General features: G+C 36.8%; 5 protein-coding genes across 5 annotated transcripts; 3 read left to right on the top strand and 2 right to left on the bottom strand.

Annotated features, from left to right (window-relative positions):
* Positions 1-893: 893 nt before the first annotated feature.
* Positions 894-1,650, bottom strand: LOC306863191 (cystatin-B-like; the record flags this gene model as incomplete). Its single annotated transcript, XM_079406413.1, has 3 exons — positions 1,538-1,650; positions 1,359-1,460; positions 894-1,022 (listed from the first exon to the last, which is right to left on the bottom strand). The coding sequence occupies exons 1-3, from the start codon at positions 1,607-1,609 to the stop codon at positions 894-896; spliced, it is 303 nt and encodes a 100-aa protein (XP_079262539.1). The 5' UTR covers positions 1,610-1,650.
* A 1,340-nt stretch (positions 1,651-2,990) lies between these two features.
* On the bottom strand, positions 2,991-4,707 carry LOC306863206 (cystatin-B-like). Its single transcript, XM_079406431.1, has 3 exons — positions 4,509-4,707; positions 4,327-4,428; positions 2,991-4,178 (listed from the first exon to the last, which is right to left on the bottom strand). Exons 1-3 carry the CDS (start codon positions 4,578-4,580, stop codon positions 4,050-4,052), a joined length of 303 nt encoding a protein of 100 aa, XP_079262557.1. The 5' UTR covers positions 4,581-4,707; the 3' UTR covers positions 2,991-4,049.
* A 3,387-nt stretch (positions 4,708-8,094) lies between these two features.
* On the top strand, positions 8,095-14,200 carry LOC306863214 (uncharacterized protein). The gene is made up of 8 exons (XM_079406449.1): positions 8,095-8,180; positions 11,430-11,538; positions 11,645-11,789; positions 11,908-12,021; positions 12,874-13,018; positions 13,108-13,256; positions 13,341-13,480; positions 13,568-14,200. The coding sequence occupies exons 2-8, from the start codon at positions 11,439-11,441 to the stop codon at positions 13,720-13,722; spliced, it is 948 nt and encodes a 315-aa protein (XP_079262575.1). The 5' UTR covers positions 8,095-8,180; positions 11,430-11,438; the 3' UTR covers positions 13,723-14,200.
* Positions 14,201-14,694: 494 nt separating this feature from the next.
* On the top strand, positions 14,695-27,819 carry LOC306863017 (uncharacterized protein). The gene is made up of 18 exons (XM_079406156.1): positions 14,695-15,042; positions 15,805-15,848; positions 15,952-16,022; positions 16,131-16,252; positions 16,345-16,405; positions 16,812-17,010; positions 17,718-17,798; positions 17,929-18,006; positions 18,103-18,261; positions 18,343-18,776; positions 19,307-19,696; positions 19,859-20,440; positions 20,517-21,138; positions 21,844-21,914; positions 22,143-22,322; positions 24,247-24,407; positions 24,677-24,767; positions 24,895-27,819. The coding sequence occupies exons 1-18, from the start codon at positions 15,034-15,036 to the stop codon at positions 24,978-24,980; spliced, it is 3,441 nt and encodes a 1,146-aa protein (XP_079262282.1). The 5' UTR covers positions 14,695-15,033; the 3' UTR covers positions 24,981-27,819.
* Positions 27,820-52,146: 24,327 nt separating this feature from the next.
* Positions 52,147-135,353, top strand: LOC306863192 (vasoactive intestinal polypeptide receptor-like). The gene is made up of 13 exons (XM_079406414.1): positions 52,147-52,409; positions 74,483-74,570; positions 81,911-82,021; positions 91,146-91,246; positions 93,396-93,493; positions 98,811-98,946; positions 114,193-114,346; positions 114,484-114,544; positions 114,661-114,733; positions 116,457-116,548; positions 120,854-120,983; positions 130,722-130,763; positions 133,215-135,353. The coding sequence occupies exons 1-13, from the start codon at positions 52,353-52,355 to the stop codon at positions 133,407-133,409; spliced, it is 1,338 nt and encodes a 445-aa protein (XP_079262540.1). The 5' UTR covers positions 52,147-52,352; the 3' UTR covers positions 133,410-135,353.
* The last annotated feature ends 4,825 nt before the right edge of the window (positions 135,354-140,178 follow it).

The following is a 140,178-nucleotide window of genomic DNA, read 5'->3' as shown; positions in this document are numbered from 1 at the left end:
TTTGGGTTTTCAGTCTTTTATGTCATAAACCCCACAATGATGATCCTTGTGTGAGGGATTATCGCAAAATTTAAAAGGCATATATAGTTTTTAATGTAAACACCCAACTTGTACTGTGAAAAAAAAAAAAAAAAAAAAAACACTACTCATAGAACTGTTTGGTTTTTTATATATATTATTGAAATGTAAATATATAAACTTACATAACTATTTTTAGGCAGTTTTTTAGTCACCCCCCACCCCACCGTTCTCTAAACTGCTCTAGGCACCATCTAGCATTCCATTGCCGCTCCTGTATCCCTAGACCAGTTTGAAAAACCCTGGGTTTAAGTGCATCTTATGGAATCCAGCTGACATAATCATGCACTTTTATGATGACTTAAATACCAAGTGCAGTAAATAAATGTACATTACAGCCAGTTAAGTATAAATAGCAACTGCATCAGTATTACCAAGTAAAAAGCCCAAAATGTGAATCCCAAACTACTGACATAGGTAAATAGATTTGATGTTTTGAGCGTGCAGGATAGAGAACCATTATTTTACAGCGATGCCAAACCCATAATGGAAACATTTAAACTAGGATTACCTTATTCACAATTAGTGTCATTGGAAGTAGTGATCCCACTAGTCACTCTACTGCAAGGGTATTAAACTCAGTTCCTGGAGGGCCACGGCCCTGCACAGTTTAGATATAACCCTAATTAAACACACCTGATCCAGCTAGTCTAATCATTTAGGCTTATTTGAAAACTAAATGGTGTGCGTGTTGGAACTAAACAAACTGAGGTTGACCCCCCTGCTCTACTGTGATCACACTATCTGGTAAAAATGGTAACCGTGAGACTCATAAGCACTTTAGGCAATTTTTATTATGATTTGGTTAGTTTCATTCAGAAGTATTCAATGGGATCATCGTGAGCCTTGGATGTCTTTATGCTGTGCAGCGCCAGTTTTTCTCCAACATGGGGCAGAGTTTTATAGACGCGTAGATGAATGTACTCATCCTCACCTACATGCACCTGAAACAGATCATTTACAGCATTGGCCTCAAACTCAATTCCTGGAGGCAGCTCTGCACAGTTTAGCTCCAAATCACACCTGCTTGGAAGATTCTAGTGATCCTGAAGAGCTTGATTAGCTGGATCAGGTGTGCTTGATTAGGGTTGGAGCTAAACTGTGCAGAGCTGTGGCCCTCCAGGAATTTAGTTTGAGACCAATGACTTCCAACAACGCTTTTAAAAACTTTCATAGCTGTTAATGTCTATATCTGAGGCTTTCTTTAACAGACATATTCAGTACATTAACAGGGTACTCCTATAAGTTAATTCATAAAAATCACAGGGATTTTCTCGTACCTTAATGAAGTAATTTGTCCCCGCAACAAGTTGTGTTCTAAATGTTTTTGCGGTGAAAACGTCAAACTTGCGCCCAGCTTTATCCTCGGCATGAGACTGTATCTGTGGAAAACGGGAACTGTTGGACTGTGACGCATCTCTTCACTAGTTATATTTATCTACAATGTAAAGTTACAAACCTCATCGCATATTTTCTGCACCTCTTCATTGGCATCTTTCTCCTCAGATGTTCCGCCGCACCACACATTCATTTTAAATACAAGAGTCAAACAAAAACACTCAGGAACGACTCCTCACTCCTGACTGGAACAAGCGTGCCTCATAAGTCCTGGGGCCTCATTTATATCCGTTGCGTACGCACGAAACCTGCCCTGAAAGATGCGTACGCCACTTCCTACGCAAAAAAAACAACAACAGAAAAACAAACCTGACGGTCAAATTTGCGCACCTGCACGCAAACTCTGACCCAGGCGTACGAAGTCTTTTTCCTGGAGAAAATTAATGAAGCAAACAACAATTTTAAACTGTTTTCATGTCGAGATACACATTTACATTAAATATTCCACTCTCATTAATGGACATAAACACTAAAATTACATAGGCCTAGTCATGACACAAAAATTAAACTAAAATCATATGAATTTAGACATATTTGTAATGGATGCGCTTGATCATATATATATATATATATATATTTAGCGAGAAGAATGAACAATGATGCGCAGCTCGATATTATGGCGGACACTGCTGGATTTGGTGGTCGAATGGTCCATTGTTTGGTTTGAGTCTAATGATAATATCTTACTGTTCAACCGAAGCTGCACGGAGCTGTTCAGGTCGTGTGAAGGCATCTCCACAACATTATGAAAAATACCACCATTTGAAGGCTACAACGTTTCATTTCATTCATCAATAAAAATGAATGTATGACACAAATGGCATTTATAGTCCGTATCTCATCTTTCCTTAACGTTGTGTATCTTTGACGGTGTTACGTGGATGGGAATATGCATGGAAATGATATGCAGATGAGGTTATGCATAGTAAAACTACGCGTTGTAAGCTCCATATATGGTGATTTCAGGGAGGAGATGCACGCACAACCTTCCCCTGACTGGGATTTATAGTGATTTTTCCGCAGGTTCTGGGGTACGCATGGTTTTATAAATCTAAAAACTTTTGTGCGTACGCACACTTTTAGGATGAAATCTACGGAGGGATTTATAATGCCCGTGATAAGTGAAACCAGAACATTTCGATCGCCATCTGGTGGCTGGCTGCAGTACAGGTCATAACTCTGGACACCCAGATGACTACTGGTGCTTCTGTCACTACTGAATCAACTGAATTATAATATTTTAAAACATTTTTAACAGTAGGGCCTACTTGTTATTTATTTTATACATTAATATTGATTGTTTTTTATTTCATATGGTTTTGTAAAGCACAAGTCCAATCAATGAAACTTGACATGCAAAAGGTTGCTCTTGCCTTGCAGATAAACTTTAAGTAAATTTGAAATTTGAGTAAAATTGTCACTCATGCACATTTATATCCTCTCCGCTACCTGCAGGAGCAGGAGTTCACTCAGTGAGACTATAATAAAAAATGAAGTGGTATGAAATGTGATTTGTAATAATAAGCCGCTGCAGTTAATGAGACATTTATGTATATTGTTATGACATGACTGTTTATGGTCTAATGTACTGCAGCCCCGCTGTGTTGCCATATGGATTCTTCATTGTAAACACGCAGCTGAATATAGGCTGGCTTCTTCTGTGGGAAATAACTTTTTTACAAGTTTGTGATTTCGTATGAATTCATACGATTTGAAGTTTATGAAAACGTATGATTTTTAAATTAAAATATTAGCATTTAAGGCCAAAGGTACGAATGATAAATACTTACAAATGAACAACAATTAATCAATTCATCAAAACTTAAACAGTTAAGAATTGCCATGAAATAGTTTTGGATATTTTTTTTTAAATGGCAGACTCCCAAATATGATGATTCTTGTGTGAGGGACCATCCTAAAATTTAGACCGAGTTTATAAAAAATTCTTAATATTTTAGTATTGCAATCTTAGACATATTAGTTACACCTAAAATTGAAACATTTATATTATATACATAGCAAAAACATATATTATAAACTATAAGATATTTACTTTTCTATTTTAATCATTTAGATTATTTATTTAAATTTTATTTTGATTTATTTTTACACTGATGAAACCCAACTCATATAATCCTGCACTTTTATGTTAACGTGAGTAACAAGTCCAAATACACCCACCAAAAACCACCATTTAAAACTGTCCATCCATGCATTTTATGTGAATAATGTACATTACAGGCAGTTAAGTATAAAATAAATGTTTACTGCATTAGTATCACTAATTACAAAGACCAAACTACTGGCATAGGTAATTAGATGCGAGTTAAGTGATGATTTTAGTATGCGGGAGAGAAAAGGAAGTGTTATTTTTTTGCTTAATTCACAGTGAGTTTCACTGGTAATGTTTACCCATGATCTCACTAGTCGAATACATTTTGTAAGGTCATTGCATGAAATAAATGAGTTAATATTCATCTTCAGGTGGTACTGTAAACATTTACTGTGTAAAAATGGTAACATTGATCTGCATGAGTATTTTGGGCAGTATTTGATGATTTGCTTAGTTTCATTCAGAAGTATTCAATGGGATCATGATGGGCCTTGGATGTCTGTATGCTGTGCAGCTCCAGTTTTTCTCCAGCATGGGGCAGAGTTTTATAGACGCGTAGATGAATGTACTCATCCTCACCTACATGCACCTGAAACAGATCATTTACAGCAATGCTTTTAAAAACTTTTATAGCTGTTAATGGCTATATCTGAGGCTCTCTTTAACAGACATATTCAGTACATTAACAGGGTACTCCCTATAAATTAATTCATAAAATCACAGGGATTTTCTCGTACCTTAATGAAGTAATTTGTCCCCGCAACAAGTTGTGTTTTAAACGTTTTTGCGGTGAAAACGTCAAACTTGCGCCCAGCTTTATCCTCGGCATGAGACTGTATCTGTGGAAAAACGGGAACTGTTAGACTGTGACGCATCTCTTCACTAGTTATATTTTTATCTACAATGTAAAGTTACAAACCTCATCGCATATTTTCTGCACCTCTTCATTGGCATCTTTCTCCTCAGATGTTCCGCCACAACGTAAAGGCATTTTATATACTGAGAAGTAACAAAAATACTCAGGAATGTCTTCTCACTATAAAATTGACTTGATGGAAAGTTTACTTCCTGGTGATCACGAGACTACTTATTCTTCTTTATCGTGGCTTTTGCAACTTGTAATTAATGCATGTTGCCACCTACTGTACAGGAGTATGTAGAGGGACTTGACAGATACTTTACTTATTTACCTCATTTAAAGGGAGAAAAAAAGTAAAAATGATCCTTTTCGTTTCCAAATTCCTCTGATTAATACAGTATTTTCAAGAAACATAAACAAAGCTTTGAGTCTATTTTTTCCATCACTTGTTCTCTAAGAATATCTTCCATTTCCTGCCTGAATTCATGGTATTTATTGTAAAGTAAAAAGTAAAGTCGTGACGTATTGTCAAGTATGGTGACCCATACTCGAAATTGGTGCTCTGCGTTTAACCCATCCAAGTGCACACACACAGCAGTGAGTAGTGAACAAATGCACACACACACACACACACCGTGAACACACACCCAGAGCAGTGGGCAGCCATGCTGCAGCGCCCGGGGAGCAGTTGGGGGTTCGGTGCCTTGCTCAAGGGCACCTCAGTCGTGGTATTGAGGGTGGAGAGAGCGCTGTACATTCACTCCCCCCACCTACAATCCCTGCCGGCCGGGGACTCGAACCCGCAACCTTTCGATTACGAGTCCGACTCTCTAACCATTAGGCCACGACTTCCCCAAATACCCTCCTTCGAGCCGGAAGCATCTAAACAAGACATTTTCTACATCGTCCTTGGTTTGACATCTTGTACATAATCCATTACTCTTCCCTATATCTGCAATGTATCATTCAATCCAGTATGACCTAATCTCAGCCTTGAGTATACCACTTCTTCTCGCCTGTTTGCCATATTTATCCTTTTTCCTCCTACTTTTGCTTTGGTTTATATGATAATATTTACATTTAATCTCAGACTCCCATTCTTTTTGCCATATTTGCATTCTCACATTTGAGTTTGGCTTTAATCTCTCCGTTGCCCATTGAAGTATTCATTTCTGCTTGCTCTTTTTCCAATGCTTCTTTTGCTATCGGCTTATTCATCACCTTTGATGCCAATATGTGCTGGAACCCAACAAAACTGAACTTCTATTCCTAGATTTCTAATATTTAATATGTCTAGTTTCAATGATTAAATCTTCTCTAACGGAAATATTGTTTTCTAAACTTTGTAAGGCTGCCATTGAGTCTGTACATTTGACTGATTTAATTGGTTTATTTTCTTCTATCCATCTTAAGGCTTTAATTATCCCAGACATCTCAGCTGTAAAAACAGAAAGATGGTTATTTAATCTATAACCCTTTTTTGTTTGTTTGTTAAATTCTGGAATATACATTATATGCCACAATGACCATTTTTGTTTTTTGACCCATCTGTAAATATTTTAAGATAGCCGTAATGTAATGAAGACAAATATATTTGACCACATTTTGCAAAACTGTGATCATCTTGGTATTCTGTTTTAGTAATTCTGTACTGATGACTGGAAAAGGGAGCATCCAGCACTTAAAGCTACTGCAGGGCTAAACTCAAATTCTTTCATTCCAAATTGTTCTGCTATTATTTGGATTCCAAACAAAATCTTCTGCGTTTTTAATGATATTCCCAACATTCATTTAATACTGATGTAGTTGGATTGCTATTGCTGCTTATTAGTCTAACGCAATGTGTTAATGACAATTTAATGAATCTTAGTTTTAGTGGGACTTCTTCTGATTCTACTAATAAAGCACACGTTGGTGTTGTTCTCATGCATGGCTCCTATTGCAATTCTTAAAGCACTATATTGGATTTGAGTTTTTCTAATCTAGTTCTGCATACTGTATTAAATACAATACTTCCATAATTAATATTTGCCCTTATCAAAGCTTTATAAATATTCATTAAAGACTGTCTATCTGCTCCCTAAGTGTGTCCAGTAATCATCCTCATCAAGTTCGTGCTTTTTTACATTTCGTTTTAACATGATTAATATGGTATTTCCATGTGTGTTTTTCATCAAACCAAACACCTAAATAGAAAGAAAATTTAAATCCCCAGTTAATTCCCCATTGTAATAGGATCTGAATTTCCTTTTGCATGTTAGTAACTATGAAATATTCCAACCTCTTTTCCATATAACAGCATCATCAGCATATAATATTCGTCCATCTTCTTTTCCTAGTTTTTCAAATATATCATTAATCATCAGATTAAACAGGACTGGGCTAATCACACTTCCTAGTGGAATTCCATTTTCTACGGTGAATTCCTCTGAGCTTTCTTCACCTACTCTAACACTAAAAGCACGTTGAGAAAGAAAATCCAAAATATAGTTAGCCTATACATTTTCCCACCAATCCCCATTTTATCCAGTTTAATTAATAAGCCTTCCCTTCACATGGTGTCAATAGGCTTTTTCTCAGTCCAAAAACACAGCTGACAACACGAGACATTGGAACAGACCATTTTTGTTTTTTTTACAACCAAGTGTGTTGTAGTGTATGAACAGAGAAGAGCTCCTCGGCTGTTGTGCTTAAACATATGTATAAATATGATCAATATTTAAGTTTAAACATAAATTATTGATCTTTCCTGCGGTAATGTATCTCTGTTCATATTTTATCATCCCCCGCGAAGTGGTTTGATCCACTTATTGCCGCACATGTAACATGTTAGGGCGTGGATAGTTTTGATATAAATAATGTTTAACGCGATAAAAAAAAATATACAAAAATTTTAAAATATTAAAGAATTCTCGCAGGTGACTCCAGATGACTACTGAGCTCAATCTTAAACATATTTTCGTAACTTTTTTTTTTTAATACTACAATATTTGTCATGTATTGTATACATTGTTATAGTTTTTGTTGTTTTACTTTTTTACATTTTATGTGGTTTGGTAAAGAACAACTTGTACTGAAACTTAATATACAAAAGGTTGCCCTTGAAGATACACAAATCTATAACAGGTTAAGCAACCCTGCAAAAACATGATTGTAAACATGTTTTGTTAAAATCTATATAAATGGAAATATCACTTCTTCAGTACATGTTCAGATGTGTTTCATAATAGATATATGCTTCATCATGTGTCCATCCATGTGTCCATACATTTACTTCCTTAACTGTTAAAGACATTATTACACACACAGTTAATGACTAAGCCATGTTATCAAACATTTAACTGTGGACAAAAAAGTTTAGTTTTTACTTTATAAAACTTTATTTATTTATTTATTTAAAACAAGGAAACATAAACTATTTTAAAAGAGAAACCCCTACACCATCTGCTACAAATTTTGTTAAATCAAAGTGTGAGATCAGTTAGTTGTGTAAGGATTTTTCATAATCATCAGAAGTGCATGTGAAGAAAAAATGGTAGCCTTGACAGTCATTGTACATCTGTATTCAAATGACATACTGAGCACGTGTAGTCATACAGTTACACAACCTGCCCTTTATAAAACCAGTTCCACGGGTGTAGTATGTGTGTTATTTAGTCCTCAGGGTGTTACGGTAACTTCCCTCTCTCTTCAAAGCTTGCTTTCAGACTCTGGAATTGGTTTCAGACGCAGGTAATAAGTTTTGTGCCTTTATGTTTCATATAGCCTACTTATAAATGCATATGTGAGAGTGCTTCTATATATATATATATGAAAAAACAAAAAAACACTCATTTAATCTTTGTAATCTCCTCGGATGACAAAGATGCCTGACAAACGTTGGTGTTGTTGTGATCATGAACTGGATGTGATTACACGCGATACACGTCCATTGTAATACTGGGTTTTTAGGGTTCAGATTGGGCTATATATGGAGAATAATGCACAGCAATCTGCTCTTTTTTTTTTAAAGGTGCCATAGAATGCATTGATACAATATTTTAAATTGTTCTCTGATATCTACATAGAAGGTATGTGACTTAGGTAACGGCAAAAATTCTCCAGAAACGTTTTTACAGGTGCATTTACAACCCAAGGATTTCTCCCTAGAATAAAATGGTCTGTTATTACCTTATTTGGAAGGGTCATGAATAATAATGTTGAGCTCTGCTCTGATTGGCTGTTTCACAGTGCTGCTCATTTCAGTAGCTCACAGCAGGAAGGAATCACAGGGAAAATATACATTTCAATACTTTCTCTTGCAGTTATATCGTCGGGTAATTATAATGTATATAAAATGTGGCCATCAGGGAGCCGCTATTAATATGCGGAGCACTGAAACTGCTTTCAAATGCACAATCGCGTTTTACTTTCAATTCGCTTTAAAGATTTGCGATCGCACATACTCTGTTAGTACTCTCTACAATGGAGCGGCAGTACTTACCACACATTTTACAAGATCAGATGCTTGTCAGTGGTGCTCAGGATCTGTAAATCATTCACCATCATCCTCAGTCATCTCTCTTTACTCTGTTTATGTGATAAGTGAAATCTTATGTACTGCAATGTAACAGGCTAGCAGCTATCCATGCATGTCCCTTTAGTGGCTCGCGTTATTTTATTAGAACTCATTATTTGCTTTCCGTGCCTTTCTGAATACAGACACCAACCCATCCCTGCACAGCCTGGAACATAACATTTATCTCCATGCTCTGCTATTTTCGTTCTTGTCCTCGCTAGTTTCTTCTCAATAGGGAGACCGGGGAGTGTTGTAACATGGTCAGTTTGGCAAGTCAGAAAAGAGCTGTGGTCATGTCATCAATATCATACACCCCATTCACATTTTTAATGTTACAGAAGAAGTGGCATGTGAATGTGCGCAACATTGTAGATTTTATGACCAAAAAACTGATTTTCAGGAAAGAAACCTTTTTTTTTTTGCCTAGCAATCATTGTTTATGGCTGCTTGCGGTGGGGATAGGTGTACAGTTCATTAAAAATGTTACAACCAAATCTTAATAAATATAATGAGTCCAGGAATCACATCCTCTATTGAGGCAAAGTCATGTGATGTTTTTGTTGCACATCAAGGCATTTTGATCCTCTTTTATCGCAGTACAGTTACACAATCTTTCATTGACATTCACTTTAAACTCAATTAATAAACAACGTATTAAATGCACTTGGCTTCTAGATTTGTATATTAAGTTGCTCAAGCAAGTGGAAACACATTTAAACACAGCTTGCAGTCTACTTTTCACAAATATTTTAAATTAAAACTTACCACTGACAGAAACAGTCTGCTGCTCTGGTGCCTTTTACATTTAAATCTTTATTACAAACAGTCCCACGGGACTTTTGTTTTTCTACCTCCACAAGACACAAGTGCATATGTTGCCTTGTTTATCTAAAAGTGCACTTTTATTTGTTTTAAACCTAGCCAAAAGCCTGTGAAACACAGTAGACTTTAATTATATCTATTTACTTCATTTCCATGTCAATCCATGTTCATTTTTACCTTGAACAAATCGCTGTAAATTTAATTCAGCGTTTGCAGCACAGCAAAAATAGACTCGGTGCGGAAACTATCGCTGCACCGCTCCTGGAAGCTTTAATCCGCTTTAACATGTGCACGGACAAAAATACGCACCGCAAACGGAGTATGTGTGAAACAGGCATAAGGTGATGTACAGGTTTGGGGGCGGGGCCAGTGCGTTAACTGCGTTAAAATATTTCAATCGCGTTATTTTTTCATAACTAATTAATCAAGTTAAGGCGTTAAACTGACAGCCCTGTGGTGGCCGAGAAGTGCAAAACAAATCACGATTCTGAAAACAAAATAACAAATTACAAACGCAAATGCAAATCTAAAAAACAAAATTACAATTCAGAAAACACAACAACAATTCAGAAAACATTATAGCAAGTCAGAAAACACAAGGACAATCAAGGTGTACAGGAAGAACGAGAAGAAGAACAGCAGATGGTAGATCAGGTGTCATATTCTTTTTTGACTTGATGGACCCGGATCCGATCCCGCCTTCTGCCGAACTTTTCCCCCTCCCTTTTCAAATCTCATATCGCATTGGAAAGGCATTTATTTTCAATAAAAATGAAGGAAATAATCAAAAAGTTGAAAATAAAATATCGGGTAGGGTTAGGGTAGGGAGGGCTTTATTGTACCAATAAGGTGGCATCCATTTAATAATTTGAATTCAAATTATAATTTACACTCAGTAGGCTATGTTATTATTGCATACAGTTTTTTTTACTACAATACTGAGGTGCAGATAATTGCCACTAATTGCAACAAGTAGTAGGCTATACATAGCACAAAATCCTACTATTTTAACATAGTGTAAATAGGTATTTGCACTTAGTTAAATAGCCTTTATCGCTATAGCTGCTGCATAAAAATCTACATGCATGTACATTTACAACACTACTCTGTATTATATTACCTTTGAATCAGAATACAAAAAAAACTTGTTAACGCTAATGCCAGGGTGTTTCTAATACAGTGTCTATGGGAGTGACGGTAAATTTGACATAGTTCTGTCAAATAGTGATAGCAGCTAACGTATTTACACTAAGTGAAAATATAAGGATTTTATGCTATGTATACTATACTTGTTGCAAATAGTGGCAATTATCTGCACCTCAGTATTGTAGTAAAAAAAACAGTATGCAATAATAACGTATTGAGTGCAAATTATAATTTTAATTCAAATGGATGCCACCTTATTGGATGCCACCCTACACCTACCCTAACCCTACCCGATACTTTATTTTCAACTTTTTGATTAATTCCTTAATTTTTATTGAAAATACATGCCTTTCCGATGCGATACGAGATTTGAAAAGGGAGAAAAAAAAGTTTGGCATACAGTATATATATTACATATTCAGATAACAACAAACAGAACATTCTCTTTATTTCAGCTGCTCACAATGGGAGGTCACAGCGTTGCCCGTTTAGCACTCATAGTCCTTTCTGTTGTCATTTTCATCATCTGCATCATATTCAACGCACTTGCTGGACCAGGAACCGGTATGTACAGCAGATAAACTTAATACTTTTTCCAATGTGAGTAAGGTGCTAAATTGCATTTTGGTTAAATAGATTGCTACAATGTAATTTTTTTTCCTTTTTGCAGGTCCTTTTCGGAACAACACTGCAGCGATATCAAATAAATACAATACAGAAATCACTCCCTCGGGATGGACCTTCTCAATCTGGGGTGTCATCTACACTTGGCTGTCGCTCATGCATATTTACATCCTCACCACTACCTGCAGGAGGTAAGAACTCAGTGAGCTAGAATCCAATGGTAATCAAAAAATAAAGTGTCATGAAATATGATTTTGTAATAATAACATGCTGCAGTTAATGAGGCGATTATGTATAATGTTCTCACAGGACTGTTTATGGTCCAATGTACTGCAGTCCCGCTGTGTTGCCATATGGATTCTTCATAACCTGGATTGTAAACATGCTACTAAATATAATCTGGCTACTTCTGTGGGACAGAGAGTAAGTTTGTCTTTTTAAAAACAATTCTGAAAGTTTGTAATGTTAAAGATTTTTTAAAAATATTATTGGCCTCTTATGGCTGAATTTAAATAATGAAAAATACAGCAATATTGTGAAATGTTATTACAATTTTAAATAACTTTAAATGTGTTTTAAAATGTAATTTATTTTTGTGACGGCAAAGCTGCATTTTCAGCAGTCATTACTCTTGTCTTCAGTGTCGAATGATCTTTTAGAAATCATTGTAATATGCTGAAACATTTCTCATTATCTCAAATTGTGTTGTTTTTTGTGGAAACCATAATAAAACCGTGATCTTTGATGAATAGTATTTATTTATTAAACAGTATTTATTTATTTATTTGTTATATTTAAAAATAACGGTAAAAACTGCGAAGACACTGATAAAAAAAATAAGAAATGTTTCTTAAACAGCACATTAAAATGATTTCTGAAGTAATGGCTCCAGAAAATTCAGCTTTGCATCACAGGAATAAATTATATTTTAAAATAAACAAATAAATAAATAACAGTTCATTTAAATTGTAATAATATTTCACAATATTAGCCTACTGTTTTCAAAAACTTTTGGCTAGCAGTGTATATTCAAGTAATAAAATTGAAATATATTTTCAAAAGAGGAAATTCTACTAATATTTGAGGAAAATAATTATATACAAATACTGTATGTACAATACATTGAGCTTGTACAGAAAACAAAATAATTTGTGCATAAAATGATAAGTATATATATAATTTATATATTAATACTATAATTATATTATGCTTATCTCTCTCATAAATGTTGACTGTTTGCAAAATCCTTATAAACTTCTTTGCATTTCTTTAAAGGGTGATGATTGCTGCATTCATTATTCTTGCCTTGATTGCCTTCACAAACTATTTGCTGATAATCTTCTCCTGTCATGGACTCAAACAATATGGAGCCTGGTTAAACAAATATCACAAAGTAGACCTCTGGTGCATACGGATATTGGTGAGAGACCATTACAATTTTACTTAATAGCATCTCAGGCCATTTTAATAACATTATGCATTTTTAATTTTGCATCTTCAATCTTGCAGGTTCAGAATGGCATTGCAACATACACAACATGGACAACAATTGCCACCCTGATTAACTTCACCGTTGTGCTGAGATATGATGCTGGAATGACCCAGTCAGATGCAGCAACAGTCTCTCTCTCTATTCTTTTGGGTGAAGCTATTTCTTGGTAAGACAATGGAACTCAAATAAATGAAGGATTTGAATAAATAAAAGACGTTAATTTTGAGATTAATGCATTATTATTTTACAGGTTCATTGTTGAGAACTTTGTGTTTGAAAAGCACCTGCGATACATTCTGACAGTCTACCCTGTTGTTATTGTGGCCTTGAGTGGAAACATGACAAAGAACTTTAAGTCTGCAGATCCAAGCCGCAGCGGCATTTACATAGGTGAGCACGAATGTGATAATGTCTTTGCTGTGTTCTTAATCTGTTGGGCCATATTTCATGACAGCAATATTTTGTTGTATTCCACAGCTGTTTTACTGGGGTTGACTTGTACACTATTTGCGATCAAAGTGTTGCTGGTTATATGGAGGCATATTAAACATCCTCTCTACAAAGGCATGAATGTCGAGGAAGTGATATCACCAATGGAAATTGCTGAAAAGCAGAAGAAGATCTTCACTTAAACTGAATAATGTTTGTATCATCTGATTTATATTTGCCATCATCCTTTTTCAATGCTATTTATTTTTGTAATTGTTCAAATGTGTAAATTTGTATTTTTGATATATGATCAAATAAAAACTAAAATGTAAAGCTTGTAAATGAGTTACACAAATTGAATTGCTCTTATCAGGGCAGGGGGTGTCCTAGAGTATCTTTACAGTGACCATGATCTATGCACTGTTATATACCATTTTTCTCCGGCAATAAAATCATAAAACTCACTAGGGTTTAAAGTTTTTGCAAAGTTTTAGATGGGAAGTCAAGAGGTTGTTGGCTTAATCCCAACTAGTGGTGACTGAAAATAGAATCATGATCACAATCCCATTATATCAAATGTCAATCAAATTAATGAACTGTGTATTGATTTGTATAATAAATACTTAGTCTATTGTGGCTAAAATTATGACGATGAATAAAAAAAATCAGCAACTTTTATTTAAAAAATGTGAAAGTCTTCATTTTTTACTTAAATTAAATTGCATTGGATACAAAAGGAAAACATTTGTAATAATTGTAAGAAATGTAAACATTTATTTAAAATGTAGTCTGAGAAATATGATCATATCATAGGCAAGTTGAGTTACTATCAATTATTTTAGTATCATTTAGATACTATTATTTAATTTGTATTAATATTTACAATCCGTTTTATTTTTGTATTTTAATCTTAAAGCTTTAGTATTATTTGAATTTCAATTTTAGTTATTATAATAGGCTACATAAAGTTTAACTAAATTAAAATGAGATTTTTTTTATTAAAGTCTGTGTTATCAACGTCATTTTTGGTGTTAGGTTATAAACCATTTTTGTTTGCCATTTAATTGTTCATTTATTTTAAATAGGTTTATTGATGCCCCTAGTGGGCTTTCTCCTGCTGTGTTGTGGCTGTGAATCCCTCCGCAGCACTAGGTGGCAGCATTTCATTGTGCGTCTTTCTCCCGCACAGGAACAAAAATGAGCGGGAGAATTTGTGTTGTTGTTGTTGTGGGCCAAATACAGGGACGATCCCTATGAAATATATGGTTTTCTGTGAAATATTAATATTTTAATACTTAATTTCACTGTTGTTTTGAAAGTAAGGCTATCGCAAATGCAAAATTAGCATCAAGACTGGCCAAACTGCCTAAACAAAGAAGAGTGTAATGTAAGCGGCGAATGGCGGTAAGCTACCAGTCACAGGCATGCTGGGATTGAAACGGAGAACCGGACTATCTGTGCGTTTAAGAGCTTCATTGGCGGACACACATTTTCTTTAACCAGGAGTGAACACGATGTCCCAGGTCAGTAGTCATGGGTGCATCGTTAGGTGAAGAACAAAACCTCCGTTGCATATAGGCGCAGAGTCCGTCAGTGGCTGCGCTCAAAACCTAGCAAGCTCCCTACATAGACAGCATTATTAGGCGCTGAAAATTCTCTCTGATTAGCTCACTGTGTTTTGGGACAAAGCCAGTGCCTCTGAAAAGAAAGCAGATGTGACAGTTCAGACCCCGTTCAGTCAGAACATCACATTGTTTATTACATTAATGTAACGTTAAACATTATTTCTGTGGTCTCTCTTATACACATGTGCTGTTCTTATGAACTTTCTATTTATCAAGGAATCCTAAAAAATATTAAGCAGCACTGTTGTTTTAATTGATATTTTTATTGATATGAAATGTTTCTTGAGCATCAAATCAGCATATTAGAATGATTTCTGAAGGGTCACGTCACACTGAAGACTGGAGTAATGATGCTGAAGATTCAGGAATACATTACATTTTCAATATATTAAAATAGAAAACAGTTAATTTAAATTGTAATTACAGTATTAAAGTTTTACTGCATTTCTGATCAAATGCAGAGTGAACAAAATAAATTTTAAGAAAGAAAAAGCTTACCAAACTTTTGAACTGCAATAGACAGATAGATTTATAGATATGGTTGGTTGTGTGTGTGTGTGTGTGTGTGTGAATTATATGATAAATGTATAGTTATCATGAGTTAGTTTTACATATTTTATTCTTCAAATGAACTTGTGATGTTTGAATCAATGATTTCAGGTCAAAGCCAAAAAGAAACTGCATTATTATCAAGGACATGAAATGTAAGTAATGTTACATTTTCATAACAACCTATTATTGTATTTGTTAATATCTTAACTAGCGCAAGTAATAGTAATTTAATCATATGTTGCTGCTGATTTTCAGAGTCAATTCTGAATACAAGATCGATAAGGTTTTGACCCTGCGTGAGATTGACAATCTCTTCGACGACATTGGTAATTATATTCTTACATTCATCTCATTGCTTAAAATATCCATTTAATTGTTGCTTTTTCATGCTATTCATTCTGTGAAACCATATCCCATGTTGTTGTTGTTGGTAGATGCTGACTCTGAGCTGGGTTTGCCTCTGCTTTCTCCTTTGCCCAAAAGCACTGGTATGAATAGTCAGAAGAAAAGTGAAGGTTCTTCTGGTCCAGAAAAGATGAAGGCATCATCTCAACAGGTACACATGAAGTGACTCATTAGAAGTCAGTCTGTTCTTTCTTAGTGCCACAATGTGATATTGATTGTTAATCAGATGACTCTGATTGTCAGGTGCCCAAGGATGCTTTAATCCAAGAAAATGGCATTCAAGAAGATGAAATGATTGATAAAGGTAAACCTACATTTAATCGATTGTTTTATTGGACGCAGTTTTTTTTTTTTTTTTTTTTTAGCAGTTGTACTGTATATAATTACTTACTAGCTATTACTGCACATTTTATTTTAAAGTAAACTTAAAATGTTATTAAACCGGTAAAAAAAAAATATATATATATATATATTTTTGATTATTTGAAATTAAATTAATAAATGCAAAATTTTAATTTAAAATTCTAAATGCAAATGTAAACATATGCAATTAAATTAAATGTATAATTTGTATTGGCAATGCAAGTAGAAATCTAAACTACTTGCTCGACCATGAAAGCAGAGAAATGAGTTAATTTAACATATCTCAACCATCTCATACCTGCTTAGCATCTGAAATAATTGTCATATTTCTTTCAATCCTAACAAAGAGAGTCCATTTAAAGAACTTGCTCCCATGAAGACGTCCAGCCCTATTGCTTTGGCAACAGAGAGGGATGAAACGGTGGATGGAGTCAGAACTGTGGCTGATCCTCTTCTCTTTGTTGAGGACGAGGAACCCATTGGTGGAGACTTAAGCAAGGCGTCATGCACTCAGCAGTCAGAACCGGTCAAGGAATCCTTTAATGGGTAAGAATAAAAAGAGCCTGATAAATGTTACTGTTTTTGTTTCATTGGGCGAATTCCAAAAGGCTTTTTTGCGCCCTTGAAGGGGACGCCATTTGTAGGGACGTTGCAAATGAAAGTGAACAACTGAATCCCTTCACGAAGGGCCCTTCCAGAAGTCCTTTAGCGAAGGGAACATGCGATGGTCACTTCACAGAACTGATTTCTGTTTGTGATCATGTGATCTTCAGTTAGGAGATCTTGCGATGCATTTTAAAGCAAAGTGTGGGTTTATTTGGACTTTTCATACAAACGTAAGTAGAATAAACTAATTAAATTTGTCTTTATTTTCATGTAATACAAAATATTTCGTCAGTGATAGAAATATGATTTAAGACTGTATTGTAAGCAAGTTTAGTTAGAAAAAGTTTAATAGTAAATAAGACACAATTTGACAGCATTTAAACAAAATAATAACAATAAGGAATATTTATTTGCAACAACTGTTTGAATGATGCATGCACGCGCAGCGTTGTCAAGGTAACATCTGGTCAGTCATTCCCTTCGCCAAGGCATTTCCAAACGCTTATACGAGACAGTAATGCCCTACACCCTTCCAAGAACTCACTTCAAGGGCTCTGCCCTTCGAAGGGAGTAGGGCATAGGGATGCTCACTTCCGTTTGGAATTCGCCCGTTGTCTAACTGTTCACTTATTTTCTCTGCTCTGAAGTGATAGCGAGTCTCTGGCTTCACCACCGGAAAGGCTCGAGTTTAGAAAAACTACTAAAGCAACTTCTGGTTCTTTGTCAAGGTCAGATATTAATGTATAGCAACAGTATTGTTCATCTTTCTTATAAATAATATTTATAGGATTTAATATATAATTACATTTCTTGTATTATAATAAAAACAAATTCAACTTTAAAATTTTTATTTTTCAGTGTGAAGTCTGCGAAAACCATTAAAATGTCAGAGCAAGCCACACAGTCCCCTCCAGAAACTAAGGAAGATTTAACAGTGTACGGAAAGTATCATTTGTAATGTTATAACTGAATTGTCATTTTTATTTAGAGCTGCAGATTGCTTATTAAATCTTCTCATTTTTTATTATTAAGGGAAAAAAATCCAAGTCAGCTTTCTCCTGTTTTGGTTCAGAAAAGTGAACCAAAACTTAAAGAGGTGGAGCAATGCAAGAATCAAGTGGTGGAGCATCAAGGCAAAGGATTGTCTTTCCACCACAAGCTTAAAAAGGCCTTGATGCCTAAATCCCTACAGTGAGTTTAAATGTGACATTCTGTTCTTAAACCACGTGTCGTTGTTACTTTTTGTAACATGTTTTCATTGGTGAGTTCCAGGAAACCAGCAGCAGTTCCAGCTCCTCCACCTGTAGATTTAGAGGAGGATTTCATGATCCTAGACGACGAGGCTCCTGTTCTTTTTGTCATCCCTCGCAAGGCAGAGGTCAGCAGGAACAAAAGACCTGTCCCAGCAGACACTGCAAAGGAGAATGTTCTTACAGAGCCAGACTGTACAGATCGGCTCTCACAGAGTGAAACCGATACGACTAATCAGCATGGGAAGGATGCTAAAAGAAACAAAGCGCAAACTGAGTCTGGTAAACAAAAACTGAAAAGAAAACATGGAAAAGCCTCAAAAAAGAGTGACAAAGGCTCTGTGACTCGTGATAGTGTTGAGGATGGAGCAGACCTTGTAACTGAAACGCTAGAGGACAGAATTTCTGATCAGACCTCTTCTCAAACTGTACAGGGACACAAAACTGTGTCAACAGGTAAATCACGCTTTTACTAAATCTTAGCTTTATGGTGTATAAAAATTATTTTTTTTAACTCCAGTAAAAAGTGTCACATGGTCTTTCAGAAATCATGCTCAGAAAACATTTGTTATTATTAACAATATTTTTGTAAAAACCATGATACATTTTTTCCCCCACTATTCTTTGTTAAAGTTCAAAAGAACAGCATTTTAATTTCAATTTAATGCATCCTTGCTGAAAAAAAATAAAAAAAGGTGTGACCCCCAAACATTTTCAACAGTATTATTACCTTTTCTGAATCCTATTTCATAATCATATGCCAATATTTTTAATCAATTAATCCTAAAATGATTTTTAGTGAATGCATAAAGTCAGTCCTTTTAACACATTTAAACATTCATACCTTTTTACTGTTTTGAGTGCATATACCTTAACAATACATTTATTTTTACTTTTATAATACATTCATAAATGAAAAATGATATGCTATATTTAAAGGTTACATGTGATTATATTTTAAATATTTCTTTGTGTGATGGTTACAGGAAAGAAACGTGCAAACAGCAAGGCTCCTGAGCCTGCTGATCTTTCTGACCAAGATGAAACAAATACAGGTGGCAGCCAAGAAATCCTGAGTCTAGAAAAAAGAGTTCCTGAGTCTAGAGCCACAAAGAAATCCTCAAGATCATCTAAACAGGAGAGACCCGGGCCAAAAGATAAGAAGGAATCCAATAAAGACACTGCTGCAGCAGATCACCGCTCCACAAAATCCAACAAAAAAAGAAAGAATAACAAAAAGGAGGAAACTGTCCCTAAGACAAAGAAACAAACTTCTAAACAACAAATAGATTTGGAACAGATAGATCCTTCCTGTGAGGAGCAAGAGCATGAACCTTCACCTGCCCTCAATGAGCGAGAGGAGGAACAAACGACAGGTTAGTTCCTCAGTGCACTGATAATTACACAAAGCATAATTTTATTATTTTGGTTCGACAGACATCTAACACTCCCAACTCAGAGATTAGGCGCATTTAACAACCATCACTGCAAAGCAGATGAAAACTTACAATCTTTTCTGTTTAATTTTTGCACTGTAGCTGTTAATAAACGATCTTCACACAAGGAAGACGCTGTGGATCCAGGCAAAAAACAGAAGAGAAAAGAGACAAAAAGGGTGGAACCAAAACCACAGGATCCACCAACAATATCATCCGACATTTCTTCAGACAGTCCTATGTGTTACAGGAGGAAGAGGAGACCTCCAGGAGAGTGGTGGCTCTCTAGCCCGAATGAAAGTACCACAGAGCCTCAGCCAAAGCAAGCGTTGGATACGGCACAAAGGCCGAAAGCTAGTACTAAAGCATCAACAAAGCAAGCAGCTGCTGTTGATTCTGAGGAAACACAGTCTATCAGGCCTGCCCAGGGGAATCAGAAAAAGCAGAAGACTCCCAATGTGTTGGACAGTGCTAAAAAGGCAATAGCAGGTGACGATGGACATAATGCTGGAGCTGAACAGAAGACTGCTAAGAAAACAGGGGGTCGAAGGAAACCAAAATCAGCAGCCACTCAACCTCAAGTGGCAGCACCAGGAGTGGAAGTGGGAGCTTGTCCGAATGAGAATGATGTAGAGATTAGTCCAGAATTGTGTAGTCCTAACAGACAGCACAGTCTCCTTGGAGGTAAACTCATTCCCAAACTTTTACTTTTGTTGATTTAAGTTTTTATACTTACTGTTTCTTCCTATAAATAAAACAGGTGAGAAGAGAGTGTTTGACTGGATCTACTCGCGTGAATCTGGATCTGCACAGAAACAGACTTCATCTTCTCTCAGTAGACCGGACAGTTCTGTGCCAGACAATGTTCCACAGAAAAGACAAAGAAAAGCTCCTTCCAACTGGTGGGAGGCGCCGCAGTCTCAGGAACCAGCCAATGGGCTTCCCACACCTCGTAGTCCTCCTCCACAAAAGTCCAAACTAACAAATACACCTCTTCGTGGTGTGATTAATAAGGATGGAAATTCAATGAAATCACAAAAAACAAAGAATCACACCAGGAACCTAAAAAGAAACATTATCAACACGCCAAAATCAATCAAACGATCTTTAGCCTCAATGAATGCCATTTTTGCTTCTGAAAAACCTGAAAACATGGTAAAAAGTGGACTAAGGTGCAGGAAACAGGGTCGCAGAAACCTCCTTCACTCTCTTGAGGACCAGTCAGATCACTCGAGTGAGAATATGGCCCAAAGTGATGATCAGTTTCAGGGAAACGGCCGTGCCTCTTTTGGCTTCACCAGTGGTGTTACTGTGGAGCCGTCAGGGACCAGAAACAAAACAAGTGTCCGAGTATCCAGTGGACCCAACACTATATCTGATGTGTAAGTTGAGTTATTAAAGGCAGATGCCTGGCCAAAACAAATGAGTGTAAATACTGGAAATACATCTGCAGTTTATCTTATTATGCATACTATATATTTTTAATATATATTAAGATTTTATACAAGATCTTTTTTGTATCCATATAGTATATCTAGTAATAATAATTATAATATAATAATGTTATAATTATATGAATGAAAGCAGAATTTGATATTTCAATTCAGCAAGGACACATTAATCAAAAGTGACAGTAGTGACATTTCTGACGTTACAGATGATTTCTATATTTTAAAGTAATGCTGTATGTTCTTTTGAACTTTATCAATTAAAGAACCCGGAAAAAATATCACAATTTCCACAACAATATCAACTGTGATGATAAAAAGAAATGTTTATGAGTAACAAATCAGCATATTAGAATGATTTCTGAAGGGTCATGTGACACTGAAACGTGACACTGAAACTTTCGTGCTGAAACGTTGGTGGTTAAGTACATAAACTAGTTTTATTTGCAATTGAGTGTGCGGTTATATATCGTCTTCACAATATTTTGGGGTCTCCTGATCTGCGCCTTGTATGGTGTGCGTGTGCTTATTTCATATATTATTACCTACGTCTAACCCCTACACCTAACTATTTGGATAAAAATAACTGTTGTGTGGCCAGTGCAAATAATCACTCTGTTTACAATTCTGCTTGTGTAGTGACGTTGCTTTCAGGAGTGGGCCGTCATCAATGCTTGAGCTTCAGCGACATGAAGAGGATGATGATATTGGTAAGTATTCATGTGCAATATCTTGTAAACCTGCAGTCTATCATTTCTGTACCACCAAGTGGAATTGCGAATATAAATTTATCAAACTCCTATGCCTGTTTTACTCGGTCAGGCCTCTCAAACATAGTGATTTGAATGTACCACAGAACCATGTGTCTATCGAGAAAATTATTCTACAAATGGCAGCTTTAACAGCATATTTGTAACCATCAGTACTTTTATTTTCAGACTTGCCATCGTCGAGAGTGATGCCGTCGTCGAGAGTGACGCCGCATATGCGACAGGCTCCACGGGTGTTGGTGCAGTGTGATCTCTGTGGGCCTCCACTGCAGCCTATTGTCCTGGAGGAAGAGGATTGGAACAACCTGCATGAGTGGTTCTCTCACCTGTGGCCCCCAGCCTCTAAAGGTAATGGAATTACACGCATTAAAAATGCATTAAATCAACACACAAGACTATTTTACATACTAGGTGTAGCCAAGTTATGGGGACTCTCTGCCCGAGCAGCCTTTTGTTGAGTGATTTATTCATAGGCACAATAATGACAGGAAAGGTGTTCCCCCTACTTGGGCCTGAACCTATAAAGGCTGTCTCACACACACACAACTGACAACAAAGTGCTAGTGCTGGTGAATGCCGACTGTGTTGTCACATCATGATGCATGAGTCTGGGCTATAAAGTTGAGCTTTAACACACCTTAAAACTAAAACCAGCAACTAACGAGCACATACGTTTTGACCCTGCAAGGAAAAAGAGAAAACAAAAATAAGACTGCAGAGATATTGCTTACTGTTTTGAATATGTGTCATATCAAAAAATGGCGCCGCTGTGTTCGGACGCCGTTCAGGCCGCTCCGCTGAGATTTTGCTTTAACTTACTTTTTTACTTACTTTCACTTTTTCTTTTTACACATTCCACGTCGGCTTACCTACATTTCACTGCTGGTTATACTCTGTATAATTGTGTGTGTGACAAATAAAAATCTTGAATCTTGAATCGGAATCTTGATCACTTGCTTCATTCCAGATGACTATGTTGTTATGACAATGTAAAATTAGAAGAACCTTCTTTGGAACCTTTTTCTTCAACGGTGGCCCAACGTTCACTGATCATGGGTTTGGCTCGTCATGGCCTTAACCTTTTTGTTAGTAGTGTTGTTTTGTAGTTAGTAGTTTTACTTGAGTGGTTTTCTCAAGGACACATTCATTCGCATGTACAAGTTGGCTAATTATCTAATTGCAATCATTAATTGCTTTTTATTTTAAATACATTTTTAAATCATTTTAAAAGTTTTTAAAGTCCTTGTTTTTATTGTTGTGATTATTTTATTTTTTTATGTATAGCACTTTGAATGACCATTGTGTATGAAATGTGCTATATAAATAAACTTGCCTTGCCTTTATATTTACATAACATATGAGTTATTTTTTTTTTTTTATTATAAAAACCTGTCATTATGATAAACTCCACAAATTTAGTTTAAGTTTAAATGGAGCGCAATTATAAACAACAAGGATGTGGAAGTTAACTACTGATAGTGTTAACCACAGACCTTATTTCAGCCATTTAACCAAAAAATCCTACAAAAATACGTCATCCCGGCAGCACACTTTGACTACTGCTTACTTGTCCTAATGAATATTTACAGTATTTTTTCATACTGTGGCATTTGAAATAGCAAAACCATAACCACAGGTCAGACCATGGATGGCAGGTTACTACATATGATAGGTCAGTGTAATTATGGTTTCAATGGTATTCAAGTGTTGTATTTATGAAACCCATTTAGAAGCTGTAAGTACAACCACTACCGTTGTTATGCAAATGAAGTGCTTAATTCCCTCAGCAGATTATTTAACATGAATCTACAACATTTATGTCAAAATAAGTTAATACTGTTGGAGTTATCACAGTAAAACCATGAAAAATGTTCATATGGGTGATATATACATTTCTATAGTGACGTGTGTGCGTGACTTTTTTCCCTTTTGTGTTTTCCTTGTTCCTGTTTGTAATGCTGTGGCTGTCTAGCAGTTTGAGATGTTTGACTTCCACAGTGCTTTAAAGTAGAAAATTCAAATGCGTCACACAGTGCACCACACAGATAATTGGTCCTTGCTGTGAGGTTCGGTTGCGAAGCATTTAACGCTTATCACATAAAAGCCTAGAACGTGAGATGAGGACACAATCATATTGGGGGTGGTTGTTAGTATAAAATATAATTACATGTGCTTCGGCAGCCTAAAATTGAGCTTATTTTCAGTGCTGGGGAATTTTGCCTTCTTGTGACTTAAGTTTATTTATGTTTAGTGTTTCTGTTCTCCATTCTAGACGGGCGAGTTATCAGTCCTGATGACTTCCACTGGCACTCTCATGGAGGCCGAGCAATGGGCCACATGGTTGACCTCCAGAGCCACTCTTTCTCACATGGAAAGATACTGCTGGGGTCATTCATGAAGAAACCCCCACAGGTGGACCTTGATACGGTTTCTGTAAGTAGAAAGTGTCTTTTTATCTCTGTTAATTGCATAATCACAATAGTGACCTGTACCCGTTTTGAGATATAATTGTAAAAATGAGTTCATGAGAAGGTTACATGACAGTTATTTGTTTTATTATCCCTTTTGCCAATATGATGCATTCCTCATCCCAAGCTGGCACATTTTATTAAATAATAATGGACTACACTTTACACTCTGTAATGCATTTGTTTAAATTATATGAACATCATTTTACATTTACTGTGTTTCTCTTTATTAAGGTATTCAGCGTTATCTCAAGTTGTGTACGTGTTGATATCGATGGTGTAAAGTCAGTCTACAATTCTGGACAAGTGTTTATGAAATCCTCTGGTAAGTGAAAACTTAAATCAGAGTTAATTACATTTGTTTTTACTTATTACTAAATACTAATAACGCATGTGTTCTTGATTTTCCAGATTTAATTTTATTACTTTATTGTATCTTATTTTTGTTACAGGACAAATGTATAGCATTCAAAACCTCTGTCAGGAGCCTGCAGTGCTGATTTACCACAGGACACAGTCAAATGACACACAGAGCTGATTGACATTGTGGCCTTCATCAATTTCCTTCAAATATTCAACGGTATAATTTTTAAAGAGAAATTTGTAGATGGTTGTCTCAAAAAGTCATACAATTATAGCTCATAAATGCTAGTTGTTTTGTGTAAATAGCTTCAAGAAATTGCTAGTCTTGGAAAAAAAACTTATGATGCTATATGAAAAGCTTTTCAAAACTGGTCTTATCAATATACATGTACATTTTTGTCTTTTTTCCCTTGGAATGCAACTGTCTAGATATTCAGAACAAATTTGTTGAGTTGTCAGTAGGGGTCAGCAGATCCTCTGCTATATTACATTGCTGTGCATGTCCAACTTTGCCTCTTTTTATGCTCAAAAGTAGTGCTGTTTATTTGAGGTATATGTAAAAAAGTAAAATCTCCATTTTATTAGTTACCACTTCATTTACAGTTGATCAGTGTATTGTCATGCGAGTGATTTCACAGCATTTGTGTTTGTAATATTAATTCTACTTCTACTACCCTGTTTGGAAATGTGTTTATGTATAGACTTGTAATTTTTTTTTTGAATTTTGTTTTGAGAGAGCAAAGAGGTACAGAAGTCACTGTGTATATACTTTTTTATAAAGTTAAATTGTTTTTGTGAAAGAAGAAAAATAGATATACACATAAGACATTAACTTTTTTTTTGTAAAGTGTATACATAGATGCTTAAGACTTTTAATCCATTATTGTCTCTTTACATTTTAAAATAAGTGACATTCACTTCTATATACCATTTTTCTCTTGTCACTTACAAATCCTTTTTGTGAAGGCCAGGGGACGCTCTATCGTTTAATTATGCAGCATGCTTTTAACCTCAGACATGCAGTGGAGAAACAGCATGAAAAATAGGAGACAAAATAGATTAGAATGCCTTTTCATAGCAAATCATAACACTTTGCGACACACAAGTTTATCCCTTGGCCATAAGGCACTGCTAGGAATATTTTAAACAAGCGTGATAGTGATAACACAGATACCTTTTGTTTATAAAGATAATAAATTGTTCTTGCTTTAACCAGCATATGGTTATAGTTAAGATACCCCCATCTTTCTCCTGAGGTTTTCAAACCAATCCACACAAAAGTCTCTTTCACTGTGTGCCTAAAAAGAGAAATGGTTTGTTTACCACAAATTCTAGTAAATTTGGGATTACTTTGTCCAATCAAACTTTAGCAAAGTTTGGAAATGTTTCAATTAATCAGAGTGTCACTTTAATCATAGAAAATCCCCCATCAGCAGAACTGTGAAAAAGTCGACAATATGTCATCTCTCACTTGTTATCTTGCTGAAATAGCAGTAGCTACAGGCATCAACAATTCACTCTTTATCATGTAAACCCATTTGTGGATCCAGTCTTTCCACTTTTAGAGGACAATTGGTTGAGAAAAATGAGCAGATCCCTGGAAAACCCATCAAAGAGCTGACGGATGTCGACTAGAGACCAAAGATATGTCAAACCAAGCGATTAGCAGTGTTTAATGGAATGACTTTCCACATTTCCCACTGAATGTTGTGGAAAACAGCAACATATATCATGGATTTATTTTATCTTGCTGTTGACGTATAAAGCCATACATCGTTGTAAAGGTTAAGCGTAGAGACCAACAATAGCTGAATGATGTCGAAAAATAGGTCAGGTGCAGTTCTTGCCCAAAATAATGATAAAAAATATAAACTGGACTGAAGGTTTTCCTGAGGAGCCTCTTGGGTTGGTCTTTTCTCCACAAAAGCAACTAGCAGTGGGTTAAAAGGGGAAAATAACTCAAAACTGGTGAGTTTTCAGTAGCTTCATAAGCTTGTGGAGGCACTCTGAGCTTAATACATTAAAACACTGCAAACCTTTTCCTCGCTTGGTAACATTGATTACTGTGCTCTCACATTTGTACTAAGTGAATCTGAGTGCAGATGGATGAAGGACATGGTTCAGGGTTGAGAGAAGCTCTAAAAGGGTACCAGACAGTGCGACCAAAACTAGGAAACGGGGTGAATTATAAATGTGGAGAAAGATAAATCACTGCTTCCCATACAACATTTCCAAAAGAGTAGAGCTCTGACACATTAAAATCCTGACAAATATGTAGAAGGGGATCATTGAATGAGAGTTTTGGATACTTGTGTATCCTATGCTATGCCCACTAGCATGTAACTTTAACATTTTACAATCTTAAATATATTTGGTAGGTATGGTTCTATGAAGAACCTTTAACATCAATGCAACCTTTCAATTGCTCAAAAGGTTCTTTATAGTGGAAATGTTTTTTTTTTTAAATAGTTCTTTGGGGGAACCAAAAATGGTTCTTCTACTATGGCTTTATTGTGAAAACCCCTTGTTGGAACATTCATTTGTAAGAGTGTATTTTAATGGTTTAACGTATACATTCATTTTCTGTATGTCAATATGAGTACTATTCCTATCAGAACTGACTCTACGAAGGCGCTAATCACAGTGTAGGTTTTAGGAACAGCAGTATTCTGGCAGCAAACATTATCAAAGGATTTCCAGAGTATAATGTAACTTCCTTCCATTGTTGAAAATTTTCTCTAAACCTGTTTGCTTGGTGCTGCACACATTGTTAGTTTCAGCTAAGCCCATTAAATTCAAATCAGCTAAACAAGGCATCTCTTTTAGTAAAGCGGTCGTTTAGAACTCGATGGCAGACTTGGCAGCATCAAACAAATCAAGGAAATTCCCAATGTCAGACACTTAACAAGACTAATCTGTTACACAGATGAACGCTGATCCCTTTTATCCTCTCTGCTCTTAGTGCTGCAGCTGTTTTTTTACAGAGAAAAAGTAAAATTTGTAGCAAAAATTTTATTTTGCTGATTTGGATTGTTTTTTGAATGTGTGTCTTTGAATAATTGTGTGTATTGCAATGGTATAATCTAACTGGTAGATCAAAGCATCAAAATCAATGAATATGACGCTCAAGAGGAAGTGTGGTGTTAGATGGTTTGTATCTAACACTTTGTGTTTATATACTATATGTAGGGCAATGTCAAGTTCAGCTTTCCGCTTCGTTCCAGGAAGAAGGCCCCCCCAAAAACCCACTGAGACATTTTGATCTGACTACTAGACTGAGTTGCTTCCTGTGTGACAAAAAAAGTTCAGTTTTTGAACACGGTCAACACACAAGTAGTTTCACCTTTGCAGAAAGTGGCCTTGCAAATTGTTTATGACATTCTTTCAATACAAATCTTCAAATCACAAAGACATGTCACTGACAAAAAAAAAAATGGTCATATTGGGAAATAACAGGAAAGTAAGACTTAAATAGTCAGGGTTGAATTTATTATTTCTACTCTAGAACCTTTTTTTTTCTTTTCTTTTTTCTAAACTTTGATGGAGCTATCACAATTTTATTTTGGAGGATGATAAAATGATTAACTTGTAGAGAACTAATCTGGCAAGTTACCACCAGAACACCATAATAACTACCTAGCAATATATTAGCAACCACCTGAAACACAATACAATTTTTGTTTATGGAATATCATGGTGAAAATGATCCTACTCCCTGAAAGATGCCATTGAGATAACTTTACTGAGATATCATGCTAATCTCTGAGACAGTTTGTCCATGTAAACTAAAACATGTAAGAACTGTTGTTTTGTTGTTGTTGTTTTTTTACTTTTTTATTAGGTCTGTCAATGAATAATATATACAACATTTTATCATAACACAACTGTTGAATATTGTACATACATTACAACATAATGTAATATGTATGTAAAAAAATAAATGTATAACAAAAAGAGGCTGTAAATTACCATCATTTACAAATTATACACTAGAAAGTATTATATAATTCTATTAGCCTATAGAAAAACATACATTGGAGGCTGCATAATCAGCACCATATAGCACCCTATTATATGAAAATATATTACAACTGTTTTAGTTGCTTTCTTATTTATGAATTTTTACATTATATCTGTTACACATTTTTACCTCCTTCTCAAACACTATAAAAATATATAAAATTTACATCACAATAAGATGTATAGTAACACCATGATCTTTTAAATATAAGATCTTTTGTTTAGCTATTTAGATGGACCGTATCGCTTGAAATCAGACGTCCCAGAACGGGAAACATCGCTTACGGCACTCAAACCAGCACTTGCACAACTCAAAGCACTCAGCAACTGCATAGCAACTTATAATCATTCCTTATAATCATTTAAATATGGACTAATTTGTGTTCATACAGTGGAGCTCTCTCATCTCTGTCCCATCTTTTCTCCAAATCATGATATAATCTGCAATTAGTCCCTTAACATTTATGATAGACTTTACTATGTATCTGAATCTCAGAATCAGTGTCAAATTCAGGCCTTCAGCGTGAGTCTTGCTATTTCACAGACATACTGAAACTGCCTGCTTCTCATTTATTCTCATTAACTCCAACAGACTAATTTTGCATTGTTAATAATATACTTATTACATTTCAAATTTGCACCTAACATACTTACTGAATTGTCTATTTTGTATATTGTGTTTGTGCTATTTTGCACATTGTCCATTTTGTATATTAGTACATTATTTTTTTTATTATCTGTGTCCTGTCCTGTCGCTGTCATTCTGTCGCACTGTGGAGCTACTGTAACTAAAACAAATTCCTCGTATATGCAATCATACCTGGCAATAAAGCTAATTCTGATTCTGATTCTATGTGAGTTGTGATAAACATTCCCAGTTCAATGCCTCGTCAATAAGAAAACAGCTTCATATATATATATACAGGTCCTTTTCAAAAAATTAGCATATTGTGATAAAGTTCATTATTTTCTGTAATGTACTGATAAACATTAGACTTTCATATATTTTAGATTCATTACAACACAACTGAAGTAGTTCAAGCCTTTTATTGTTTTAATATTGATGATTTTGGCATACAGCTCATGAAAACCCAAAATTCCTATCTCAAAAAATTAGCATATTTCATCCGACCAATAAAAGAAAAGTGTTTTTAATACAAAAAAAGTAAACCTTCAAATAATTATGTTCAGTTATGCACTCAATACTTGGTCGGGAATCCTTTTGCAGAAATGACTGCCTCAATGCGGCGTGGCATGGAGGCAATCAGCCTGTGGCACTGCTGAGGTGTTATGGAGGTCCAGGATGCTTCGATAGCTGCCTTAAGCTCATCCAGAGTGTTGGGTCTTGCGTCTCTCAACTTTCTCTTCACAATATCCCACAGATTCTCTATGGGGTTCAGGTCAGGAGAGTTGGCAGGCCAATTGAGCACAGTAATACCATGGTCAGTAAACCATTTACCAGTGGTTTTGGCACTGTGAGCAGGTGACAGCTTTTCAGCAGATGGAAGCATGAAGTGCTCCAAAATCTCCTGATAGCTAGCTGCATTGACCCTGCCCTTGATAAAACACAGTGGACCAACACCAGCATCACTGACTGTGGGTACTTGACACTGGACTTCAGGCATTTTGGCATTTCCCTCTCCCCAGTCTTCCTCCAGACTCTGGCACCTTGATTTCCGAATGACATGCAAAATTTGCTTTCATCCGAAAAAAGTACTTTGGACCACTGAGCAACAGTCCAGTGCTGCTTCTCTGTAGCCCAGGTCAGGCGCTTCTGCCGCTGTTTCTGGTTCAAAAGTGGCTTGACCTGGGGAATGCGGCACCTGTAGCCCATTTCCTGCACACGCCTGTACACGGTGGCTCTGGATGTTTCTACTCCAGACTCAGTCCACTGCTTCCGCAGGTCCCCCAAGGTCTGGAATCGGTCCTTCTCCACAATCTTCCTCAGGGTCCGGTCACCTCTTCTCGTTGTGCTGCGTTTTCTGCCACACTTTTTCCTTCCCACAGACTTCCCACTGAGGTGCCTTGATACAGCACTCTGGGAACAGCCTATTCGTTCAGAAATTTCTTTCTGTGTCTTACCCTCTTGCTTGAGGGTGTCAATGATGGCCTTCTGGACAGCAGTCAGGTCGGCAGTCTTACCCATGATTGCGGTTTTGAGTACTGAACCAGGCTGGGAGTTTTTAAAAGCCTCAGGAATCTTTTGCAGGTGTTTAGAGTTAATTAGTTGATTCAGATGATTAGGTTAATAGCTCGTTTAGAGAACCTTTTCATGATATGCTAATTTTTTGAGATAGGAATTTTGGGTTTTCATGAGCTGTATGCCAAAATCATCAATATTAAAACAATAAAAGGCTTGAACTACTTCAGTTGTGTTGTAATGAATCTAAAATATATGAAAGTCTAATGTTTATCAGTACATTACAGAAAATAATGAACTTTATCACAATATGCTAATTTTTTGAGAAGGACCGGTATATAATTATTATTTTTTTTTTGTTATACAAGGCACTGAAATAATTTAATGGCTCATATATTTAAAAACAAACTTCCATTATGCATCGTTTCTGGTTTATCTTATATCCGAGGGCTACTTGAGTTTTCAATCTTTAGGCATTGGTAAATGCTGAACTTTGTATTGTAGAGTGACAATCGATTTCCTATAGCTGTTAGTTGAAATTGGACCAAAGTGGACATGAGCCTTGTCCTTGTCGATTGCTGCACCCTGTAGTGGTGCACAAACTACACCACCCCTCAATTTCAGCCTAGAGCTGAAGGGGACTCCAAGGTTTTTTTATTTTTTAATCTGTAGACAAGAGAAAAATATTTCAAATCGTTTAATAACTTGTCTGGGCCAGCCGACAAGATACAGCCTACCCGCCTTATCAGAAACAGGAGTCAATTACTGAGCTACATGCACACATGTAATTCACTGTATATCATCACAGAGCACAGCATCATTCAATCTTTAAGACATCAAGTGAATGAGAGATTATCACACGTGTTCACAATCAATAATACAGACATCACAGAAACTCCAATAATGCTCCTCTCTTCAAGAAACAGGTGATTATCTAAACTGCCTGTGCTGTAGCCAAACCTTGCTTTAAAAAATTAATAGTTATCGTAATAATAATTACTAAAAAACGCCTGCTAGGGTCTATTCCTAAATTGCTTTATTGATGTCAGCATGAAACCATTCATGAAAATCGAGCCTATTTATTTTCTTAATGCATGTTACCGATCTAACTGGTCTCATAAAATAAGATATTTTGAAGAATGTTTCAGCTGTTTTGCCTGTCTGTTTTGTGGAGTTAAAAACAACATTACAAACTTTTTTGTATGAACAAAAGTGTGTTCTGCATAAGAATGCATGTGACACTGAAGACTGGAGTAATGGCTACTGAATATTCAGCTTTGTCCTCACAGTAATAAATTACATTTGGACATGTATTAAAATTGAAAACAGTTATTTTAAATTGTAATAATATTTTACAATATTGCTGTTTTTACTGTATTTTTAATCAAATAAATGCCACCATGATGAGCATAAGAGGCTTCTTTCAAAAAACATTAAAAAATCCTACTCCAAACTTTGAAATGGTTGTGTATTTGACCCCAGCTGTACCTCAACCTTGCCTGAATTTCTTCAGTTGACCCTATTTGTCCTCACATTGTTACACAAGCCTTGTAAAAAGCCTCACCATGTTGCTAATATCCTTCCTTCATAGTATTATTTTCTCCTCTGGATATGCACTTGTGTCACTGCATAATCACGCTTACAGCTTCCGTGACTGACAGTGAATTGAAATTCTTAAATGTGAAATCTCTATGGTCCCAACTGAGGATTGGAATATGTTCGCTCATACTTTGTTTTTGAATCCTCAGGCTGAGATGCTGAGAAAACTGATAACAGACTAAACAGTCACTTTCGTGCTTCAATGGCTCTGTCACGCACGTGATCTGCACTGATGTACAACCGCCCGCAGGCTGAATGACAGCAGGTGTGATCCCGCACCACAGACGGAATTACACCTATCTTTGTGTTTATTTGCTTCTTAGACTTATTTTTGATAAGTGTGGTGACTAATATAGAAACCTGTTTATGCCATGTTTATGTGTCTGTGTTTGGTATGAATTGTTCTCATATATTTAATCTAAGTCAACAGGTATAGCTAATCCCCATCTGCGTGGCAGAATGGGAAAGAAGCGGGTAGGTGGCAGGAAGGTAGAGATGCATGATTACCAACACGTCTTTCTCTGAGCTTCAGCAAAATCTGACGTTTTCTGTCTGAACTGTCTGAACATTTTTGCAAAAAGACAGAAAGCCTGGGGTTTACTACATTGCCATTTCATTGAATGATCATACTGAGGCTGTGCGTTCATGAAGTAATCTTTGAGTCATCTCATTATATAGTACAATATGTTACAATAAATCTGTTATTTAGTGTTACTAAACCATACTGACAAAGCAAAAACAGAATTGTCACAACTTTGTAAATTAATTACAAATAAAAAAACTTAAATAAGTACATTGCATAAGTATTCATACCCTTAACTAAATATTTAGGTGAAGCACTTTTACAGCCTCAAGTCTATTTGTTTGATGCGACAAGCTTTGCTCATCAGCATTTGGCAATTATCTGCTATTGTTCTCCTCACCTCTTGACCTCTCAAGCTCTGTCAGGTTGGATGGGGGCAGACGCACATTTTCAGGTTTCTCCAGAAATATTTGATTGGGTTCAATCTCAGGCTCTGGCTGGGCCACTCAAGGACATTCACAGAGTTGTCTATAAGCCACTCTTGCTGTGTGTTTAGGTCCATTGTCCTGTTGGAAGGTAAACCTTCTGCCCCTCTGAGGTTCTGAATGCTCTGGACTGGATTTTCATTAAGACTATCTCTATATTTTGGTACACTGAGCTTTTCTTCTACTCTGACGAGTCCCTCAGTCCCTGCCACTGAAAAACAGCCCCACAGCATGAGGCAGCTACCAGCAAACTTTACTTTTGGCATGGTACTCTGCATGTGATGAGCAGTACCTGCTTTCCTTCAACCATGATGCTTGGAATTGAGATTCATCAGACCAGATAATATTATTTCTCACAGTCTGAGGGTCATTTAGGTGCTTTTTTGCAAATTCTAAGTGTAATTTCATGTGTCTACACTGAAGAGAGGATTGAGTCTTGCCACACTGCCATAAAGCCCAGATCGGTGGAGTGTTGCAGTGATGTTTGTCCTTCTGTAGGTTTCTCCTATCTCCACATATGCTCAAGGAGCTCAACTAGAGTGACCATCAGGTTCTTGGTCACCACTCTAACCAAAGCCCTTCTCCATCCATTGCTCAGTTTGGCTAGGAGGCGAGCTCTAGGAAGAGTCCTGGTTGTTTCAAACTTCTTCCATTAAGGGTAACAGAGACTACATGCTTCTGTGACCCTTCAGTGAAGCAGAATTTTTTTCTAAACTCTTCCCCAGATGCGTGGCTTGACGTAAACCTGTTTCTGAGCTCTACAGACTGTTTTTGACCCCAGGGGTTGGTTTTTGCTCTGATATAAATTATCAGCTGTTGGACCTTTTATTAAGATGTGTGTGCCTTTCAAAATCATACCCATTCAATTAAATTTGCCACAGGTTAACTTCACTCAAAGTCTAGTAACACCTACAAGCAATATGAATGCTCCTGAGCTAAATTCCAACTGTCCCAGATAAGGGTATGAGTACTTATGCAATGGAATCATTTAAGTTTTTTTATTTTTAATAAATTCGCAAAGATGTTAAAAACCTTTTCTTTTTCTTTTTTTCCTTTACCAATATAGTGTATGGAGTGTAGATTGATGTGGAAAAAAGTAATTTAAAGCAGTTTAACATAAGGCAGCAACATAAAACGTGAAAAAAATTAAGGGGTATGAATACTTTCGCAAGGCACTGTATATCATGGGATGATATATTTAAGTCCCATTGTATAATATAGTTTTATTATAATAAAAAATTATATATATATATATATATATATATATATATATATATATACAGTGTATATATATTCACAACTGTTGGGTTTCATTTCAATTTTTATGTTTTTAAAAGACGTCTATCATTTATTCAATTAAAAATACAGTAAAAACAGTCATATTGTGAAATATTATTACAATTTAAAATTTTCTATTATAATATATTTTAAAATGTACTTTATTCCTGTTATGGCAAGGCAGCCTATAGTTTCCTATAATCTTTCAGAAATCTAATTTTGTTCAGGATTCTTTGATGACTTGAGCAGCATTTATTTGAAATTCGACTGTTTTGTAACAACAAAGTATTTACTGTGACCTTTGATCAATTTAATGCATCCTTTCGGAATAAAAGTATAAATTTCTTTCCAAAAAAATGAATATTCCACATCAACCTGTATATCACTATTACCGTTATTAACACAGACGCAGCATATTTCCAGATGCAAGAAGGTTCTTCATGCTGAGAAAGTTCTCAGTCGTCTTAGGTTGTATGTCTACTTTTGGCTTGACTTTCCCAGTCGACAGTCTGAGGCATTAATTAACCAAGGATTATTGCATTATTAACACTGAACATCCCAGAGTCAGTGAAACGACTTTCATTTCCATTGTGTGCGATATTGCTACAGGGAAGTCAGTTATTACAGAGATCACTAAACACATGATTCGTCCGAACGCAAACTGCTCTGTGTGCTGAGATGTTTCCAGTTCCCGCATATTCATATGCACAATAGCACCTCATTTACGAAAAAACATTTGAAAAAAAAAAATCACTATTTATAGGTGCTTTGAAAATAAATGACATAGAATGGTGACATGAGCTTCATCTTGTGTTACTGCAGCCCTACATTTAATTAACAAATTGCCCAAGGCCTCTGAAAAGTTCAGCCAAGGATATTATAATGAACATCGCCTGAAAGAAAGTCACTGACTGATAGAACACATGCACAAGTTCTATGACATTTAAACCACACAGTCAGACTTTAAATATAGTTTAGGTGTTGCTGGCCTTAATAGTAAAAAAAATAAAAAATTTTTACTTAAAGTAATATTCATTTACAATATTTGCAAATGACTGACTTGTCCCTCAGTTCGGAAAAAAATATGGAAATACAAGGACAGTAATACAATCACAGCCCGGCAGACAAGTGGGCAGCACCATGAATAAACATTTAAAATAAGCAACAGTCACAACTGTTTATATATGCCATAACATTTAAATGTGCAAAATTATATCTAATCTATCAATTCATGTCATAAGCAGCTAAAAAAAACTTGGCATCCATGCAAGGATACCAGATGAAGACACGTTTGGAAAATTGTATTTGCATACTCCCAAGCTCTCATACTTCTTTTAATATTTCTGCATTTACATATATGCATTTGGCAGACACTTTTATCCAAAGCATCTTACACTGCATATACATTTAACCAGTTATTGTATTCCCTGGTAATCGAACCCATAACCGTGGTATTGCTGGTGGCATGTGCTACTATTTTAGCCACGGAAATGTATTCCACAGTGTAAGGTCACCAATGCTGTAATATTGTGAAATATTCTTACAATTTCAAATTACTGTAATCTATTCCTGTGATGGCAAACCTGAATTTTGAGTATCACGTGATCCTTCAGAATTCATTGTAATATGCTGATTTGGTGCTGAATTATTATTGGTGTTGATAATCATCAGTTTTGAAAATATTTGCTGCTTATATATTCAAACTATTCCAAATTCTTGATATTCCAGACTTTTGACACATGTACAGTGCTGGGTAGAAATCCAAATTGTAGACCATTACTGACTGAAAATTGTAGTTATAACGTAATCTAAATTACTCTTTTTGGGTAATGTATTATGATATTTTTAGGTTACTTTCAGACGACTTTTTACCTAATTTGTTTTAAATTTAACATTAAATGTACAACATTGATACAAAAAACCACAGAGAGAGAAAATATATTTCACTCTTTAATATTTGATATCTATTAATATCATCATAAAAGGTATTAAACATGACCTACATTACTACAGTGGGTTTAATTGAGTTGATAAAAGCTAATAATTAATTCAATCATTTAAAATTGTAAAATTTTGTAAAAAATTGTAAAATAAAAACAAAATAAAACACTTGACCATGAAAACAACAATGACATTACATGCCCAAAGCCTTGACAGCTAAATGGTATTACATTTCAGAACACTACATAGATAAAAAAAATGCTTGACATTCATTTTCCAGTGCGATGCATAACCAGAAGTAATGTCAGATGTGGTTATTAACAATACTGATACCTTCTTCATAGACTGTCTCATGAAATGATTTAAGAGTACTAGTGAGGAACTAGTTGTACTCTGCTGGGAATCAAGATAAATGGAAACTCATGAACTGTGAGGTCTTCATTAGCATAAGTGTTTAAAATCTAACTTTTTTAAAAGTAAGTTATCATTTTAGGTACATTTAGTTCATTTTTCATTCTAAAGTGTTTTGTTGAACTACTTTTAGTGCAAAGACACTGAATTTCTTTCAGAGCTTCTTAACTGGGATTCTTGGCTGAGTGCCCTGGTTTAATGCAATGTTCGATTTGGGAGCTTTCCAGATTCCGGACACAATGTCCATCGTCCCCCACTCACTGCGGTCGTAAACTAGCCAATTAATTTAAAAGCTTCAGGGATATTATCAATAAGACAATGCCATTTCAACTAGTGTGTGGCACAGTGACGGCTTTAGTGTTGAACAAGAGCCATGGGGCTTTAAAATAGAATCTCTGAAAGTGATAAAAGTAGCTGTCTATTATGTATGGCTGTCAGGGCTCAGGTGCCTATAGTTACTGCTGCTCTTTTGTGTGGCCTGAGGTGTTGTTTGTATGTGCATGCACAATGTGAACACAGTACAGTTTTTTTTGTATTTTTTTGTATGACAAGATAAATATATATGCAATGAACAGTATTTCTTATATGAAACAACAAGAAAATAGTTTATTTAAATGACTGACCTGTTGTCAATTTTGCATAAATGTATTTTGGTTTCTTTTCTGTATAAGGTCATATATAACTAAAAACTTACAGTAATAAGGCCAGTTCTTTGAACTGGAAAAAAACTTAAAAGTCAGCATTCTGCAGGTGGTACCAGATAAATCCAAGCCCTGTTTTGGCTTAATAAGGCCAAAAAGATAAACCTCGTCCCAATATGGCACACATGACACAGGTAGTTCATAATGCACCTGAGATGCATTATTATGAATTACATGCTCATAAGCGCCACTGCTTATTGCACATGCACAGGTTGCTATTTTATCACCGTTGAGAGTTTTGCACATTTGAGCTGCCATGTTCACTGTAGGAGGCTGAAGCTATACATACAACAGACAAAGCAGTTGATGGTTAGAGCAATTTTAGATGCTGCAGATGTTATCTAGTAAACAGTCAGTGATATCAACACATTCCCCTTTCAGAAAGGGGCTTGCTTGGCATCTGGGTTTGTGATATCAAGAAATGTTTCTGATGCCATCAGTGTTGTCATGAGATTTCAAGGGAGAGGAGGACTGAGAGATAAGCAAAAATACCAGACACGCTGCATGGAAATGAATGAATGTTTTTCCAAATATATATATTTTCTTATCTTTTCACTTAAATCCTGCCAACAGTTTAGTCTGAATGAGCTTTTAATGATCGAGAATGAGCTCAGTCTCAGAATAACAAAAACATTTGAAAGAACAAGTGAAATCTGTAAAAAACAAAACATGATTTATAATCTTAATTTGCTGTGGCTGTTTCTCATCTGTTTGCTTGTGATGCTGCTATTATGTTTTATTTTTATAATAAGGGCAGAATACATTGATTCAAACAATGGTTTAGACAGGTGTTTCTCAGAATATTCATTAAAGGAAAACAAACTTTCACCCCAAAATTGTATTAATCCTCATGTTGTTCCAACCTGTATGACTGACTTTCTTCTTTTCACACAATGGAAGTTAATGAAGACCAGGGACTGTCAAGATCTGAAAAGTGCCATTACAGACAGGTGTGTCATTTTCAAAGTATTTTAAGTCATTTTAATTCAATATTAACTGAAAATCCTCTTCCACAATACATTTTAAACATGCATTTGTTCACAGTTTTCATTTAATTTAGTTGAAAATCAATAACATTTGACATTTTTCTCAAACCTGTTGTGACATCATATTTAGCAAGTATATATGCAAACATAATGAACCTATATGGTAATGCTTTTATTGGGCTTTTTGTCATTTTTGGAGCTTAAAAACCCTTGGTCATCATTCACTTTCATTAAAAGTATTAACATCCTGCGTATCATATTCTTTTGTGTTCCACAACAACCATCCTATGGATTTGAAACAACAACATTTTTATTTTTTGTATGATTTAAGGATAGGAAAAGAAAAGGAAAGGATGCGAGGTGTGGCCAAGTATGGGGTCCCATACTTGGAATTTGTGCTCTGCATTTAACCCATCCCAGTGCACACACACAGCAGTGAGTAGTGAACAAACCCGCTGTGAACACACACCAGAGCAGTGGGCAGCCAATGCTGCGGCGCCCGGGGAGCAGTTGGGGGTTCGGTGCCTTGCTCAAGGTTGATGAAGGGTCTCACCTCAGTCGTGGTATTGAGGGTGGAGAGAGCTCTGGTTATTCACTTCCCCCACCTACAATCCCTGCCGGACCTGAGACTCAAACCTGTGGCCTTTGGGTTACAAGTCCGACTCTCTAACCATTAGGCCTCGACTGCCCCATATTTATCTATTTTAATTATCCTTATGACATGAGTAAATAAAGACAGAAATTAAATTTTTGGGTGATCTATCCTTTTAACGGTTAAGAATCATATGCTGAAACTGCGACTGGTGGTTTCCACACATCTTTAAAACAAATTATAAAAAAATGATAAAAACCCTACAATTCAATATAAACATGCCACCCTTTTTGGTCAGACTTCATGTCACATGCTCTGATCTCTTATCAGGTGCAGTCGGCCTGGACAGCAGATACAGGTTCATATCTCTCTTCATCTTTTAATCGCTCTGACAGCTAACTTGAGTGATTGCTCTGACCTGCGGTTTGGCCCAGGGACTTGTCTTTTTGAAACATTTAAGGCCTATTTTTACCCCAACCATAGCTGTTTGCCCTATGAACCCCCTTCTATTATCTCAAATAGCTTTGTCTATAGGCAGTGTGTGCACCAGCAAGCCTACAGCAAAAGAGAGAAATGCTTTATAATAAGAAACTCCATATTTTAGAAAGTACATCAGTATCTCAAAGATCGCAATAATGCAATAGATGATTCTAATATTTTTTGTCATTTGTACAACAAACCATTATAATATGTTCTGAAGTTATAATTCTCTTCAGCTACCTATTTGTCCTGACTTTTTAAAGAATTTATAAGAGAATTGTAGTTATTAAACCTTTTGTATAATACATAATCGTCCTGTATTTAATAAAACAGAGTTGCATTCTGTTATAAAGGGATAGTTCACCCAAAATTAAAATTCTGTTATTAAATACTCACCTTCATGTTGTTCCAAACCCGTAAGGTCTGTTTATCTTTGGAACACAAATTAACATTAACATAATTAACATTACGGTCGAAGCACTGATGTCACATGGACTATTTTAACGATGTCCTTTCTACCTTTTTGGGCCTTGAAAGTGGTAGTTGCATTGCTGTCTATGCAGGGTCAGAAAGCTCTCGGGTTTCATCAAAAATATCTTAATTTGTGTTTCAAAGATGAAAGGCCTTCTGAGTAATTAATGACAGAATTTTTATTTCTTGTTACATATTAGCATGTAAACAAATTATGATGGTATGCTTTTTGCACTTTCAGTTGTATTTTTGGAAATGGTGAAGTAAAAAGACATTCTTTTGCTTGAGTATTTCATTCGGTGCACATTTTTCAACTGAATTTGTTTCTACATTAATTAAAACATCTAAAATTAGAAGAATTTCAAAGAGTCATTCTTCCTGAAAAAATTATTTACAGTCATTTTCCACTATTATAATTTGCCTAGGAAGAAGCTGTTGAGATCTGTGTAATGGTCTCTGACACTTAGGTACGACATTAAAATTTATTTATCTTTACAACAGCAATGAAGTCATACGTCAGCAAGTGAATCTCAAATGCATTTAGCACTTATTTTAGTAGAAATATATAGCTGCAATCTTACTGTGTAGTAAATTATATGCTGGCATCAATGATTTTCTTGAATCTCAAATGGAATAAAGAAGCTTAGTTAGTCCCTTAATTTTCCTATGCTGAATTTTGCAACTAATAGAGTGATTTAAGTTGTTCATTTATTTGTTTTGTCCTTTATTTTGCTTAGACACATGCCAATGGTGGAAGAGCACAAGAGACATTCAAAACACTCTGCAAAGGACCACATGAATCATATGGAGGCCAAGGAACGTAGACGGTGCTATTTAATAAACACAAGTGCTGGACACATGTGACCTTCAAACAGATGATTCACGTGCGTACATTCTCGTGATTCAGTAGAAATCACCGCTTTTTTTTTTTGTTTCCCTGCAGGGGATGTTAGACAGTTTCAGGAGAGCACATAAAGACCTCTGTTTATGGGGCTGCACTGTCCCTGCAATAACCTAAGTTATACTGCCTTAAGTAGTCTGATGAACAGCTGCAGAAATGCTGGAAAACATGCTTACACAATGTCGAGCATACCGATGATGTCATTTCCTGTAGATGAATCCATTTGTAAATACTGTAATGAACTAGGACCCCTCATTGACAGCTGATTCTGAGACACTCCACCATGCTTAAAAGGGTAGTTCAGTCAATTTTGCTGTAATTTACTCATCCATTTATATTCCAAACCTGCTCTTCTTTAGAACACAAAAGAAGATATTTTTATATCTGTCGATACAATGAAAATCACTGGGGTCCAGTGTTTATTTTTGACTACACTAGACTTTTTCGATGGCTTTTTTAGTACTTAAAGTGTGCTTTTAGTGCAACCAATGACTGACCCTGGTATGAATCATCCTTTACAGGCTTTGCAAAAATACTAAGTGACTACTAAACTTCGGAGGCTATACTATAATTGACTCTCGTGGGGTCCCTGTGGAGTCAAACGCAGTAGTGGGTGAGTGACTCTTTTATGTTGGCAGTCTAAGAGCTTGGCACAATCTCTGATAATACTGAGCAAAGACAGATACAAGGACACTTCAATGCTGTTTTATTTTTTCCTGAGAGTAAGATTAAAGTGTCCTGGCAAATATCATGAAGCTAATTTGGATTGTCATGTGCATATTGTGTCACATTGTATCAATAAATCCAGTGTCTGTTTGACCTAATAAAAGGGTTTAATACAACTGGAGAAACTCCTGACAGCTTGATATAATTCGCTCTCCTCTAAAAATCTCTAATCTCTTTAAAAGCTTCTCCTGGCCAAAGATATTAGTATGAGTCAGATTTAATGTAAATTTTCTAGCAGCGTCAAAACTCAAGGTTGAGTTGGGTCAAATATGAGAGTCTAGAAAATATTTTTAGGTTGCATACTCCAAAAGGGAACACATGACAGAATCAGGTGCCTATTTCATGGAAGTTAAGACGCATACATGTCGTTGATTTTCAACCTTCTGATCTCGCAGACGTTTTGGTCTGTCGTTTATATGCTGATTTCTGTCTCGAGTGAAATTGAAATTGTATTTGAATAACTCTCCAGGTCTGCAGTGAGAGATAAAGAATGATTGATTGGTTATGAGTGATGTCAAATTAAGTGTATTTTGCCTATAGTTTAGTGTAAACATGCAAAATTTGAGCTTTTATAACATTCTGTTATATCACTTTTCTGTTCTATTTACGGTTGCCTGTTTTAATTAATGGACAGTATAATGCCTAACGTTTCTCTTATGTCTGAACTGACTACACTGCATTTCATTGCATAAGAAATGCTAATTAATTTTTTAATATCAGTCCTTGGAGCAAATGATGGGAATGTCATGAAACATTACTGTCATTGTCTTTGTTCCAGTGAAGTCAACCAGCCACAAAAACTGTCAAATATGTTTAAATGCATAGTTAAATTTAAAAAGGAAAGACTTGCTTTAACCTTAAAATGATAGCTTACTCAAAAATGGAGCACAGAAATATTTTTAAAAAATGTCTCAGTGTTGATTGTTTACACATTAAAGTCAATGGGGTCCAATCAGTGCTGTTTGGACCCCACTGACTTTCAATGAGTGGACAAAAAAGCTGTAGAAATATTCTTCAAAATGTCTTTTGTGTCAGATGGGTTTGCAATGACATCAAAGTGAGCAAATGATGACAGAATATACATTTTTTGGTGAACTATTCCTTTAACAACACTTGTTAAAAAGGCATGTTTCATAATGCAAAAACTGCCTTTTCACTCTGAACTATGCATTTGTTTGAAAGTTAAAATTAATCATCAAAGTCAACAACCCGAATGAGTTTGTATTCCATAGAGAATTATGCTCATATGGAGTTTACAGAGCCGAAGGCCATTAATGTCAAAAGGCCTGTGAAATCTCTTCCTGTCAAGTCTCTTGTTCCCTTAGACAGCAGTGATTTCATTTTAGTGTAGCAAATGACTGAATAGGTTGCGGGCATGCTGACTTTGTTTAGCCTGGAGGGGGTAACCTTTCATAAATCAGAGCCGGAATGGGTATAAAGCCATTGTCTGCTGCAATCAAATGAGGCTTTTAGTAGAAATTAATTTTACTGAAAAACTGAATCATTTTATCGTTCTTTTATCCACTTGTCTTCATCAGTTCTCTGCACAGGCCTATGTGGAAACATCCTCATATTAGATGATAAATGTTTTGTTAAAAGAAACAGTGTGTTCTAAGGTTAACTGTGTTTATTTTGCTTTGATGTGAGGCTAATGTGAAAATTCTTTAAAGAATTTAAAATACACCATTTTTCTCAATGTGTCATCCCTTTCAGTCGTGTTTGTACTGGAAATGTTATTTGCATACTGAAGCACAGGCTTCTTAATCAGTACAGAAATTATTCTAGTTTTTCTCAATGGTTTTGATTCTCCCTTTTATTTTTTCTTTCAAATGCTGAGCTACAGGCACTGTGATCATTAAAAAACTGACAAATGAGGGAGTCGCTCAGTGGGAGGCTCTGACTTCATTCTATATAATAATTCAGATAAGTGAACATCTTTGTCAGCATTTCTTTTTTTTTTTTACACTACTCATGGTAAGAGCATTTGCATCTTTTTTTGTGCTTGAGGTGTTATCAGGAACAGGAAGCATGCTTTTATGTTGAACAGTATCTATTATAACAATAGCAGTGCTGAACAGTTCAAAATGTTGTTGCTCATTAGAATTGTAAATTTAGCAGCAGACGCACAGCACAGTTAAAATGAAGACTCATTTGCTGAAAATACTAAGTATAAAATCTAGTAGAGAAAGGAAAAGCGTTTGTCCCTCTTATAAAACTTTGTATTTTTAGTAATTTATGTAATGTCAAAACAAAGGTATAGCAAGCATTTGATCATCAAAACGGTATTAATTAATGATTTTTTTAAAGACACATGCTGTTTATTTTTGTACCTCTTTTTATAATATTATATATTCAAAGTATAACAGATTAATAGATTTAAATTACTTATTGGTTTGGAAAGTAGCAGTTATAAATTGTTGCATAAATTGACAATTTTGGTGGAACTTTTTTATAAATCTAGAATTGACATAAAATTGATCATTAAAATTAATTTAAACACCCAGTGCATTCAAATTCTCACAATTTAGCTGCAGGGAAAGATTATAAGTAGACAAAAAAAAAATCTAGTTAATTTAATTAAAAATTGTGACAATTAAATGTACTCAAAAAGAGCAAATTCAATATAAACTTAAGACTTAACCCTATTTTTTTATATATCTTGCACATATCTTAAACATGAAATATTAAAGCTTTTATGTATCATATAAAGTCTGTGGTTAATCCACAGCCTAATCTCTAGAATTATAGCTGGATATAAAATTGTTGAACCACAAGTGTACGATCTCATGGCAGTAAAGCTGATTAAAGGCCACTGACATTTAGCATTAAGAGCCCAACATGTTATTAAAATCAAAATTCCTCAAAAACTACTGCTTGTCATCTTAGTCAATCAGTCGATATCAGTCCTTCCAGGATTGAAGGCTTTTAAAATGGACTGGGTCTTAGTAAATCTTTAAAGTCGTGTTGCCAGTACTGCAGAATTACATACACTGTCACTTTCTCAGTTCTCAGAGTCATGAATGCAGCTCCAAGAGAACCAGCTTTCTGCTCAGCAAGACAGTAGAATTGATCATTTGTATTTATTTATTTTTTATTAAAGTGGCCCATTGGATCTAAGCTAAATTTGGCTCTGCTAGTTAGATTCAATGGATTTTTGAAGTCAATAGTTGCGAAAGTAAAGCAAACATCATGTTTATGTATTTTTAGGCTACGGAAATGCTGCAATATTGACTGTCACGATTCAACAAGTAACAAGTCCCACTGTAACCGAGTTTCTTTGAGCATGTTGGTAAACAGTTTGTATGACAGTTGCTTCCTGTCAAATTTATACTTTAAAAATAGAAAAAGATGACTCAAAATCTAGTGCATCTGCCATGAACAAGAGGGAACAGTATCATGTGCCATGGGATTTCCAACACCAGGTGGTAGAGCATTAATGGTGGTGAATCCTAACACAGCCGCTCTAACCCTTAACACACTGGTTACGCACAGAGGAGACAAATAAAGGTGCTGTTTGCTTCAGGGCTTTGTAGTTTAATTAGTCTAATATAAATAGGCTGTTTAGGAGTGTGGTCTGTGACCATGCTGTCCCTGTACCCTTGAAAAGCTCAATAAGCTGCAGTACGCCAGCTATGGGGTCCTGCTCTCATGCAGGCAGGATAATGACCTCTGGGAGGATTCGTCGCTTCTTATGAAAGTCAAAAGCAGATGCCACTTTTATTCGGAAGTGGCGCTGGGAAGCGAATAGATGGATGGTAAATGACTGCAATCCACAATGTATGATTTAACAGCAACATCAAAGACATGTTGCCAAATAATAGCCTGGAGATCTTTTATACATTTTTAGTATAGGAAAGAAATAAATGCACCCCTGGCTCCTGGACTTCCGTAGATCACACTTTTACTGGTCATTTCTTGGGAAAGGTATAGCACTACATTATTCTTCCCTTGGTGTCACAGTCTCAACATGGAATAAAATCATTCTCACTTCTGACCTCATCTGTCACTTCAAAAAGAACTGAGGTGTTACTATGACCTCAAACCAGGATGAAATCCGTTCTCAATCACAATCCGTGCATGAGATAACCCATCTATCTGCTTTGGATTGATTTAAAAAAATAAAAAGTAAGGTTCTTAGGTGTGTTAGAACCCCTGGTTAATATTGATGTTTATAATAGACATATACATCTGGAAAAAAAAAAAGAAGTTTAATGCAGGGTAAGAATAACCGAAACCACTTTTCCAACAATAACCACTGCCTCAACACATGGCAATTTGCATGAAAACTGGCTTCTTTGCTTCTGAAACGATTTTTTTTTTTTTTTTTTTTTTTTACTTTTTTTCTATTCTTTTTTTTTCTTTATTTGGTACATAATTCCCAATTTTAACAATTAAAACTATTAACAGAGAATACACAGTCTAGTCTTGCCCTTAATTTTTCTCATTGAAAATAGTTTCATAAATAGATTACAGAAGTAAAATGTGTTGCAAATACCATTTCATGTTCTATTTTAAAGTCTAAACTCTTTAATGCATAATGTGCTACTTAAAAAAAAAAAAAATCTTAGACAGGGTTAAAGAGAACCAAATGAGAATAACTTTGGTAAAATTAGGAGCATATTTCTCCACGAGTAGACGTAATATATTACAAAACGTTTCAAACATTCACAGACTTAAAATTTCAGCTATGCAACCCTTACTTTTAAAGACAAACTTGGCTAAGTAAAGTTTAGTGAACACTGTGGATCTAAAAATATCTATTCACCTCCGAATGTCCATTATGCCGTCAAGGCTATTTAGTACTGCACTGGCGCTGTGAAATGCGAGGTTGTCGTGTTTTCCAAAGCACCGTTTCACATGGTTTATAGTGTCTCCTGTGTGGCTCCTCATTCCTCAGCCCCATTCTGTAAACAAACACATATTATTATGGTTACTTGATTGCCCACTAAGCTCCAATTGTGTGCTTACTGCACATAAAATGATTGTTATAAATAGACAAGGTGAAAGTTCTGCCATAGCAGCAGTTCTGTGGTAATTTTGGGCCTTTGTGTTGTCTGTTTCCCTGTGTGTAACCAGTCTAATTGTGTTTATAGGTGCGAGTTGTGTGTGATGGGAGGTTTATGGTGGTTGTTTATCCCTGTGAAACCTATAACAAGACCAATATCACAATGATATTGCTTTGATAGACCTATGTTTAGTTAATATTGAGCAACTTACATTTTTGACATAGGATTGTCAGTTACTTTGTCTATTTTGCTCCACCAACAAAAATGGTTCTAAACGAAGCCACCGCAGAATAAACTGTTGTGCTTTCGTGAATTAATGAGTGTTTTGATGAATCAGTTAAGTGAATGTTTCAATGACTCGCTTTTATAAAACCATAAAGAGAGTAGACACTTGTTTTGTTCCCTTAATTAATCTTTTTTTTAACAAATCAGTTGAATTATGACTCACTCAGAAAAATTCAAAACAGTTTATCATACATATTTACAAGAAAACACTGATTTATATTCTTATATGTATAACTGTTTTGGGTAACAATTTATTTTGATAGTCCACTTTAGACATTCTACTAACTATAAGTAACTCTGTAACTACATATCAACTAACTATCATTAGAGTAATAGTAAAATGTCTGCTTAATCTGCTAACACTTTATTTTGATGGTCCCACAACATATATTCTAACTTTTCAAGTACTAACTACTTTTCTATACAACTAACTTAACAGTCTACTAATACTTTAATGAAAGTAGATGGCATGTTGTTGCAAATTAAGTACAAATTAAGACTTTCGATTGATTTTATGGTTAAATGTAATACAAATATTTGTATTTATTACACATTAATATTAACCCACTCATAAGCTCTTGGTCATTTGCACACCTCACTCTATGAACAATGCTTGCCAGTTTTCAACACAGAATTTTTTTGTGCATAATAATGTACTGTGAAATGAACATCCACTATGTTTTCGTCTAATAAAATACATGACTATGTAGGCTATACAAGGTCAGTATGTAAAGAATAATTCTCTGCTTTCCATCAGATTGTTTACAGTACTGGTGAAAGAGTTTTTGTTCATTATTACTGATTACTTCAGCCAGGATCATTAATCATTGACGCCTAATCATCTTTAACAATTAAGTGATTGTTAAAACCAAGCAGTATGTTGGAGTCTACTACAAAATAACTCATTTACAAGTCTCAGTGAGGGATTTTAAACAGCAGTGAGTAATGACAGTCTGCCTGAACACAAGAAACTTTGTTAATTACTAACTGGCACATTTTCCTCCACACATATACACTTGCATAACAAGCTTGTTACTTTTTACCGAAGCCTTGAAATATTCTCACTAATGACATATCCCAGATTTAAATTAATCTTTTCTAAAGTAACTTCTGTGGTAATTTTCATTTACTCTCCAAGGAAACAGATGCTTATTTTCAGTGAAGAGGTGCTGAACAACAATGTCTGGCATTTCAGAATCCCCACGCTTTCCTTTGCCTCAAAGAAACTTTATCCGAACAGGTTTCATTGATTGGTTGTGAATTATGGTAAACAGGAACTTGGCAGAAAGTCATCTTGTGCCCACATTTTGGTCATAATCGTGAAAAAATGTGAAGTCTTCCCTTCTAGTTTTTGAACTACCAAGCCCTATAACTGAGTAACAAATCTTTTTTAGGCTTCTTGGGCCATTAAGTTTGAGGAGCTCTGGAAAACTGATGCAAGGAAATAGAAGGCAGACTCATCTATCATTAGCATGAGCCCAGTGAGGTATAATTTATCGATATATGCCAATTTGAGTGAGTGCTTTTGACATACCTCACCCTTAGTTCCTCTGAACAGATGAAATGATTGTGACGTCAAACAGAAAACAACACTTCTGGGTTATTAAGGTGAGCAGGTTTTAGTGGTGGCAGTCCATTCTAATGAAAAAGGTTCAGATACTTTTTCTTAACATTTTACAACACTGCTCATACTATATTTCTGAAATAGTAGGTGTAGTATTCTAGTATGCTTTCCCGATTTCAGCCTGGGTCACATCATTTGTATTCAGCCTTTTATTTGTTATTATAGTTGTGTTTTAAGAGGTAAAATCAGATATTTGTGACTTAGTGCGATGCTAGTAAAATTTAAATCTACCAACATCAGATACCATTAGCAAATTTTAAGCTCTGAAACAACTCTTTTCTACGTGTACCACCTGAAAGTGTTGCCAAAATGTTTGTTTGTAAATAGCAACTTCTTCACAGCCATGAGCGCAAAGCCAGGACCAATATTTGCATTCACTGAAAAAGTGACCGTCAAGGGTTTTCAGTAGGAAGGAGAAATGATGCCCTAAAAATGGTTATCTATTTCAATCAGATCTGAATAAGTACAATGGTACCCAAAGGTAAAAATCTGCATAAGAATACACCTGCCCTTGCCGACCCAACCCTTGAATGGTTATGCAATTAAGATTCTCATTTGCTTCGCATTTTCAAGCGACCTTAAGATCTTAAAACCCTAGAGTGAATGTGTGTCTTGCACATAAACCCTGGTAAGACCTTATAATGCAACATGTTCATGTATTATCCTTTTAATTGCTTGGTATGAAGCTAAATATGAAAAGTAGTAAAGATAGTATGAGACGAAATGAAGAACAATAAATGCACAAACTATATGGTGACTAACACCACAATGCAATGCAATGCAGAGTGGTTGTGTCAGTCACTCCTGTTAAAGGAATAATTCACCCAAAAATTAAAATTTGCTGAAAATTTACTCAGTTTGAGTCAGAATGAGTTTGTTTCTTCATTGGAACAGATTTGGAAAAATCTAGCATTACATCACTTGCTCACTAACGGATACTCACAGTGAATGAGTGGCACCAGAATGAGAGTTCAAACAGCTGATAAAAACACAACACTGTTTTAACTTTAAACTAGCTTCTGGCTAAAAATATACCAGTCTATAATCTATACCGTAATAATGCTTCCATCTCCAATCCACAATAAAGTCTATCCCCGGTTGTCTTCTCACATCAAAATTCACAGACATATTTGTTTAGAACTCTTTGTGTTTAAACAATCCTTGATCTGTGTATATTTCTCTCCTGATTCAGATGAGAGAAAGCAATATTCCGGATTGTTAAAATGTCTTAATGATGAATTTGTTTATTATAAACACGTTTTACTTGTGGACTATTGTGATGTTTTTATTAGCTGTTTGGACTCTCATTCTGACGGCACCCATTCACTGTAGAGGATCCATTGATAATGCTAAATTTCTCCAAATATGTTCAGATGAAAAAACAAACTACAGCTACATCTGGGTTGCCCACAAGTTTCCAGTAAATTTTCAGTGTTTTTTATTTATTTACTTTTTTTTTTTACTCTTCATAAAATGTGAAATGCTGTGTAAATGAATCAATGACAAATGATGCTGTACATCACTGAAAGGCACATTTGAGTAATTTAATGATAGCAGTAGTTGTAAACAAGTATTCATGAACAAAGCAACCATAATGTGATCTCAGGCACATCTGCACTTTTAATGAATGAGCATACAGACATTCATCCTCAGGAAATAGATCCACTGATTCTGTTTGATGAGATGTCAGATGCATAATAAGTCTCAGGAAAAACACTGCATGCACAAAATGGCAGTTTCTCAATAACTGCATGCACAGGAGAGCATATCAATCACTGAACAATCAGAAGTGGGGTGGCTTATCCTCAGTGGTGTCAACACAAATATTACAGTGAGTATTTTTTCACCAAATGCAATTTAGTTAGTTTAAATGGAAAATTATTAGAATGAGCTCTGCTCTGAGACACAGAAATGAGCTTATTTATCACGTGACAAGCTGCATCCAGCCTCACATGCACACAGCTGAAAGATAATCTTATCTCTAAACCTTTGTTATATCAATATATCAGCATACTAATATGCAATTTAATTGAGAAACATGACCATGGCCAGAAAGGCATATGTTTGTATCACACACACACACACACACACACACACACACACACATGTTGGTTTTTGTGGTTTATGGGGACTCTCCATAGGCGTAATGGATTTTATACTGAACAAACTGTGTGTGCTATTGCCCTACACCAACCCTACACCTAAACTTAGCCCTCACAGGAGACTTTGTGCATTTTTAGATAAAAAAAAAAACACCATTTAGTATGTTTTTTAAGCCTTTTGAATTACGGGGACATAGGCAGTGTCCTCATAAACCACCTTCATATTGTAATACCTCTGTCATACCCATGTCATTATACAAATGTGTGTCCTCATAAACCACATAAACATGCACACACACACACACACACATTAACCTGAATTCATGCTAGTAAATTAGTTATTGTACCTGTTGAAAAGCTCTCTTAAACTAATTGCAGCAATTTCTGATTTGAAAGTACAGAGGCTATATAAATCAGCACTGAGATGGTTCACTGTGTGAAATGGAACGTAACAACATATTAATCAGGGCACTTACATAATAAACATGTATCCAGAATAATGGATTCAGTGTTTTAATTACATTATTTTGTTTCTGAATACAAATTTCCTTGAGCATGGCACTTAACCTTGGTTCAGCAATTATTATTTAATTTATAGAGTTAAAAGTCACTTTGGATAAGATGCGCCTGCTAATGACAAAGAAAGCATAATTTGCATTTTTTTTTATTTATATTTTTTTGTCAAAGAACATCATGCCAGGACAATTTTTAATTTTTGTGTAAACTATTAACTTATTAATGAGAGAATAGAATTAATGGAAATGTCAAAATTCCCATGAACATATTTTGAAATATGAAATTAATTATAAGTTCTTACCAGAGGACCTTCTATATTTTGTATATTGTGATAATTAAACAATTTCATTAAATGGCATCCTCCTGCTAACCAAACAAGCTCACACAAGAGTCATTTTCTGCAGCCAGGTGTTCACAAAGAGCAAGAGCCCTTGAGATTTCATCTATTGCGTTCGCACTAACACTCGTAAGCCGATGACGAACAAGTGTGATGCAGTCTTGAGTGTATTGTCAATATCTCGCAAGTAGTGAAGGTCCTCTCGTGGTCTGACTGTGATTCGCTCATTGGTCGCTGAACTGTCAGCAGCTCGAGCAACGAGATGAGCCACTCACCCGGAGGACATCTCAACTTATGTTTTGCTATTCTATCAACACCTGAGTTTACTTTTACGCGCTTGTGAGAAAAGCAGGAGAACTTTACGGATTGCAAAGTTTTTATTTCCACGGTAAACGAACATTTACGGAAGAAAAAGCAGCTGCGATGGACGCCCCAAAATTGGTTTTATTGGTTTCAACATTGAACTCCTTGTTTTCTCTGGTAAGTGTCTGTTTTTGTGTTATAGCTATTTTAAATAGCATATACAGTTAGTTATTGTTTCATTGCAGTCAGTCTGAGAAACCATCGGCGTGTTACACGTTTTAATTTATATTAGCCTAAATCTATCTGATGTGAAGTATATTTAATTTGTGGAGGGATATAACATTATGGACCTCGTATATTTAGTAAAAACCATATAAATGTGACTAGAAAGCCAGCGAGAAGTTGGATGCTGAGACTAATGCATTAGTGCGCGCGCACGGCACGGGTGAAGGAGCAGTGTCTTTTACTTTATAAAGGCATGATAATGTGGATAATTAGCAAGTTTAGCTATAATGTCTATAACATGAAAGATACCCGTGATTATTTTTTGTGTTAAATGAGTTAAAATAGGCTTCTTTTAACCTCCTAGAAGGGGTGAGAGCTCCTGTCTAGATAGCAAGTAGCATCTAATAAAGAAAATTACTTGAGTTAAATGTAATTTAAAAGCATTTAGGCGTCAATAATAAACATTTTTAACTACGCGAGGTCATATTATTAATTCCCCATCCTGTATTGGTCTGTTTTATTGATTTATTACGCATTTTATTGGATCACTAGCACCTGTCAGTGTCCTCAAATGGGTTCCAACAGGAATTTTATACATATATATATATATTATTATTTTTTTCTTTCAAATAGCTGTTATTATGATCAGTTGATTATTGCTATCTATCTGTCTAGCTATCTAATATTAATGTATTTTCAAAGTGTTTAATAATGGTATTTTTTTTTAATTAATTTATTAATTTTTTAATATCAAATGGCTAAATCCACAGGTTTAACATGCTTGACTGCTCAATTAATTTGATATCTCTCATATCCATCTAAACAGATTCTGTGATGAATCAATCAATGATCTATCTATCTATCTATCTATCTATCTATCTATCTATCTATCTATCTGCATGCAAAATAATCCATGTAAAATCATGAGATTTACAAATGATCTTAGTAACAGAAAATTTAAGCACTTTGTGAAACCAGAACAACCAAAAAAAAAAAAAACTTTGCAAAACCAGAATGTCATACAGTTCTGGTTCAACTATGACACACATGGAAATTGTAACCCTAAGCATTCACTGACAGTGTAAATCATACACTTCAGTGTTCACAAAAGCCTCTTATCTGCACTTTTAGCACACTTCACCCTCTTGAATTACAGATAAAGGCCGCAGTGGTCTGCCATTCTCACCATCACTAGATATCACAAGCTGAATGAAAAGACATTTTGGTACTGACTCAGGAATGAAATGTACCAAACATCCGCTAAAAGCATCCTTTAGGGGACATCCCTGCTGCTATTTATTTCAGCAAAAATGGGAATTCACATTGACTAGCATGTTAGAGAATGTTTCACAATGGAGAAAAGCAGCACACTTGATGGAGAGCAACTGGTTGCAGTGCAGTAGATGTGTCAAAGTGTATTTTTAAATGCATTTGTTTAAATTTAGACATATTATCAGCTTGAAAATGAGTTGTGGGATATAAGAAGCTGTGGATTTGCTGTTTTTAAGTATTGAAGCTGAGTTTAAATACTGTTAACCTTTGGAGGACTGTAGGGTTTTGATTAAGATTCATGCTATGCTTTAGTTGGCATCACCTCAGCTTCCTGTTCTTATCAGCAGTTTTCCAAATTATGTAACATGTTTAACATTTGAAATTAAATTTAATGAGCTGTCTTTGTATGGATGGCGTCTATCACTGCCTTTTTCACAAATTTTCTTTATTCTAAGGTCAACAAGCTTTTAACAGTGCTTGTTTTCAAACTGATAGTATCTTGACACTCAGCTTCATTGAAGATAAATGAATGTGTGCTTCACACTTACACTGAATTCTAATGGTCCTGGAGGAAAATGTTTAAAGACAAAAAATCAATCATTACGCGTGAGATAATTTTCGAACTACAGAATGTGTTTGAGCTTGTGTTTAAGAAGTAACTATTATTAGCATAATCTGCAATACAATTACAGGCTTGTAATTACTTAAATCAGGGTTATTCTACTAGCATTGAGATACTATTACACTTTTTACTATTTGCAGTTAGTTTTATTAGTATTTTAATTTTTACGTAGTTTTCTTTCTTTTTTATTTCAGTTTTAATTAGTCTGGTACAACATTTTTTCTCGCTGTCTGTGAAATAAAATGTGAGATTAACAAATTTACACTTTCCTCAAAGAATTTGACTCTGCTTAAAGCACATATTGTGTAAAACTGGGTCTAAAATAAGATGGATGACTGTCCCTGCAAAGTTATCAGCAAATATCTCTAAAAAACCTTTATACCTAAAAGATCAACTCATTATAACACAATTGCTTTTAAGTACAAAAAATATTATTGCTTTCAATTGCAGTCGCTCATCTTTGTCAAGAAAATGGCCCTTAGGAAACAAACGAGGAGTTTCACAGCTGGAGATGTGTATGCGTCATGGTAATGAAGTTTTGATGCAGCATGCAACATTCCTGATGCAAATCTATGCCCTCTTGTTTGCTGCAAAAAAGGAACATTTTTTGATATAATGAAAAGATCTTGATTCATATTTTGATAAAAGTGTTCTCTTAGATCATTTTTATTTATTTTTTTTCTAAAAGTTGAGTTGTTTTATTGCAGTTGAATTCAGTCGTTTCTTCACACAGTAGGAAACAAACGCTTGAGGCAGCTGAATGTGTGTGTGGAGAAATTGTTCCACACCGATTATAAGAGCTACTGACCTTCTGAAGAGCTAGTGCAGGGACTCCATAGAGTAGCTTTAGATTTTCTCAAGTCCTCTGACTGCAGCATCTGTTCACTCCCGTTCCCAGGAACACTCCCATCAACTCCCAAACCCCATAATGCACTTCTGTCCACCTCACTTACTCGTGGAGAATAGATGTGAGATACCTATTGCTCAAGCACCATGACAACGTCCTTCATCTGTGTTCTATATAACCCACTATATTTATAGCTCTGTTCAGGTGTGAAATAAAAAAGCATTGTGTCTTTCACTCACTAAGAGTTTCATGTTTCTCAGGTTGTTGAGTTGCTCTATCTATATGGGCACCCATATTTGCAAGGCAATTGCTGTGTTCAAAATCTCCCCCTATACCTCATTCACTATTCCCTATATTAGTTCACTAATACAGTGCAGTTGAAGGAGTGAATGAAAACGAATGAATGAATTCGGACACTGAGTGTCGATTTTGCAGTTTGTGCTTGCTGTTTAATTATCATTAGAAAAGTTAGCAAGCTGGCAGCTCCAGTAGTAATGAAAAGATTTATCCTGAACTTTGTCATGAAAACTAGCATGTATAAACCCCCATTAAACTATTTAAGAGACCTGTGTGTGATATTACACTACAATCACATTGGACCAGTGACTTGGAAAATGGATAATTCAACTACAGTCACCTTCTTCTTCACCATCTTTTGGCGAGATTCAGGAATTAATTCGGCACGACCCTCACAGCGCCTTTTGGTTATTCTTTAACTGTTGAGTGTACATTGTACATTTGTTATTGCACTGCATTATGGGATTGAATGAGTTCAGTCGATAATGCCCACTATGGTTTCAGATACTGCTACAAATGGCTGTCCTCTAAAATAATAACCTAATTAAGGGTAGGGCCTATATGTGGTGATTTTAGACACAGCCAATCATGTTTTTAAAAAAAATCAATAAATCAATTAAGAAATCAATGCATAGTTTAAGAAAATAATAAATCAAACAAGCAATCAATTATAAAGTGGATAAATAGATGAAAGAATCAATCCCAGAATCAATCACATCAAAAATAAATAAAATGAATGAATGAATAAAAACACATAAATGTAGAATTTCTGATCAAACTGAATAACTATGCGCCCTATCATACACCTGGCACAATGACGCAGTTATCATTTTCACTTTCTGCATCACATTGTTTAAATAGCAAATGCATTTGCGCCCATTTGTGTGCCTATGGGCGTGCCCTGGGCATGTTGGTCTGAAAACGAGGTGTGTTCAGGCGCATTGTTGGCGCGCTGCTATTTTGAGGAACCGACTGTCCTCAGAAACGTGTTGGTGGCATTTTCATTTCATCTTACCTATAATGCCTGATATAGCAGCGTTTATGAGCGTGGACGGTGAATTTGCATTTCCAATAAGCCTTTCTTGTATGGTCAGATCAATGCAAATATCGACCATTGTTTTTAAGCAGCAAACACATAGAGTTGTAAATGAGAAAGAATTTAATGTGCCTTCTAAAAATCTAAACAATTAGACAGTAATATTTATTCGTTTTAATTTAATATAATAATTTATATGCTTGATTTATTCCTTTTCATAAAAATGGGTTGAAATGCTGTTGTATAAGATTTTTGTTTTTGTGAAAACCTGTATCTGAACTGTAAATCATGTAATTTTTCATGCTCTTAAAATGGGTCATAAATCTGCAGATACCTTGTAAATAGTGAAATCAAATTCCTTCCTTCATATTTGTTGATATTTGTGTATTGAAAATATTTTTGATTGACGATTAGACTCCTATCTGATTTTCTATATTTAAAAAATATATATATATATTTTTTTTTTTATTTTATTTTGGGATAGTTTAATTTTCGGGCAACCAAAATCTGAAGAATACCTGCCCATAGGGCTACCAGGGATTTTGAAATTTTGCTAGCCCTGCCATGGCGCGAGAGCAACTGGCTGTTAAAGGGAATGGGAGATGAGACTCTGATTGGTTTATTGCACATTATGCCCAGAACACACCCATTACTCATTAAAAGAATAGGGACGACCCTCTTAGACCATGCGCCGGGCGCCGAAGGTTTTCCCCGTCGTTAAACTAGCAAAAGTGGATTTGGACACGCCTTAAATGCATATATATTAATAGATTACTTTTTGAATATAAAATGTTTAATTTCACATGTTTATTATCTATCTATCTATCTATCTATCTATCTATCTATCTATCTATCTATCTATCTATCTATCTATCTATCTATCTATCTATCATTCATTCATTCATTCATTCATTCCTTCATTCATCCATTCATCCACATGTGACAATGCTGGTTTGGTCTTGTCTAGACTGTTTTGTTGACATATTTTCTGTGCCTATAAAGGTTGTGTTAGTGTGAAGTCGTTTAAACAGCTGCTGGAAACTCCCCCGACCACTAGTGTCATGCTTTGGTCATATACAAAAGTTTTATAATAACAAAACCTGACATGTTGTTATTACATAGAGGTCGAGGGTCCTCAGTGTTTTGGAGCGGCAGAAAAATCCCCAAAATCTTTTCTTATCTAAATTCTTGGTGTGACAGAGAGCAGATGTGCATGCAGGAAGTTTATGGTTGTCTCTGGGGTGGTCATTTATGACTCTGCTCTGCATAGTCTGCTGACTGATTAACTTGGGGTTTTCACTTACAGCAGTAGTGCGAGTGTGCAACAGATATATTTCCTGTTTATTCAGGTTTTATATGGTCTCTTTGCTCGTAAATAGTATAGCTCTGAGCTTCCTGCCAGCAACAACATTTTTGTGGTCAGCAGAGTACATAACAAGCCCACAATCACTCCAAATACCTGTAAAGAAACCTGCACTAGATAGACCGGCAGCCCTCACGTGAGTCCAAAATCATGGAGAGCTAACTGAGGGAATCTCAGCATGCAGTCTGTTACGGGAGTGACGAGACGTGAGACGTGCGGATCCATTTGCGAAGCTTTATTAAAAGACGTGGTCATACAGGCAGGGTCGAGAGACAGCAAACAGGTATGGCAGAGGCAAGACAGAGCAATCCGTGGAGCAAGCGTGGGTCGACGATCGGCGTACCAAATCCAGACAGGGCAAGGCAGAGAGAATAATCCAAAAACACGGGCAGGGTCAGACACGGCAAGATAAACAAGACAAGACTACTAAGGAAACGCTTTGTATGCAGACTAGGCTAACAATACTCGGCAGAGAGCAAGAGCAAGTCCCAGGCTTAAATAGTGAGTGATTGGGTGATGGTGATTGCGAGATGGATATCAGGTGTGGGCGTGATAATTGTGAACAGCTGTGCGTTTGTCGTCAGTGCAATGGATTATGGGAAATGGAGTCCAATGTGCTGTGTAGTGTGAAAGTCCATGTGGTGAGCGGGTGACCTCTGGTGGTGAGTAAACTGAAGTGCATGGCCAGGATTCGTAACACAGTGAGTGCGCAGAATTATGGAAACGGCAGTAGTTGAGGTTGGCTTTTGATTTTCAAGTGATTGTGCTGTGACCACTTAGTGGGTTGATCAGTGTTTCTGTTGTTATACTTTCTATGTCATTGGCCTTGTTTTGTTAGCTTCCCTTGTGAGTTATGGAGACATGAGATTTATCAGAATCATTCTGTCACGCCCCTGGACTGTTTTTGTTGTATTTTTCCTCCCCATGTGTTCCGTGACCCAGTTTCTCCCCTGTCTAATTAGTTGATTCCCTGCACCTGTCTGTCCCTCGTTATCCTGTGTTTGAAAGCCAGTCTGTTCAGTTAGTGTTGGTCAGGTCTACTTGTGATGTATGTGTGATTGTTCCTGTTGTGGACTATCTCCTGAGTTTCCTTGATTAAAGACTGTTTAACGCTTCTCCGAGTCTCTTGCGTCCTTCCAGCAGCGTAACGTGACACATTCCAGTTAACCATCCAGCAGAAAGCAAGTTTAGTTTGGACCCCATGTCTTTAGTAGAATTTTATTTATGTATTTATTTTATTATTTATTTAATAATTTTAATTTGCTTGAAAAATGCTAAATGGAACCTTGCAGAGAATGGAAAAAACAACCTGTGCAACTCTTTCTTTTAGAAATAATAAATGACAGCAAGCAAGATTAAGCATTAAAAAGGTTTTTTTTTCTTTCTGTGGAGACGTGGGAGTGTGTGCTCACCCTCAAAATGTACATTTGGCAGATCATCTAAGAAATTAGTAGACAAAAACATTAACTAAAGTAATGGAGCGACCTTGATGCTCTGGTCCATGATTTCAGTATAAAAAAAATACATCTCCGTGTGGGCAGAAGAAAATTTCAGCCTTGAGGATGAAAACTGAACTCAAAATTACATAAAGGAATCGTCTGCAAGACGGTATTTTCTTTCTGTTCGCTTTCCTTTTTCACAAAGGTCTTTATTAGATCAGAGTTCTCTCAGCTTTTGAAACAATCAGAAAATGATTGCTATTTAATGACTTCATTTGGACTATAAAGAAAAATCATGCAAAATAGTATATATTAGTCAATTGATTGAATGGAGTTCTCATCTCATGTGAGCGTAATATACTTTTAAACACTGCTCAAAAATATTATTAATTTCTTTATGTATAAAACATTTTGGTCCCACTTGATATGGCCTTATGTACTTACATTTACATTAATCATTTGATACAATGCACTTATTGTGTACGCACATGTTTTTACATTGTACTTATATTTCTTAAAAAATACCTGCATGCAATTACATCTGTAATTAATTTCTGTAATTACATTTATAGTTACACTGTTGACCCATCCATTATACCTTAACTCACGCTTAAACCTACCCATACCACCAAACCTTTCCCTAACCTTACCAGTATCCCACCTCAATAGCAACAAAAGTGTTTTGCAATACAATGTGAAAATAATAAATACATTGTACTTATTTTTGATGTAAGTAAGTAGTAGTTACAGCCACCTAATATAAAGTGGGACCAACATTTTTATAAAAAAAAAAATAACTGATTGCTTTTACTCAAAAGCAGTATTAAAGGAGTTGCTTGAAAAAGACTGGACCCCAAACTAACTACAGAAGTAGGAAGGTTTTTTTTTCTTTTATCAGACAAAATTTTTCAAGTGCTCATTGTTAATCACATTTATGGTTATAGAGCTGTTTCCTCTTGATTAAGGTCTGACTAACGGAGACTGTAAAGTTAATTTCAGGTTAAGACCCTTCATATTTGATAGATGGTTGATTTATACTTGATATACTGATATGGTAAATAACAGTTTTTTTATTTTTATTTTTAAATGGTCTTGACAAATTATATTTCATGTGGTTTTTTTTCAAATTAATTTAATATATCGGTGTGTGTGTGTGTGTGTGTGTGTCTGTCTGTCTTTGAATTCATGACCAGTCATGAAAGTAGAAATACAAGTATTTCTATCCAGTGTTCATTTAAACATATTTCACAGTTCACGAAGAGGACAGTGACACCACAGGACAATTACCACATTGACTTGATATTGCTCAGAAATGAAAACAATTCAAACAGATAACTGTGATCATGCTGTTGACAAAATCAATGTCCATCTAAATGTTGAAAATATAAAGGAAGAAAATTTGCCTTTTCTTAGAGGAGTAAAATTACATGACATGTCAACTGTCTATGTGCACTTTAACTTGAAAGGCAATTAAATGTAATTTAATGTAGGCTATTCCCAATGTAATTTGATATTTCTGTTCTCGTAGTACTTATAAGAAATAGTTCACTGGCAGCACATTAACTGCTGCCAAAACACTGTTTAATATTCCCAAATAGTTGTGATTTTGAAATATGCAGCGTGCTGTGTCTTCTCTGCCGTAAGCAAAGTAATAAACTGAATTGTCAGTGGATGCATAAAACTGTAGTTTATAAATACTGCAAATCACGCATATGGATGGCATATGGCTTGTTTGTACTTTCTCTCACCAAAAGTGAAGCATCAATACAGAAAGTATTTTAACATCCAAACAATTATACACATCACCTTTAAGTTGTAAAATAATCTGTGTTCCTCAGCCAGCTCTGTAACACTACGCTAGACAGTTTTAGGGAACATCTGCTTGCCAATTTGCCATTTGTTACTTTCTCACTATGTGCAGAATCTGCTGCGGCTGTCTGCACTTACACTAACAGGCTTGAGCAGACTGCTGCTGTTATCTGGCTCAGGAACGAGCGTAGCAGGTTCATCCCAGAGGTCAGCAGATGCTCCGATAAGTCAGCTGAGGCACAGGACTTCATTATTCAGCTCAGCTGTGTGTGTGTGAATCAGCCCTGCGTGTTTAGTTGTATTAGTTGAGGATTTGAGCTGGATCAAAGCATGCACAGACCTACTTTTGACTTATTATTTTGATACTGACAAACTAAACAGTTAATATGTAAGGGATAATGTGCATCCAGCTGGCCATTATCGCAAAAATAAACTGATCAGATCTTGTACCTCCCTGAAGGGGTTTATTTTGCAAAAATGACCTGCTGACTATATTTTATCTTGCTTATTTTACAAATACAGTACAGTACTTTCCAAAAAAAGGGTTATAAAAAATTTAATTTGGGTTCAATTATTTTATTTCTAAGAAACTACAGAATGATATGAGAGGAATGAGCAAAATAAATGGTAAGAAACTGGTCCATTATGCGGTTTAGTCACCATTGTATTAAATTGTAGAATGCCGCATTTGACCAATCAGAATCAAGGAGTCAACTAGTTAATTCTCACTATTAACTAGTTGCTTTTTAGTATGCCTATTACTATATTGGATGTTTGTTAATGCTATTTGTTAATATAATCCTGCCTAATACCTAAACTTAACAGCTACCTTATTAACTATTAATAAGCAGCTAATTAGGAGGGTTTTTTTAGGCAAAATTCATAGTTAATGGTTTGTTAATTTATTATGCAGTGAACCAGGTCTCTAATCTGATCTGATCTCTAAAATTGCAGTACATTTTTCCTTGTGTGCTTCTCATTTGGTGTGTAAATGAGACGCTGTGTGGTTGATGTTCTGTCGCCAAGGTCTAAGTCTGAGTCACCATGGTCATTGTTTAAGGAACAAACAGCGAGTCCACCTTCTGTCTCTTTCTCTCAAATGCCACTGCACTGCTGACATTAAATAAATAGATCAATACCGCCCATAAAGACTGTTTTAAGATTCTTAGGAAGAATATACTCTTTTATCAAAGCTAAAAGAGAAGTGTTGACTGCAGAGACACTTTCACAGACTGACATCTTTAGTGTAACTAAGGTCTGTCTCCATTGAGTAGTTTAAGATGTTTCTTCTTTTTTCAGCAGAGTAGTTTTCTAGTCTCCAAAGCTGGTCTTGTTTATTGGTTTTTCAAAGTTTAATGGCCAACCAACTAAACTAGTTAAACACTTGTTTGGCCAAGCTGGGAGACCCAGCTAGATCATCTTAAACCAGCGTAGGCTAGACTTATCCAGTGAGACGTGGATTACAAGCTGATATTTTTGGAAATAAGCTATTTGAGAAAAAAAGTGTAAAAACTCAAGGCTTGGACCAGCTAATGACCAGCTTAGACCCACTATTATGTTCCAAAACACAGCAATCCAGTTTAAGCTGGATTTTGCAGCAGGGAATCCACTTCCATAGTTGAACATAGTTGAATAATTTGAGCATAAACCAACATGGTCTCATAAAAATCTGTACCTCTGTGCACTTTCTGTGCGACACCGTTTTACGTACCTTACTGCACGTTTCGCCGCAGTTTCAAAGAGAAATGTCCACTGAGTGGCGCTAAAACACAGGTTAAATACGTGAACCCTGGCACGTTTTTATTATGTTGATATAGGTATGTATTGCTGTGTTTTTATTATGTTGATATAGGTACTGTCACGGTGCACACACGAGGGAGGAACCAGGAACACGCAGACGAGGATGTAAACTCAAATAACACACTTTACTGACATCAAGGCAGGGCAAGACAAGGCAGGGTAAGACACGGACATCAACAGGAACACCGGGGAGTAACGAGTAGACCAGACAGCACCAAACTCAACAGACAGAACTATAAATACACACGCAAATCATAGATAATGAGACGAACATGGCTGGACAAGAATTAACTGATGATTACATATGACAAGGACAGGAAACAAACCAAATATGGGCACAAGGGGCAGGAACACATGACAGACACACAACAGTTCCCTGACATAACTCCCCCCTCCCGAAAGGCTCGTCCCGAGCCTTAACCGTTCCATCAGGGAGGGGGGGTGGGCGCTCTGGAGGCCCCTCAGGACAGACATCCACAGAAACACAGGACGGGGACCTCCAGAGCAGAACAGACGGAGGCCCCGGCGGAGCTGGGAGCTCAGGAAGCAATGGCGGGTGGTCTTCGTGGCCGTGGCCTCCTACGGCCCGCCCACTCCACCCAGAGCTCTACTACCCCCCCCCAAAATTTCCATGGGGAATCCAGGGGGTATCAGGAGCCCTCCGGGGCTAGACAAACAAGACAGTACATGACACGACAGGAAACCCTCCAGGGTCAGACAAACACGACAAGACATCCCACAGGAACCAGAAGCCCTCCTGGGCTAGCTAGGAAGCTGAGGCTTCCTCTGGGCATGACGAGGAGTCAGGGGCCCTCACAGGGTCCCTCAGCGACCTCCTCCACTTCTGCGACAGGGGGGGGCAAGCGGCTGCGACTGGCCTCCATGGCCACAACTCAAGGAGCCGCCTGCCCCAGACGAGTCTCCATGGACAAGACATGACATGGTAAGTTAAAATGTTCCTGTGGGCACAACGAGACATACATACGGCACTCCTGGCCGTGACGTGTGGACTTCATCCACGGAGAGGGTCATGGCGGCCGATGGGCATGAGTCAGCGGCAATCCGGCGGGCTTGAGTCAGCGGCAATCCAGTGGGCCTTGAGTCAGAGGCTGGCCGGCGGGCATTGAGTCAGAGGCGGATCGGCGGCGTGCACAGGGGAGCCGCCGACGGTGGGTGGGCTTTCCCCACGGACGGCGACGTGATCTCCCGCGAACGGCGGGGTCGGTGAGCCGCGGGTAGCGGCGTGAATAGGGGGAGCCACCGACGGCGGGTTGGCTTTCCCCGCGGACGGCGGCGTGAACTCCCGCTAACGGCGGCGTGACTTGGGGGAGCCGCCGACGGTGGGTTGGCTTTCCCCACGGACGGCAGCGTTGATTTCCCGCGAACGGCGGGCTGGAGTGAGCGGCAGGCTTGGGATAGCCGCGGGCAGCGGCAGATATCTCCCGCGATCGGCGGGCTTGACTCAGCGGCGATCCCGCGGGCTTGACTTCAGGGCTCGCGGCCAGCGGACTCGCGGCGATCCCGCCGAACTCCCACGCCCACTTGACGCAGGCTAAGGCAGGATGACGAGCAGCGACTTCCATGCCGCGAGGGACAGACCAAACAGGAACAAACAAAAGACTTTTAAAAAACGGAAAACAAAACGAGGTGAAGGGGCGCCGCTTACTGTTTAGGTCTGGTCTTCTGTCACGGTGCACACACGAGGGAGGAACCAGGAACACGCAGACGAGGATGTAAACTCAAATAACACACTTTACTGACATCAAGGCAGGGCAAGACAAGGCAGGGTAAGACACGGACATCAACAGGAACACCGGGGAGTAACGAGTAGACCAGACAGCACCAAACTCAACAGACAGAACTATAAATACACACGCAAATCATAGATAATGAGACGAACATGGCTGGACAAGAATTAACTGATGATTACATATGACAAGGACAGGAAACAAACCAAATATGGGCACAAGGGGCAGGAACACATGACAGACACACAACAGTTCCCTGACAGGTACGTATTACTGTGTTTTTATTATGTTGATATAGGTACGTATTGCTGTGTTTGTATTATGTTGCTACAGGTACATACTGCAGCGGTTCAGAATTCAAATATCTGGGGTCTGTCCCTTAAATCGTGTTGGAAATATGCCCTACACCAAACCCAACCCTAAACCTACCCGATAGTGTTGACAAATGCAAAACTGGTATAAAAACGTATTTGTTGATGCAACCGTGCCATTTCAACTTCCTTTTATGCAGGTTTGTGAACTGTTTAGTCAAACCGTAGTTACACGGGATTCGAACCGGAGCTCCTCACCTTCTAAGTATAATGCTGGATATGTGCGATGCTAACATTCAAAAGCATCAGTTTTCAAATGTCCCAGCATATTAATATTGTTTTGAAGTCGTAACATGATATTCTTAAAGTAATTGTGCGGAAAAATACGCTTCATTAATCAAAACTCTGTAAATTTGTGTGAAAAGGAGTAAAAGGTGTGGGAGTTTTACTGCCTCTAGTGTTTGTTTCTTTAGGAAACTGAAACTGCAGTAATATGTAGTTATTGGTATGTATTTCTTGTCTCGCTAAAAAGTGCACCCAGGTACATAAATGCCATGAGACTAGGTTGGCATAAACACAAATATGCGAAGCTGAGTGTCTGCACTTTGCCAGGAATGCATCAGCGATCGCCCCGATGCCTGACCCGTCGCTTTATTGGGTCGCTTTCACTCGCTATGGACCCTGCACCTGATGAGTATGCCAGTGCAGAGTAAGAAGGAATGTGTCTCCATTATCTAATATAACTCTGAGAGGAAATATTTGTGGAAATTTGGCAGATTTATTATCAGACAAATAGCACACTGTTATTGTAATTTAGGGAAATCACTGTAAACAACCTCTAAATGGCTTCTTTGTCCTCAGATGGAGAAGCTCTATAGAAACTTATCTAATGTAAACCAGCATTTTATTATTTGTTTACAGGAACCAAATTATGTTAACAACCTTGACAAGTACACTTTGTCAATTATTAACTGAAGATAACTGCTGTTGTTCAGTGTGTGTTTTTGTGTACAGTGTTTTAAGCCACAGGAGGTCAGATGATGCAACAAAAAGTGTGATGGAATCTTCTGCTGGTGGGGATTATAGGTGCATGCATGGCTGATGATGGCAGTGAAGCAGCCTCTCACTGAGCTAACCCTATTATCCATGCACCAAAGTACCAGAGAGTGACAGCTGAAACTGAGTAAAAATAGCGCCTATATTTTCAGCATCATTTCTGCTGCTCTTCTCAAGTCAAGTCAAGTCACCTTTTTTTTATATAGTGCTTTTAACAATGTAAATTGTGTCAAAGCAACTGCACAATATCAAAAGAGGAAAATAGTGTGTCAATAATGTAAAATGAAAAGATAAAAAAAAAAGATTTTCAGTTAAAGGCATTTCATTATTGAATTCAGTGATGTCATCATCCAGCTCAGTTCAGTTTAAATAGTGTCTTTGAAATCAGGTCGACGATATCGCTGGAAATGAAGTGTCCCCAACTAAGCAAGCCAGAGGCGACAGCGGCAAGGAACCAAAACTCCATCGGTGACAGAATGGAGAAAAAAACTTTGGGAGAAACCAGGCTCAGTCGGGGGGCCAGTTCTCCTCTGGCCAAACGAACCAGCAGTTCAATTCCAACTGCAGCAAAGTCAGATTGTAAGGGCTCAACTGGTTCCAGTGGTCTTTCCCGATGGCTGTCTAAGTGGCGGGGTCCTCACTAGGGATCTGTCTCTGGTGCTCATCTTGGTGTCCTGGTCTCCGCTAACGTTCAGGGCTGTAGGTCGTCTCTGGGTGCTGATCCACCATCTGATCTGGATACGGACCGGATCGGGTGGCTACGGTGACTGGGGATATGTCCCCGGGGGTCATCCAGGTGTCTGGCCTCCGCCGACGATCAGGGCCACATACATCATCTCCCGGCGCCGATCCACCATCTGATCTGGACACGGACTGAGAAACAGAATAGAAACAGACAAATATTAGCGTAGATGCCATTCTTCTTATGATGTAATGAGTACATCATGTGTTATGGGGAGTGTTCCCGGTTCCGGTTGATCTAATTAATGCAGCCTAAAAATACTTTAACGGATTTGAATGATAGAAGTGTATTAGTGTGTTATGTGTAAGCCAGGTTAAAGAAATGTTTCTTTAATCTAGATTTAAACTGACAGAGTGTGTCTGCCTCCCGAGCAGTATTAGGTAGATTGTTCCAGAGTTTGGGTGCTAAATAGGAAAAGGATCTGCCCGTAGTCGATTTTGATATTCTAGGCATTATCAACTGTAACTTATTGATCAAGCGTGCAGAACAACCAATGAAGCATTACAATAGTCTAACCTTGAGGTCATAAACGCATGAATTAGTATTTCAGATGAAAAACACAGTTTTACAGATGCTAGAAACATGGCTTTCAAATGAAAGATTGCTATCAAACAGTACACCTAGGTTCCTAACTGATGAAGAAGAATTGACAGAGCAGCCGTCAAGTGTTAGATAGTGTTCTAGTTTATTACATGTGGGGTTTTTAGGTCTGATAATTAACACCTCTGTTTTTTCAGAATTTAGTAGTAAGAAGTTACTCGTCATCCACTTTTTTATATAGACTATGCATTCCGTTAGTTTCTCAATTTGGTGTGTTTCACTGGGCCGCGAAGAAATATAGAGCTGAGTATCATCAGCATAACAGTGAAAACTAACACCATGTCTCCTGATAATATCTCCCAAAGCAGGGGTAGACAATAAGGGAAATTTGCCACTGGCCCTCCGGGCCAGTGTCTTTTGAAGTTCACTGGCCCAGGTCAACGTGTCGGGTATTGATCCCAATAATCACGAAAAAGAACAGTTTGCTTGAACAACATGAATAACATTTATTTTTTTTAAGGTAGGTTTAGTGCAAAGTGCAGCAAAACTGTGCAAAAACATGAAACAAGTGCAAATAAACCTATTGCATAGGATTCATTCTCCGTAGTCACACAGCAATTCATTATATTATGTTCATACCATAGGTTTCATCCACGTTAACTTTTCTCTAACTTACTTGTCTGCATATGTGGGCATTGATCTGCAGAGCTCACAGTAAACCTCTTTTTTTTTCTTGATCGTAGCCCAGCTAGGGGTGGGCGATATGGGAAAAATATCATATCACGATTTTCTTTTTTAGAAATATCACGATTCACGATTTTATCACGATTCTTTGTCATGTTGGTTTTACAAGCTGTCTGAGCATTACAGCCAAACTAGAAAGACAAAGCCTTTCAAGGTAACAAAAAACAAAAAAAAAGACATGGCAGATATTTAGGCCAAAGTGGGCGAAGATAAAAATCTGTGTCATCATTCTATCTTTCTTATTAAAAAATAAGAACAAAGATACACATTACAAATACACATAATAGACAAATAAAACAAACAGTGCTTTATTTCCAGGTACAATAGGTGTATTTAGCAGAGCATTCAATGAAATTGAATGAACAAATATAAAAATAAAACACTAGATAGACTGATTCCTAAAGCAACTGTATTAAAGTTTTTCAGTCAAGAATAGTGAGTGATTTTTCTCTTTGTGTTTTGTTGTTTTGTTAACGTTAAATGAATAGTTCCCCCCAAAATAAATATTCTGTCATAATGTTTTATTTTTATACCATCATTTACTCAAAAGTTGTTTTAAACCTGAATGAGTTTCTTTCTTCTGCTGAACATAAATGCTATTTTGAAGAAGGTGGAAAACCAATCAGTTGCTGGTCCTCAGTGACTTCCACAGGATTGTTCTTTCCTATCAAAGCCAATGTAGACCAGCAACTGTTTGGTTACCCTCATTCTTCAAAATATCTTCTTTTGGGTTCAGCACAACAAATTAATAGAGGTTTGGGACAACATGTGAGTGAGTAAATGATGACAGAAATTAAATTTTAGGGTGAACTATCCCTTTAATGACAAGCGGCAGCACGTTTAGTGTCCTGTCCCTTTAAGAGCTGCAAGCATCTAATATACAGGCACGCATCCATTTCTCTCTTAACTATTTACTTTCATTTTAGAGATAACCAACTGAGTCTGTATGTAAACCTTGTGTGTTTTGACAGTATTAGCGCAAAAGATAAGTTAGTTGAGTAATCAGGCGCTGTTAGACAGGCTTTTTAGCGCGCGTGCTTCAGGTGTATGAGCGCACGTCAGACCAGCGCGCGAATTAAACATTTAACCAGCAAGGCTTGTGTGCAAATAATGTACTTTTGCGATCGCGAATAAGTGCAGTGTCCTGTCAGAGTAACTCTACTGCTGTATGTCCTGTTGTACAGTATATAGAGACCGCGGCGCCAGAACTGTATTTGACATAATGTGTGCTGTAGCACGATACTACGATATTTCTTCAAAAGCAGATCGTGGAGACATTTTTATCGTCCACCCCTAAGCCCAGCCAATTCCAGCGGTCTCGCCACTGGGGCTGAAACTTTCTCTGCCTTTTCTTTTCGTATTCCCTTTCGCTTTCCCTCAATTCCTCTGGTGATTTTCTCTTCCTTGCCTTCTCTTTTTTACCCGGCGTTTGGCCGGGTGATGGGGGTTTCAGAAACATGTAGCCTAGCTTAATAGTAGCTATAGGTAGGTGCTGAGCAGCAGTGTGCAGTTTGCGCGCGTAACCGCGGGAGCGAGCATAAACCCGCTGCATCTGTAAGGCTGTCGGGATCACGTAACCTGCTAGCGGTGGTTACCGAGACGATTTAACAGAAATCAAAACACAGAACCACAGGTAATTAATGTGAAATTAGACTTTTTTTTTTTAATCGAGGCATTATTTTTACTGGCCCCACCGGGCTAGTGGTTGGAGCGATCTGGTGGCCCTGACGGTTTTAAAAGTACGTCCGGGCCACCGGGCCAATTATATTGTCGACCCCAGCAAAGGTAACATGTAAAGCGTGAAAAGTAACGGCCCTAGTACTGAGCCTTGAGGTACTCCGTACTGCACTTGTGATCGATATGATACCTCTTCATTCACTGCTACGAACTGATGGCGTTCAGATAAGTACGATTTGAACCATGCTAATGCACTTCCACTAATGCCAACAAAGTGTTCTAGTCTATTTAAAAGAATGTTGTGGTTGATAGTGTCGAATGCAGCGCTAAGATCCAGTAGAACTAATAAAGAGATACAACCACGATCAAATGATAGAAGCAGGTCATTTATAACTCTAATAAGAGCAGTCTCAGTACTATGATACGGTCTAAATCCTGACTGAAATTTCTCACAAATATTATTTTTCTCTAAGAAGTAATATAATTGCGAGGATACTACCTTTTCTAATATCTTTGACAGAAAAGGGAGATATGAGATCGGTCTGTAATTAACTAAATCTTTGGGGTCAAGTTGTGTTTTTTTAACGAGAGCCAATTTGAAGGTTTTGGGGACATATCCTAATGACAGCGATGAATTAATAATAGCCAAAAGAGGATCTATGACTTCTGGAAGCAGCTCTTTTAGTAGTTTAGATGGAATAGGGTCTAACATATATGTTGTTGGTTTAGATGATTTAACAAATTTATACAATTCTTCCTCTCCTATAGTAGAGAATGAGTGAAATTGTTCCTCAGGGGATCTATAGTGCACTATCTGATGCGATATTGTAGCTGACGGCTGCATGGTTACAATTTTATCTCTGATAGAATCGATCTTGGAAGTAAAGTAGTTCATAAAGTCATTACTGCTGTGCTTTTGGGAAATGCCAACACCTGTTGATGCTTTATTTTTCGTTAATTTAGTGACTGTATTGAATAAATACTGGGGGTTATGTTTGTTTTCTTCTAGAAGAGGCGAAAAGTAATCAGATCTAGCAGTTTTTAATGCTTTTCTGTAGGATAGGGTATTTTCCCGCCAGGCTATACGAAATACCTCTAGTTTTGTTTTCCTCCATCTGCGCTCCATTTTCCAGGCTGCTCTCTTTAAGGTGCGAGTGTGGTCATTATACCACGGAATCGGACTGTTTTCTTTGATCTTCCTTAAGCGTAAAGGAGCAACTGTATCTAAAGTGCTAGAAAAGAGAGAGTCCATAGTTTCTGTTACATCATCAAGTTTTTCTGCGCTGTTGGATATGCTGAGGAATTGAGATAAATCAGAAAGATTACTTACAAAGCAGTCTTTTGTGGTAGAGGTGATGGTTCTACCATACTTGTAACAAGATGTAGAATTGCCAGTTTTAGCTATATGGAGTTTACACAAGACTAGATAATGATCTGAGATATCATCGCTTTGCTGCAGAATTTCAACACCACTAACATCAATTCCATGTGACAGTATTAAATCTAGAGTATGATTTCGACAATGAGTAGGTCCGGAAACGTGTTGTCTAACCCCAATAGAGTTCAGAATGTCTATGAATGCTTATCCTAATGCATCTTTTTCATTATCGACATGGATATTAAAATTGCCAACAATTAAGACTTTATCTGCAGCCAGTACTAACTCAGATAGAAAATCAGCAAATTCTTTAATAAAGTCTGTGTGGTGCCCTGGTGGCCTATATACAGTAGCCAGTACAAACATCACAGGGGATTTATCACTAACACGTGTTTCTCTAAATAATGTTATACGCAGCACCATAACTTCAAACAAGTTATACTTAAAGCCTGCCCTCCGAGAAATACTGAGAATATTGCTATAAATTGTAGCAACACCTCCCCCTTTACCTTTTGGACGTGGCTCATTTTTATAGCAGTAATCTTGGGGGGTGGACTCATTTAAAGTAATGTATTCATCTGGTTTTAGCCATGTTTCTGTCAAATAGAGCAAATCTAGATTATTATCATTGATCAAATCATTTACAAAAAGTGCTTTTGTAGAAAGAGACCTGATATTCAGTAAGCCAAGCTTTATCAATTGTTTCTCTGTATTGTAAACATTTTTTATTTGTTGAACATCAATTAAATTGTTACTCTTAATTTGGTTTGGACATTTTCTGTATTTTCTAGTTCGGGGAACAGACACAGTCTCTATAGTGTGATATCTGGGTGTCTCTATGTGCTGAGAATTAACTGACTTCTGAGACGTAAGGCGGCTAGCAGACGGTTGGTTTAGCCAGTCTGTCTGCTTCCTGACCTGGGCCCCAGTTAGTCAAGTACGAACTCTAAGACTGTGTGCCGTATTTCTAGAGAGAAGAGCGGCACCACCCCAGGAGGGATGAACACCATTTCTTTTCAACAGGTCAGATCTGCCCCAAAATCTCGTCCAATTGTCTATAAAGTCTATGCTATTCTGCGGGCACCACTTAGACATCCAGCCATTGAGTGACGACAGTCTGCTATGAATCTCATCGCCACGGTAAGCAGGGAGCGGACCAGAGCATATTACAGTGTCTGACATCGTACTTGCAAGTTCACACACCTCTTTAACATTATGATCTCCGACTGGCGAAGTCGAACATCATTAGCGCCGACGTGGATAACAATCTTACTGAATTTACATTTAGCATTAGCCAGCACTTTTAAATCTTCCAAGATGTCTGGCTCTAGCTCCCGGTAAACAATGGACTATGGTGGCTGGTGTCTCTATTTTCACGTTCCGTACAATAGAATCGCCAATAACTAGAGCACTTTCATCAGGTTTCTTAGTGGGTGCATCACTGAGTGGGGAGAACCTGTTTGATGTTTTGATCAGAACGGAAGAGTGGTGTTTTGACCCGCAACTAGGCCGTCTTACAGTCACCCAGCTGCCCTGCTGCACAGGCTCAACCGGAATCGAACAATCTACAGGACTCCCTGAGCTAGTCACATCCAAAGCAGTATCTACAGCCCTCACATTCTTACTGTCCTCAACTAAAGTTTGGATGCGTGTCTCTAATTCTGAAACCTTCTCTGTCAGCCTTTTTTATTTTTATGAATGTCCTACAGAATCTTTTCATTCTGCTCCATTTCCAGTCAAGCTGTAATTTTGTCAAAATATGCAAAATGTGTGAAAATATTATTTGATACACAAAAAGTAAAATTAGCCTCAGCAAGATTTTGGCCAATTTATTCAAAAATTATAAAAAATTATAATTTACGCCATTGTCAATTCCATTATTGAATGCTGTTAAATATAACACTTCATTTGATATGTGGTAAAAATTACAAAGCAGTGAAAATCTAGAAAAAAAATGGTATGTATATATTTGTATGCATACAGAATTCTGTTATATTGAAATAAATTAATACTTTTATACAGCATGAATGCATTAAAATGGTTAAAAGTGACAGTCAATGCATTTGCAATGTTACACAGTTTTTATATTTCAAATAAATGCTGCTCTTTTGAGCTTTCTATTAAAACATTAAAACAAAACGTGTTCAGTATTAATAATAAGAAAAACAAATCAGCAAACTAGAATGATTTCTGAAAGAACATGAATGACTGCTGAAAATCCAGTTTTGCCATTACTGAAAAAAATAACATTTTAAAACATATTCAAATAGAAAACAGTTATTCTAGATTTTTTTTGATCAAATATATTCAGCCTTAGTGAGCATAACAGACCTTTCAAAAAAATAAAAAGTCTTTCCAACACCATACTTATTTTCTCACCATCAACTGGTTATAAAGGCATTGACTGGAATACATTTATTTTATTTTTATTTATTTCATGCTCAAGTGTGATTTGGCTAAAAAACTTGGCTAGTATTTCCATTCATGTGAGTGGTAGTAGCGCTCAGCTAGTACTGAACTCAGCAGAAGCTCTTTCCATTTCTCACTAACCTGTTGTTCTAAGTCACTGATCTCAGGTCTCTCACATTGAAATGCACAGACACACCTGTACCCACGCACACACAAATGCAGGCCCACGCACAAACATACCAAACAGAAGCACGCTCAGATGCTAACAATAAACACTGCACACCCAAAGACCATGACACAAACACCCACACACATACAGCATTATTAACACTATAGGGATTCAGTCGGCCCTGTCCATTACATCCCTCTTCCCCAGTATTATGTCTTCATTGACCTTCTCAAGCTGTTCGTTGGACTTTCACGTTCTTATTGACCCGCAGGCTGTCTTCCACTGACTGTCAGCATGAATTTGTCATTAGCAGTGGACATCAGTGAGCAATCCGACGATTACTCACTGGCCCCACGCGCCTTTTCTCCCCTACAGGCATGATATCATCTCCACAGAGCAACGACGGTCTTTTGTCCATGTGCCACTAGCGTATAGACTTACATTGGACTGTCAATAAGAATGGTGTCTGGCAAGCTAAAAGTCTGATAAGTAGTTCAGTTGTGGATTTTTCAAGCAGTGGTTGATCTAATTCCCAGTAGGCCTTCGCTGTAAATATTTAGCCAAAATAAGCTCCAATGAGGCTTCGCTGCAATCCATAAATATGTATATGAAATGAAAGCCTTACTAGATGAAAGCTAACACCTTAAAGTAATAGACTATCCTGGGAATAATATTGTGGTGAATCACTGAAATGAAAGAGATTGAAGCTTTGAAGGTTGTGCTGTGGTTGAACAACTGAAATGTTTTCTCTCTGTCTTTTTTGCAGGTTGGTGCTGTTCAGATGTGTGACGTGGTAAATGAGATTGAGCTGGCAAGAGCGAGGTGCGAGAATAACGCAGGAAATATCTCATCAGGTGATATTCACAAAACAACTTTGCTCTGTGCCATTTTCAGTCAATAAACAATTTCGCATTGATGGGGAAAATAGATGTAACTGTAGATCACAGAGAGCTAATATATGGTGTTGAGACAAGGCCAAAAACAAAAAGCACTTACATTCCTATCTAGAATGTGTTTGAATGAAAAAAAAATCTAGTAAACTGCAGTTTCATAGTAATAATAAATTAAAAAATCCAGTACTGAATACTGTTAAATACAACACTTCATTTGATATGTGGTGAAAATGACAGCAGTGAAAAAGGTGTATATATTTGTATACATACAAAACTCACTCTCTTATACTGAAATAAATCAATACTTTTAATTCAGCTTGGACGCATTACATTTGTTAATAGGGACAGTAAAGGCATTTGCAGTGTTACAAATTTAAGTATTTCAAACAAATGTTGAAAATTTTCTATTCATTAAAAATCTTGAAAAATAAAAATGTATTACAGTTTCCACAACAACATTAAGCAGAATTTGCTTAACATTGATAATAATAGCACCAAATCAACATATCAGAATGATTTCTGAAGTTTCATGTGACACTGAAGACTGGAGTAACAGCGGTTGAAAATTTAGCACCCTCCCCCCTCCCCCCAAAAGAAAAATAAATAAATAAATGTGCATTATATAAGAAAATTACATATGTATCATCAAAAATATCTTAATTTGTGTTGTGAAGATGAATGAAGGTCTTACGGGTTTGGAATGACATGAGGGTGAGTAATTAATAACAGGATTTTCATTTTTGTGTGAACTATCCCTTTAAGTATTAGAAGGTATTTGAATATTATATAATATTAACAATAAAATGTAAAAAAGACATAGTCAAAAAAAAAGACATCATATATATATATATATATATACATATACACACACACACTGTTATATGTCTGGACTTTAAGTTTGTATCTTTCTGGTTTTTCTGTCTGTTCCTGAGCTTATTTGGTTTTAGTTCCCTGCTTGTTTAATCAGTCACCTCATCAAGCCATTATTAGTTAATTCCCGTCACCTGTGTTACCTTAGTTACAGCCTATTTAAAGTCCCCTTTTGGTTTCAGTTTATGTTGGTTATTGTTAATGTTACATGTTCCTACTTTTATGTTAATAAACTTGTCGTTTTTGGATTACCCTGTCTGCCCGAGTCTGTTCTGCCTGCCTGGAGGAATACGTAACACACACACAGTATATATATATATATATATATATAATTAGACATATGCAATTTTATTATATAATCATTTATTATGAAAAATAAACAAATATATTAATAAAATCAAAATGCTAATACTTCATCCAACCAGTGGTTTGAATATGAAAATGTAAAAAAAACAAATCCCAGGTTTCAAAGGCTGATATATTATCATCATCCTCATCAATGAGATGTATCATGCACATGCTGATGAGACCGCAAGCGTTCTGACAAAATACTGATTAATCAGCATAGCTGATTATTTTGGAATTTCAGCAAAGGGTCGAGGGACCACTGCACAGCACATAGATATATACAATTATGCGGAAGCTCCTTTGAGGTATGAAGTAGGTTATCCTCCACTGACTCATTCTTCAGGTTGACGAGGTGAACTGGCAATCAGGCATGAAAGACCATTTTTTTGAAGTGGAAGGACACTGTAAGAGTCAGACCCCCATCCTGGATAGAGAGTGGGATGAATGAAAGGATCTGTTGTGCCCACAAGCATTTCATGCAACTGTTTGAAATGAAAGCCCTGTAGTGTCCATGTGTGTTTTTCTAAGATAGACTTGAGAGTTTAAAAAACTTTTTTTTTACTTGGAATTTTTTATGTCTTTTGACGTGATATAACTAGGCTTTTCATATCTCAGATGTCTGTTTGCATTGGAATGGACCGTTGTGGCTGGACTAGAAACCTATATAATCTATGTTAGTAAACTTCAAGTTAAGAACAGCTTAGCAACCACCCAAAACACCCAAATAACCACCCAGAATAGCGTATAGCAACCTCTTAACAAAGCCCTTTCTTTTAAATTTTTAGGAAAAGAAGTTTCTGATGTTCACCAAGGCTGCATTTATTTGATCAAAACTAAAACAGTAAAACTTGAAAATATTATTACAATTTATTATAGCTGTTCTCTATTTTGATATATTTTAAAATGTAATTTATTCCTGTGATGGCAAAGCTGAATTTTCTGAATTATTACTCCAGTCTTCACCTGTTTCTACAGAAATCATTCTAATGCACTGATTTGCTGCTCAATAAACATTTCTTTTAATTATCAATGTAAAATCTTTGTGGAAAATTTGACATTTTTTCAGGATTCTTTGATGATTAGAAAATTCAAAAGAACAACATTTAATTTATTTTGTAACTTTATAGATGTCTTAACTGTCACTTTTGATCAATTTAATCTATCATTGCTGAATAATAGTATTATTCTTTTCTTGCTAACCCCAAACATTTAATCAGTAGTTTACATTACTATTTTTTACACTTGGCAGACACTTTTATCCAAAGTGATTTACAGTGCATTCAGGGTTGTGCATTGAAACCAATGACATTGTGTTGCTAGCACCAGTTGAGCTACAGAATAAAATAATAAAGCTGTGGATTTAGATTTTTTTCTTAGACAAAGAACATTTCGGCACTAATTGATAGGTGTCAGCCCTCTCTTCCTGTGTCTTGTGTTTCCCTTCCTCCCGTGCCCTTATTTGGCCAGTTTCCTGTTTCCTGTTCTCATTTAGTTCTCATCATTAGTTTATTAGTCTCCAGTCGTGTTTTATTAATTAATTTAGTTTTCCCCAGTGTTTATTAGTCCTCTGCTTCCCTGCCTCTGTGTCCTGTCTCAATTGTCATTCTGTGCATGTCTTTCCATGTCTCCAGCGTACCCTAAGTTTTGGTGAATAAAGTCTATGTTTTGAAAAGTTCCTCGCCTCCTCATTCCCTGGCTCCAACGTACTGTGACAGAAGACCGTACCTAACAGTAGTAAGGGGCGTCCCTCCTTCTGTTTTTGTTTTCGTTTAAGTAAGCTTTTGTTCCTGTTTTTTTTTCTCCCACGGCATGGACGCCGCCACCCGTTTTGCCGCCTTAGCCCGTTAGGGTCTCCTCTTTTATGATTATGCCGGGGAGTTCAGTGAGCTCTCCGCGGCGGCGGCGTGGGATGATGCCACTCTGAATCATCTGTTCTGGCTCGGGGCCAATTACCATCGCCCCGCAGACCTCCCAGACACCACTGGACTAACATGGAGAGAAGGGATCTTCCGGTGTCTGGGAAGTGTCCGGGCCCGAGCCAGAACCAACCTGCCGTCGTCCGCAGCCAACGCAAGTCAGCCAAATGGGGCCAATGCAAGCCCGCGGCCAACGCAAGCCAGCCGCCCATGGCCAACGCAAGCCCGCCGCTGTCCGTGGCTCTTCCAATCCCGCCGGCAGTGAGTATGGCAATCCCGCCGGCAGTGAGTATGGCAAGCCTGCCGGTCGCTACTCACCCAAGCCCAGTGCCAGTCCCTCGAAAGCTCTATGCTGTGCATGCGCCTCCAGAGCACCCTCCAGTACCAACCCCTCAAATGCACAATGCCATGCCTGCGCCTCTTGAGCGCCTTCCAGTGCCAGCTCTTCGACAGCGCCCTCCAGTGCCCGCGCTTCCAGAGCACCCCCAAGAGTCCGCGCTTCCAGTGCGCCCCCAAGAGTACGCTCCTCCCGAGCGCCCCCAAGTGCCCACTTCTCCAGAACGCCAGCCCGATCAAGCCCCTACTTCTCCCAAGGAAATTCTTTTTTTGGGGGGGGGTGGTAGGGCTCCTGTCGTAGAGGCTGGGGCCTCGGAGGCGGTCCCGTCATGGCCTCCCGAATCGTCTGCTCCGCCATGGCCACCCAAGCTTCCTGACCCGCCATGGCCTCCCGAGTCCCCTGACCCGCCATGGGTCCCAGAACGGGCGCCGCCCTGGAGGCCATCTGTCATGTCTCCTGGTCCCTGGAGGCCTCCAGAGAACCCCCCAGCGGGACTCGCCTTCCGGGAGGGGGGAGTAAATGTCAGTCCTGTCTTCCTGTGTGTTGTGTTTCCCCTCCTCTCGTGCCCTTATTTGGTCAGTTTCCTGTTCTCGTTTAGTTCTTATCATTAGTTTATTAGTCTCCAGCCGTGTTTGATTAATTATCTAGTTTTCCCCAGTGTTTATTAGTCCTCTGTGTCCGGTCTCAATCGTCATTCTGTGCATGTCTTTCCATGTCTCCAGCGTTCCCTAGGTTTTGGTGAATAAAGTCTGTTTTGAAAAGTTCCTCGTTCCCTGCCTCCAACATGTTGTGACAATAGGACTGGTTCTCAAGGTTTAAGCAACTTGGCAGCTAATGAATCTAGAGGGAAGTTTTAAACAATCTATATAAATCTGGTCTGCTGGGACTTTTTGGTAGTTATTGCAGTCAGAAATGGATTCTGTCTCGACGTGCAGAATGTTGAATAACATGAAAGTATGAAACAAAAGCATGAATTTGGTGTAATGTTGAGCATGGTGAAAAATTCAGCATTAAAAATTACCACCAAACTGCATCAGAAGTTTTATATTGTGAGCTCTGAAAAACTGACATTTATGGTATACAGTATAGGTGTCATTCACTAACCACTTATTTGCAAAGCAAACATATACAGTGAACTGTAAAGTAATGCAAGAGCTACACCTGAGAGAGTTTACATTTGGGAAATAAGATTCCCATCTGTAGGTAACTGTTACACTCTGGTAGATGAGCTATATAGTGTATTGGCAGCCATGTTTTGGAAGACATTATGTGGGAGGATTCTTCTTTGGGTTGTATAATGTTCAAGGAGGGCAATTTGCAAAACCAATGCATCCTATAGTGCAAATACTCTTCCCATATCTTAGGTGAAAATGCCTCCATATGCACTGCCGAACTCATTCCAGATTGGTTTCATGAACATCAGGATGCAATCACATGCCTTCCCTTAGCTTCAATCACTCAGTCTAAACAATGAGACACAGATTACCATTTCCTTTATCCCTCAAAGAAAGTTTTTTTTTGTAAAATGCTTTTTCTTTCAATATTTTTACAACAGTCCAATTCATCAATTGCATTTGAACTTGAACTAAACCTGTAGAGCTAACCTGTACTGTTTTTTTTTTTTTTTATGCAACCGCTGACTCTGGATTTAGTCTAGTATTAGTAATAAAGGCATCTATTGTACATTTTCCTTTCAGAGTTCCCTAGTCAGTGTGTTTAACTATAAAGAGCTTTCAGAACCCGGACTTTATCTGATTTCGGTTTAAACTGTAATCCTGTGATGATTGAATTTACATGTCTACAGTCTGTGTGCTGACCCATCGTCAGATCCATATACCTAGTGTCTGAATGAGGTGGATTTTTAAACAGGCCACATGCCTCTGGAACATTACTCTGTAGCTCGGAGAGGATGAATAAGATAAACTAGCTGTCAGTTCTCCACATTCACAGTCAAGAGCCAACTCACCTCGCCTCATGAATCAGACAGATGCATTCTGGGGGCATGAGGAGCGTCGTAAATATTCAAAATATTATGGGTACAGCAATAAGCTGATACCATATCTCAGTTTATTGTGCTCACAGGTGTCCAACTGAAGGATGAGGGAAGTGGGAGTTTTAGAGCCCTCATGTTACTCTTAAATAAACCCCCAGTTAAATTTAGACAGTTCAGACTAATGAAAATACTAGGGAAATGAACCAGTGACACATTTGTAAAAAATTTCTGCAGGAAGTTAGTACTGTCAAATTAATATTTGGCTGGACCATTGAAGGAATCTCTCTGTATAATAATTAATCAGTGTTTTTGTGCATGAAAATAACAATAGCAAATAAATGCTGGAATACATATTTGTACCGTTTTTGTACAAGAAAATCACAAAAAAGTAAAAATATATACATATATACAGTGCATACATATACATGTATATAAAATATACAAAATTATGTTTATTTGTTTTTTTTAATGATTTGCTACATTAAATTTTCATTTCCATGTTCAATTTCATGAATTAATCATTACATAGAGCTGTGGCCAAAATTATTAGAACACTAGTATTTTCACCAGCTAAAACAAATGGTTTTAAGTGAGTCATTTCTATCTTTTGCTGTTGTCTGTCAGTAGGAAATATCAGTTTATATTTCCAAACATTCATTTTGCCATTAATTGTAATAATCCAGTGAGATTTTTGTTTGCACAAAGAGTCTGAAAACAGCCAGTGCTCCACACAGATATCTGATCTGATCATTATCCAGTCTGTCTGGAATGACATGAAGAAACAGAACAAACTGAGACAGACTAAATCCAGAAGATCTGTGGCAATGTCTCCAAGATGCTTCAAGAAACATACCTAGGTGCACTTGCACATAGTTTCTCAAGTAGCTTTGCAGGTAGGTCTCTTGAAGCATCTTGGAGACGTCTCAGTTTCTTCTGTTTCTTCTTGTCATTCCAGACAGATTGGATAATGATGAGATCAGATCTCTGTGCAAACAAAAATCTTGCTGGATTTTTACAATAAATGGCTAAATGAATGTTTGGACATGTAAACTGATATTTCCTACTGATAAATTACAGCAAAAGATAGAAATAACTGACTTAAACCATTTCTTAGCTGGTAAAAATACTATTGTTCTAATCATTTAAAAATTGTTAGAACACTTGGCATATTTAAGAGGTTTCAGTTGTTTTTGTTGAATTGACCATTACAATACCCATAAAACAAACTATTGCTAGAACTACCTGCGACGGAATTAATCTGCTGGAACATTGAAAAAGTCGGGGCCTCAACCCCATAGAGCAAATTTGGGGTGAGTTGGAAAATAAACTAGACAGTTCAATTGTACATTCAGAGGAAAGCCTTTGGCTGGAGTTGCAGAAGGCATGGGATAAAATTAGTGTTGAAGTTCTCAGGAAATACTGTGTATTAACACTATGCCAGAGAAATGTGTTGCTGTAATTGCTGCAAAAGATGGACATACCAAATATTAAAGTTAAAAGTGGATAAAAACAGTATGAGTCACTTCATCTGATATTTGTTGTGCTCATAGCAACCATCTGCATGTTTCTTGAACATTATGACATGAAATCATGTTTTGGAGGCAAAAAAGGTCAGTATTTTCAGATCTGTCAGGTGTTCTAACAGTTTGGGCCACTATATATATATATATATATATATATATATATAATTAATAAAATAAAAGAAGTTAATTGTGGTCTTAAGATATTTTATACTCTAATCCTAATGATGTTTTATGCTTTTGTACAACATAGAGAGTTATATCGAGTTACAAAATATTGGGTTAATGCTAAGCATTGTTCTTTATTCTTTTGCCAGGCTGCAAAGGGATGTGGGATATTATTGCTTGCTGGCCATCAGCCAAAGTTGGGGAACATGTGGTTATTCCCTGTCCAAATTACTTCAGACACTTCTCTGATCATCATGAGGGTAAGTTGAAATCGCCATCAAAAACCTTTCATGAACTTCAAGGCATTAAGCAACAGCTGTAACTCTTGAAGAAAAGTGCAGTCTTTTGTCATTTTGTCAGCCTCAGTCATGGGCTGTCACATCGCTGTAAAACTAAAAGTTTTGAGGCACTTCAGTGTCTGAAGTTGTTCAGAAGTTAATCTGAAACTCCCACATACTCACTGGAGTTCTTTCTTTGATATCACACTTCTCAAGGCAAAGTCATGAGTTTGGGAAAATGATAACTAAAATAAGACTTAATTGTCAGAAAGTAAAACAAAACCATTTTTCCCCTCTAGAAAACAGCATTTTAATGGTGTGTTGTCATCAATGTACGAAAATATTAAGAACATGGTTGCAGAATGCAGTACAACTACTGACTGGGGGTTACATTTTACATGCAGAACCGCTGCTTTGAGTGGATGGAATGGCTAATCAGACACATTGATTGAGTATGTACTACCATTAGGTCACACTTGTTTATCTGATAATTCTGTCTCAGCCACATCACACCAGAAACAATTAATTAAACTCATTAAAAGTCTGGCAGCATACCAAGTTCAGCAGACTTGCGTTAACCTGTTATACAAAGGATGTCTTAGTGCAAAGTTCTATAAAGTTATACATATATATTTATATATATATATAATATTTATATACAATTTATATACTAATTTATTAATTTTGTCACTAACTTTTGAAAAGTAAATTGAATTAATTAATTTCTTATCTTTAAAAATGTATAAAATTCTTGATTTTAAATTCCATAGAACATGTTATTACATGTTACTAAATACATTCATTTTTACTACTTTACACGTTTAGATGTTTTGCCTGGCACTATTTATTGTGTGTTTTTTAAATTATTTTATTCCTTATACATAAAAATAAATTCAACACAAACAGAGGTTAACACATTAGGCATAATAAAATAAATAATAATGATATTAAAAAAAAAAAATTGTAATGTGAAAAAGGAGAGCGAGATAATGCACAGCAGAATGAATGTGTTGAAAATCATTCTTATTCTGAAATTATGATATTAATAAATTTAAAAAAATTAAAAACAAGAATATTAAAATAAAATGTAAAAGATATTTTCATAGTTATAGTTTGCATTATAATTTGTAAAGGCAAAATAAAAGCATTTTATTTATACAAGTAGCCTCAGACTTCTGAATTCCACTGTAAATGTAAACTGCAGCTCTATTGTACATTAACTTTTTAAATACTCAGTAACATTCATCAAAATTTGCAATGTTTGATACGTCTAGATTTGCAAAAATGTCCGTGTGCAATGTGCATAAGGTCCAATCTAACGGAAACCAATGTCGATTCCCTAATGGAAAAACAGCCTCTGTGTTGGAGGATAAAAATTAAGTGTTTCTTCAGTGATGAAAGAGGGCTGAAAAAGAGCACATCTGCTTTGAGGAGCTCTGGATTTCAAGCAGTTATTTCTGAACACACTGAATACTGAACACTTTAGGAATGACCAGCTGTGATAATGTAAGATTTTGTCATTTTTCTTTGAAATGTCCTTTTTCATTTATTTATAATTTTTTTTTTCAACTGCTCAATCATGCTAGTTATGTGGAACGCTGGGTGATTCAGGTCATAGTGGTTCCTAGCTAGCAGTCTGCATAGAAGATGCTGCCCCTTCGTTCAGCACAGAGGTTTAAAATTGCTGCCGTGTGAGAGAGTTTTCACGCCAGTGACATTTCTAGGCTGAAAGAACATTGGAGAAAGGAGTTTGAAAGTGTTGTGAAGATGAAGAGCTGGTGCTGATGGCTCAAACATAAATCTGTGTTGTTAGCAACCAAGAGACAGATAACAGTGTTACTTCTCTGGGAAATGGACACTTTTATCTCTCAGGGGTTGATTTTTATTAAATCAAACAGATTTAAACTTTTTTCTTTTTGTTAGGTAAAATTCACTTTAATGAAGGTCACTTTATTTTTTGCTAAGTTTTCAAATGCCTTTTATTTATAGATTTTGTCCTTTTACCAGATCTAGACTTTTAATTGTAAAATCTAAAAAATCCATCATAAAAGTACTTTTTTAAAACTTAAGTGATTTAAACAAAAAAGTTAAATCATAGAACACTTTTTTGAAATCTTTTTTCTTTAAGTGTAGTTTATATATATAAGTATTTTTATCACCTGATCACCCGTTGTTTTCTCATAAGCATAAACAAGTACAGTCATACTCTGCTTCTGTATGTGTAAGGTGTATTATATATTGAAGTATGCATGAAGGTGCTCAACCTCATCGTTTAATTAAAGTGTAGGCTTTAGTCTTACTCTTGTTATGTCATTCAGTCCTTTCAGTGCTTAATTAATGAACGTTTGATTAATGAGGCATATTATTTCACTGTTGTTGTATTTTTTAGTGCCTGGGGATTGTATGTATCACAAAGCATTAGTTCATTCAATCATCTAGCAAAGTTGCTTGTTTCATATGAGGCCGAGTGTGAAGGTGGCCACATTTTAGTGCTGAATATAAATGTAATCATATTCATTGATCTTTCACTGAAAGTAGATCAGTCATGCATTCCATAGTTTATATGACTCCCCACAGCCAAATACTGAAGCCCCTCTGGTGTTTCCTCATCATTTGATGAGCAAGTGTTTTTTTTTAGCAACAGAGCTCAGTTAAATGAAAAAGAACAGAGTTACCATCTGAGCCCTGGTTTGTAGACATTTAGCTCTGCAGTTCTGAGCAGTGTATCAACTCTCACAGCACTGGTTCTAGTACAAGGATAATATAGCTGCATTCTGATTGACTGGATTCCTAAATGCTGTTCACAGCTCCCTAAACACTGCGCAGGGGATATTTGTCAATTGATCAAATCTGTTTATTTGGAATGGCCAGAAAAGGCATGGAAATTGAGTCAGATTGAGTCAGATCAGTCTTATGTTATGATGACATAATATGACATAATTTACTCAATAAATAATTATTAAATACTGTATATAATGTAATTTTTAGTACTGGTAACGATTAATCATGATTAATCACATCCAAAATAAAAGTTTTTGTTTATATAATATATGTGTGTGTACTGTGTATATTTATTATGTATATATAAAGACACACACATGCATATATATATATATATTTATATTCATATAATTTACATTATATATAAGTATATTTAATATATGAACAAAACTTATTTTTCTTAAATATATACATGCATGTGTGTGTATTTATATATAAATATACACAGTACACACACATATATTATGTACACTTTTTTTTATTTTGGATGCGATTAATCGCTGCCCAGCACTGGTAATTTTATTACTGGTACTAGCATATTGGCTGTTTAGTAGTACCTATAAAGTACGTATTAATGCCTTATTCTGGATGACCATATCTTAGATCCCTTAACTCAACCCCATACCTAAATTTAACAACTACCTTACAAACTATTAATAAGCAGCAAATTAGGAGTTTATTGAGGCAAAGTAAAGTATGGCCAATGAAAATTACATAAGGCTATATTAGGTACATTTTTTTTTTACAGTGTCCTTGTTACCAGTGTAATAGCAGTAAATTATGCTTAAATACAAGCAACTAAACCCAAGTCTAAAGGTCAAACCCTATTTATATAGTAAGTACATGCTGTTAAATAATATTACTCAGTACTTATTTTGTAATTATTTGTATAACTACACTGTAACAAGGGCACATTAAAATACAGTGTAACCTTACAGTATAATTAATTTTTCAGAATTAAACAAATTAGTTAAATATTTGATGTTTGCAGTGATTAATATTAAAAATAAGTGTAATCACGTATATTTACAATATGAATGTGAGGTGATGTCAATGCAAGTAAGGTCAATGAAGGTCAATTTAAAAAACAAATTTAATCACATTTAATGTATCCATATTTCGTGTTCTACTCAGGTGGACTGCAGTGACCACTGACTTAATCTCCACTTCCTCTGAGGTGATATATTATTATATGTCTTTTGAAATGAAGCTTCTCTATGACTGGAAAGCTTAACATAGTCGAACATCCTGTATAGTTCATTTCAAATGGCAAATGAAACATACTGTACCGGTGCTGATGGTGAAATACCATTCTGGAGCAATTTCTTTTCCTCAAGTCCCACACATTTCTGATGGATTTTCAGTTAAAGCATACAAGCACAGTACAATGCTCTCTCTGAATGGGGAAGGACAGATTTCAGAATGATAAAAGTCTGTCCGTAGTTCAATAACAAGGATTAATGTGGCATTCTGGATTTGCTTCATGGGATCTCTGTGGTTTATGACAAAGCTGGAGGTTCACTGAAATAATGTGTGAGGATGGATATATTGCATGTGGATGTTTGCACACGTTGATAAATGTGAGAGGGTTGGCGTCAACCTTACATGACAAACAAAGCATACACTAAAAGCCAAGAGTAAACATCCTCTTCAGTAAATTTACTCAAGCTTTCAGGTTCTGGTTTTTGTTGAAGTAACATGTTAAATGCAATGTATTAAATTTAGCTGATTTTAATCCATGTCTTTCTGATAATCACAACAATATGCATATCAGATAAAGCAGGGAGGAGCATCAGGTATTAGATGGATTAGTTTATAGCGAGTTAAAAATAATTGTAATCCTGCTTGATACGCATGTTGTACCTTTCATTATTAATGTTAGAATTTATTCAAATCAAGGCTAAAATGTTGTTTTTCATGTGGGTAATAATTATGATTAAGATGTTATCTAGAAGTCAAAAGTCAACTGTATTTCAAGCACATGACCGTTTTCAAATTGTTTTAGATGGAATCGTTTAGCATTTTATTATTATGTTGGGATTATCTGATCAGCCCTTTACACTCTTGCAAATAAGTTTTTTTTTGTCTTGTCTCTTTTGATAATGTTCTGTCAGCTTGTCTTGTGATTTTTTGCATTTTTCTTGCAAGATTGTATATACAGTGGTGTGAAAAAGTGTTGGCCCCCTTCCTGTTTTTTTGCATGTTTTTTTGCATGTTTGTCACACTTTAATGTTTCAGAACAAATTTAAATATTAATCAAAGATAACACAAGTAAACACAACATGCAGTTTTTAAATGAAGCCCCCCCCCCCCCCCCCCCCCCGTTAAAACATAAGTGTGGTTTATCACACCTGAGTTCAGTTTCTCTAGCCACACCCAGGCCTGATTACTGCCACACCTGTTCGCAATCAAGAAATCACTTAAATAGGACCTGCCTGACAAAGTGAAGTAGACCAAAAGATCCTCAAAAGCTACACATCATGTTGAGATCCAAAGAAATTCAGGAACAAATGAGAAAGAAAGTAATTGAGATCTATCAGTCTGGAAAAGGTTATAAAGCAATTTCTAAAGCTTTGGGACTCCAGCGAACCACAGTGAGAGCCATTATCCACAAATGGCGAAAACATGGAACAGTGGTGAAACCTTCTCAGGAGCGGCTGGCCGACCAAAATTACCCCAAGAGCGCAGCGACGACTTATCCAAGAGGTCACAAAAGACCCCACAACTACATCTAAAGAACTGCAGGCCTCACTTGCCTCAGTTAAAGTCAGTGTTCATGATTCCATCATAAGAAAGAGACTGGGCAAAAATGAAAGACGAAAAAAAAGTTCCAAGACGAAAACCGCTGCTGAGGACTGATACTCTGTGGACTGATGAGACAAAAGTTGAACATTTTGGAAGGTGTGTGTCCCATTACATCTGGCGTAAAGGTAGCACAGAATTTCAGAAAAAGAACATCATACCCACAGTAAAATATGGTGGTGGTAGTGTGATGGTCTGGGGCTGTTTTGCTGCTTCAGGACCTGGAAGACTTGCTGTGATAAATAGAACCATGAATTCAGCTGTCTACCAAAAAATCCTGAAGGACAATGTCCGGCCATCTGTTCGTGACCTCAAGCTGAAGTTCTGCAGCAGGACAATGATCCAAAACACACCAGCAAATCCAGCTCTGAATGGCTGAAGAAAAACAAAATGAAGGCTTTGGAGTGGCCTAGTCAAAGTCCTGACCTGAATCCTTTTGAGATGCTGTGGCACGACCTTAAAAAGGCGGTTCATGCTCGAAAACCCTCCAATGTGGCTGAATTACAACAATTCTGCCAAGATGAGTGAGCCAAAATTCCTCCACAGCGCTGTAACAGACTCATTGCAAGTTATGTATTGTTTGATGATCTGAAACATTAAAGTGTGACAAACATGCAAAAAAATTAAAAATAAGGAAGGGGGCCAACACTTTTTCACACCACTGTGTATATATATATATATATATAAATACTTTACATTTTCTCTGAGTTCCACTTCACTCCACTTAATCTTCAGTTTTTATCCTGTGTTTTTTACTGATCCATAATTTGTCAGGGTGCTGTTTTATTCCTTTTTATTGCCGACTAAGTGAACTGTATAATTGTCAGTAACAGAAACACGTTAATTGATATTAATCACAAGTTAATGTTAAAACTTCTTATTCATTTCATTAATCATTGCATTAGCTGATTAACCTGTTGAATAATTAAATTTTTGTGCTTTCCATAAATTAATTTATTTTGGTGTATTTTCTTAATGAGCCATTCAGCCAGTTAACTTGTAGACACGGAAACCTTTATGTACAGTACCAGAGAAGAGCTGCTTTTGTAGGCTTGACATACTGCAGCTGTGTTTATTACTTACCATTATTGACTTTTTATGGTGCATCTTCCAAATGATGAATGAGCAGATCAATACCCATTAAATGAACAATAAAACTCTCAACAGCTTATTAAAGCGACAATATAATAATGACAAAAATATTGTCTTTGGATAATTATAGGGGAGATAATACATACATATTTTTTTTTATGTCTAGAGTTAAAGGTTTAAGAAACAGAAAGTCCATGTTTTCCAATTAAGAAATCAATTCTGACACAGGCACTGAATATAAAAAGGGGAAAAGATCAGCAAAATGTTGTTTAATTTTTTGATAATGATGTTACAGATTCGTGCTGTTTACTTGATTCTTCCCAGGGGCCGAATCAGAGGCCAAAACAATGGCCAATTAATTTTTAACAAGTAGATAGTAAAGCAGACCTTATTGTCATTTCCCTTTTTTTGCCACCTTCAAATTTAGTCCAAAGTGTGAGTTGCTACGTGCATTAAGATACTGTGGGGAAAAAGTAAAAAAATCTTGTAATTGGCCAAAAACCCTTTTAACTTTTGGTAAATGGGTTTTACTGTACCTGCGAGTATGATTTATACAGCAGTAGCATCGTTGTAATATAGGTGGAGGTCACTTCCCTGTCTGCGCAGGCACAGGTGGTCTTTGTGCATAGATTTGATGCATTTAAGTTGTTTCTGCTGGCATTTGTTCCTTTGGAAAGTAATCTTTTTTTTTTTAACAGAGTGTTTCTATTTGAGAACGTTGTTGTATAGCTCTATTCAGTGCTCATTTATGAAACTGTTTCTTTCAGCGTTCACATAACAAGCACACTGAAGAGAAACCACACAGGAACTCGTTCACCTAGTCTTTTTAATTCAAGCCTGAGTGAAATTGATTGGTTTGTTTTGGATCAATACATGGCATTGTAACATGGGACCCGCTATAAATGCACTGAGGAGGAACTAAGTGTCCTTCCTTCTGAAGTATACATCATATTTTCCAAACTCTGTGGACCGTAAGACAATGCTGTCTCTAAATGAATCATCCTCGAGGGATACCTACACCTAGTCCTTGAATATTTCCCTTGTTCTTAAACAAAAGTTTTTTGGATAAGTCAGATTGTGGTATACTAAACTCTCTCAGAATTAATTGAACACTATTTTTTTGGTCTCAAATATATTTTCATTTTAATGAATCAGTTTATCTTAAATGGTTCTTTCTCTCTCATAATGTGTAGTTGGAAGGTCTGATCAAATAAGTTAAATAGTTCCTAAACAATTCTCTTTCTCATATGAAGAGTTGGAAGGTCTGATACAGTCTTGTGAATTGGTTCAAATTGGTCTCTCTCTTCAATGTAGCATTGAAAAATCTCCTTTATACTCATTCTTATAAATTGGTTGCATTGAATGTACACATTAAAAAATTATTTTAAAAATTATTTACTAATTTAAATACTGTTAGTCCTCTGTTGTGCGTGTCATGTGTTCCTGCCTCATGTTTCCATATTTGGTTTGTTTCCTGTCCTCGTCTAGTGTGATTATTAGCTAATTCTTGTCCAGCTGTGTTTGTCTAATTATCTAATTATTATTAAAGACTGTTATTTGAGTTTCATCCTCGTCTCGTGTTCATCGTGCACCGTGACAAATACTATTTACTGTTTTTGATTTGGTTACATAAATTAGGATGGTTTGTTGTATTTAGTAAAAATTTACCAGTTCAAATTTGATACGGTAAAGCTCATTTATTTATTTATTAAATTACAAAAAATATATGGTTTTTAGTAATAGAAACAATGCTCAAAATAAACCTTCAATGTAGTTAATTAATTTTGTTCCCAACTTACAATGTAGCATTTTGACTGTAATTTAACTAATTCAAATAGTGATCACAGTTTCAAAGTACTCAAAAAATATTTTTGAAGATTTTTAGAGTTTGATTTACAAGAAAATTCTATTTCTGTTTTTCTGCTTCAAACTTTAATTTTTAATTCAATGTGTGAATTGATGTTTCTTCATAACTGTAAAATTTACTGCCAATTTCTGATTGAAAATTGCTTTCTCAACACTGGGTAAATCGTATAACCCAAGAAATTTTGTTTTTTTCCTCCAAGCATCTCAATAATTCATTGTTCATATTTGTATACAGCAAAGATAAAAACAATGCGCTCAGTAAGCCACAGTGCTCAGTTGGGTCTCTTTGCGCATTGATTGGATGCAGTTTTGCATTCAGTGTGACATTGTGCATTGAGAAGGGCTAAGAAACACCTCAGCGAGAGGGGTGATGTGGCTTGTATTTCTCTACATTAGTTCAAAAAAGCTGTTTGACTTTAATTGTGTGGACACACTCCAGGACGCCAACTCTCAAGGCTCATGGCGTTTCAGTTAAAGTCGAGAGCGTAATAAACAGATGCAACTTCTAAATAGAGCAGCCAGCGTGTGTATCTTGAAGTTAATGACCTTTAAATTTCTCACACAGGTAACCTCTCAAAGACCTGCACTGCTGATGGCTGGACCGAGATGGACCCGATGGAAATCGCAGTACACTGTGGCTATAATCTGAATGGCACTGTAGACGACGTAAGTGCAAAGTACACTATAAAAATTATCGTACTTGCAATTTTAATTGTAAAATACTGTAAAATGCTACTGTAAAAATCTGTAACTTGGTTAACGTTTCCTTCACTATAGTGTAATAAATGTATAGTGTAATAACTATAGTGTAATAACCAGGGTCGCCGCTATGGTTTCTTGGCCCCTTATTCACTCTGGTCCGCCCGGGGTGGGGATGTTGGGGGGTGGTGTTAAATCACATTCTGGGGGGTCCCCCTCGGTAGAAATCGCGCCCCCCCCGTCATTACGCCGCCCCTTATAATAACAATAATTACTATAGTGTAATAACATTTCCTTCACTATAGCGTGATAAATAATTGGACATTTCAGTCATACTGTTAAATTTACTGTTTTTGAAAGTGAAAAAGAACAAGCCATCTTTTAATTTACAGTGAAAAACTGTTAATTGACATTCCCAGAATCCTTTATGTTGCCATTCACGTCACAACAGTTTCTGCTTACTTTTTCTGATCAGTTATGTACATTAGGGTTTCTTGTTATATCTTATGTTGTAAAATTCATGTTTATTTCGTTATTTTAGTGTCACATTATGTTTTATTTTTTTATATTTGTGTCTAGGACACAGAGCACTTAGTTTTTGCTTCAGATTGTGAAAAATCTACTTGTGATTCTACATAATAGTTTTCTCTTTACCACCAGTGTTTTTAATGGCTTTCAGTGTATTATAAAGGTACAAAGCAGATTTCAGCATGTTGGTATATTATATCAGTTAACAAAAGTTTTTTTTTTACCATCTCTGAAGGTGGTTAAGAGACTTTAGAAAGCACCATACATGCAAAATATCTTAGTAAAGTTATGTCAAACTGGTGTTTTCAAGTCCACTGGCATTATATAACACTGAAACGCCGACTCTTGACGTATTGAACTTTTAGATCGCAGAAAGTAATCGTTCTCATGCCATATTGAGTGTTCCTCACCCAAAAAACCCAAGCTTTAACATTCACCCTTTTTCAGTCAACCTTTTAGCCTCCTTTTCCAGCCAGCCTTTTATTACCTAGTGCAAACAAACAAGTCCAAACATAATAGTTCCTTTATTTAGCGTTGCACATCAGTGTCAGCCTTTGGATGCATTTGTAAACACTTATAATCCATCATTGAAGCAGATATTATATAACATGAAACACCTTGATCTTTTGAGCAGAGTGTAGTTAATTGAAGAGCAAATGACCTTAGCCCTTTGATGGAAGCTTTCCCAGCATGTGTTCACATCAACAGGATGGGTAATCAGCACGCGTGGTCCTCAGACCCACAGGGAGTATGTGGGCATGGGACTTAAAAGGAATTTTATGTTTTTGTTGATGAGTGTCTGATGCTCCTTCTTGCCATGTTCAGGTTTTTATATTTAACTTCGGTCAAAGACTATAGAGGGGATTATTTGAATATGCTCTACGCAGGTGAGTCTTTTAACAAAGCTTTGTGTGGGAGAGACAGAACAGTACCCATACTTACCACAAAAAAAATACCCTTGACTAAAGAAACATTCTTTTCAGACATCAGGATACCATAAGCGGACAAAAAAGGCAGCTTATTGACTCATAGTCACATACCGTGGTTGTTTTGTTTTTGAGCTGTAGTGTTTATGAAGGTTGTGAATGCATGTTATTACCCCACTGTCATCATATGTACTAAGAGCAGCATGCTGTTAAAATAATTTAGATTTGCACATAAAGCGCAAAAAATTATATTTCTTGCTTTTTAAACAAATTTAATAGAATTTGTTTAATGATACCATATAAAACGTTCATGATATCATATACCGATCAAGCAGTATAAAAGTCATTACACTTTTTTTTATGTTTTTGAAAGAAGTCACCAAGGCTGCATTTATTTGATCAAAAATACAATAAAAACATGATCCTTCAGAAATCATTCTAATATGCTGATTTGCTGCTCAAGAAACATTTCTTATTAATATCACAGTTTAAAACAGTTGTGCTGCTTCATATTTTTTGTCCTTGCTGAATAAAAGTATTAATTTCTCCTTTCAAACAAACAAATATTAACCTCAAACCAAAAGTAGTGTCATTTAAGGATTCAAGAAGAATTAAACTTTTCAGCGCTATTTAGTAAACATATTCTTTTTTTTCTTTTGCAGGATAGTTTCTTTAGGTCGGTGAAGATCGGTTACACCATCGGGCACAGTGTTTCTCTCATGTCTCTCATCACTGCCATTGTAATACTTTGTATATTCAGGTAAGACATTCTACATTTGTTGGAACTAATGCTAACATGTATTTGCTATGGTGCAGGGGTGAATTATGTTCTTTTGTAAAAATAGTGTTGCATTTCCAGATGTGTCATGTTTATGCTATCGTACTTGCTTTAGTTTTAAAGCTCTATCCAAGGCAATTATTTCTAAGGAAAATTAGTTCCTGCCTAACTGACAAAATGAACTGACAAGACAGTAATTACATTTTTTTATACAAATCAACTGCATGAACAGGGTCAAAGAACAGGGTACAAATACAAGGTATATGTAACGGAGCCGACAAGACAAGAGACATGCGGATCCATTTGCAAGCTTTTATTAATAAAGAGTCAAATAACAGGCAGGGTCAAATCACCAGCAAACGAGTATGGCACGGGCAAGACACAAGAGTAATCCTAGGGCATGCGTGGGTCCTCGATCGGTGAACAATATCCAGAGGGCTTGAGAATAGGGGTAGTCCGATAACCTGAGCAATAATCCAAACGAGGTACACACAGAGTCCGAAACGGTGAGACAAGGGTAAATCCACGATACAAGGGCTGAAAACAGGAAACGAGACTATAAACAAAACAAACTAAACTTAGACTTACAAAACACAGAATGGCTCGGTAAGGCCGCTAACACTAGGAGAGTGTTATACGCAAAACAATACTCGGCAAAGACAGAGAGGAAGTTCAAGGCTTATGTAGGGTGTGTGATAAGTGCAATCAGCTGTGTGTCTTCAGTGCAATCAGCTGTGTGTTGTCAGTGCAATGGATGATGGGAATTGTAGTCTGAGGTGGCGTGCAACAGTTAGTGTGGTGCAAGAGTCCATGTGGTGAGCGAGTGACCTCTGGTGGTGCGTTAACGGAAATTCATAGACCAGATTCATGACAGTATAAGTCTGTCTCTCTCTCTCTTATATTCTTTTTTTAAATAGTGAGATTTAAATGTAATGTGGAATACATTTGTGGCTATTAAAATGTATGTTTTTAAAATACTAATTAATATTATGTTAAAATATAAATATTAATTATATTAATTAATACAATATTAATTTAAAATATTTATCAGAATTAATTTGAATGTTTCTAGACACAAAGATACTTTTGATCCTTAATACTTTTTTGCATTTTTTCAAAAAATTTTTCTTCTTCTGTCAAATACAGGGCTCCATTTGTCCTACTAATGTTTCACATTGAAGGATGTCATTTTGATTAAGCTAATGGTTAACAGGCTTTAAACACAGAAAACAGTGCTTCATGCATGCTTGTAGCCAACCCCAGATTCACCATGGGGCGTCATGGAGTGAGTCACTGAATCACTGAAGCTGTCGAGGATTAAACAGCAAACAACATGCATCCGTTTTGACACTACAGTGATTGATCTAGCTCACCAGAGGCAAAACAGTCTGCTAATGACAGAGATAAGAGCTTTCTTACATGTATATTCCAACACAAACATTTCATCTTGGCCAAACAAGACTCCTCACCATCAGAGAATCATTCCAGTGGGCATTAGTGCTCACATGTAAACCCAGTAGTGAACCACAAACACGGTTTACAACCCTTTAAATGGCACCCAGTTAGCATTCAAATGGTGTAGCTAATATCATATATGAATTAAACACTGCATGCATTTGTGGATCAGACTATTTATGATGCTCTTCTGGTGGATAATTTTTTTTTAACATGGCACATTGCGGTGACATGCTCAGTATAGTAACTGCTATGGAGGTAGCTTACTCATAATCACCCATCAAATATAATCTTGTCTTATAACTGGGTAAAATGGCCTCTTTAAATATTTTTACATTTTATTCTATGACAACTAAATTAGCAAATGTTTCTATTTATTTCCTATAATAACACACTGGATGAAGCATCATCAGCCTGCTCATATATATCTAAATATGTTACAATTAAAAAGTAAATGCACATTGTTTTTAAAGAGGCCATCTTCCCTTATTTGATTTATTTACCAAACGCATAAGAGGATGACCTAAAAGTGCAGAAGTTTTGCTGTAAACTTGCACAGCGTCAATCCTCCCTGGAGCATGATGGGGTTAAATGCTTTGCTCAAGGGCACAATTGGGATAGTTCACGGCTCTCTCCTTCTGATTACAAACTCTAAGCTCATCCACATCCCACCTCAAATGCTGTCATTTCCATCACTAATAAGGTTCATGTGTCACCAGAATGGCAGAGCAGCACTGCTCCTCGATAAAGCTGCTCATGTTCAGCTCTTCAGCAATGTAATCAGTCCTAATCCTGTCTATTAACACTATCTGCACTCGAGCTGCAGGCTTAAGCAGTCTTAACTGAGAGGATATCAGTCTGATGTGGGATTTCAGTGACTGACAGGGGCTGAAGACCTGATCACACCTCAGGTTATTATTATTGCCGGTTTGAACACTTGCTTCCACTCCACTGAATGACTCAGGTCACAAGTTGTCTTTGCTTGGTAGAAACACAGTCTGTGGTCTAATTAAATTGTGCCTTTACCAAGAAACACTTGGTAAAAATTTTATAGTGTCCAAATCTGTCAGCGGTATGTCAAGGTGATCCTGCAGATGGCCACACACTAGAGACACAACATACACCTGTAAGATCATGCTGATAGTGTCAGATCACAGCATGTGAAATGAGCAAACCGGAGACAACATAGCTTTGCATGAGTGCTAGGTTAAAGGAAACACGGGGATTTGACCTTTACTCAAAAAATGTAAAGTTATAGTCAGTTTGAGAGAATTGCGATGTTGTGCAATGAGAATAGCAACTTATATAAAACTTCAATACCTGTATTTAAAAAAAAAAATCCTATTTAGAACTGTGTTCAATCAATGTTAAGCTCTATAGAAAGCATCCGTGACATGCTGATGAATAGTAAAAATCTGCAAGCAAAATCAATTCAAACAATTTTTGCAGATTTATTAAGTAACTTTTCCACACATTGTTTAGAATCCATTTTACTGGCCACATAACTATAACAAAGCTGATATACATTATAGGTTACAATCCATTAGCAAGACTTCCTTAATGAAGGTAGATGAATGAACATTTAATCAAAAACTAATTCGAAGAAACTCAATATGAACAGACTCTTTAGTAATGCAACTGGTAGACAAAAGAAAGACTTCATAAGTTATTGAAAAGCATGTTTACTTTAATTGATAACAGATATTCATTACATGCATTCATTGTGCCAGTATGTGAGATGTGTGACAAAAGTTTATGTAAGTTATTTTAACATGATTTTCATAAAGAGGAACTGGCTGCCAGGGTAATATAATCTAGCATGCAAAACCATCATGTATTTAACTTTGTGAGACCTATACACTTCCATTTAAAACTGGGGTCAGTAAGATTTTTTAAAGAAATGAATATCTATATTTAACAAAGATGCTTTAAATTGATCAAACTTTTATGTTGTTACAAAAAAAGATGATATTTCAAATAAAGTCTGTTCTTTTGAACTTTCTATTGGTCAAAGAAGAAAATTCTTCACAGTGTTCTGTTTTCAATATTGATAATAATGTTACGGGGCTGACGAGACGTGAGACGTGCGGATCCATGTGCAAAGCTTTATTAAAAAAACATGGTCAGAAAACAGGCAGGGTCAGACAGTGGCAAACAGGCATGGCAGAGGCAAGACAGAGCAATCCGGGGTGCAAGCGTGGGTCGATGATCGGCAAACAGTATCCAAAGGGGCAAGGCAGAGAGATAATCCAGAGACGAGAGCAATAATCCAAACAGGGAGCGAACAGAGTCCAAACGGCAGAGGCAAAGGGTAAATCCAGGAAACAAGAGCAGGGTCAAACACGGCAGGAAAACAAGGCAAGACTAAGGCTAAAACAATGACTATGGCTCTGTAAAGTTGCTATCGCTAGAAAAGTGATAAACGCTAACCATACTCAGCCCTGAGCAAGAGCAAGTCCCAGACTTAAATAATGAGTGATGGTGATTGTGAAATGTGATCAGGTGTGGGCGTGATAATTGTGAACAGCTGTGCGTGTGGTCAGTGCAATGGATTATGGGAAATGGAGTCCAATGTGCTGTGTAGTGTGAAAAGTCCATGTGGTGAACGGGTGACCTCTGGTGGTGAATGAGTGGAAGTGCATGGCCAGGATTCGTGACAAATAAGAAATGTTTCTTGAGCTACAAATCAGCATATAAGTGTTATTTCTTAAGGGTCATGTGACACTGAAGACTAATAATGATGCTGAAAATTCAGCTTTACAATCACAGGAATAAATTACATTAATAAATAACATAAAATATTTTAAAATAGAAAACAGTTCTTCTAAATTGTAATGATAATTCACTGTATTACTGTATTTTTTAAGTCAAATAAATGCAGCCTTCTGCATTTGAAAGAGACTTTTTTTCAAAACATTAAAAGTTCTTAAAGACCCAAAACATTTGAACGGTGCTATATGTTTTAGTCATTATTTCTTTCAGACTCATTTTTGACTGAATGGGACTTATTTTGATTATTCTGATTGGGCAACAAGCAATCTATCTTTAAAAATGTAGTCCCAACAACACACTTTTGTGATTATTTTGCATTGTTCTAAAATTAAACTAACAATCCCTACAGCATGACAAATTTGTAGACGTGTCATTATTTGGGAGTATTACTGTAAAACATACTGTAGAATATTAATCTTTTCTTTGCACAAGAGCGCAGAGAGAACCCAGTGTTTAAACAATGTGTCAGTTCATTTACTAGCGTGAGGTATGGACTTATAAACAAAAGACATCATGTTCAGGGTGTTCTGGGATATCAGAGAGAGAGTCTCTCTCTGTTTTAAAAACACTTGCATTTTGGATAAAGCAGCTGTGAATGGCTTCTTAAAAGTATTGTTTATCCATAATATGAAAATTATGCCATTATTTACTCACTCTCGTGTTGCTCCAAACCTGAATGACATTTTTTTTCTTCTACGGAGTAGATTCAGTACGGTCAGTATTTTGTCAGCCTGCCATAGCTTGATAATATTAAATAAGCATGTTGGACATAAAATGAGCAGCTACCTTGAATTTTAAATCAGAGTTTGTGAATTCCCATGTTTACCATAAGTAGAAATGCGTGTGAAACGGAATACAACACAATGGAACAAATTATCTGTTTAACGAACCCCTTACACAGACCAGAAAGCTCAATTAGGATTTCATTTGTAGTGTAATTAGCTGTCATTTTTTCCATTATTAGTTCCAATGACAGGGTGTAATTAGGGGGCAGGGGACTTCTCAATCAGGCTTAACATATTTTAGATTCAGTCCGTGAGCGTGGCTGATTGTATTCCTTGTATTCCCTCAGGAAACTCCACTGCACGCGGAACTACATCCACATGCACCTGTTTGTGTCCTTCATTCTGAAAGCCATCGCCGTCTTTGTCAAAGATGCGGTGCTCTACGATGTTATTCAAGAGTCTGACAACTGCTCCACTGGTTCTGTAAGTTTATTATTGCACAGTCTATTTATTTAATTTTGAATGAATCCCTCAGGAGTCTGTAATAGTTTCAATTAGCAAACCATGTGACATCCACATGCAGCAAACCAACTATTTATCTAGCAGTGTTAGTAATCAGCTTAAATATAGTCTATCCCAGCTGATCACGTTTACATTACAGTATACTCGCTGGTCTTGGGCCTCTTGACTGTTAAGTCTGCTAAACATCTATGGGCATAACTTCACACTCGCTGTTGAATTCACTGCTGTGGGTGACCTCTGTTTGAACCAGCTTGCCAAAATGCTTGTTCCAGTCATTCTGGATGGCATGTACTCCCACTGTTATTGCTGTAGCCCCTCGAGCTAACTCAATTTCACAGATTTGTCTTTCACAACATTGCAAAATCACAAGATGTTATGTGAATTTTGAGTCATTTTTTGACACTGACACCTCACACTACTGTACTGACAAGCTGATGTATGCTGGTTTACTAGCGTCCCACCAATGTTGTTGAGGAGTTTAACTAAAAACACTTTCCGAAAGTCCACAAGGACCAAAGCTGACTAGTCTCATCATCTAGGTTTTGCTTAAACCAGCACAATACAAGCACCAGCCAACCAACAGAAATTCAGGTGTGAAAGGAGGTAAAAGAGTGACAGTGACAAAATTAAAATTACACCTTGCAAGTTGAACAGCAAACTAATAAAACTAGTACAGCGCAGGCAAAAGAGTGACAAAATTAAACTTAGACCATACAGGTAAAACTTCCAAACTAGTAAACGTAGTAAAATGCTGGTAAAAGAGTGACAGTGACAAAATAAAAGTTAGACCATGCAAGTAGACCAGCAAAACTAGTAAAAAAAAAAAATAATAAATAAAAAAAAGGTAACACTTTAGATTATATGTTGTACAATGTGATACAATGTACCACGTAATTAAACAGAATTTACAGCGTACCTATTTTGTAACTATAGAGTACCTCCACAGTACCTATAAGGGAACGATATGCAACGTTTGGGGAATAAGTGGGTAATAACCTGCAAAATTATTAAGCATTTATACTGTAACTATTTTATAACCTATTCTGAAATTATGTGTAGGTAGAGTCCGCGATTTTCCACATCAGCATAACTTAAAGCTGAAGGTACATGTAGGTAAATGGAAATAATTGGGGAATGACTTGGAAAATTTAAATTATTTACACTGTTAGTATTTCATAATTAAGGTGTAACTATTCTAAGATTACGTGGCATTTATATCCTACTGTGCTAGGCAACAATATTATGATTTAGAACAAGTTGCCTTATTGTAATAACATAAAATATATGATGCAACATATTTTTACACTATGCACTGGGTAGCCTATTTATTGTATTATTACAACATATATTTTACATGACATTGATACAAATAGTAAACTGTAGTATACTATTGTATAAATTAGTAATTATAGTGGTTCAAAACCACCAAAGTCTTTATAAAATTTTACCACAATTTACTAAAGAATATAAGCTATATTATTTACTAGTGTTATTTATGTGTGGAGATTACTGAACAAGTCAGCTGAAAGTATGGGGCAATTATGTGATGAGCTTCTGATATGATTTTGTTTAGATATTCCCATATGAAAATTTACCCGATGAAAGAGTGTTGCTTATGGTCATCTCAGCAGCGAGTCAGGTTACCGGCATTGTACTGTCGAGGTGCAATACTGTGGAAAAGTAGATTACTTGTTTCCAGCTCCTCCCAGGATATATAACAGCATAATACACAACACGAATAATTACTGTATAATTGATGTTTTTTGATAGCTGTAGTGCTGTTGGTGCACTTTGGGCTTCCGTATGTGGTTTGAGGCAAGTAGAATAAAATGTACTACAACCTTTTTCTTAACTACTCTGCAAACATTCACCCTTGTTATATGTTGTTATTGTGTACACTTAAAATTTTGTTAAATAATACAAATATTTATTTGTTAACCTAAGGTCTTTGGACCTTACATTTAACTATGTAATACAGTTCATTGTTAATAACTTTGAAACACATCTATTGTACCATAACTAAAATTGTTTAATGTTACACTTACACAGTAACTACACGTAACAAAATGGTAAAAAGGCATCACTTTAGATTACAGCCCGCGGATGTTACACTTACACAGTAACTACACGTAACAAGGCATCACTTTAGATTACAGCCCACGGATGTTACACTTACACAGTAACTACACGTAACAAGGCATCGCTTTAGATTACAGCCCACGGATGTTACACTTACACAGTAACTACACGTAACAAGGCATCACTTTAGATTACAGCCCACGGATGTTACACTTACACAGTAACTACACGTAACAAGGCATCGCTTTAGATTACAGCCCACGGATGTTACACTTACACAGTAACTACACGTAACAAGGCATTGCTTTAGATTACAGCCCACGGATGTTACACTTACACAGTAACTACACGTAACAAGGCATTGCTTTAGATTACAGCCCACGGATGTTACACTTACACAGTAACTACACGTAACAAGGCATCGCTTTAGATTACAGCCCACGGATGATACACTTACACAGTAACTACACGTAACAAGAGGGTAACAAGGCATCGCTTTAGATTACAGCCCGCGGATGTTACACTTACACAGTACCTACACGTAACAAGGGTGTATGTTTGCATAGTACTTAAGAAAAATGTTGTAGTACATTTTATTCTACTTGCCTCAAACCACATACGGAAGCTCAAGTGCACCAACAGCATTACAGTTATAAAAAAAACATAAATTTGGTAAATGTGCATGTGTATTATGATGTTATATTTATCTGTTATATCCTGGGAACACCTGGAAACAGGTAATCTAGTTTCCCACTGTATTGCACCTCAACGGACATGATTCGCTGCTGAGATGACCATAGGCAATGCTCTTTTATCAGGTAAATTTTCTTATCAATTTTTAAACCAAATCATAGCAGAAACTCATAACAAAATTTCCCCATACTTTAGTTCAGTCAGGAACTCTTAAGTCAAAAAGAATACCATAGACAAGCCTTTAATTAAACTTTTATTGCATATTACTAAAGTTACATTTGGCGGTATGGCTCTGTTCCAAGTTCCATGAAAGCCAAGACAGGGAAACAGCAGCCACTTCAGGGGCAACCCTCCCATTTTAGGAATAGGAGAGTAGCACAAACCCCCCCCAGAACAGAGCAAGCAACAATGACAACAGAATTACATTGTTTAAGTTAAACAAGTTAAAGGAGGAGATGGGGAGGAGGTGGGATGCAAGCAGCGTACAGAGGAAGCAGTAAAGCAAGCAAACAGAAGCCGGGTTTAAGTAAGGCGCCCTGTTTGAGATTTGCCAATTGAGAGCTTGGGAGTCGGATCAGCTGATAGGGGCCGGGTTTGAATTTCTCCAATCAGCTAATAGCGGAGCTTGACTACGAGGCCTGCCTGAACTAACGCAGAATGCTTGATTAATCTCGACTATGGTGGTTTTTAACTTTATTATAATTACTAAATTATACAATAGTATAGGCCTACTACAGTTTACTATTTGTCATGTAAGATATATGTTGTAATAATACAATAAGTACCCAGTATGTAGTGTAAAATATACTGCATAATATATTTTATGTTATTACAATAAGGCAGCTTGTTACAAATCATAATATTGTTGCCAAACATAGTAGGTCATGCATACCACATAATCTATAATAGTTATATTACATATGAAATACTAACAGTATAAATACTTTTAATTTTCCAAGTCATTACCCCCTTATCCCCCAAACTTTGCACATTGTTTCCGTTTACCTACACGTACGTACAGCTGCAAATTATGCTCACGCGGAAAATTGTGCTTTGTGTGTCATACATACCACGCAATTTCAGAATAGGTACCCTTTAGTTATAAAATACTTACAGTATGAATGCTTCATAATTCCGCAGGTTATTACACCGTTATTCCCCAAACGTTGCATATTGTTCCCTTATACCTACGAGTAGGTACTGTGGAGGTACTCTTTAGTACGCTGTAAATTCTGTTTAATTACATGGTACATTGCGGGCTGTAATCTAAAGTGTTACAAAAAAAAACAAATAAATTTTGCAGGTTTGCATCTTGACCTGGACCAATTCATGTTGGTTTTAGCTGTTTAGTATTCTATTCAAATAAGAGAAATCAGTTTTACTGTATTTTGCAGGGTTGTGGCAATAATCGTCTGACTGCTAGTAATGGTGAAGGACATTTTCTGAGATGACTCAGCTGTTGAGATGACTATTGACTGAGCTTCACAAAGGAGCATAAACCTCTCAATGAAAACATCGCTCCTTATCACAGTGTATGGAATGAGTATGCTGCAACACGTCTCCAGTGTTCAGATCTGGTGTCTGTCAATGTCTGCAGTTTGAGCTGGAATTTGCTATAGATCAAGGCTGTCTGTGGAATCTTCAGAAGTATAATGCACTTTCAAACTGAGCTTTATACTCTTTAGAATTTTAAAGCAGATAAATTTTAAACACAACTTCTGAAAAGATTATGTGCATCTTTAAAATTTACTTTTTTACAGTGATTTTCAATTCAATTCAAGTTTCAATTCAAGTTTATTTGTATAGCACTTTTGACGATACAAATCGTTGCAAAGCAGCTCTACAGGAATTTAAGTTTCCACAATATATTTATATATTGCAGAACCTTAATATATTTAACTTATGGCAAAATTTGGTAATTCTGTATGTTGTCTGAGCATTGGCATCCTCTGAGGTCCTCTGAGGGGTTGGCATCATCTTTTCTCAGGTGTTCGGTCATCTCAGATCATTTAAGGGTTGGATCCAGACTGAAGCTTCTGTAATTCCTAGTTACCACGGGATGTTAATCCCGTGGCAGAAACAGAGAAACAAATAGAGAGATAATTAGCGTAGCTGCTGTTCCATCTAAGCAAAAATGATTTGTTCAACCCAAGCTAAAGAATAATAATAATGTACATTTGATCAGATATAACTGCAGTACAAGATTATAAAATGCATTATGTAAATGCTTGGCTAAAGAGATGTGTATTTAATCTAGATTGAAACAGAGAGAGTGTGTCTGAACCCCGAACGTTATCAGGAAGGCTATTCCAGAGTTTGGGAGCCAAATGTGAAAAAGCTCTACCTCCTTTAGTGGACTTTGCTATCCTAAGTACTACCAAAAGTCCAGAGTTTTGCGACCTTAGGGTGCGGGTTTGATTGTAGTGTGGTAGAAGACAAGTTAGGTACGCAGGAGCTAAACCATTTAGGGCCTCATAGGCAAGTAATAATATTTTGTAAATGATACGGAACTGAATAGGTTGCCAGTGCAGAGACTGTAAAATTGGGGTAATATGATCATATTTTCTTGACCTGGTAAGAACTCTAGCCGCTGCATTTTGGACTATCTGTAGCTTGTTTATTGAAGATGCAGGACAACCACCTAGCAGTGCATTACAATAGTCCAGTCTAGAGGTCATGAATGCATGAACTAGCTTTTCTGCATCAGAAACAGGTAGCATGTTTCGAAGCTTGGCAATGTTTCTAAGATGGAAGAATGCTGTTTTTGTAACATGGGAAATATGATTTTCAAAGGACAAGTTGCTGTCTAATATAACACCCAGATTTTTGACTTTAGAGGACGTGACAGTGCATCCGTCTAGTTGCAAATTGTAATCCAAGAGATTCTGTGTACGGTTTTTTGGTCCAATAAGTAATATCTGTCTTATCTGAATTTAATAGGAGGAAATTATTGGTCATCCAATCTTTTACATTTTTTACACAATCTATTAGCTTAGATAGTTTAGAAGTTTCATCTGGTCTTGTTGAGATATATAGTTGAGTATCATCAGCATAACAATGAAAACTAATCCCGTATTTTCTAATAATATTACCAAGAGGCAACATGTATATTGAAAATAGCAGAGGACCTAGGACAGATCCTTGTGGTACTCCATACTTTACTGGTGATAATTGTGATGACTCTCCATTTAAATTAACAAAGTAGTAGCGATCAGACAGGTAGGATCTAAGCCATCTTAAAGCCTGCCCTTGAATACCAGTATAGTTTTGTAATCGATCTATGAGTATATCATGGTCTATAGTGTCGAACGCAGCACTAAGATCAAGTAATACTTGCAACGAGATGCAGCCTTGGTCTGAAGCAAGAAGTAAGTCATTTGTCATTTTAACAAGTGCAGTTTCTGTACGATGGTGAGGCCTGAAACCTGACTGAAATTCTTTTCAGAGGTGGAAAGAGTACGAAAATATTTTACTCAAGTAAAAGTACCATTACATTAATGAAATTTTACTTAAGTACAAGTAAAAGTACCAGTCTAAAAATCTACTCAAGTAAAAGTAACACATAGTCTTGGGACATAAAGTCACAGTTGGAAAATATAAGTCACAATTATGCAAAATAAAGTCATGATTACAAGACAATGTCACATTGTATAAAGGCATAAAGACAGTTATGTGAGATAAAGTTACGATTACGAGATATAAAAGTTGGAAGATATAAAGGCACATTGTGAGCTTTAAAGTCATATTTGTGGGATGTAAAGTCTAATAAAGTTGTGATTATGAGATATAAAGTCACAGTTGGAAAATATAAGTCACAATTATGCAAAATAAAGTCATGATTACAAGACAATGTCACATTGTATAAAGGCATAAATACAGTTATGTGAGATAAAGTTACGATTACAAGATATAAAAGTTGGAAGATATAAAGGCACATTGTGAGCTTTAAAGTCATATCTGTGGGATGTAAAGTCTAATAAAGTTGTGATTATGAGATATAAAGTCACTGTGTTAAAGTCACAACTGAAAGATAAAAAGCCATAATTACCTTGTTTTTTTATTGTGAAGATGAAGTAGGATTTCATACAATTAATTTAACAGTAATGAGATATAATTTTGTTGTTGTTGTTGAAATTAAGTAGTATTGATCAAGAGATGTGAAGTCACATTTTGAGATATAAAATCACATTGGAAAACATAAATTCTTACATTTTTATGAAGAACTATGTAGTTAAAAAGTGCTCCTTAAGAATCTTACATCAGTCTCTTTTAAAGACTTTGCATGCTGTGAAATATTACTAATCTCTTTTGGAATCAGTGAATATTCGCAAGCTAAGTTGTGTGTCAAGCTGCCTTATTAACGTTATTCTCACCTTTAAATAACAGTTGGCCCATGGGGAAAGACTGAATTACTGATTGCCAGAAAACAGCTTCATAAAAAGAATTAGTTGCAGTGGTTTTATCTATGATACATAATAAATGCATGATAAAAAGCTGTTGAGAGGTTCGCCTCAGCAGAAGGTGTTTGTTAGCCATTTGTGTGGTCGAGCCTGTAGCAAAAGCTTTCTATTTCAGGGATTGCGTGCCCTGAGCAAGAGGCTGCGGCTCTCAGAGTAATTTGGGATGATTTGTGCGCATTAGAACTATGAGTCGGATCCATTCATCCTGCGCTGCCTCATTTTACACACCCGAAAGCAGAAAGCATCATTCAGAGCCTTCTGCTGTCTAAACTGTCGATTGCTTCATCCACACAATTCTTTTCTCCTGGCTGTAAGGCATGCACTCTCATTTTGAGTGTGTTGTAGAGAGGAATGGGGTTTTAGATGTGTGAATCTTGAGAATCTTTGATCCCCGGATCATGGAGCTCAAAGAAGTATTTTTAGAAAGACAGAGTTTTGTTATGTTCAAAACTGCATACTTTCAAAATCAAGGTGGGTGTCTAAACAACTTGTTAATCTTTAGCAAGTTCTGTTTCAAACTAGTGAACCGTCTTGTCCATTCCTATTTTTAAGTTTTATTGACATGAACATCACAGCTCATTAACTGTGTTCAAACAGTTGGGCAGCACCACATCCACAGTTCTCAGCATGATGGTTTTGTTTGTATTGAACAGTCAGAAGTTAGTAGTTGCATGGCATTTTCAGCATGATGCTGAATCTTTGCTCTGTTTTTCCTTTTCACCTTCAGCCACTTACACCCTCCTGTCTGATTTCATTGCGGTGTGTTTGTTTATAGTTCTCCTGCAGTCTGCCTGCCATGTCTCACTGTCCTCCCTCAACAAACTCCTCTCAACCTCCCACAGGTTCTACCCAAATAAACTGTTGCTTTCATGAAAGCCTATTACCAGTGCTTAAATTGCTATTCTGGAAGTCAAAGGAACCCAAAAAGGCGATATATATATATATACACAGGTCCTTTTCAAAAAATTAGCATATTGTGATAAAGTTCATTATTTTCTGTAATGTACTGATAAACATTAGACTTTCATATATTTTAGATTCATTACAACACAACTGAAGTAGTTCAAGCCTTTTATTGTTTTAATATTGATGATTTTGGCATACAGCTCATGAAAACCCAAAATTCCTATCTCAAAAAATTTGCATATTTCATCCGACCAATAAAAGAAAAGTGTTTTTAATACAAAAAAAGTCAACCTTCAAATAATTATGTTCAGTTATGCACTCAATACTTGGTCGGGAATCCTTTTGCAGAAATGACTGCTTCAATGCGGCGTAGCATGGAGGCAATCAGCCTGTGGCACTGCTGAGGTGTTATGGAGGCCCAGGATGCTTCGATAGCGGCCTTAAGCTCATCCAGAGTGTTGGGTCTTGCATCTCTCAACTTTCTCTTCACAATATCCCACAGATTCTCTATGGGGTTCAGGTCAGGAGAGTTGGCAGGCCAATTGAGCACAGTAATACCATGGTCAGTAAACCATTTACCAGTGGTTTTGGCACTGTGAGCAGGTGCCAGGTCGTGCTGAAAAATGAAATCTTCATCTCCATAAAGCTTTTCAGCAGATGGAAGCATGAAGTGCTCCAAAATCTCCTGATAGCTAGCTGCATTGACCCTGCCCTTGATAAAACACAGTGGACCAACACCAGCAGCTGACATGGCACCCCAGACCATCACTGACTGTGGGTACTTGACACTGGACTTCAGGCATTTTGGCATTTCCCTCTCCCCAGTCTTCCTCCAGACTCTGGCACCTTGATTTCCGAATGACATGCAAAATTTGCTTTCATCCGAAAAAAGTACTTTGGACCACTGAGCAACAGTCCAGTGCTGCTTCTCTGTTCAAAAGTGGCTTGACCTGGGGAATGCGGCACCTGTAGCCCATTTCCTGCACACGCCTGTACACGGTGGCTCTGGATGTTTCTACTCCAGACTCAGTCCACTGCTTCCGCAGGTCCGCCAAGGTCTGGAATCGGTCCTTATCCACAATCTTCCTCAGGGTCCGGTCACCTCTTCTCGTTGTGCTGCATTTTCTGCCACACTTTTTCCTTCCCACAGACTTCCCACTGAGGTGCCTTGATACAGCACTCTGGGAACAGCCTATTCGTTCAGAAATGTCTTTCTGTGTCTTACCCTCTTGCTTGAGGGTGTCAATGATGGCCTTCTGGACAGCAGTCAGGTCGGCAGTCTTACCCACGATTGCGGTTTTGATTAATGAACCAGGCTGGGAGTTTTTAAAAGCCTCAGGAATCTTTTGCAGGTGTTTAGAGTTAATTAGTTGATTCAGATGATTAGGTTAATAGCTCGTTTAGAGAACCTTTTCATGATATGCAAATTTTTTGAGATAGGAATTTTGGGTTTTCATGAGCTGTATGCCAAAATCATCAATATTAAAACAATAAAAGGCTTGAACTACTTCAGTTGTGTTGTAATGAATCTAAAATATATGAAAGTCTAATGTTTATCAGTACATTACAGAAAATAATGAACTTTATCACAATATGCTAATTTTTTTAAAAGGACCTGTATATATATATATATATATATATATATATATATATATATATATATATATATACACACACACACATACACATATACATATATATATATATACATACATACAGTTGAGCAAAAAAGTATTTAGTCAGCCACCAATTGTGCAAGTTAAGTTCCTACTTAAAAAGATGAGAGAGGCCTGTAATTTCCATCATAGGTACACTTCAACTATGAGAGACATTATGGGGGGAAAGAATCCAGGAAATCACATTGTAGGATTTTTAATGAATTAATTGGTAAATTCCTCTGTAAAATAAGTATTTGGTCACCTACAAACAAGCAAGATTTCTGGCTCTCACAGACCTGTAACAACTTCTTTAAGAGGCTCCTCTGTCCTCCACTCGTTACCTGTATTAATGGCACCTGTTTGAACTCGTTATCAGTATAAAAGACACCTGTCCACAACCTCAAACAGTCACACTCCAAACTCCACTATGGCCAAGACCAAAGAGCTGTCGAAGTACACCAGAAACAAAATTGTAGACCAGCACCAGGCTGGGAAGACTGAATCTGCAATAGGCAAGCAGCTTGATGTGAATAAATCAACTGTGGGAACAATTATTAGAAAATGGAATACATACAAGACAACTGATAATCTCCCTCAATCTGGGGCTCCACGCAAGATCTCACCCCGTGGGGTCAAAATGATCACAAGAACGGTGAGCAAAAATCCCAGAACCACACGGGGGGACCTAGTGAATGACCTGCAGAGAGCTGGGACCAAAGTAACAAAGGCTACCATCAGTAACACACTACGCCGCCAGGGACTCAAATCCTGCAGTGCCAGACGTCACATACATTTGTCACATACACAATTATACAGAGTATAACCAGCAGTGATATGTAGGTAAGCGCATTTCCCACGGTGTTTCTTGATCCGTCGCCTCGGGGGGTTATTGTTCATCTCCGCGTTCCGAAGAATCTCCAGTGGCCATGAAGGATTCCTGGATAAAGTGTCCTGGAACAGGTTAGTGTAGCGGTTTCCAATGTCCAAAAGTGTTTCTATGTTGTAGGTGATCAGTGCCGACGTGGAATGTGTAAAAAGAGAAAGTAAAAGTAAAAAAGTAAGTTAAAGCAAAATCTCAGCGGAGCGGCCTGAACGGCGTCCGAACACAGCGGCGCCATTTTGGATGTCCCTCCAAAGATGAAACGTGGCTGGGTCTTTCAGCATGACAATGATCCCAAGCACACCGCCCAGGCAACGAAGGAGTGGCTTCGTAAGAAGCATTTCAAGGTCCTGGAGTGGCCTAGCCAGTCTCCAGATCTCAACCCCATCGAAAATCTTTGGAGGCAGTTGAAAGTCCGTGTTGCCCAGCGACAGCCCCAAAATATCACTGTTCTAGAGGAGATCTGCATGGAGGAATGGGCCAAAATACCAGCAACAGTGTGAAACCTTGTGAAGACTTACAGAAAACGTTTGACCTCTGTCATTGCCAACAAAGGGTATATAACAAAGTATTGAGATGAACTTTTGTTATTGACCAAATACGTTTCCACCATAATTTGCAAATAAATTCTTTAAAAATCAGACAATGTGATTTCCTGGATTCTTTCCCCCCATTCTGTCTCTAGTTGAAGGGTACCTATGATGAAAATTACAGGCCTCTCTCATCTTTTTAAGTGGGAGAACTTGCACAATTGGTGGATGACTAAATACTTTTTTGCCCAACTGTACATATATATATTAGGGGTGGCACGGTACACAGATGTCAAGGTTCGAAGTACGTACCTTGGTTCGGGGGTCACGGTTCGATACGATTTCGGTACAACAGGAAAAAAAAAAAGAAATCTACTATGCTCAGTTTCTTTTCATTTATTTTGAACAGACAGTAGTGCAAATTTTTAAAAAATTCCACCTAGATGTGAAAATACTAAATATTATTACATGTTATATATATAAAATCTGTATTGTTTTCGTTGTGAGTGTACACAAATAATAGCAGACCTTTATACAGTGATTATTAACAAGACAATAAGTGTTTAAAGTTGATTCTGCTGGTATAAGGAAACAATTGAAGTTATCGCACCAGAGCACGCACACGCACGCACACACACACACACACACATACACACAAAAACACACATCCGTTCCAGCATTGCTAACTTGACAGCGCAATTGGTAATTTATCAAAATAAAATGAGCCAAACATCAGCGCAGCCGCCTCTGTGTCACCGTTGGAACGCGACTGAAGTACAAAGCCTATAATTTACATAAATAATAGTTTAACATTCAGATACGTTACATCGCAAATATGGAAGTATTATGGAATATTTGGATTTGTGACGAATGAGAGAGGTAGGATACACGAGTACAAAGCTCCATTTCACAAACAGTTGAGTGCGCAAGCCTTTAAAAGCATACTCCTTTGTCAGTCAATGTGAGAGACGCGTTGAGAATCAGCACATGGTCATTGTCTAGTGGGCTTTGTTTTCAAGTGCACAACTCATGGTGGTTAAGGCTAGAATTGATACGTATGGCGCTACATGGCATTCTCTGTTCTTCTGCTGGCGGTTATCAAACAGCATTACATTACTGCAGTGCCCCCTTCTGGATTGGGGATGAATTGCCTGTATTCGTCGTAAGGCCTCATGCACCGAACCGAGTTGTCCGTACCGTGACGGTTTGGTACGAATACATGTACCGTGCCACCCCTAATATATATACATACACACACACACGCATACTACATATATAAATTTGCTAATTATATCGCAAATCAACTTCTTGTAATTTTTTATTTAATGATTTGACATTTATAAGGAACAGATTACCTTTTATGTCTCCCAAAGATTGTTATTTTAAAGATCATAATTTTGTGTATTTGGTGTAACAGAATATGTTGACATGCTTTAATGTTCAAAAAACACATTATTTTTCAAACACTGTACATTATTGTATTTCCTCTATGCCCCGCCTCTCTCAAACTCGTCGTTTTCTACAAAGCCCCTCCTTCTGACAAGTTCAGTCTGCTCTGATCGGCCAGCTGACACAGTGCATTGTGATTGGCCGAACATCACAAGCGTGCGTTGGAAATGTAACGCCCCTTACCATAATCGCGAGCTTCAGCTTTCAAAGTAAATATAAAGACAGTTAATAATGTAGTTAGTTTTACCATCAGTTCAAGCCCGAGAGAGCAACAGAATCGTGTGACAGACACAGTGATGATGCTCGTATGTATTTGCAGTACACAAGCCGCAGTTAAGACAGTTAACTTCACGGTGATGTGACCCTGTCTGTCTGTCTGTCTGTCTCTCTCTCTCTCTCTCTCACAGACACACAACGCATTACTCTGTGCAAAACTCCGCATTTGAACAGTCAGTAGCAAATACTTAAACTAATAGTAAAACATACTTACAGTTGCTGATTCAGCAAAGTCGGAATTGACCTTTTTTTTTTTAGAAATAGCCTTTGTGCACAGCCAGCCTTGTACTCTCCTAGGTTCACAAAACTGTTGTCCATAAAATGCATTGCACAAATTCGAACATTTGGGTTGTGCTGTTCTGTTGTAAACAAACCTTAACCAATGAAAGGCCAAATAAACTGCTTTTGCTTTCGCATAGAAACACGCAGCGTCTCCCTGACAAGGCTGCATGAACACTAGCGGTTACTGAAACCACGCTTTCTTTCTTTTTGTGCACATTTGGGTGGCATTTCGCAAATATTTCCACATCGTCACGTACACATGTGGGGGCGTTTGAATGAGGCGTTTAAGCCGGTTAAGGGTTCCCAGCCCTGGTCCTGGAGGCACCCCAACACTGCACATTTTGCATGTCTCCTTTCTCTGACACACCAATTTCAGGTCTTGAAGCAGGGATAGGCAACATCAGTCCTGGAGTGCCGATGTCCAGCAGAGTTTAGTGCCAACCTTGAAAAAACCCTCACCTGCCTGAAGCCCTATAGGCTGTATCCGAAATCGCCCCCTATACCCTCAAATAGTGCACTATTTGAGGGGACGGCCATTTTAAGTGGTGTTCGAAACCTTAGTGGATGTTCTCGAGTGCACTCATTCAATCCCACAATGCACAGCAAAAACGAGTGTACAACCGATGTACACGCAACGGCTAGAGAATCCCCAGAATGCACTGTGAGAGTCGCGCGCCAAAGGAATTCCCGCGTCTCACCAGAAGATGGCGCCCGCAGCTGAATCATATCCATTCATTGATTTTAGAAGTGCTCGTCCACGGCGTAATACAGTGGAATACAACAAAGGTACAAACTTAATTGTAAATTGACTATTAGGGTTTATACATAATTTCCATGACAGAGTTCAAGATAAATCCTTCAATCTTACTATTGGAGATGCCCGTTTCGAATGATTATTTAACAGGAAGCAAACTATGCAAAAGCGGCAGTTCTTCAGTGTCCGAATTCACTCACTCGTTTTCATTCACTCCTTCAAGTGAACTATATGAGTGGACTAATGTAGGGAATAGTGAATGAGGGTATAGGGGGTGATTTCGGATACAGCTCTAGTAATTCTGAAGACCTTGATTAGCTTGTTCAGGTGTGTTTGATTAGGGTTGGAGCTAAACTCTGCAGGACAGCGGCACTCCAGGACCAACGTTGCCTATCCCTGGCTGCATCCGAAAACTGAAAAATGCTGCCTTTGAAGGACACATTCCAAGGTAGGAAGGCATCAAGGCACGTCCGAATCCAAAGTTAGCTTCACTTCCTGTCTCATGAGATACCTTCATCTGATTGATTTTTGAAGGCAGCATAGATGTATCCTTCGCTGCCTTTGATATCCCACAATCCTGTGCGTTCCATTCCGTGATGGTTGAGCTACAAAAATAAAGATGGCGTCTGAAAGTTGCGTTTGGTGGTTAGTTTGTGTGCAAATGTATATTTCTGATTAACTTTTTGCACTTTTGATGTTATTTATAGCGAGAAATTAGTATTATAGTGATTAAATATTCATTTAGTTATCACCAAAACTCGTTCTATTTTGTTGTAGATCATTAAACTCTTACACTGCCTCAGAAGCCTGTCCTAAATCAGTTTTGTGAGGTGCCTCCGTGCGAAAACACTGCCTGCAAAGTCATTGCCTCATAAGGCAGCAAGTCACCTGCCTAAGTTTTCGGATGCAGCCCCTGTCTTGAAGTCACTACAAATGAGCTGATGACCTGAATCAGGTGTGTTTGATTAAGGAAACATGCAAAAAACGTGCAGTGTTGGGAAGCCTCCAGGACCAGGGTTGGGAACCACTGAGATATCCGAAATCATCATTGTTGCAGCTATATTCAAAACGGTTTTCGCTTGTGTGGAAAACATTTGCATATACAGTGGTTGCACTGCAGCGTTTTACAATTTGTTTTTATCAATGTGGTAAATGTCAGGATGTCCCTACTTCTCAGAGCACTCAAGGGTGGGAATGAATTCTCAAAGCCATTCTCATTTCCTCCGTCTCTGAATTTCAGGTTGGCTGCAAAGCTGTGATTGTCTTTTTCCAGTATTGCATTATGGCAAGCTTCTTCTGGCTGCTAGTCGAAGGTCTGTATCTTCATGCTCTGTTAGCCGTCTCCTTCTTCTCAGAGAGGAAGTACTTCTGGTGGTACATTCTGATTGGTTGGGGTAGGTGTCAAATGTGCATGTTTCTTTATTAACCTGCTTTTGTTAACCTTTGACATAATGATTATGTCAGTGAGCCATGTAAAACAGCAGCTGCTGATGTATTGACTGAAATACACTCTCATTTCACCTCACTACAGGAGGTCCAATGATTTTCATCATGTCTTGGAGCTTTGCCAAAGCTTACTTCAATGATGTCGGGTAAGATAAATGCATCAGTCAAAGCCTTCAATGATTTTATGTAAAAATCAAAACATAAATACTTAGTCATTGCAAGCAAAAATGTATACACGGCATTTATTTGTCATTTTTTCCAGATGCTGGGATATAATTGAAAATTCCGACCCATTCTGGTGGATTATCAAAACCCCAATATTAGCTTCAATTCTGGTGAGATGTCCTTTCACTCCTAGAGTATCTGATATGTCACCATTACTATGATTATAGAAAGTTGTTATTGTACATTATGATTTCTGTCACGCATGGTTACACTTAGTATGCCTGACTAGGTTGCCCTGTCTAACCTGTGAAGAATTGATGTAATTTATTCCTTATTTTTTTTCTGAGAAATGTCTTAGTTATTATGTCAGTTATTTGTTAAATAAATTGCAGCAGTCCCAATTAAGTCTGGCCTTTCCTGGCAATACTTTCAACTTTAGGACACATCTCATCCATCTTCACTGACTGCTAGCATAAACATTAAAGTTACAATACCTAAAATACACTGTGTCCCTTGTGCATACAGTATGCCTTTTACAATGAACACAATATATACACACACCAATTCATTATATATTATATATTTAGTGCTTTCTTTTTATTTATTCTTTATATAAATAATATATTTTTAAATAAAAATATTGCATTTTATAAAAAAAAATATTTTAAAAAATATTTTCATTCTTTAGTATATTATAATTTCATATTTTATATATATTTTAGTTCTTTCTCTTATGTTTGTTTTATTATAGTTATACAAATGTTTTTTAGATTGTTATTATATATCAATTTTATGTATCGTTAGTGCATGTTTTATGTATTTTAGTGCTTTATAAAAAAAATAAATGCATTTATTTTTTGTTTTTCTATATATTTTTATACATGTTCATTCTTTTAGATTTTATATACATTTTAGTGCTTTCTCCTTTTTATGTTGGTAATATTTTTAAATATATTTTTAAAAATATTTCTGAATAATTTTTATTCTTTAGTATTTTATATGTGTATATGTGTCTATTTTTGTTTTCCCCTAAAGGAAAAGCCAATTTTCATTATCTTTATTAGGGCTGCTCTACATAAACAATATAATTTCCCCTCCAATAAAAAAAAAATAAAAATAATAAAATTTAAATCTTTAAGTTAACACAACATTATTAGACACATATACATCTGTGAGCAAGCTCCTAATAATTATTCTGAAAACTTCTCATGAGTTTCACTTTGTGTTTTGGCTGCTTGTTTATACCCTTAGCCTAGAATATAAGGATTTGCGTAGTGCTGAGTGTTAAGATGTCAGTAACACACAAACCTGTTGACTAATGTGCCAGGCAATGTTATCTCTCTAGGGCTTTATATTATACATGATATATCAATAAGGGCTGAAAGATGTGAAAAACACCCTTACAAGCTCTTCATGGCTTTTCTTTTGAGAGATTTAAAGGAAAGAAAGATGCACTTGAGAGAGAGAGAATGACAGAGAGAAAATCTGCTAGTCTAGTGGAATGTGTATGCATATACATTTATGGTGTTGGGGATTTTCTGTGGTAGGCCAGAAAACTGAAACGCTTCTCGTCCTCCCACACTCCGACATGCTTAATGCAACTGCAGTTAATGTTTGTTTTTGCTAGTCAGAAAGTAAACAGTCTTAACACAGTCCATCTCGTCTACTTAGAGATAATGTTGTCTGCCTCGCTGCCGTCTTAAGGAGGTAGTTTTGTTCTGGACTTTTGCTAATAGACGCCAGTCCCTGCTTTCTCTGAGACTTATAAACACTGCGCTTTGGAACCACTGGCTTTATGATCCCTCAGTGATTTCAGTAATTTGTGCGGATTCATGACATGAAGCTCTTTGAAATAAAAACACCTGCTATTTTGTTGTTTGCCACCAAAAACAGATGAACTTTATCCTCTTCATTTGTATCATTCGGATACTGCGGCAGAAGATCAACTGTCCTGACATTGGGAGAAATGAATCAAACCAATATTCGTAAGTATTTGGACCCCATTCAAACGGATTTTTGCATTCAAATAAGATTAATTCTGTAATTTGTTCTCTTTAAGTTCAAGTTCAAGTTTATTTGTATAGCGCTTTTTACGATACAAATCGTTGCAAAGCAGCTCTAGGGGAAATTAAGTTTCCACAATATATTCATATATTGCAGAACCTTAATATATTTAACTTATGGCAAAATTTGGTAATTCTGTATGTTGTCTGAGCATTGGCATCCTCTGAGGTCCTCTGAGGGGTTGGCATTATCTTTTCTCAGGTGTTCGGCCATCTCAGATCATTTAAGGGTTGGATCCAGACTGAAGCTTCTGTCATTCCTAGTTACCACGGGATGTTAATCCCAGAGAAACAAATAGAGACATAATTAGCGTAGTTGCTGTTAAATCTAAGCAAAAATGATTTGTTCAACCCAAGCTAAAGAATAATAATAATGTACATTTGATCAGATATAACTGCAGTACAAGATTATAAGATGCATTGTGTAAATGTTTGGCTAAAGAGATGTGTCTTTAATCTAGATTGAAACAGAGAGAGTGTGTCTGAACCCCGAATGTTATCAGGAAGGCTATTCCAGAGTTTGGGAGCCAAATGTGAAAAAGCTCTACCTCCTTTAGTGGACTTTGCTATCCTGGGTACTACCAAAAGTCCAGAGTTTTGCGACCTTAGGGTGCGGGTTGGATTGTAGCGTGGTAGAAGACAAGTTAGGTACGCAGGAGCTAAACCATTTAGGGCCTTATAGGCAAGTAATAATATTTTGTAAATGATACGGAACTGAATAGGTAGCCAGTGCAGAGACTGTAAAATTGGGGTAATATGATCATATTTTCTTGACCTGGTAAGAACTCTAGCCGCTGCATTTTGGACTATCTGTAGCTTGTTTATTGAAGATGCAGGACAACCAGCTAGCAGTGCATTACAATAGTCCAGTCTAGAGGTCATGAATGCATGAACTAGCTTTTCTGCATCAGAAACAGGTAGCATGTTTCGAAGCTTGGCAATGTTTCTAAGATGGAAGAATGCTGTTTTTGTAACATGGGAAATTTTCAAAGGACAAGTTGCTGTCTAATATAACACCCAGATTTTTTACTTTAGAGGACGTAACAGTGCATCCGTCTAGTTGTAAATTGTAATCCAAGAGATTCTGTGTACTGTTTTTTATTAGCTTAGATAGATTAGAAGTTTCATCTGGTCTTGTTGATCTTATATAGTTGAGTATCATCAGCATAACAATGAAAACTAACCCCGTATTTTCTAATAATATTACCAAGAGGCAACATGTATATTGAAAATAGCAGAGGACCTAGGACAGATCCTTGTGGTACTCCATACTTTACTGGTGATAATTGAGATGACTCTCCATTTAAATGAACAAAGTGGTAGCGATCGGACAGGTAGGATCTAAACCATCTTAAAACCTGCCCTCGAATACCAGTATAGTTTTGTAATCGATCTATGAGTATGTCATGGTCTATAGTGTCGAACGCAGCACTAAGATCAAGTAATACTAGCAATGAGATGCAGCCTTGGTCTGAAGCAAGAAGCAAGTCATTTGTAATTTTAACAAGTGCAGTTTCTGTACTATGGTGAGGCCTGAAACCTGACTGAAATTCTTCATAGAGATCATTTTTTGCAAGAAGCAGCACAATTGAGCAGACCACTTTTTCTAAAATTTTAGACATAAACGGAAGATTTGAAATGGGTCTATAATTTGCCAGTTCATTAGAATCTAGTTGTGGTTTCTTAATAAGAGGCTTAAAGGATTAGTTCACTTTTAAAAAAACTTTTGCTGATAATGTCATCCAAGATGTCCATGTCTTTCTTTCTTCAGTCGAAAAGAAATTAAGGTTTTTGATGAAAACATTTCACGATCGGTCATTTCAAAAATAAATAAAAAAGTTTAAGTTTTATAAGCACAAATGCTCGCCTTGCTCTGTTCTGTGATGCGCGTTCATGACGTCACGTAATACGCAATGACGTTGAAAAGGTCACTTTTCATTATAATATACTTTATTATAATACTTTTTTGCATTCTTTTTGAAGCTTGAAGTTTACATTAATTGTAATTAACATGGAAAAGAACAGAAAGTAAGTTACTTATACATCTTTCATGGGTGAAAGAAAGAAAGGTTGATTTTTCGTTTTTGGGTGAACTTTCCATTTAAATGTTGGTCCAAATTGGTTAAAGCTTGAAAGTTCTGGTCTAGTCGGTAGACCAGCCTTTGGCTAATCAGCAAAACCAGCAGAAAATTAAATCAGGTTGGCCAAAGGATTCTTGTTGGTTAAGATAGTTATGAAGTCTGACAGGGACACCAGCATCTAAATCACAACTTCTGCTATACAGGTGCATCTCAAATTAGAATGTCGTGAAAAAGTGCGTTTTTTTTCTTGTAAGTTATTTCAAAAAGTGAAACTTTCATATATTTTAGATTCATTGCATGTAAAGTAAAACATTTCAAAAGTTTTTTATTTTTATTTTATTTTGATGATTAGAGCTTACAGGTAATGAAAATCAAAAATCAGTATCTCAAAATATTAAAATATTTACATTTGAGTTTCAATTAATGACCATCCCTACAGTATAAATTCTGGGTATCTCTTGTTCTTTGAAACCACAATAATGGAGAAGACTGCTGACTTGGCAGTGATCCAGAAGACGAACATTGACGCCCTCCACAAAGAGGGTAAGTCACAGAGGGTCATTACTGAAAGGTGTGGCTGTTTACAGAGTGCTGTATCAAAGCATATTAAATGCAAAGTTGACTGGAAGAATTTGGGTAGGAAAAGGTGCACAAGCAACAGGGATGACTGCAAGCTTGAGAATACTGTCAAGCAAAGCTGATTCAAGCACTTGTGAGAGCTTCACAAGGAGTGGACTGAAGCTGGAGTCAGTGCATTAAGAGTCACCACGCTCAGACGTCTTCAGGAAAAGGGCTACCAAGTCACTTCTGAACCAGAGACAACGTCAGAAGCGTCTTACCTGGGCTATGGAGAAAAAGAACTGGACTGTTGCTCAGTGGTCCAAAGTCCTCTTTTCAGATGAAAGTAAATTTTTCATTTCATTTGGAAATCAAGGTCCCAGAGTCTGGAGGAAGAGTGGAGAGGCACAGAATCCATGTTGCTAGAAGTCCAGTGTGAAGTTTCCACAGTCAGTGATGATTTGGGCTGGGATATCATCTGCTGGTGTTGGTCCACTGTGTTTTCTGAAGTCCACAGTCAACGCAGCCATCTACCAGGAAATTTTAGAGCACGTCATGCTTCCTTCTGCTGACAAGCTTTATGGAGATGCTGATTTCATTTTCCAGCAGGACTTGGCACTTACCCACACTGCCAAAGGTACCAAAAGCTGGTTCAATGACCATGGTGTTACAGTGCTTGATTGGCCAGCAAACTCGCCTAACCTGTATTGTCAAGAGGAAGATGAGAGACTCCAGACCCAACAATGCAGATGACCTGAAGGCTGCTATCAAAGCAACCTGGGCTTCCATACCACCTAAGCAGTGCCACAACCTGATCAACTCCATGCCACGCCGAACTGAGGCAGTAATTAAAGCAAAAGGAGCCCCTACCAAGTACTGAGTACATATACAGTAAATGAACATACTTTCCAGAAGGCCAACAATTCACTAAAAATGTTTTTTTTTATTGGTCTTATGAAGTATTCTAATTTGTTGAGATAGTGAATTGGTGGGTTTTTGTTAAACGTGAGCCTAAATCATCACAATTAATAGAGCCAAAGACTTAAACTACTTAAGTCTGTGTGCACTGAATTTAATACACAAGTTTCACAATTTGAGTTGAATTACTGAAATAATTGAACTTTTCCACGACATTCTAATTTATTGAGATGCACCTGTAGACCAATTATTCTGGTCTTTTTGGTAGGATGAGGACTGGAGGTACATGATAAACATTTTAGCTTATGTAATTTAATATAGGCATAAAATAGGGGAACATTTTATCTGGCCTCTCCAGCAGCGAGCGAGAACCCATTGCACTGCAATATCATCATCTAAAATGTCACTGGCTCTCTCCGCCCCTGTTCGGATGATTTAATGTCCTTTGTCCTTAAGTAGCTCTCCGCTGTGCAGTTTGCACAAAACAAGACTCAATTCTTAAGCACCTGCAATTTTCTACCCAGCATCACTAATGTTGTTATTCCAGTAACATGCTTTTTGATATCACCTAGTAATGATATCATTCTCTGCCCTGCGCTGTGTGCAGGTTATGACTGACAGGAAAGCATCCCATAAAGCTGTTTATGTTTTTTCTTCTTCTTTTCTATAGGAGGCTGGCAAAATCCACACTTTTGTTGATTCCACTCTTTGGGATAAACTTCATCATATTCGCTTTCATTCCTGAGAACATAAAAACTGAGCTCAGGCTCGTGTTTGACCTCATTCTTGGGTCATTTCAGGTACGTTTCAGAATTTAATCACTCACACTAGCTGTGAAAACAAAAAATAGAGCCCAAATATAAATAGTCGCCAGTGACAGAAAATGCTCTCAGGATAATCGTAGCACTGTTGTTCAGATAGCAGAATAGTTTAATGATGTCTGGGTTAACATCAGAGCCTCAGGGCTCCTCAAACAGTCTCCATAGAGAATCTCTGTCTTGCACACTTTAGCTATTGGCCATTGGTTTTTTAATAGCATAATTGTGTGTTCCTTCAACTGTGGCCACTTTTGCCCTGTGGATGTTTAGAAAATAAACTCTGTTATAAACACTTTTCACATTCTCACTAATTTATTCAATTTAATTTAAGGTCATGTGGACATTTCCACCACTTTGCAAATGACAATACAATACAAATTTTATTTATATAGCACAGTTTAAAAACAACCGGAGTTGACCAAAGTGTTTTACAACATACAAACGATAGGCAAATTAATACACAACAACAGAGAGAGAGGAAAAAAAAAAAACACAGGACTGAGGAACACCAATGTACAGAGAATTACAGTAGTCAAGCCTAGATGTAACAAATGCGTGTATTGCGATTTCAAGCTTCTTTAATGATAGAAACGATTTCACTTTGGAGAGAAGCAGGATATAATAGAAACAGGACTTAACAACGGAACTTATCTGCTTATCAAATTTGAGGTTATTGTCGAACCAAACACCCAAGTTGGACATCACGTACACTTTGATCATTGGGACCAAACATAATGAATTCAGTTTTACTCTCATTGAGGCATAAAAAATTTGTTGCAAGCCAAAGTTTCAGTTCTTCCAGGCAATCCAAAATGGGCTTAATGGCATGCTTATTGCTACGCTTTAAGGGGATGTAAATTTGGGTGTCATCTCCATATAGATGGAAGGAGACCCCATGCTTGTTAAGAATAAACCCTAAAGGAAGAATATAAAGTGAGAACAATACCAGACCAATAATTGATCCTTGAGGTACACCAGATCTTAAATGCATCTCAGAGGAGAAATGATGCCCAGTGTTGATGACATATCTCCTATTGGTAAGATATGACCTAAACCACTGTAATACTGTGCCCCGTAAACCAACACATGCCTCAAGACGAGATATAAGAATATCATGGTTGACCAGATCAAAGGCAGAGCTAAGGTCTAACAAAACCAGAGCTGTAAACTGGCCAGAATCCGTAGTCAACATGACGTCATTTAGAACTCTTAAGATTATCAGACTCAGTGCTGTGGCAGGATTTAAAACCAGACTGAAATTTTTCAGAAATAGAATTGTGAGAAAGTTGATTTGAGACCATTTTCTCTAATATTTTTGATAAAAAAGGCAAATTTGAAATCGGACGAAAATTAGCTGGCAATGTCGAGTCCAAATTTGTTTTTTTAAGATGTGGTCGCACTGTGGCAAGTTTGAAGTCATGGGGGACAGTCCCATTTTGGAGACATTTATTGATAATAGACAACAAATCAGGACCGACAGTGTCAGTGATCAGTCCAAGAAAACGTGTTGGAAAAAAGTCCAGAGGACACATTGTGGGTTTCAGGCTAGACAGAGTTTTGATTAAGGTGTTCAGATTAACAAACTCGAAAAGAGACCAAGTAGAACCAGAGTATAGAACATCAACCAATTCATATGACGACATTGATACAGCAGACATGATTTGAGAGATCTTATCATTAAAATAATTAGCAAAATTCTCACACAGAGAGACAGATACCTCAGGAAAAATGTTGACAGCTGGATGGAGTGCAGACTCAATAGTGGAAAATAAAATATTTAGTTTATGGCTGTTTTGTGTGATTAACTCTGAAAAGTATCTACACTTTGCATCCTTGGCAGCTCGCTGAAAGGCAGAGAGAGAGTCCCGTAAGATTTCATATGAGACTTGTAGCCTATCTTTTTTCCACTTACAGTCCGCCCTTCTACAAGTCTGCACAAGAGAACGAGTGGTATCATTATGCCAAGGTATTGGATTATGTTTATGTTTTTTCATCTTTAATGGAGCAATAGTGTTTAAGATATTGGAGCAATTATTGGTGAAAATACTAAGATGCTCATTAACATCCAGGTGACCAGTTAGAGTGTTCATATCCTGAGTAGCACCTAATAATTCATACTTAGAAGAAAATTCTTTACTTGAGCAGTCTGTAAATATACGAGTCCAGCGTGGCAATGATGATTGACTTGGACTATTTCCATCAAGAGACACGGAGAACAATATGGGCAGATGATCGGATATGCCAGCGTCCTCAATTTTTATATCCAGCACTGACACGCCACGAGATAAAATCAAGTCCAAAGTATGTCCTTGAGCATGAGTAGGTCCAGATACCCATTGCACAAAGTCAAAAGAATCAAGTAATCTAAGAAAGTCTTTGGATAGTGGTTTGGAATCACAACACACATGGATGTTAAAGTCTCCCAGTATTAAAATCCTATCATAACTGGTGACAATTTCACTCATAAATTGAACAAATTCATTTAAAAATTCCTTATTTATGTTAGGTGATCGGTATATGACTGCAAAAACCACAGGGTTCACTAGTGAAAGTTGAAACAGCAGAACCTCAAAACAACTATGAGTCCCAGTTGATAGACTGCGACAGAGATACGAGTCTTTAAACACTGTCGCCAAGCCCCCACCACGGCCAGATAACCGAGGGGAATTAAAAAAGCTACAGCCCTGAGGCACCAGCTCAGTGAATGGGCTTAAATCTCCAGGTTTAATCCAAGTTTCAGTGATACACAGGGCGTGCAGAGTAAAAAAGTAATTTAATATAAATGTCTTATTTACCAGAGAGCGCGCGTTGATCAAAGCCACGTGAAATGGCGACACCTCTCCCTGGGGTTGCGTAGATCTCCGGATCAGTCGAAGGTTGGAAGTATTTACTCCACCACAACGAACACGCGGAAAGAGGCAGCGCAGAGAGACAGGGCCAGGGACAACAGTATCATCCCAGGCCCGGTAGACAGCAAATCAGCAGAGGATCTCAGCCGAACTGCAACTCCAGCACGCTTTCCTCTTTTTCTCCGACGCTTCTTTTTCCACGACAAGTCTGTAACATGCCCGTACTGATGTGAAGGGAAGTAGGAATAGGTAGGCGGTGGAGAGGGACGAATTCCTGGCTGTTTCAAAAGCCACTCAAATGGCCATAAGTGATTGGCAATCATACACCAACACCATTTTACAGCCAGTGATAAAAATAGACATAAATAAAAACATAAATACTAAAAGCAGCAGAGACGGGGAGAACAGCAGGGTTGTGCCAAACACAGAGGTGCCATCTTGGAAAAATAACGTATTGTGTTTAAAGGAAATTGGTGAAAAATTACTTCTTTTTTTATTTTTTATTAAAATGTTGACTCCTTTGTCTTGCTTTGTCTTACATTATAAACAAGCACATTTTTGTATCCTAAATACGAACAATAACAATATTTTCACTATTTTTTGCATTAATAGGGCTTGATTAGAAAATACACTTATTTAATGCTATAACTAGCATTAAATAACAATGGAAAATTCATTTGTTGCAGTATTTATTCATCTTTTTTTATTTTAGTTAGTTATATATTTTTATATATATAATGTTATATATTTAGTTAAGTAATGTTAACAAATTGAACCTTATCTTAAAAGTGCTGGGTTATTTCTGTAAACACATTGTTGGGTTAATTGTGCTGGGTCATAATTCTGGGTTGTTTGTGGTACTGTAAACACACAGTTGGGTTGCTCATGCTGGGTCAAATGGACTGCAAGGGGTTCTTTCACCACTGAACACCTGTTGGGTTATTTTGACCCAACCGGTTTGTTTATTTTTCCTCTTCATTGAATTTTCTGGATTCTTCACTCATCTCGTCGTCAGACAGTCAAGCAACTCGCAGCAAGCAGGATTATAAGGTAAATTAATATGATGATATGATTATTTACCTCTAATTTTTAATAAGCTGTGGCAAGCACACTGATTTCACGGTTAATGTGATATATTTGATCTGTCGCTGCGGGTTAACATTAGAGTTATTCTGTGAATGAAGTAGCTGCCTAAATTGTTTTGTTGAAAAAGTCCTCAACAATCTCTTTATCGTTATATAAAAGTTTTATATATATACGTATATGTGTGTATATATAAGTGTGTGTGTGCGTGCCTGCGTGCGCAAAGTTTTAAACTGAACAAACTTATAAACGCAACACTTTTGTCGACTTATGGCATTGTGTGGGTGAGCGGTTTGCTGATGTCAACGTTGTGGATCGAGTGGCCCATGGTGGCGGTGGGGTTATGGTATGGGCAGGTGTATATTATGGACAATGAACACAGGTGCAATTTATTGATGCCATTTTGAATGCACAGAGATACCGTGACGAGATCCTGAGGCCCATTGTTGTGCCATTCATCCACGACCATCACCTCATGTTGCAGCATAATGCACAGCCACATGTTGCAAGGATCTGTACACAATTCCTGGAAGCTGAAAACATCCCAGTTCTTGCATGGCCAGCATACTCACCGGACATGTCACCCATTGAGCATCTTTGGGATGCTCTGGATCGGCGTATACGACAGCATGTTACAGTTCCTGCCAATATCCGGCAACTTCGCACAGCTATTGAAGAGGAGTGGACCTACATTCCACAGGCCACAATCAACAACAACCTGATCAACTCTATGCGAAGGAAATGTGTTGCACTGCGTGAGGCAAATGATGGTTGCCTCACGCAGCAACCCCCCCCCCCCCAATACTGTGAAACTGCACATTTTAGAGTGGCCTTTTATTGTGGCCAGCCTAAAGCCCGGCTCACACTGTGCGATTTTGGCCATGATTTGGTCGTCTGAGACAAATTTTGAAAATCCTAAAATCCTAAAAGATTCCTATAATCCTAGGCTAAAATCGGTTGTCTAGATCGCTGGTTTGACATGTTCAGCGACAGCCGATTAATGGCCGTTGCGATCAATTTTTTCCTCCGATTAAGTTCTGGCAGTGTCAGAACATTTCAGACACTTTCCTGCAGTGTGACATCTCCTACGACGACCGTCAAACCAAGAACCAATAGGAGCACTGAACTTGATGACGCAATTAGCGCGACAACTTCAAACCATTCATTATTTGTAAAAACAATATATGTACAAAGTAAAGTTTACTTAAAATTTATTTATTAAGGGGCAGGATGTTTAAACTCGAATAAAAAAATTACCTCAAGTTCGCTCTGTAGGACAGGAAGTCCATAAAGTCCTCTTTTGCCCAGCCATGACTTACTCCACACACGTCGTCTTTAATTTTTTTTTTTTTAACGTCGAGGCATGTAATTAATAAAACTAACGCTACACGTTGCTGTTTTTTGCTAGCTACCATTATAGCGAGAGAACGCGGGTCACGTTTTGATGACGTAAAACTCCGGACAAGTCTTCTTGAGTACGTCCGTTTTTGTCGCGTCTTGACTATCGTACAGTCTGACATTAAGACAACTGAGATCCTACAGTCTGACATGGGGATCATGTTCGTACAGTGTGACAAGCAACAATCGCAAAAGACTATTAAAAATCGCACAGTGTGAGCCCGGCTTTAGGCACACCTGTGCAATAATCATGCTGTCTAATCAGTATCTTGATATGACCACACCTGTGAGGTGGATGGATTATCTCGGCAAAGGAGAAGTGCTCACTAACACAGATTTAGACAGATTTGTGAACAATATTTGAGAGAAATAGGCCTTTTGTGTATATAGAAAAAGTCTTAGATCTTTGAGTTTAGCTTGTGAAAAATGGGGCAAAAACAAAAGTGTTGCATTTATAATTTTGTTCAGTGTATATACTTATTTTAATGCCTCATGGAAAAGGTATGAACTACTGTTAGGTCAGAAATACAGGGGTAAGTTCAGTTAACTTACTGTCTGTGTAACATTTCTGTGTGGCTTTGTAATGTTTTGTCAGAATTAGATCATTTCATACTAAAATTGATCTTTTAAGGTTTTTTTTCTTTTAATCTTTGTTTTTTTCCCCAAGTAAATGTCTGCGACGTGCCGAATCTAACAATAACTTCCATTTTTGTGCTCTTTTTTTTCCTCAGGTAACGTTAGCTGTATTAGCTACCCTTAACGTTAAACCACGATATTACTGGTATGTAAATTTATTCTTAAATGGTATGTAATATTATTCTTAAATATTGTTACTTAACTGTAATGTTGTCTTAGCTACAGTATGTAAAGTTAGACTTAATCTCTCATGGTGTTTGAGGTCCTTTTACTCTTCCTCTATTTTAGTGAATGCTTGTGTTGCTTTAATCAGAACACAAGAGGTTTATCCAGGTTAAGAGTAAATTAGAGAGGCCATGTAAAGTGTTCTTTATGTTACTGTTAGAAATAATAATTTGCATTTGAGATTGATTGAATAATAGGCAGATCACTGGATTTCCATGCTGGCATACTGTATGGTTTTGCTAGCTTTTAACAGTTTTTCATCCTTATTTTACAGAATCTGTTTTGCCTCCCAAAAACATTTGAGAATTGGATTTGTAGCAATGGTTCTACAAGCATTTCAGAAATCTTGAAGGAGTTCCCCAGGCTTCTAGAAAAACTTGTCATGGTAAGAAATAATTTAGATTTTATGGTTTTGTTTACAGAAATTTGAAATGGTTAAATTGTTAGTGGGGTTGTGCAGATAGACGATATAGTGTATTGACGATAGTCAGAGATATCGCTGAGAGCTGATGTCTTTGTCGATAGTCAAGGCAATATTACAGGAGCTGCCCCACATCTTGAAGATATGGGGAACATCACTAACATCTACATATTCCTAATAAATTACATTGTTTATCTCAGGAAGTCATTAATGTAGGCTGACTAAGTCACACTTCAGCCATGCCATTGCATACTATCCATCCTAAATTCTATGTGATGTTAATCATTTTCAGTACTATTTAGGGCAGATAGGGTGGATAGTATGCACATCGGGACGCAGGGATGGTCTGCCTGTGTCATTTGTTTCTGATCCAATCTATTTAAATCCAATCCGATCCAAGCTAAAGCAATTAAGACATTTTCACAGGAAATGTGTTTCAATGTGTCATTTTGATTGTGAGACCAGTTTCACAGTTTGCACTGTATTATTCTTATGGTTTAGTATCAGTTTACATTTCCAAACATTCATTTTGCCATTAATTGTAATAATCCAGTGAATGTCTGACAACAGCCAGTGCTCCACTCAGAAATCTGATCTGATCATCATCCAGTCTGTCTGGGATGACATGATGAAACTGAGACAGACTAAATCCAAAAGAACTGTGTGAACATCTCCAAGATGCTTCAAGAAACCTACCTGCAAAGCTACAGTAGTGTTAAACGTTTTAGACACTTGTGAAAAAAATGCTATAAAATGAGGATGCTGTCAAAAATAGATTTTCTTTATCAATTAACTTCTATTAACTAAATTAAATCAACATTTGGTGCGAGAATCTTTTGCATTTCAAGCAGCTTTTGCCCTCGGTGCACTTGTGCATAGGTTTTCAGGAAGCTTTGCAGGAAGGTTTCTTGAAGCATTTTGGAGACGTTGCCACAGTTCTTTGGAATTTAGTCTGTCTCAGTTTGTTCTGTTTCTTCATGTCATTCCAGACAGACTGGATAATGATGAGATCAGATATCTGTGTGGAGCACTGGCTGTTTTCAGACTCTTTGTGCAAACAAAAATCTCACTGGATTATTACAATTAATGGCAAAATGAATGTTTGGAAATGTATACTGATATTTCCTACTGACACACTACAGCAAAAGATAGAAATAACTGACTTAAAACCATTTTGTTTTTTAGCTGGCTAAAATACTAGTGGCCTAAAACTTTTGCACAGTACTGTTTATATATATATATATATATATGTGTATATGTGTATGTATAATATATTGGGGGCTTTAAAAACCCCATAATTTATGCCATGTTGGTTGGATGAAATTTAGGTAGACAACCAAGAAGTGCCAGTTAGCAGAAAGAAACCTAAATCAGTAACACAATAAATATTTAGTTTGAGCAACCTTTACCAGACCTAGTTCACAGGAAAACCCTGATGGTTTGGCTGATTTCCATAAAATACACTTAAACGTTATTTATTTAAGTCACCTTAAATGTTACAACCTGTAAAAATGTAAGTTATGTTGTAAGACTAAGTGTCGTGTAATTAACAGGTGAGGACCAACATGGTGACGCATTCCTGCACATTTTGTGCCTTGGTGACGAGACAACGGCATCCCACACCTTCGCCATTGTTTCGGGCCATGCCATTGGAACGGACTTGTTGCTTGAGGCTGTTTATCTTTTTCAAGTCCTTTTTTGTGCTTTATGTTAGCTACACTAACATCTTCCTTCCTGGGAATTTCTCCAGCATGCAGTATATCATATTGATGGACATGAGTCTTCATGTGTGAAGTATTTGAGGGTTTTTTTTTTCTGGTCACTTGTAACATTTTAATTTTGTCACATGTATTGTCTGTTGTAGGTCTCTTTGTTTGGCTTAGTTTTAATGGCACAGAGTTTGGACTGATTCTCATGTGGCAATAATCAATTTCATAGTGTTATGATGCTGCAATGTTGACAACAGAATAGGAATCTACAGTACCTAGTTTACAAAGTTTTGTGTTTTAAAGAAACTGATCTACAAAAAACATTGTTTTATTTGTGTCTGTAGGGATTGGATGTAATGTGTAACAGTAGCACCCATTCAAAAATTGTTTTAAAAAGAAATGTGAAATCTCATTAAATTGATATTTACAGTTGCATTTTATGGTGTTGTGTAATTGTATTACAGAAAAATAATCATTTTACATTCCTTTTTGATTATTTGTTATTATTGATAATATTAGTAAATATAAAGATAGCAAGGCAATGAGACAACAAATAACCCAATGTTTAGGTAATGTTTAACCCAGCACCACAGTTAACCTGACCCACTGGTTGGGTCAAATAAACAACCCAGCATTCTGGGTCAAATGGTTAAACCCAGCACTTGGGTCAAAACAACCTATGTTCTATCCCATAGTTACCCAGCGGCTGGGTTAAAGTTGGGTTATTTTTTTAACCCAGCATTTTTAGAGTGTGCTGTAAAAAGTTACCAATAATTTAGATGTTTTCCCTCCTCATTAGATAAATGCATTAACTTTTCAAAATCTTTAGTAAAAAAAAAACAGATGCCACAACTGTAGTCAGAAAGTCGTATTTTTGAATTTATATTTAAACCATTTAGATACGATAACCATGTAAATTATTTATTTTTAAATGATTTATGGGGGAAAACAATTCCCTATAATCTGAATATTAACAAGATGAGTCTGGGAAAAGGGTAAAGCAACAAAATCAATTAAAAAAAGGAAAGGAAAAAAATGAAGCATGGTAGAAAGTTTTCAGTACAGTTTTAAATGTGACCTTCATGAAAAAATGTATGTTAATAAAATGTTTTAATAAAAATAAGCCATTGGGACAAAAAAGTGCCCCAATTTTAACATTCTTAGCCAGAGTGTCTGGCTAAGAATGACTGGCATGAATTCAGGAAGGGTTTGCACCCGTTAGTTAAATATTCTTACAGTATATCTGCTACAGGACTTACCAACCCATACTTTTTAGGCCACAGTCATAGACAGTCCGGTAGGAATCTCTAGGCATTTAGCACATTGTCATTCCCACGTGTAATGCCTTCTTTGTACCTACAGTGACATGTCAGTAAGTTGCTTTCACTTGTTTTAACAGGGTTTTGTGGTTGCTGTACTCTACTGTTTCCTGAATGGAGAGGTAAGACATGGATGGATGGACGGATAGACAGACAGAATCTTTAGGTGCACTCAGTCACAACTGATCAGAAGCCACTTCCTAAATTGGTTTCATTCAATTTCTCTAGCTAAATTCTGCTAGCTCGTACAGGCTACAAATGGCTCTATACTGGCAGAGGAGGCATATTACTTTGAGATATGCATTGATGTTCACAGCACCTTGGGCCTTTTTTGCTTGTACAGATTAAATAAAAGGGTCACAGGTGCAGACTTTATTCCAGGTGCATTCAAATAATTTGACATGTTTGTGCACCACAGATGAACTAGTACACAAACTGATTTCTATGTGTAAAATGATCCTGTTTTACAATAAAAATAACCCAGGCTCACTGGAATCAAGTGACTACATTTGTGCAAAACATTCGCTGCACTTTTTGTTTTCTTTTATTTGTTTTTACAAATAAAAGAAAACAAAACAAAAAACCCATAAAAAAAAAACCTGAACACCCCCCACAACAACATAAGAGAGACATATGTATTACATACAATGTTAAATCAAATAAGCATATACAGAATGTGTCTTCCAGCATTCAATGACAGCATGTTAGTATTTCCAATTTAAACATACTCAGCCTTTTTTACAAACTTGTGATATATTCTGAGGGAGACTGCAAAAGAATGGGGAGCTGCACTTTTCAAGTGAACACTATGCAGTAAAACAACAACTTTTGTTACTTTTCACACAAATTATAATTGCAGTGGTAAATGATTGATTAATAAAGACTTATTGTCATGCAGTTCCTTACACAATACTATGTTCCCATGTTAAAACACTTACAACAATGCATAATTTGCAAACTTAATACATTTTGATGTTTGCATCACACAAGCAACTCCATATTTATGGCTTTTCTGACGTAGTAAACTTGCTCTATAACTCACCTGGTACATCATTGCACTTGCAATGTAGAGCTAGTGCTTAGCAAGACTAGTACACTAGTAAATATACTACTGGATGCAAGCAGCAATGGCATGGTTGTTTCCACAAATGCATTTTATCTCATGTTTGCATTAATCATTAAGCATTAATCATTAAGACTCACTTACCAGACATTTAATTTCCAAACTGCTTTGAAACGTGCATCAACCAACATAATAAAATGTTACTGCAGTCATATTCAAGGGTGTTTACACACTTGAAGAACCAGACAAGAAGAACCAGGTATGCTTGAGCATTCTGTTGTTGAAATGTGGGTCTCCATCTGCTTGTTTGGCGCAGACCAAAGTTTAGATAGGCCCATTCACACCAAAGAGTATAGCTATAAAAATAACAAAGATATAGTTTCCAAAATCAGTCCAAATTTAGTTCACAACACCACCAGAACAATAACAACACAAAGGAATGGTATCATTGGAATCACTTTCAAACTTTTTTTTTCCCAGCTGATCAACAATAAAAACACTGGCAGCCAATCAGAATCCCAAAAAGTATGTACCACCAGTCAGTAGAGATTTCACTTTCAAAGTGCTGTGAAATGTGTTACAAGCAATACAATATAATTTCGCAAAGAAAGCATGTTTGTTTGTTTGTTTGTTTTCATGACACTGGGCTTTTTAAAACCCACATTTACAGTGCCTTACAGTATGTGGATGTGTCACCTAAAAATTTGTTTAGCGAAATACAATGCGTACTTAAGGTTTTGCAGAAATGTAGCCTAGGGTCAAGTATTTCCAATGAGCCTGTGTTGTGCAAAACCCAGTTGCAACCGTTTTAATGTTCCTTATTTACAGTTACTTAAAGGGATAGTTCACCCAAAAATGGAAATTCTGTCATTAATTACTCACCCTCTTGTCGTTCCAAACCCTTTACATCCACTTCATCTACAGAATACAAATGAAGATATTTTTTATGAAATCCAAGAGCTTTCTGACCCTGCATAGACAGCAATGCAACTACCGCATTCAAGGCCCAGAAAGGTAGTAAGGACATCCTTAAAATAGTCGATGTGACAGTGGTTCAACCGTAATTTTGTGAAGCTATGAAAATCATTTATGTGCAAAGAAAACAAAAATAACGACTTTATTCAACAATTTCTTCTCTTTGATTAATGATTTTATGTCACATACTCAGTTATATATATGATACATAACCAGAAGTGAAATAAGTATTTTATGTGGCAGTCTTTGACGCGCGTTCACAAGAGTACCACAACTAATGTCACATGGACATGGTCAGTTGCACTACTGTCTAGGGTCAGAAAGCTCTCAGATTTCATCAAAAATATCTTAATTTGTGTTCAGAAGATGAACAAAAGTCTTATGGGTTTGGAACAACATGAGGGTGAGTAATAAATGACAGATTTAAATTTTGGGGCGAACTATCCTTTTAATGTAATGTAGAGTTTTTGTACAAAACGTACAAAACGTGTTATCCATCACCAGTTGATTAGATTGGATCTCGTCCTTCTCTCAGGTCCAAGTTGAGATCAAGAGGAAATGGAGGCGATGGCACCTCGAAAGGTTTCTGGATCCTGAAACCAAATACCAGCACCCATCCATGGGCAGCAATGGCAACAACTTCAGCACGCAGATCTCCATGCTGACTCGCAGCAGCCCCAAGACTCGCCGCGCATCCGCATGTCAAGACGAGACGTCCATCACAGTCTAACTTAGCATCTAAAATGATGTGGTGTTGTCACCAGAATGAGACCGTGAGAGGACATGAAGATGTTCAGGAAGTGTTCTAGTGAAATTCAGTTCTGAACTTCAGACTGTATTATACATTTTTGGAGAGATGAGCTACTAAACCCTACATTTGCTGAAAATAGCGCAATTTGTTGCCATAGGAGTCGTCAATGAGGTTCTTGTATGACAATATCGGACAGGCACCGATCATCTTCTTCTGCAACACATAAAACCTGTAAATAAAGCCACAGTGATCTTCTGGAGAGCAGCAAGATTGTAGTTTTGCCGTCATTTTGTGCCAACTCGGCTCTGCAGGGACACAGAAGCAACAGCATCATCAATAAGGACTGATGATATGCTGCAGGAAAAGAGGTTAGGGATTCTTTGCCTGGACTGCTCTTATATATTTTGCTTATGAAAAAAAAAAAAAAAGAGAAACAAAAAGGCAACCAAAAGCGGATTGTTGAATATCCAATATATGGAGATACACTGTAGAGACCAAATGTGATGTTTCTTCGAAACATGTTCATTTTTTTTTTATGATGTTTTCAGATCTCTGTGTATGTATGTGTGTGTGTGTTTAGGCACGTTTGTAAGCCGAATGCCCTTCTCTGCACTATCATTCCAGATCAGTCATCCCAGCGGTGTGTCAACATTCAGTTTGCATGCTTGTTTGAGTGTCATTGTGCCACGTATCGCTGTGACTTGACGGTTTTATGGTCTAATGTCAAATCCTTTTGTGCAAAGAACAAACTATCAATTATGAGATCAATGACGACAAGGACTGCGCTGTTGGAGCTTGATATAACTGCCATAGGCTTTGATAATGCTTATTATTTATCTTAAAGAATAATACATCAACCAATTTATACTTAACAATGGAAGTGGTACTTGGGTATTGTAAGTCTTTGCAGTAATGCTAATGCTGTAAACTTACCATTTCTTTTGTACTGTGACAACATTTTATTTTACATCCTTCGGTTTCAGTGGTAACTTGCAGTGCTTGTTCAACTAGAAGGATTTTTGTGTTTATGTTCAAGCTAAAGGGAAATGAAAAAGCAGGCCGCCCTGTCACACCAATGTTCTTGTCTCACAGTTTTACTCATTGAGATGGACTTGCAGCCAGATCAAGGCCTGTGAAGTGGCAGAAAGCAACTCGAACTGGGTCAGCACCACATAAAGGTAGTTCAGTCTGGATTGTGGTTTCAGTTTCCAGTGGAGTGTAAAATAATTATGTACAGTCACATCTGATAGAATATATAAAGGGAATGTACAGCAAATTCATTTTAATGCCACAGCTGGGATGTCTTGCAAAGGTTATATTAATATATTTAATAAAAAAAAATGTAAGCCTCAAATCACTGCATACAGTATTTTAATTTCAATTTGTGATTAGCCGGATTACCTCTAATCTACCATGATAAAGAATGTATATTCTTATAAAAATGTTAAAATGTTGTAATTTTCAATGTATAAAAGATCAAGTATCACTTCAAGTTAGCTAGCAGAGTACTTTGTGAACTTTATATAAAAGCATATAGGAAAAGGTGCCTATTTTAATGAGTTGCGCTGTATATGTCTGGTTTTGAAACGTGCTGTTTTGTTGTATATTAATGTGGGTGAAACGCAATATATAAGTGCACAGCAGAAGAACTGGATGTTGTGTATATTAACTGTGTATCTGTGCTGTGAAAGTGAGTAATATTTGTCCATGCCGCATGCTACACAGGCAACATCCGGTACATTTCAAGTAATAAATTCACAAAAAGCATGACCCAAACTCTTTAGTCATGTGTACACGTGAATATTTTTTGTATACATTTAAATAAGTTTGATACATGGTATGTGTTTTTGTAACATTTTGGACCATTTTCCATTGTTGTTTGAATGTTCACGATCAACAATTTTAAATAAACAACTTGAGCTGTACATTTACATTGTTCAGAAATTAAACACACAAGAACCGATTGTCCATTGGGTTACAACAGACACTCTCATATCAAATCCTTTCTATTTTCCATCTGCCTAAAAGAAAACCAAGAATAAGCCGTGTGCCACAGTGCTGTTTCCCCAGAGAGATTCAGCTAAATCATTTATTTGCTGTATAAATTTCACTCAACTAAAATACACAGCTTCCACTCCGAGCCTGTCAAATCCCAGACTTACTTTGAAGAACCGTTCTGCTTTTGCCTTCTGGTAAGCACTGAATGAAATTAAGGGCATAGCAGCAAATGCTAACAACAAAACACATTTTTCTACTTTTAGAAGCTTTGGTTTAATTGTCTAGATAATTGTACCAATCCATTGTGCCAGCTCAGCGTCGATCCTGCAGGAAACAGGAAAGTTTCCTTATCTACATAGGTTTCTCTATTGTTTCTTCTGTTCAGCAAAATATGAGGAATCAACCAATATAGACAAGTTAATGTGGGTTATGACATGCACTTTCAAAGTCTTTAAAATAACTCAAATACTCAAAAACAATGCGGAAAACATAGGAAAATGCCACCAACTCATAATCAAAAAAACTTTTTAAAAGAGAAGACAATTCCAATATCTTTTGTTAATAATCTCAAAGGCAGAGCATCTGGTCAAATTATATATTATATACTTTTGTAATGAATTCATGTTACTTGGTAGTAAAATTCACAAAACTTGTGTTAAAGGGAAAACATTGTAGGTGGACCATAGGGAGAAAAAAATCATTTATAAAAAGTAAAAAAAAAGTACCCAAAAAGTAAAACTCAAAAGTTGTATTACACTGAAATGAGCTATCACCAGGTGATACATTTCAACTCTTTTAATGTGTCATTTGATCATTTTTGGACTGTTTTCTGTAAGTGAATCCAATTAAAGTCGCACCATTACAACAGATATATACATCAGCAGGGGTCTGACTGGAAAAAAAAACATATCCAGTCACTCATCAGACACGGCTGAGAACATTTTGAATAGCAAAAGTAAAACACTCATATTTGTGTCAGCAATGGTGAGAGATTAATTTTTTTCTGTGTGGTTTCATCTCATTGTCAGCTGGTCCAGTTTTCCACATGATCGTTCATCTGACATCTCTCTTAAAGGCCAATCTTAAAGGTTTCTGCTTCCGTTTAGGCATAAGACAACACCTCACAGATAATGTTACAGTCTCTGGAATTAAAATGTACTCATCCTGAGGCCATGCAAGATGTAGATGAGTTTGTTTCTTCATCTGCACAGATTTGGATTGGCAGTGAATGGGTGCTGTCAGAATGAGAGACCAAACAGCTGATAAAAACATCTCAGTAATCCACATGACCCCAGGCAAACAATTAACGTCTTGTAACTTATCTACATAAACTTATTTATAGCTTGAATGGCCTGAGGGTCAATACATTTTCAGCAAATTTTCTCTTTTTTTCTGTAAACTATTCCTGTAAGATTTAAATGCAATGACATGAAAATAGCAGTAAATATGTTGTTAAAGGGATTGTATATTTTACTCATTCATTTTGAGATTTATTTCAATAAGCCTCAAACCTGGCACCTATTTCACTGAATTCAAGTGTAAAGTGTGTGTCTGTATTTTAATTTCTAATGTGTTTTTCTGTTCTATCACAGCAGTTTAGTCCTGTTATCTGTGTTTTTGTTTTGAAGGGTTCACCGCTTCAGTCAGGGATCATCCATCTACTGAGGTCAGATTGATAACAAAATACATGAAAAATAAAGCTGTCAGAATGCTCAAGAGACCAAATAAATGTAATCTGCCACAGCCTTCCTTCAGCCTGATAGTTTCTCAGATATAAACCTTAAAAAGTGGTAACCTGCAATTGAGCGATTTCTACCTTATCAAACCAATTAATTAAGTTTTATTCATGTAACCTATAGTATTCAGTGATGTTTATATAATTTTTTTTTCAGATTAACATTTCTTCCAGTATGTTATGTAGACTTATTGCAGCTTTGTGCAATATGAATAATTAATTTCAACATATGCAGTAATGTCAATGACAAATTCGATATTCTACATGTTAACTTCAAGTTAAAATTGAAAATGTGTTAATAAAATTGTTTTATAATAAAATAGAAAGGATTTTGTCATTCTTTTGGATGTTGTTTTTGCTGCTTTCCACATCAGGACTGTTAACAGGTGCCTAGCCGCAGGCCACATTTCAGTATTCATGTCCATAGTAAAAAATTGATGGGCTAAAGTACCCATGGAGGTTCAGCAAAAGCACTGTTCAACAAATTTCGAAGCTTTGAGCTGGACCAAACCTGCTTTAAGAGTAACAAATCTGTGCCATTGTATTGCTGGCTCAACCTGATATTGAAAGAAATGTGCCCTCCATGTGAAATCTTGTGGCTTCCATTCAGCAAAGCATGACATGGTATAAGAAAGAGCTTGATCTGGTAATTTGCTATTCTTTCAATTTTGAGCCAGTGATTTACCCCTCGCAGGCTTGATTGAGAACCACGGCTTGAGCTCGACCTGTCAGACAGTATCCAATCAGAGAAAGCTTGACTTGCCTCAGGCTCTGCTGGTGTTGATAAGATGCTGTCCCACACACACCTGAAACGGCATACAATGGCTCCTTATGACAAACCAGCATCTTAAACTTTAGGGGAAAATCAAAGAACGCGTTTTTAGCGCTCCACAGCAATGTTTTAATCGTTTGCTATGTAAACATACGCTAGACGGACGTCTGTTACTGTTTTGCTGCTTCTTAGCATCTAGCGCATGCGCGACGAGTTTCTTCTTCCAAAAACGCTTTCATTCCGCTGCGTGGCATCTCGCATTTTAAAGGCAAGTATGCGTTCTGTGTGAATGAACGCCTTGCTTTCTACTGAAATCTTTTTGTTTTTATATGTAAAACAGTTACTAGCACATGATGCCTGTGTGTGTGTGTGTGTGTGTGTGTGTGTGTGTTTTACAGTGATAGCTTTCAAAGACACAAATGGTTCATTTCTCTCTGAACATAAATATTTTATGACCCTGGAAAACATGCTTGGTTTTGTGTGTTTTATTTCCGTGTTACCAGCCTGTGTTGGAACTGATTCAGCTGGTCAGAGTCAAAGATCTCCCAATTCTTCTCCATTCCTGCGCAGAGTTTGAACTATCTTTCCCAAAAGACAAAAGGCTCCAAAAATGTCCATTAGTGCACTTCATCCATAAACACAAACAATAATTGTAAATGCACATAATGCATAGATATGTTTTATTTGAATATCTCTTTTAGCCATGTAATCACTGACCTTTGCAAAGGTTAAATTAAATTACTGTAAAAATGCTACTTGTATTCATAATCTGACCAATCAGAATAAATATCATTTGTTTCTCTAAAAAAATGCTATGAAAATGGACCAGAATTTTGCCTTTTTGTATAAATAACCAATCTTTTGTTTTTTTATTAAAGGTAGTGCCTGTACTGTACTAAAAATGCCCCTCACAGTAGCTCCGAGTTTCTTTGCATCTCGCGCTTGCACAATCCATCTTTTTCTTACTGTAAAAATGGGCGCAGCCATTTGTAAATTCTATGGGTCTAGCTTCCGGTCTCATCTGCATCCAGCTGTTTATAGCTGTACAAAACAGTTTGTTTTGCTGCTTGATTTTGAAAATTGGTGTGTCTTACCATATAATTTTAATGTATTATATTAATTATGAAAATACTGGTTTGTAGTGCAAACAGTTTTACCGTTTACTGCACATTGTTATTCTTCTTGTTATTTACCTATAGCGGCTAATGAACCGGAAATCTCGCCCATATGCTTACTTCGGCGTTGAAGAAAAAGGTGGTTAGGTTGAACGCTGAATCTCACGTTTTAAAAAGTCATGTTCTTGCTTTCTGCTTTTTACTTGGATACTTTTTTATATGTAAACATGCATCGATGTATTGGCCATTGTACCACGTCTTAAAAGGCGCTGTGTTTTTATGTCTCTGTTCAGCTTTAAAAAAAAACAACTTTTAGCCTAGAGACCTTTAAGTTGTTTTTCCATTCTACATTCTGTATGACTGTACAGCTTGCTGATTCTTACAGTGGCCCAGTAGTGCACAACACAACAAAATATCCACAACACAAAAAAAGGTTTACAACATAACGAAATTGCCACAACACAATGCATAGGACTAATTTTGTTGTATCATGGCTTGTTTTCGTTGTGTTGTGCTAATTTCGTTGTGTTGTGGCCTGTTTTTGTTGTGTTGCAATTTGTTTTCGTTGTGTTGTGCTAATTTTGTTGTGTTGTGGCTTGTTTCCGTTGTGTTGTGCTAATTTCGTTGTTTTGCAGCTAGTTTTCATTGTGTTGTGCTAATTTTGTTTTGTTGCAGCTTGTTTTCCGTTATGTTGTGGAGATTTCATTGTATTACAGCTTGTTTCCATTGTGTTGTGCACTAATGGGCAGACGTATTCTTGTATAAATCCTGTAATATTCTCCTGAGTTGTTTGACTCTGCTGCTATTTGACCTGTGAACATGGGCTCTACTATTTGTCTCGGCTGTAAATTGTGTGCTGGACAAATTATAAGTTTCAGAACTTCTTTCAGACCTAAGAAACCATTGAACAGTGTAGGTGTATACTACGAGTCAAGAAAATATTGGATTCATTTATGTGTTATGCTGGCACTGTCCCTCAGCCATTCATTCACACAAAGGCTTTTGGGGATTTCACATCAATGTTGCTATTCAAACCCAAGGTTGTGGTTCCAGTCCACACACATTTGAAAGTGAAAATTAATTGAAGTGAATTCATGGTGTGGGTGAAAAGAAAGAGGAGTCATGCAG

The sequence above is a fragment of the Barbus barbus genome, assembly GCF_936440315.1.
Source record: "Barbus barbus genome assembly, chromosome: 44".
NCBI lineage: Eukaryota > Metazoa > Chordata > Actinopteri > Cypriniformes > Cyprinidae > Barbus > Barbus barbus.
The sequence above is the reverse complement of the archived record's forward strand: the minus strand, read 5'-3'. Positions and strand labels throughout refer to the sequence as shown.

Excerpts from the sequence above, each read along its gene's own strand:
- LOC306863017 (XM_079406156.1), top strand. Across the intron at positions 19,697-19,858 it reads AGAGGAGGAACAAACGACAG|CTGTTAATAAACGATCTTCA; the intron begins GTTAGTTCCTCA and ends TTTGCACTGTAG. Across the intron at positions 21,139-21,843 it reads CCCAACACTATATCTGATGT|TGACGTTGCTTTCAGGAGTG; the intron begins GTAAGTTGAGTT and ends CTGCTTGTGTAG.
- LOC306863192 (XM_079406414.1), top strand. The coding sequence starts at position 52,353 with ATGGACGCCCCAAAATTGGTTTTATTGGTTTCAACATTGAACTCCTTG. Across the intron at positions 91,247-93,395 it reads TGAATGGCACTGTAGACGAC|GATAGTTTCTTTAGGTCGGT; the intron begins GTAAGTGCAAAG and ends TTTCTTTTGCAG. Across the intron at positions 120,984-130,721 it reads TCATTCTTGGGTCATTTCAG|GGTTTTGTGGTTGCTGTACT; the intron begins GTACGTTTCAGA and ends TTGTTTTAACAG.
- LOC306863214 (XM_079406449.1), top strand. The coding sequence starts at position 11,439 with ATGGGAGGTCACAGCGTTGCCCGTTTAGCACTCATAGTCCTTTCTGTT. Across the intron at positions 11,539-11,644 it reads ACTTGCTGGACCAGGAACCG|GTCCTTTTCGGAACAACACT; the intron begins GTATGTACAGCA and ends TCCTTTTTGCAG. Across the intron at positions 11,790-11,907 it reads CTCACCACTACCTGCAGGAG|GACTGTTTATGGTCCAATGT; the intron begins GTAAGAACTCAG and ends ATGTTCTCACAG.
- LOC306863206 (XM_079406431.1), bottom strand. The coding sequence starts at position 4,580 with ATGCCTTTACGTTGTGGCGGAACATCTGAGGAGAAAGATGCCAATGAA. Across the intron at positions 4,429-4,508 it reads TGCAGAAAATATGCGATGAG|ATACAGTCTCATGCCGAGGA; the intron begins GTTTGTAACTTT and ends GTTTTTCCACAG. Across the intron at positions 4,179-4,326 it reads GGACAAATTACTTCATTAAG|GTGCATGTAGGTGAGGATGA; the intron begins GTACGAGAAAAT and ends GATCTGTTTCAG.